Below are 141,061 nucleotides of genomic sequence, written 5' to 3' on the forward strand. Positions count from 1 at the left end.
GCCACACATGACCCCCAACGCACGTCTCTGCAGCTCCCAAGCACGGCTTCACCCACGCCTCGTGGCCGGGCCAGGCCCGACCGTCCCACGATCCACCCCACGGGCGCGCTTTCGCCACGAGCGGCTCTCCCCTTAGGTCGTCACACAACAAATTTTGCTGTGGGGAAGGACCGGGCCCTGGACAGACTGAGAAGCTGTACCTCGGCCTGAGAACTTCCTTACAAGTATGTAGCTGAAAGTGTCTTTGGGGTTGCCGCTCGCGCCAGATATAAGAGAGAATTTCCAATGCTTAAAAGTACATGTTTTAGAAAACTAAATAAGATATATAGCATATACAATTCGCTGCCGAATCCATTATTAAATGTGATTATATATATAGCAGAACGGGTATAGCCGTCTGTCTCATTATTTCGATGCAATTTAGTTGGTAAGTTTTGTTCTTTCCTTAAATTCTATTGGTTTTGTGAACGAGATTCGAACATCGCTATCACATCGCGTATTGAGAATTGTGGTGAGATCTTTTCTCTGTTGCTGCAAGAGAAGAGATATGGTGCATATTAATAGTCATAAAGATCAATGGGATATCTCCATTTAACACTCACTTGGCGCTCGCATTGATCTCGGCTGCCAACGAATTCCTTTGTGGCATGCGCTCACGTGGCAGGGGCTGCGGCGGTGGGCCACGCACCAGCCCAGACGACGATGACGACGACGATGGTATCGATGCTGACGATGATGGAGCTGCCTTCTGGCTGCCGTATTTCTGGGCAGCGGTTTTTACACTCAGAAGCGTTGTGCCAACACCACCTCCACCTGCAACTCCACCACCACTATTGGTATCACAATTTTGATTCTTTTCATCGGAAATGCTACGCACACGCTGCTGCTGTTGTCCCTGCTGTCCATTTCCTTGCCCCACGTAATCGCTGGGCACTGTATGTAGTGTGCTCTCAGAGCCACCGCCCGGTACACGGGCCAGTTGCTTTAGATTCATGTCCATGTCCTTTTGCAGTGAGTGCATATCACCGCGTGACTTGGATTTAATGCGCAACGACTCCGTGGCGGGGAAATTACTGTCGTCCGTTGAGTTGGGTTCCGTTTTGGATCGCGACTTCAATGTGTTGCCATGGTACTTCTGTCTACACTGCTGGCGTCGCTCCTCCTTGATCTTCTCAATGCGCTCGCGATCGAGAATCACTCCCGCGAACACACTCTTTCGTCCGACAGGTGGGGGAAACGGCGTTGCTGATGCTGGCTGATCTTTGGGTACATTATTCTGTATGAGGGAAATGCGATTCTCTGTGGTGGGAGTGATGGCAATCGGTTCGGGTTCGCCGCCGCCGCTGCCGCGCTTCTGACAGATCTCCTTGGTGATGCTCATCCCCGGCAGCCTCTTTGGGGGATTCAAAGTCTTGGGACGCGTAAAATCGAAGCTCTTGCGGCGATTGTTCATTTCTGGCAGTTCTGGCACCTTGCTCAACGACAGATCCTGCAACTGTTTGCCCCCAAACTCACGCACAAAGGCATTCTCGTCCAGCGAACGCGTGATCTTCTGTGCGTTGTTCAGTTTCTTTAGTGAGACAGGTGCGGGCATGGCCTTGGGCATGGACAGAGGCACACTCAACTCATTTGGCTTCTTCATGGAGCCGCCGCGCACCGAAAAGTCAAAGCTGGGCAGCTGCTCCACGGGTGAACTCTCGAATTTATTGGCCAACTCCTTGACACTGAAAGATGGCGATTTGCTGACTGGCATGGCTGGCATTGGTGCCAGATGGAGTTCTGTTGGCAGCTCGTGCTCCTGTTCCATGTTGTCGGGCAAACTGTCGAGACTATCCAATTCGATTCGATCACTGTTGACGTTTGGTTTGAGGTCTGGCTCTAAAATGAGTTTCATTTCCTCGCCACGTAGATTTTCGTAGACTGTTTTCGGTTTTCGTAGCTCAATTTTTTCGTAGAGCAATTGGGATTCCTGCTCATCCTCTTCGGTCAGTTCCTGATGCTCCAAGAGCTGTTGCTGCTGCTGCTGCTCCTTTTCCAATTGCAGCAATTGCTCTGTCATCTCTTCCGCCTTGCTGGCACACACATCGTGCTCCTCCTCCTCGATCTGCTTCAGACAGGCGGGCCGCGTCTCCTGGTCTCTCAGCATCATCTGATTGACTTCCGTCACCGAATTGCGGAAGAGCTTCACCTGTTCATACACGATATTCTCGTCAAAGTTTGTTTCCAGCAGCTTCTGCTGGGGCTTCTCCTTCTCCGGGGACTTGTAGGTGATGCTTATGGTTGACTTAATGGGACTTGTGGCTGCCACCAGTTTGTGCAGTCCATTGCTGGGCGTCTGCTCAAAGTCCTCGTACACCGGGGAGCTCTCCTCTGTGGCCAACAGCGAGTGCATGCTGAGATGCCGCTGCAAATGCTGGTAGCCGTATTCGCTGGGCGTTACCGACTGACTAGTGTTGTCCGTGAAATTCGAATTGTTGGGCGAGGCAGCGGCTGCTGCTGCCTGCAGTTGTTCCTTCACGGGCAATGTGGCCGCACGATTCGCGGGCTGCGGCAGGCGTGGCTGCACTGGTTGCAAATCTAAAGACAACTCTCGTTTCAGGGCATTCATATCACGCTGTTCCAGGTCTTGGTGATTGTTAAACTGAAACACAGATCGTTAGAGTTGGAAAGAAGTATTGTTTCATTCACTTACATGCTGTCCCAGACTCTCATGAGAGCTACCGCCTCCCATCAGCAGCTGCTGCTGCATGTTGGAGGATACCCCAGAGATGCCCGACATCGCTGAGGTTCGCATCAGTGGCTCCATATCGTATTAGGGTGTGGTCACAGCCGAACTGTTCTCAGAGCTCTCCTCCGTGTCGCACAGCAGCAGGCTGTATCGTGGACTCCTTTGTGGCGTTGTGGGTGTGGCCACCGAAAGCTTTCCCTGCGAATCGGTGGCATCTGGCGGCAGTTCCACTCGGGGTTTGGTGCGCATTGGTACCGTGTTATTGCTGAAAGAGATTACAGAGGAATCACAGTTGATACAGAAGCCCTTCTTTTGTTCCATGATCTACTCACTGCACTGCGGCACGTGGGGTCTGCTCTGGCTTCCCCCCTTGCTGCATGAACGTCCCCTGGTAGCTAAATCTCTCCTTGGCCGCCTGCTGCTCCTTTCGCTTGGCCCCCAACTGCACTGAGGGATAGCTATACCGCGCCGAGGCAGGAGATGTGGGTCCTGGCACATGCGACCTAGCGGGCTTCGGTGGCGGATGCACTTCCACGCTGGCAAACTGTTGCTGCACCGTCGGCGCATGCTCAGGCGTGCCGCAATCAATAAACTGTATATCGCAGAGCTGATCCTCCAGCTTGTAGCGCTTGCAGCAGTTCTCCGCACCCGCTGGCTCGTGGCCGCAATGATGCTGCGGCCCCGGTTGAGCCGCTGCCGCCACGGCAGTGGCTGGCAATGGAAGAGGCAGGGCCCTGGCCGTCGAGGGAGACAATAGATTGAGACGCGGCTGCTTCTTGGGACTGGGATTCACGCTGTTCGTCTGACTGGAGAACTCCTCGGGGCGGGCGCGCATTATCCTGCGCGTGGCGCAGCCCGAGGCCGGGGGGACGTTCTCTTTGCCCACACGCGGGGAACTGACCAGCGATTCGCTCTCCGAAAAGATGCGCATCTCCGGCTCCTCGCGATCGAAATTGAGCCCCAGCTCTGAGAGCTCCCTCGAGGGGCAGGTGGTCACGTGTCCCCGCTGGGGGGACTGCAGCAGATCAAAGTACGAGTCATGGGAGACGCTGCGCGAATGACCCACCGTCCGCAGGCTGTCAATGGAATTGGAGCGTATGCACAGCTCCATGGGCTTGGGCTCTCGTTCGTGTGTCGTCTCCAGCAGCTCTATGGATTTGGGCTTGTCGTGCTTCGAGAGCTCCTTGCTGGCATGCGCATGGGAGGCCTGGACAAAGCTAACGCGCGAGGACACAGGATCCAATTTTCCTCCACCCGCTTCAATGGTGATCTTGTGGCTGGGATCGACATTGCCCTGACGCTGACTGCGCGTAAAAATCGACTTCCATGAGGGCGTTTTGTCTGGTTTACGCTTCTGCCAGCTGCGTGGCGCCGACAGCACTGTGTGGTATTTGTCGGGGAGACTGGAGGGACCTCCCCCCACCTCGATATAAGATCCTATATTGGTGGCAGCGTTCCCAGCAGCAGCAGCGGCATTGGTGGTGCTGCTGCAGCTGCTGCAGCTGCTTGCCAGCATGCTAATCGGCAGCGAATGCTTCAGATCTCCCCCCTCGATGCGTGAGTGTCGCTCTTGGGCCTCCTCCAGGCTGATGAGCTTGGCTCCTCCCGTGCTCAGGCTCTTGGGGCGCTCTACCATACCCAAAGATTGATCCTGTTCGCGTTGTTCCACCAGCAGGCTCTCGCAGTCGGTGAGGGACTCCAAACGGAGCTCTCCTCTCTCGCTAGGATTCAGTGCCACTGCCACTGGCAGCACACTGTGACGCTGATCCTCCAGAGCATCGAATATGTTATGGCAATTCCGTATCAGGTACTCGGTGACCACGGCCTGGACACCAACGCCTCGAAGGGCGGCCACCCCACCAGACTCGAGGGCAGGGGAACGCAACAAATTGGGGGCCCAAACAATGGCCAGATTCTTGTCCGTCATGCCAGTGCGTTCGTGATGCTGCGAGACCTTGTACAAATGCTCAGCCAGATATTTGAGGGTTCTACGGGAGGGAGAAAGAGTTATTATTTATGGAAGATCTCCTGGCACTCCTCCGATTCCTACCTGTAGTGTGGCGGCGGCAGCTTCAATACCGTCTCCTTCATCAGCCTCAGACGCTCATCCGCCTCGTCGGCCTTCACCTGTATGGCCTCCACGAAATTGTCGTAAAGCTGGTAGGTGCACAGAGGATTTGGCAGCTCACGGAAGTACATTTTTAGCAACGAACTGACGGCATTGATGTCCTGTTTCATCTCCGGATTTCCTAGATCCGCGACTCGTTCCTCGTCAAAGGCGCGTCTCAAACGCTGGATATTCGAGGTGATGCCAGAGAGTCGATAGATGCCATCGATGACACCATAATTCTCTATAAACTCCGCACAGGATCGCAGGACCATGGGTATATCCTGGCCGCTGTTTAGCAAATGTTCCGACAAATCGCAGTTGAACACCCGTTCGCGGTAAATGCCGCTCTGTTTGAGCCGTCGCCGCGACGGACGCGACAGGATAAAGGATCGAAAGAAGGCTATCAGCTTGCCATGTTTCCGCAGCACTGGCTTCGTGGGTGAGGCATCCAGATGGCCCACTAGGGGCGCTGGCATGGGGAAATTCCTCGGCACCTTGTCGCCAATGGTGGCCACGCACGACTGCGGAAAGAAGCCCACCTCGTAGAGGGACTTTTGCAGATGGGACTTCTTGCCGCGCCACCAAATCGATTCGGCGGGACTGGGCATGTCGATCACTGAGATCATGTCCCCCACTTCGATGTTTATTTCGTCTGGGGCCTGGGCCTGATAGCGCCTCACGCCGTAGGCTGCCCCCACCGCCGGGGTGTTGATTGTTCGCTGCGTCTCGCCATCGGCCAGGGGCAGGCGTCGCCCCTTGTTGTCCAGCTGCAGCCACGTCAGGATGGTGCCGCAGGTCAGGGAATCAGAGGCAATCTTCGAGAAGCGCTCCAAGTACTTGCCCACCGCATACTCCACATCCGTTTCGCTCGGCAGCTCTTCGGCCAGCTCTGCCATGTTCCTCAGGCCACTGATCTTTCGATCGTACACACAGCGATGCAGCATTTCGTCGAGCAGTTGCATATTCTCAAAGGATCTTTTGATCAGAAAGGGCTCGCAGCGCTGCGGACACACACGAATGATGAACCAACAGCTCTCGGGGGAGAAGCTTCTCAGCGAGCTGTTCGGCAGATCCCCGCCAATCGACTGGGAGGCTATGCTGCTGCCCATGTGCTCGGACTTGTCATCCAACAGCTGGACAGAGAGGGGTCCCAGTTGTACGCGCTCGTAGTGGAAATGTGCGCACTCCTCCAGCTTGGGAAAGCTACAGGATTTCTAGGCAGACAAATCAAAACATAACGTTTTTAATCATTTATGATTAGCTAAAGTTTTAATTTCGTTCCGGTGAACAAAAAACCCCTTTCTTTTATAGGTATTTGAGAGACCCTCCCAAGTTAGAGGTAATTAAACAATTAGTCTTAATATTTTCTTTTTATTTATATGCGTTAAATTAGTGTTGTTTGTAATGTTTCATTATAAAATATGTTAATGCAAAGTGTGTACTTATTCCATGACATCATCCATCATTTCTCATCCTTACAATTCATCTCCTATTCCAGTTTAATGATTGATTGATCTTTGCTCCTTTCATAAATAGTTTTTTTTTTTTTCTAAGCGTTCTTTAAATTTTTTGTCCGCTATTCTTTTCCTTCTCAGTCAATATGCAATATAATTGTTTATTCTTTCGTTTCTGTTTTCTTTTATTTTTTTTTTATCAAAATATATCAAATGCTAACTTATGTTTTAAAGCTTTCTATTTAGTTATTGTATTACAATTCTGTTAATTTCCTTTATGTTTCCATTTTGTGGTCTTTTCGTTTTTGAATTAGGCTTTCAATATAAAAAACAATTTGGCAGCTGCTTCTGGAGTCAATTGAAAATGCAATTACTTGTTTTATTTGATTTTTATCTGCTTTTCCGCCTTTGAATACACGAGTATATATGTATGAATTTTATCTAGTAGTCGAATCTAAGCACTAGCCACACATTAAAATTCCTTTAGTTAGTTTGTCTTTTACTGTTAGCTCTCGTTTTAGTTTTGATTTGTTTATGTTTGATTTGAAAACATTTTTGATTGGTCAAAGATAGGATTAAGGGGTTTATTCTAATCCAATACTGTGTACGCGCTCAACAACAAGATAGATTTCCATTGGGTCTCATACAACTTTAGGCTCAAACTTACAGGGCGGAGCAAAATAAGACTTTAAATGAATGAATCTTTATATTCTTAAATCCATTAAAAAATATATTCAGCAAGTTTCGAACACTTGAAAACATGTGCACTATTTTGGTAGTACAATTGGGAATCTCAGAAAAGATTTTATTATGAATTCTAGTGTAGAAATAATTTATAACTAAGAAAAAGTAAAAAATAAAGGATAATCTCTACATATCTCTAAGAAATACATATATGCTTTTTCAACTATATTCAGCAATTGATGAACAACACTACACTGATTTTGTAGTACAACTAGGAATCTCAAAACAGACTGGAATTAGATTTCAATCGTACAATCAGATTATTAATTCACAAAAAGAAAAAGCAAATATTTTGTACAGCATTTCTAGGTGAAAAATCTATTATATTTCCAGCTTTTCATTTCATAGCGAACTGTTACCAGTAAATCTTTCTTTTGTTCATGTAGACAACCATTAAGTGTGTTAATTAGTGTTACTACATCATTAGGACTTATATTAGGGGAAAAACCCCTATCAGACCTCAATCAAGTCGCGTACACAGACTTTTCAACTTGTACTGTAGATATATCTCTAGTTTTGTGTTATAGTTTTTATCCACTTATAGCAACATTCAAGTGAAAAGCAAAGCCAAAGAACGAGTATTTACAAAGTGTATTTATGGATCGAAGTGGGGACAATGCAATCGAGTTTATTGTTTTAAAAAATATATTGTATGTATAAATTAATAATCGTATAATAATTAACTTAAATACAACTCGCTCAAAGTTGCTTGCAAAATGCTTACAGAAAGCTCTTACGCGTCACAAGAAAAATTAGAATTACAGAAAACATTCGAGAAACAAACACAAAAATCAAAAAAATACAAATAAAAACCGAAATTTAATTAACTTTTTCAATGAAACGTAACACCTTTATGGGGGTATAAAATGCATTAACAATTTGCATCCACTTGGGTGAATAGGATGGTCTTTTAGTTCAACTTTCTCTCGTCCACCTTCATGCTCTTCTTTCTCCAAAACAAAATTGAATTTTGCATACGATTTCAGGGCGCAAGGCGTTGTCATTATTATTATATATTATTCTTGCTATCCAGATCCGAGTCCTCAGGCGGCATTTTATAGTATGTGAAGGCGTTAGCCTCCACAACACTGACCACGACACCATCCCCTGAAGGGACCGCCCCGACGGCTTGTTATCTAATTTCATTATTATTCACTATTATCCGATTTTATTACTTCTATTATTATTAGTATTACCAAGCCAAACAACAATGAATCCTTATTTTCACCCATTAAAGTAAGAAATAGGCTAAGAAACCCCAAAACAGTAGGCCTTTTTACTTATTAGAACTAAGAGAACCAACACGTAAGAGAGACGTACACTACGGCCACGCAGCGAAGAGAGACGCACACCACGGCTATACGAAGGAAAAGAGAACCAACCCGAAAGAGATACGCTCGTACGCCCACGCAGCCAACGCAAGGAAGAGAACGGCTATACGCAGACGAAAAGAGACAACATGAAAGAGAACGAAGCGGCAGAGAAGCCGCCGATCGGTATTACGCCCACGCAGCCGAGGAAAAGAGCCGACGGTGAAGCAGGCAATACACACCCGCAGCCATACACCCACGCAGCCGAGACCGGCAGCCGAAGGCGGCGCAACAGCGAAGCGGCAGAGAAGCTCCGAAAAAGAAAAGCAGAGGCCTGGCACGGTCCAGCGCGAGCCAAGCTCGAGAGTGATCTCGGAGGGCTGAGCCAGACCGTTGTGCGGCGGAGGCCAAAATAGATGTGAAAAACTAGCCGTGACCGCGCCGTGTACGCAATAAGCCGTGTTCGCCCGCACGCGGTGAATAAAACCAGCTGTGACCGCACCCAAGCGGTGTGCAAAGGAAGCCACCGAAGTGACGAGGACCCGCCGTGGGAGAACAGGACCCAAAGAGGGGACACAAGGGTGAGCCACCTCACGTATGTGAGCTCTGGGGGGGATAGATCGGTGCAGTAGGCAGGTATAAGCAGAACATTCCCGCAGTTTCTTTACATATCTATGCCCACAGGTTGTTTATGATATTTTTTTTTGGCGTTTATTTCCCCGCTGCAGGCGCGGGATTTTAAGTAGGGAAATGATCCGAAAACAATAAAGACACCAGCCTCAACCCAATCTCTGTCTCAGAACATTCGCCCGTAGGAGTCACTCACCCCCCTCCCCCTCTCTTCCCTTTTCCCGGAAGGCCCGGCGAAGTGGATGTGAGTCGTGGATTCATGCGGCATTCACCAAGCTGGGTTTTCCCTCTCCTATACCTTTCTCCCCTGGGGACCCGGCGATGCTGGATGTGAGTCGTGGATTCACGCGGCATTCGCAAAGCTGGGTTCCCTCTCCTACACCCTCGCCCGGGGGACCCGGCGACGCAGATGTGAGTCGTGGATCATGCGGCATCTGCTAGGCTGGGCTCCCCTCTCCCACACCTTTCCGATCCCTGACCCAAACCCCGTCTCCCGCCACACATGACCCCCAACGCACGTCTCTGCAGCTCCCAAGCACGGCTTCACCCACGCCTCGTGGCCGGGCCAGGCCCGACCGTCCCACGATCCACCCCACGGGCGCGCTTTCGCCACGAGCGGCTCTCCCCTTAGGTCCTCACACAACAAATTTTGCTGTGGGGAAGGACCGGGCCCTGGACAGACAGAAGCTGTACCTCGGCCTGAGAACTTCCTTACAAGTATGTAGCTGAAAGTGTCTTTGGGGTTGCCGCTCGCGCCAGATATAAGAGAGAATTTCCAATGCTTAAAAGAACATGTTTTAGAAAACTAAATAAGATATATAGCATATATAATTCGCTGCCGAATCCATTATTAAATGTGATTATATATATAGCAGCGGCTATACCCCTTAGCCGTCTGTCTCATTATTTCGATGCAATTTAGTTGGTAAGTTTTGTTCTTTCCTTAAATTCTATTGGTTTTGTGAACGAGATTCGAACATCGCTATCACATCGCGTATTGAGAATTGTGGTGAGATCTTTTCTCTGTTGCTGCAAGAGAAGAGATATGGTGCATATTAATAGTCATAAAGATCAATGGGATATCTCCATTTAACACTCACTTGGCGCTCGCATTGATCTCGGCTGCCAACGAATTCCTTTGTGGCATGCGCTCACGTGGCAGGGGCTGCGGCGGTGGGCCACGCACCAGCCCAGACGACGATGACGACGACGATTGTATCGATGCTGACGATGATGGAGCTGCCTTCTGGTTGCCGTATTTCTGGGCAGCGGTTTTTACACTCAGAAGCGTTGTGCCAACACCACCTCCACCTGCAACTCCACCACCACTATTGGTATCACAATTTTGATTCTTTTCATCGGAAATGCTACGCACACGCTGCTGCTGTTGTCCCTGCTGTCCATTTCCTTGCCCCACGTAATCGCTGGGCACTGTATGTAGTGTGCTCTCAGAGCCACCGCCCGGTACACGGGCCAGTTGCTTTAGATTCATGTCCATGTCCTTTTGCAGTGAGTGCATATCACCGCGTGACTTGGATTTAATGCGCAACGACTCCGTGGCGGGGAAATTACTGTCGTCCGTTGAGTTGGGTTCCGTTTTGGATCGCGACTTCAATGTGTTGCCATGGTACTTCTGTCTACACTGCTGGCGTCGCTCCTCCTTGATCTTCTCAATGCGCTCGCGATCGAGAATCACTCCCGCGAACACACTCTTTCGTCCGACAGGTGGGGGAAACGGCGTTGCTGATGCTGGCTGATCTTTGGGTACATTATTCTGTATGAGGGAAATGCGATTCTCTGTGGTGGGAGTGATGGCAATCGGTTCGGGTTCGCCGCCGCCGCTGCCGCGCTTCTGACAGATCTCCTCGGTGATGCCCATCCCCGGCAGCCTCTTTGGGGGATTCAAAGTCTTGGGACGCGTAAAATCGAAGCTCTTGCGGCGATTGTTCATTTCTGGCAGCTCTGGCAACTTGCTCAACGACAGATCCTGCAACTGTTTGCCCCCAAACTCACGCACAAAGGCATTCTCGTCCAGCGAACGCGTGATCTTCTGTGCGTTGTTCAGTTTCTTTAGTGAGACAGGTGCGGGCATGGCCTTGGGCATGGACAGAGGCACACTCAACTCATTTGGCTTCTTCATGGAGCCGCCGCGCACCGAAAAGTCAAAGCTGGGCAGCTGCTCCACGGGTGAACTCTCGAATTTATTGGCCAACTCCTTGACACTGAAAGATGGCGATTTGCTGACTGGCATGGCTGGCATTGGTGCCAGATGGAGTTCTGTTGGCAGCTCGTGCTCCTGTTCCATGTTGTCGGGCAAACTGTCGAGACTATCCAATTCGATTCGATCACTGTTGACGTTTGGTTTGAGGTCTGGCTCTAAAATGAGTTTCATTTCCTCGCCACGTAGATTTTCGTAGACTGTTTTCGGTTTTCGTAGCTCAATTTTTTCGTAGAGCAATTGGGATTCCTGCTCATCCTCTTCGGTCAGTTCCTGATGCTCCAAGAGCTGTTGCTGCTGCTGCTGCTCCTTTTCCAATTGCAGCAATTGCTCTGTCATCTCTTCCGCCTTGCTGGCACACACATCGTGCTCCTCCTTCTCGATCTGCTTCAGACAGGCGGGCCGCGTCTCCTGGTCTCTCAGCATCATCTGATTGACTTCCGTCACCGAATTGCGGAAGAGCTTCACCTGTTCATACACGATATTCTCGTCAAAGTTGGTTTCCAGCAGCTTCTGCTGGGGCTTCTCCTTCTCCGGGGACTTGTAGGTGATGCTTATGGTTGACTTAATGGGACTTGTGGCTGCCACCAGTTTGTGCAGTCCATTGCTGGGCGTCTGCTCAAAGTCCTCGTACACCGGGGAGCTCTCCTCTGTGGCCAACAGCGAGTGCATGCTGAGATGCCGCTGCAAATGCTGGTAGCCGTATTCGCTGGGCGTTACCGACTGACTAGTGTTGTCCGTGAAATTCGAATTGTTGGGCGAGGCAGCGGCTGCTGCTGCCTGCAGTTGTTCCTTCACGGGCAATGTGGCCGCACGATTCGCGGGCTGCGGCAGGCGTGGCTGCACTGGTGGCAAATCTAATGACAACTCTCGTTTCAGGGCATTCATATCACGCTGTTCCAGGTCTTGGTGATTGTTAAACTGAAACACAGATCGTTAGAGTTGGAAAGAAGTATTGTTTCATTCACTTACATGCTGTCCCAGACTCTCATGAGAGCTACCGCCTCCCATCAGCAGCTGCTGCTGCATGTTGGAGGATACCCCAGAGATGCCCGACATCGCTGAGGTTCGCATCAGTGGCTCCATATCGTATTGGGGTGTGGTCACAGCCGAACTGTTCTCAGAGCTCTCCTCCGTGTCGCACAGCAGCAGGCTGTATCGTGGACTTCTTTGTGGCGTTGTGGGTGTGGCCACCGAAAGCTTTCCCTGCGAATCGGTGGCATCTGGCGGCAGTTCCACTCGGGGTTTGGTGCGCATTGGTACCGTGTTATTGCTGAAAGAGATTACAGAGGAATCACAGTTGATACAGAAGCCCTTCTTTTGTTCCATGATCTACTCACTGCACTGCGGCACGTGGGGTCTGCTCTGGCTTCCCCCCTTGCTGCATGAACGTCCCCTGGTAGCTAAATCTCTCCTTGGCCGCCTGCTGCTCCTTTCGCTTGGCCCCCAACTGCACTGAGGGATAGCTATACCGCGCCGAGGCAGGAGATGTGGGTCCTGGCACATGCGACCTAGCGGGCTTCGGTGGCGGATGCACTTCCACGCTGGCAAACTGTTGCTGCACCGTCGGCGCATGCTCGGGCGTGCCGCAATCAATAAACTGTATATCGCAGAGCTGATCCTCCAGTTTGTAGCGCTTGCAGCAGTTCTCCGCACCCGCTGGCTCGTGGCCGCAATGGTGCTGCGGTTGAGCCGCTGCCGCCACGGCAGTGGCTGGCAATGGAAGAGGCAGGGCTCTGGCCGACGAGGGAGACAATAGATTGAGACGCGGCTGCTTCTTGGGACTGGGATTCACGCTGTTCGTCTGACTGGAGAACTCCTCGGGGCGGGCGCGCATTATCCTGCGCGTGGCGCAGCCCGAGGCCGGGGGCACGTTCTCTTTGCCCACACGCGGGGAACTGACCAGCGATTCGCTCTCCGAAAAGATGCGCATCTCCGGCTCCTCGCGATCGAAATTGAGCCCCAGTTCTGAGAGCTCCCTCGAGGGGCAGGTGGTCACGTGTCCCCGCTGGGGGGACTGCAGCAGATCAAAGTACGAGTCATGGGAGACGCTGCGCGAATGACCCACCGTCCGCAGGCTGTCAATGGAATTGGAGCGTATGCACAGCTCCATGGGCTTGGGCTCTCGTTCGTGTGTCGTCTCCAGCAGCTCTATGGATTTGGGCTTGTCGTGCTTCGAGAGCTCCTTGCTGGCATGCGCATGGGAGGCCTGGACAAAGCTAACGCGCGAGGACACAGGATCCAATTTTCCTCCACCCGCTTCAATGGTGATCTTGTGGCTGGGATCGACATTGCCCTGACGCTGACTGCGCGTAAAAATCGACTTCCATGAGGGCGTTTTGTCTGGTTTACGCTTCTGCCAGCTGCGTGGCGCCGACAGCACTGTGTGGTATTTGTCGGGGAGACTGGAGGGACCTCCCCCCACCTCGATATAAGATCCTATATTGGTGGCAGCGTTCCCAGCAGCAGCAGCGGCATTGGTGGTGCTGCTGCAGCTGCTGCAGCTGCTTGCCAGCATGCTAATCGGCAGCGAATGCTTCAGATCTCCCCCCTCGATGCGTGAGTGTCGCTCTTGGGCCTCCTCCAGGCTGATGAGCTTGGCTCCTCCCGTGCTCAGGCTCTTGGGGCGCTCTACCATACCCAAAGATTGATCCTGTTCGCGTTGTTCCACCAGCAGGCTCTCGCAGTCGGTGAGGGACTCCAAACGGAGCTCTCCTCTCTCGCTAGGATTCAGTGCCACTGCCACTGGCAGCACACTGTGACGCTGATCCTCCAGAGCATCGAATATGTTATGGCAGTTCCGTATCAGGTACTCGGTGACCACGGCCTGGACGCCAACGCCTCGAAGGGCGGCCACCCCACCAGACTCGAGGGCAGGGGAACGCAACAAATTGGGGGCCCAAACAATGGCCAGATTCTTGTCCGTCATGCCAGTGCGTTCGTGATGCTGCGAGACCTTGTACAAATGCTCAGCCAGATATTTGAGGGTTCTACGGGAGGGAGAAAGAGTTATTATTTATGGAAGATCTCCTGCCACTCCTCCGATTCCTACCTGTAGTGTGGCGGCGGCAGCTTCAATACCGTCTCCTTCATCAGCCTCAGACGCTCATCCGCCTCGTCGGCCTTCACCTGTATGGCCTCCACGAAATTGTCGTAAAGCTGGTAGGTGCACAGAGGATTTGGCAGCTCACGGAAGTACATTTTTAGCAACGAACTGACGGCATGGATGTCCTGTTTCATCTCCGGATTGCCTAGATCCGGGACTCGTTCCTCGTCAAAGGCGCGTCTCAAACGCTGGATATTCGAGGTGATGCCAGAGAGTCGATAGATGCCATCGATGACACCATAATTCTCTATAAACTCCGCACAGGATCGCAGGACCATGGGTATATCCTGGCCGCTGTTTAGCAAATGTTCCGACAAATCGCAGTTGAACACCCGTTCGCGGTAAATGCCGCTCTGTTTGAGCCGTCGCCGCGACGGACGCGACAGGATAAAGGATCGAAAGAAGGCTATCAGCTTGCCATGTTTCCGCAGCACTGGCTTCGTGGGTGAGGCATCCAGATGGCCCACTAGGGGCGCTGGCATGGGGAAATTCCTCGGCACCTTGTCGCCAATGGTGGCCACGCACGACTGCGGAAAGAAGCCCACCTCGTAGAGGGACTTTTGCAGATGGGACTTCTTGCCGCGCCACCAAATCGATTCGGCGGGACTGGGCATGTCGATCACTGAGATCATGTCCCCCACTTCGATGTTTATTTCGTCTGGGGCCTGGGCCTGATAGCGCCTCACGCCGTAGGCTGCCCCCACCGCCGGGGTGTTGATTGTTCGCTGCGTCTCGCCATCGGCCAGGGGCAGGCGTCGCCCCTTGTTGTCCAGCTGCAGCCACGTCAGGATGGTGCCGCAGGTCAGGGAATCAGAGGCAATCTTCGAGAAGCGCTCCAAGTACTTGCCCACCGCATACTCCACATCCGTTTCGCTCGGCAGCTCTTCGGCCAGCTCTGCCATGTTCCTCAGGCCACTGATCTTTCGATCGTACACACAGCGATGCAGCATTTCGTCGAGCAGTTGCATATTCTCAAAGGATCTTTTGATCAGAAAGGGCTCGCAGCGCTGCGGACACACACGAATGATGAACCAACAGCTCTCGGGGGAGAAGCTTCTCAGCGAGCTGTTCGGCAGATCCCCGCCAATCGACTGGGAGGCTATGCTGCTGCCCATGTGCTCGGACTTGTCATCCAACAGCTGGACAGAGAGGGGTCCCAGTTGTACGCGCTCGTAGTGGAAATGTGCGCACTCCTCCAGCTTGGGAAAGCTACAGGATTTCTAGGCAGACAAATCAAAACATAACGTTTTTAATCATTTATGATTAGCTAAAGTTTTAATTTCGTTCCGGTGAACAAAAAACCCCTTTCTTTTATAGGTATTTGAGAGACCCTCCCAAGTTAGAGGTAATTAAACAATTAGTCTTAATATTTTCTTTTTATTTATATGCGTTAAATTAGTGTTGTTTGTAATGTTTCATTATAAAATATGTTAATGCAAAGTGTGTACTTATTCCATGACATCATCCATCATTTCTCATCCTTACAATTCATCTCCTATTCCAGTTTAATGATTGATTGATCTTTGCTCCTTTCATAAATAGTTTTTTTTTTTTTCTAAGCGTTCTTTAAATTTTTTGTCCGCTATTCTTTTCCTTCTCAGTCAATATGCAATATAATTGTTTATTCTTTCGTTTCTGTTTTCTTTTATTTTTTTTTTATCAAAATATATCAAATGCTAACTTATGTTTTAAAGCTTTCTATTTAGTTATTGTATTACAATTCTGTTAATTTCCTTTATGTTTCCATTTTGTGGTCTTTTCGTTTTTGAATTAGGCTTTCAATATAAAAAACAATTTGGCAGCTGCTTCTGGAGTCAATTGAAAATGCAATTACTTGTTTTATTTGATTTTTATCTGCTTTTCCGCCTTTGAATACACGAGTATATATGTATGAATTTTATCTAGTAGTCAAATCTAAGCACTAGCCACACATTAAAATTCCTTTAGTTAGTTTGTCTTTTACTGTTAGCTCTCGTTTTAGTTTTGATTTGTTTATGTTTGATTTGAAAACATTTTTGATTGGTCAAAGATAGGATTAAGGGGTTTATTCTAATCCAATACTGTGTACGCGCTCAACAACAAGATAGATTTCCATTGGGTCTCATACAACTTTAGGCTCAAACTTACAGGGCGGAGCAAAATAAGACTTTAAATGAATGAATCTTTATATTCTTAAATCCATTAAAAAATATATTCAGCAAGTTTCGAACACTTGAAAACATGTGCACTATTTTGGTAGTACAATTGGGAATCTCAGAAAAGATTTTATTATGAATTCTAGTGTAGAAATAATTTATAACTAAGAAAAAGTAAAAAATAAAGGATAATCTCTACATATCTCTAAGAAATACATATATGCTTTTTCAACTATATTCAGCAATTGATGAACAACACTACACTGATTTTGTAGTACAACTAGGAATCTCAAAACAGACTGGAATTAGATTTCAATCGTACAATCAGATTATTAATTCACAAAAAGAAAAAGCAAATATTTTGTACAGCATTTCTAGGTGAAAAATCTATTATATTTCCAGCTTTTCATTTCATAGCGAACTGTTACCAGTAAATCTTTCTTTTGTTCATGTAGACAACCATTAAGTGTGTTAATTAGTGTTACTACATCATTAGGACTTATATTAGGGGAAAAACCCCTATCAGACCTCAATCAAGTCGCGTACACAGACTTTTCAACTTGTACTGTAGATATATCTCTAGTTTTGTGTTATAGTTTTTATCCACTTATAGCAACATTCAAGTGAAAAGCAAAGCCAAAGAACGAGTATTTACAAAGTGTATTTATGGATCGAAGTGGGGACAATGCAATCGAGTTTATTGTTTTAAAAAATATATTGTATGTATAAATTAATAATCGTATAATAATTAACTTAAATACAACTCGCTCAAAGTTGCTTGCAAAATGCTTACAGAAAGCTCTTACGCGTCACAAGAAAAATTAGAATTACAGAAAACATTCGAGAAACAAACACAAAAATCAAAAAAATACAAATAAAAACCGAAATTTAATTAACTTTTTCAATGAAACGTAACACCTTTATGGGGGTATAAAATGCATTAACAATTTGCATCCACTTGGGTGAATAGGATGGTCTTTTAGTTCAACTTTCTCTCGTCCACCTTCATGCTCTTCTTTCTCCAAAACAAAATTGAATTTTGCATACGATTTCAGGGCGCAAGGCGTTGTCATTATTATTATATATTATTCTTGCTATCCAGATCCGAGTCCTCAGGCGGCATTTTATAGTATGTGAAGGCGTTAGCCTCCACAACACTGACCACGACACCATCCCCTGAAGGGACCGCCCCGACGGCTTGTTATCTAATTTCATTATTATTCACTATTATCCGATTTTATTACTTCTATTATTATTAGTATTACCAAGCCAAACAACAATGAATCCTTATTTTCACCCATTAAAGTAAGAAATAGGCTAAGAAACCCCAAAACAGTAGGCCTTTTTACTTATTAGAACTAAGAGAACCAACACGTAAGAGAGACGTACACTACGGCCACGCAGCGAAGAGAGACGCACACCACGGCTATACGAAGGAAAAGAGAACCAACCCGAAAGAGATACGCTCGTACGCCCACGCAGCCAACGCAAGGAAGAGAACGGCTATACGCAGACGAAAAGAGACAACATGAAAGAGAACGAAGCGGCAGAGAAGCCGCCGATCGGTATTACGCCCACGCAGCCGAGGAAAAGAGCCGACGGTGAAGCAGGCAATACACACCCGCAGCCATACACCCACGCAGCCGAGACCGGCAGCCGAAGGCGGCGCAACAGCGAAGCGGCAGAGAAGCTCCGAAAAAGAAAAGCAGAGGCCTGGCACGGTCCAGCGCGAGCCAAGCTCGAGAGTGATCTCGGAGGGCTGAGCCAGACCGGAAGCGGCGGAAGCCAAAATAGATGTGAAAAACTAGCCGTGACCGCGACATGTACGCAATAAGCCGTGTTCGCCCGCACGCGGTGAATAAAACCAGCTGTGACCGCACCCAAGCGGTGTGCAAAGGAAGCCACCGAAGTGACGAGGCCCCGCCGTGGGAGAACAGGACCCAAAGAAGGGACACAAGGGTGAGCCACCTCACGTATGTGAGCTCTGGGGGGATAGATCGGTGCAGTAGGCAGGTATAAGCAGAACATTCCCGCAGTTTCTTTACATATCTATGCCCACAGGTTGTTTATGATATTTTTTTTTGGCGTTTATTTCCCCGCTGCAGGCGCGGGATTTTAAGTAGGGAAATGATCCGAAAACAATAAAGACACCAGCCTCAACCCAATCTCTGTCTCAGAACATTCGCCCGTAGGAGTCACTCACCCCCCTCCCCCTCTCTTCCCTTTTCCCGGAAGGCCCGGCGAAGTGGATGTGAGTCGTGGATTCATGCGGCATTCACCAAGCTGGGTTTTCCCTCTCCTATACCTTTCTCCCCTGGGGACCCGGCGATGCTGGATGTGAGTCGTGGATTCACGCGGCATTCGCAAAGCTGGGTTCCCTCTCCTACACCCTCGCCCGGGGGACCCGGCGACGCAGATGTGAGTCGTGGATCATGCGGCATCTGCTAGGCTGGGCTCCCCTCTCCCACACCTTTCCGATCCCTGACCCAAACCCCGTCTCCCGCCACACATGACCCCCAACGCACGTCTCTGCAGCTCCCAAGCACGGCTTCACCCACGCCTCGTGGCCGGGCCAGGCCCGACCGTCCCACGATCCACCCCACGGGCGCGCTTTCGCCACGAGCGGCTCTCCCCTTAGGTCCTCACACAACAAATTTTGCTGTGGGGAAGGACCGGGCCCTGGACAGACTGAGAAGCTGTACCTCGGCCTGAGAACTTCCTTACAAGTATGTAGCTGAAAGTGTCTTTGGGGTTGCCGCTCGCGCCAGATATAAGAGAGAATTTCCAATGCTTAAAAGTACATGTTTTAGAAAACTAAATAAGATATATAGCATATACAATTCGCTGCCGAATCTATTATTAAATGTGATTATATATATAGCAGAAGGGGTATAGCCGTCTGTCTCATTATTTCGATGCAATTTAGTTGGTAAGTTTTGTTCTTTCCTTAAATTCTATTGGTTTTGTGAACGAGATTCGAACATCGCTATCACATCGCGTATTGAGAATTGTGGTGAGATCTTTTCTCTGTTGCTGCAAGAGAAGAGATATGGTGCATATTAATAGTCATAAAGATCAATGGGATATCTCCATTTAACACTCACTTGGCGCTCGCATTGATCTCGGCTGCCAACGAATTCCTTTGTGGCATGCGCTCACGTGGCAGGGGCTGCGGCGGTGGGCCACGCACCAGCCCAGACGACGATGACGACGACGATGGTATCGATGCTGACGATGATGGAGCTGCCTTCTGGCTGCCGTATTTCTGGGCAGCGGTTTTTACACTCAGAAGCGTTGTGCCAACACCACCTCCACCTGCAACTCCACCACCACTATTGGTATCACAATTTTGATTCTTCTCATCGGAAATGCTACGCACACGCTGCTGCTGTTGTCCCTGCTGTCCATTTCCTTGCCCCACGTAATCGCTGGGCACTGTATGTAGTGTGCTCTCAGAGCCACCGCCCGGTACACGGGCCAGTTGCTTTAGATTCATGTCCAAGTCCTTTTGCAGTGAGTGCATATCACCGCGTGACTTGGATTTAATGCGCAACGACTCCGTGGCGGGGAAATTACTGTCGTTCGTTGAGTTGGGTTCCGTTTTGGATCGCGACTTCAATGTGTTGCCATGGTACTTCTGTCTACACTGCTGGCGTCGCTCCTCCTTGATCTTCTCAATGCGCTCGCGATCGAGAATCACTCCCGCGAACACACTCTTTCGTCCGACAGGTGGGGGAAACGGCGTAGCTGATGCTGGCTGATCCTTGGGTACATTATTCTGTATGAGGGAAATGCGATTCTCTGTGGTGGGAGTGATGGAAATCGGTTCGGGTTCGCCGCCGCCGCTGCCGCGCTTCTGACAGATCTCCTCGGTGATGCTCATCCCCGGCAGCCTCTTTGGGGGATTCAAAGTCTTGGGACGCGTAAAATCGAAGCTCTTGCGGCGATTGTTCATTTCTGGCAGCTCTGGCAACTTGCTCAACGACAGATCCTGCAACTGTTTGCCCCCAAACTCACGCACAAAGGCATTCTCGTCCAGCGAACGCGTGATCTTCTGTGCGTTGTTCAGTTTCTTTAGTGAGACAAGTGCGGGCATGGCCTTGGGCATGGACAGAGGCACACTCAACTCATTTGGCTTCTTCATGGAGCCGCCGCGCACCGAAAAGTCAAAGCTGGGCAGCTGCTCCACGGGTGAACTCTCGAATTTATTGGCCAACTCCTTGACACTGAAAGATGGCGATTTGCTGACTGGCATGGCTGGCATTGGTGCCAGATGGAGTTCTGTTGGCAGCTCGTGCTCCTGTTCCATGTTGTCGGGCAAACTGTCGAGACTATCCAATTCGATTCGATCACTGTTGACGTTTGGTTTGAGGTCTGGCTCTAAAATGAGTTTCATTTCCTCGCCACGTAGATTTTCGTAGACTGTTTTCGGTTTTCGTAGCTCAATTTTTTCGTAGAGCAATTGGGATTCCTGCTCATCCTCTTCGGTCAGTTCCTGATGCTCCAAGAGCTGTTGCTGCTGCTGCTGCTCCTTTTCCAATTGCAGCAATTGCTCTGTCATCTCTTCCGCCTTGCTGGCACACACATCGTGCTCCTCCTTCTCGATCTGCTTCAGACAGGCGGGCCGCGTCTCCTGGTCTCTCAGCATCATCTGATTGACTTCCGTCACCGAATTGCGGAAGAGCTTCACCTGTTCATACACGATATTCTCGTCAAAGTTGGTTTCCAGCAGCTTCTGCTGGGGCTTCTCCTTCTCCGGGGACTTGTAGGTGATGCTTATGGTTGACTTAATGGGACTTGTGGCTGCCACCAGTTTGTGCAGTCCATTGCTGGGCGTCTGCTCAAAGTCCTCGTACACCGGGGAGCTCTCCTCTGTGGCCAACAGCGAGTGCATGCTGAGATGCCGCTGCAAATGCTGGTAGCCGTATTCGCTGGGCGTTACCGACTGACTAGTGTTGTCCGTGAAATTCGAATTGTTGGGCGAGGCAGCGGCTGCTGCTGCCTGCAGTTGTTCCTTCACGGGCAATGTGGCCGCACGATTCGCGGGCTGCGGCAGGCGTGGCTGCACTGGTTGCAAATCTAATGACAACTCTCGTTTCAGGGCATTCATATCACGCTGTTCCAGGTCTTGGTGATTGTTAAACTGAAACACAGATCGTTAGAGTTGGAAAGAAGTATTGTTTCATTCACTTACATGCTGTCCCAGACTCTCATGAGAGCTACCGCCTCCCATCAGCAGCTGCTGCTGCATGTTGGAGGATACCCCAGAGATGCCCGACATCGCTGAGGTTCGCATCAGTGGCTCCATATCGTATTGGGGTGTGGTCACAGCCGAACTGTTCTCAGAGCTCTCCTCCGTGTCGCACAGCAGCAGGCTGTATCGTGGACTTCTTTGTGGCGTTGTGGGTGTGGCCACCGAAAGCTTTCCCTGCGAATCGGTGGCATCTGGCGGCAGTTCCACTCGGGGTTTGGTGCGCATTGGTACCGTGTTATTGCTGAAAGAGATTACAGTGGAATCACAGTTGATACAGAAGCCCTTCTTTTGTTCCATGATCTACTCACTGCACTGCGGCACGTGGGGTCTGCTCTGGCTTCCCCCCTTGCTGCATGAACGTCCCCTGGTAGCTAAATCTCTCCTTGGCCGCCTGCTGCTCCTTTCGCTTGGCCCCCAACTGCACTGAGGGATAGCTATACCGCGCCGAGGCAGGAGATGTTGGTCCTGGCACATGCGACCTAGCGGGCTTCGGTGGCGGATGCACTTCCACGCTGGCAAACTGTTGCTGCACCGTCGGCGCATGCTCAGGCGTGCCGCAATCAATAAACTGTATATCGCAGAGCTGATCCTCCAGCTTGTAGCGCTTGCAGCAGTTCTCCGCACCCGCTGGCTCGTGGCCGCAATGGTGCTGCGGCCCCGGTTGAGCCGCTGCCGCCACGGCAGTGGCTGGCAATGGAAGAGGCAGGGCCCTGGCCGACGAGGGAGACAATAGATTGAGACGCGGCTGCTTCTTGGGACTGGGATTCACGCTGTTCGTCTGACTGGAGAACTCCTCGGGGCGGGCGCGCGTTATCCTGCGCGTGGCGCAGCCCGAGGCCGGGGGGACGTTCTCTTTGCCCACACGCGGGGAACTGACCAGCGATTCGCTCTCCGAAAAGATGCGCATCTCCGGCTCCTCGCGATCGAAATTGAGCCCATGCTCTGAGAGCTCCCTCGAGGGGCAGGTGGTCACGAGTCCCCGCTGGGGGGACTGCAGCAGGTCAAAGTACGAGTCATGGGAGACGCTGCGCGAATGACCCACCGTCCGCAGGCTGTCAATGGAATTGGAGCGTCGGTCCACCGTCTTCAGGCAGCAGCCGCAGCGAGGGGGGGCACGAAAAGCCAATCGGGTCCTTCCAAGTCGGGTGGCTCCAAGGGCGAAGTGGATACCGGGGTGGCTGCCAAGCAGAGCGTAATCGCGGCTGGTAAGCGCACCGGGACCGAAGAACCCTTGGGAGCCCCGGCGGGCAGCGTCTCTGCACCACGGGGAGGAAAGCCGTCGTACCAGGACAGGAGACGAGCGGCTTTCATCCTGTCCAACGAAGACCCGAACTTCAAGGCGTCAGCCGAAGGAAAGGAGCATAGGCTGTGGGCCTGCTCAATCCTTCCACTGTTCCAGCCAGCCAAAGCCGGAAAGGGCGCAGCCAAGGCCCCCAACAAGCGGCAACGCTCAGCGGAGAACCCCGCAAATCAGCCAGGCCAAGCCCAGCAAGCCAAGCGGGTGAAGACCCACCTCACGAACCGGTCGTTTGCTGAGGTGGCGAGGGGCAATACCCTGATCGGTGTCCTGGACAGGGGCGCCGAGGACGGCCATGTCCCTCGCGATAAGTGGCACCTGGTGGAGAACGAGCTCCAGGACCGGTTCCTACTGGAACTGGAGGAGAACGGCGGACCACCGCCAAAGTGTGAGGACGCAGGGTGGCATCAAGGCAAGGTGAAAGCCATCGCCTGCCAAGACGCTAGCTCTGCGGCCCTCTACATGAAGGCGGTGGCGGCCCTAAAAGAGGTCTATCCAGGGGCGAAACTGGAGGCCGTGAAGTGGGAAGATATCCCTAGTCGCCCGAGAGCCAGAGCGTGGGTCTCGGCTAAGCCTGCAGAGCCTGAGAAGATCCTCAGGTTACTGCAGGTCTGCAACCCCCACCTTCCTACAGCCGATTGGAAGGTGGCAAAGGTGGAGGATATCCAAGGGCAGAGGCGCCAGATTATCCTCGTCCTAAATGAGGAATCCATTGATCTCCTTGCAAAGTCGGACGGTGTAGTGGATTATGGCTACAAGAAGGTCACCATATCCACTTACAAGTCCGATCGCAAGGGCAGGCAAGCGGAGGTCGAGCCAGACCCGGAGCTGCCGGAGATCCCGAAAGAGGGGGCCTCGTGCGAGGAGGACAACCCGGCGTCGGATGCGGCGTCCATGATGTCGGACGACATCTTGGGCGACTACGCGCTCGACGAGGGCGACCTAGCCAGAGGTCTCAGCCACATCGTTGTCGGGGAGGAGCCGGAGTCCCCTGACAGCGATCTAGAAGCAACAATGGTGGAGGCGAGCCTCAGGAATGTCGTTGACGCTCCTGCAGATAAACCTCCACCCTTGTAAGGCAGCATGCGCTGCTCTACTGCTCCACCTGGCCAAGGGTGGAGCCGACATAGTCCTCATTCAGGAGCCCTGGATCCTCGGAAGCAGGGTCTCCGGTCTGAGGACTTCTGACTACAAGCTATATGTAGCTGAAACCGCAGGTAAAATTCGTACCTGCATTCTTGCAAAAAGAGAGTTGCACTTATTTTTGCTCCCAAATTTCCCACACCGCAGTTAGCCTCGAAGGCCAGGAGCGCTCACTGAGGATCTGCTCCGCATACATGGGGCATGAACAACCAGACCCCCCTCCACACGCGCCTCTCCGGGCTCTAATCGCACACTGCTCGGCCAAGGACATCGGCCTAATTGTGGGGTGCGATGCCAATGCACATCACTGTCAGTGGGGAAGCACTGACACAAACGAAAGGGGTGAGTACCTTTTCAGTTACTTACTGACCACTCAGATAGTCTTATTAAACCGGGGTAGTGATCCCACCTTTATCATTAAAAACCGCAAGGAGGTCCTGGACCTCACGCTTGCCTCTCATGAGATACAGCGTAACATTGCATCCTGGAGGGTCCTGGAAGAGCACTCCTTCTCGGACCACAGGTACGTGGAAACTGTTTTCTCCTTCTCAGTACCGAAGCCAGTCCGATTCCGGAACATCAGGCGGACAAACTGGACTCGGTACTCTGATTACCTCTGTCGTGTTCTCCCTGAGCCCCCATCTGAGGAGGAGTTCTCCACGGAGGCCACGACTCGTCATCTTAAGATCTTTACCGACGCCTGCAATAAGGCGCTCGACAAAGCATGCCCCTCTGGCAAGAACAGAGGCCGGAAGAAACCTGAATGGTGGAATCCGAAACTGGGTGAACTCCGGAAAGCCTCCCGGAGACTCTTCAATAAAGCTAAGGCTGAAAACGTTGAGCAAAACTGGGCCGAATACAAGGCCAGTCTGTCAACCTACAACAAAGAACTTAGAAAAGCCAAACGCGTAAGTTCTGCAGCGAAATCGAGAGTAACTCAGAAGCCACACGCTTGCGCAGAGTTCTCTCGAAGACAACACTCACCCTGGGCTACTTGAAGAACACCGACCAGTCGTGGACTACGTCCAGCGAGGAGTCGCTAAATCTTCTCCTAAATACCCACTTCCCTGGCTGCGATGAAAACAGACCCAACGACCTCGCGCCTCCTTCTGTCGCCTCAAATGCCATCCTGAGACTGCTAAGCCAGGAGAACATTTCCTGGGCGATCAGAAGCTTTAAACCCTACAAGTCCGCGGGGCCAGACGGCATTTTCCCTGCCCAACTGATTCACGCGGGACATTGTAGTGGTCGCTTGTCGGGCGGATAGGAAAGCATATTTGTGTTCTTCGCCTGAAAGTATGCCCGATGGTATTTGTACAATTTATATATTTATGTATATAATATATATATAAATATATTTATATATATTGTATTATTTATACAAGTATATATCACACCTCACCGAGATACTTATTAATTATTAAGTTTAGTCCCCATAGTTAGTGTATAGTTAGGTTGGCTTAATTTCTTGTGGTGGTGTTACATGTTAAATGTTCCTGGTCGTGTGAGGGCTAGCGCCATCTAGGGTTGACATTAAGAATATGCTTAAAAACGAACAAAAAATCTCCCCACCATGTCCATAACCATTCAAGGTGAATGGCGAAGGATCGTGCAAAGGCAGATCCGGAGAACAAAATTTTTGTTGGTCAGTAGATCCGCCCAAATCTTTCTTTCTCCTCGTGGCCGTACAAGCATTCAGTTGCGCGGTGAGAAAAACAAATAATAAAAATAAAATTAAACCGCCGTAAATAACCGTGGTGTGAAACCAAAGTGCACTCGATCGGGAAAAAAGAACCCAAGAAAGCAGATTGGGCTCTAATCGAAAACGTGAGTACCGGCCTTCGACAGTGCTAGGAGCCTCGAAGTTAGATTTTCCGACTTTCTCTGTAGTTTCCGCTTGGAGGTGAGCAGCCCCAACACAAAAAAAAAAAACACCTGGAGAAAGAAGGAATTAGCACCTCAACCCCATCCCCCTATTTTCGCAGTGCCAGTTCCAACCGGGTAAATATGTGCATGGAGTAACTGTTAGAAAAAGTAGCCTGATCAGTATTTTCAAATTCCACATAAGAATCGGCACTTAGTTTGGGAATTATCCAAAAGCTGCAGCCCGAGCTTTAAGCCCCCGCACTACGAACCAGCTGATCCACCAAGTCGCGGGCAGTGAACTTTGGCTGCGCGAGACGAGGACAGCCGTCTGAACGGGCTTAGTGCGGCGAATTGGCGTAACCGTTTCGCATTCAAAACCGGGCCAAGAAACGGAAACCGGTGCTTGCAGTCAGCGTAGGACCGAAGCCGCTTAAATGTTCCTACCGGGTGGGAAAAAATAGTGCACCACGTGTGTACATAACCTCCCGGCGACCCCTAGTGGTATCGCCTCTCTTGTTCTTCTCGTGATTCGGCCTTACTGTTCCAAACGTTTATTTAAAGTGCAGTGGAGGCCAGCGTTTGTCTTATGTGCACGTTAGTGTCATTATGTAGGCTGAATGAAAACTGTAAGAGATGTGCCCACATACATATGTATACACCGCCCACTGAAAGCCACTGAGGCCAGTAAGATCCCACCGTGACTCGCATTCCCTTGAACCTCGCAGTCCGTTGATATGTCTGTTTTTGTGTAGTTGGATATACTTAGTGTTAATTGTAACAGAAAAAAAACCAGAAAAAAAACCCATCAACACATGGAAAGTTTGAAAATGCATTTGATAAAAGCTTAAAAGTTTGAGCTTAAAAGCGTCCGCTCGTCCGGGTCCCCTCCGCGAGCTTATGCCATGCAGCACGCGCTGTACGATTTTGTTTTTGGTTTGCAGGTAAAAGTTTAATGCACCCACACACAGCCACACGCCCAGCTACGAAAGATCTTTCGCCGCGGGAACACAAACAAAAACTGAGTGAGCTTTATAATATACCAACAACATTCAATTTTATTGCCTCCCAAAATTCCGCGAGCGTGGCAAAAGCTTCGTTCTTTTTTGCTAGAGCTGTTTGTCGGTCGTTGACCTCACACTTTTAAAGTAGTCACAGCTGATTGGCCTTCTGCCTTTACAATACGCTTGGTAGAACGAATAGTATGTCCAACTACTCCCTGAAGCCGATGTGCTGGGACATGTGTACCTATATTGCGCTATAGTATTATCTTTCTATCTAAGGAAAAATCATTAGTTTATATCGCACTATAAAATATCGTATACGCACTTATAACTATTTACACTTATCGTATTTATTTATCTAAATATTCCCTAGTAATAATAGCTATATCTCTTGTGACGCTTTTCGTTCCTCCTTTTGTCCATTTAGCCTTGTCTTGGAGTTCTCGGTTAGTGTTTCTTTTTTCTTGTAACATGAATATAGTATCTGAATATAGTTTCTAATAAAATGATTGTTAAGATGAATATGTGCTAGACGTTACCGCATTTGGGGGAACCATGCCGCTCGTGAGCGAAATAGGATGACCAATACCGGACACTCCAGGGATCCTGATATTATTATTGGCTCTTTCAGGATCATGGTAGGGTGGGCGTGGCACGACTCCGTGCCAGCAAAACAGAGATGTCCGCCGCGGTGGTAGATCCCTACTCCTTCTCTGCACTATCTTTGCCCCACTATACTTTCCGTACCCCTAACGATCCTTTCCTTGTCTGTCCCCCTCCCATTACCAAAAAGAGTACGCGAATTTTAATAAAATAATACCAGCAGGAGCGAAGCAACCTAACTGGAGGGTTACCCCAAAGAACCCATCCCCATTTCCGACCAGAGATCAGCCGTGGAAGCGAGCGCGTACTCCTTCTCAGTTAGCCGACCACCAGCTTCATCGTGCGAAGATTCTCTTCGTTAATCGTTACACATCGTCATCGGAGCCACGCTAGAAGAACACATCGACCACCTTCGCGAGGTTTTCAGGAGGCTGCAAGAGGCGAACCTCCGACTGAACAGAAACAAGTGTAGCTTCTTCAGGAAGAGTTTAGTCTACCTCGGCCATGTCATCAGCGAACAAGGCATCCACACGGACCCAGACAAGGTCAGCGCAGTCCAGAAACTAGCACCGCCCACCACACTGAAAGAACTGCGACGCTGCATCGGGATGGCATCCTGGTACCGACGTTTCGTCCCCAACTTCGCCACGGTGGTCCAGCCCATGACCAACCTGCTCAAAAAGGACCAAAAGTGGGAGTGGACAGAGAAACAACATCAGGCGTTCGAGACTCTCAAGGATAGACTCACGCAAGCACCAGTCCTGGCATGCCCCGACTTCGCCGAGCGATTCGTACTCCAAACGGACGCTAGTTCGTATGGCCTCGGAGCAGTATTGACACAACAGATCAACGGAGCAGAAAGAGTCATCGCCTACGCAAGCCGTCGACTACTCAAGGCAGAGGACCAAATATACAAACGAGCCAGCAGCAGAACCAGCGAAGAAGACCCTATCAAATGGAAACTATGTGTCAACAAGGACTACCGCCGACGCGTGCTAGAAGAGTGCCACGATCATCCGAAAGCAGGACACCTCGGAATCAGGAAGACGGCGACACGAATAGCCCAGAGGTACTACTGGCCCGGACTGCACCGAGATATCGCCCGATATATCCAGCAGTGCACCAAGTGCCAGCAGTACAAGGTGAGTCAAACCAAACCAGGAGGGAAGATGCACACCCGCCAAGCCCAAGAACCACTGGACATCGTCTGCGCCGACTTCATGGGACCATTGCCCCGATCCAAACACGGCAATACTATGTTGCTGGTGTTCATCGACGCCTTCAGCAAGTGGGTGGAGTTGGTCCCACTACGCAAGGCCACCACCGCACTACTGGAGACCGCTTTCCGGGAACGGATCCTGAGCCGATTCGGAACCCCACGGAAGTTCGTATGCGACAACGGGACCCAATTCACAAGTCGCTCGTTCCGAAAGTTCTGCAAACTAGCAGGCATGGAATTGGAGTATACGGCGCCCTATACGCCACAACAAAACCCCACGGAACGAGCCAACAGGACGATCAAAACCATGATCGCCCAGTACATCGATGGAGACCAGCGGACATGGGACGAGCTGCTGCCCGAAATCAGCCTAGCCATCAACAGCAGCACATCGGACACCACAGGCTTCAGCCCAGCATTCATCGTACTCGGCCGGGAACCTCGGTTGCCTGGAGCCTTGTACGAAGAGGCGACCCCAGGACTAGGCGAAGTGACAGAGATCTCAACCGACAAGGCCAAGCGAGACAAGGAAATCTTCGCCATCGTACAGGAAAATACCGAGCAGGCATCACAGACGCAGAGCAGGAACTACAACCTACTTCGACGCGAATGGAGACCCACGATCGGGACGCTCGTGATGCTACGCCAACATCACCTGTCCAAAGCGGCGGACAACTTCGCTGCCAAACTGGCTCCCAAATATGAGGGGCCTTACAAAGTAGTAAAATTTATTTCTCCCACCATAGCACGACTCCAGAAGCATCCAGGAAGACAACGACGAACGGCCGGACTAGCCGACCTCAAGGCCTACCACGACAACGAGCACACACTCACCAGCGAAGACAACGAAGACAACGATGACGACGACCCCAGCACCAGGAAAACCGCGAGTTCATGAGGGCCACTTATGGTAGTGCGCTGCCGTAATGTCCTCGCCCCGCAAGGGGCAACCGCGTACACACGCAGTAAGATAGCTTAACTCCCCTTAAGGGATTAGAGTAAGAAATAGCCAGAATCTAGAAAATGCACCGATCAGGGAAACCCAGGGCACAGGGCACCTCAGTGGCACAGGTGAGGTTCTAACCAAACAAGGTTTCTTCCCCCCACCAGATCCGACATGGACAACCCAAGGACGAGCGACGCACAGCCTCTAGAGGCAGAGGATGGCACGGAGGGGCATCCTAGGGGTGCGTCGCCGCCCAGCTCAAGGCAACCACGGTCCACGACCAGCCAACCACAAGCAAAACACCACTCCCCGACCCCGCAAGCAGAACCGGGCAACACCACGCAGCATGGACCATCAACAGGAGAACCCAAACGGCCCGATCCCGGACACCAGCTGGGACGACGGGTGGCACGCCAGACTGCAGGAGTGGGACGCGCAGGAGGAGGCGGCAGCCCCGGAAAGAGGGGAGAATCCCGATTGGCAGCCGCTGGACCACGCACCAATGAAGTGGCTATCGCCAGTTCCCACCGACCACAACGCCCCGAACCCGGAACCGACGAGCTGCACGGCCCGAGAGGCCGAACCAGGAAACCCGAGCCAACCAAAGGAGGACAGCGACCTGTCATTGGGCTTGGAAGAGGCAGAGGCGGGCGGACTGCTCACAGCGTTCGAGGAGATGCCCGAGCTAAACGCGCTGCAGGAGGAGCAGGAATGGCCAATCGCCCCAGTCGCCTGGCGGGTAAGCACGCCTGACCGCCGCATCCCGCAAAGCCTGCTGGAAGGCGCCAGCGCTCAGGCAAACGCGGCGCGGCCCGGGCGCAGCCGGATCCGCAGCCTAGAACACCACGACGGCCAACGCTTCCGCGTATGCATCAGCGGAAATTTGGTGCGCATTTCACCGCGCCCCACCCCGAAGTAGGAAGGGAGTGTGAAGGCGTAAGCCTCCACAACACTGACCACGACACCATCCCCTGAAGGGACCGCCCCGACGACTTGTTATCTAATTTCATTATTATTCACTATTATCCGATTTTATTACTTCTATTTTTATTAGTATTACCAAGACAAACAACAATGAATCCTTATTTTCACCCATTAAAGTAAGAAATAGGCTAAGAAACCCCAAAACAGTAGGCCTTTTTACTTATTAGAACTAAGAGAACCAACCCGAAAGAGATACGCTCGTACGCCCACGCAGCCAAAGCAAGGAAGAGAACGGCTATACGCAGACGAAAAGAGACAACATGAAAGAGAACGAAGCGGCAGAGAAGCCGCCGATCGGTATTACGCCCACGCAGCCGAGGAAAAGAGCCGACGGCGAAGCAGGCAATACACACCCGCAGCCATACACCCACGCAGCCGAGACCGGCAGCCGAAGGCGGCGCAACAGCGAAGCGGCAGAGAAGCTCCGAAAAAGAAATAGCCAAAATAGATGTGAAAAACTAGCCGTGACCGCGCCGTGTACGCAATAAGCCGTGTTCGCCCGCACGCGGTGAATAAAACCAGCTGTGACCGCACCCAAGCGGTGTGCAAAGGAAGCCACCGAAGTGACGAGGACCCGCCGTGGGAGAACAGGACCCAAAGAAGGGACACAAGGGTGAGCCACCTCACGTATGTGCGCTCTGGGGGGGATAGATCGGTGCAGTAGGCAGGTGTAAGCAGAACATTCCCGCAGTTTCTTTACATATCTATGCCCACATGTTGTTTATGATATTTTTTTTTGGCGTTTATTTCCCCGCTGCAGGCGCGGGATTTTAAGTAGGGAAATGATCCGAAAACAATAAAGACACCAGCCTCAACCCAATCTCTGTCTCAGAACATTCGCCCGTAGGAGTCACTCACCCCCCTCCCCCTCTCTTCCCTTTTCCCGGAAGGCCCGGCGAAGTGGATGTGAGTCGTGGATTCATGCGGCATTCACCAAGCTGGGTTTTCCCTCTCCTATACCTTTCTCCCCTGGGGACCCGGCGATGCTGGATGTGAGTCGTGGATTCACGCGGCATTCGCAAAGCTGGGTTCCCTCTCCTACACCCTCGCCCGGGGGACCCGGCGACGCAGATGTGAGTCGTGGATCATGCGGCATCTGCTAGGCTGGGCTCCCCTCTCCCACACCTTTCCGATCCCTGACCCAAACCCCGTCTCCCGCCACACATGACCCCCAACGCACGTCTCTGCAGCTCCCAAGCACGGCTTCACCCACGCCTCGTGGCCGGGCCAGGCCCGACCGTCCCACGATCCACCCCACGGGCGCGCTTTCGCCACGAGCGGCTCTCCCCTTAGGTCCTCACACAACAAATTTTGCTGTGGGGAAGGACCGGGCCCTGGACAGACTGAGAAGCTGTACCTCGGCCTGAGAACTTCCTTACAAGTATGTAGCTGAAAGTGTCTTTGGGGTTGCCGCTCGCGCCAGATATAAGAGAGAATTTCCAATGCTTAAAAGTACATGTTTTAGAAAACTAAATAAGATATATAGCATATACAATTCGCTGCCGAATCCATTATTAAATGTGATTATATATATAGCAGAAGGGGTATAGCCGTCTGTCTCATTATTTCGATGCAATTTAGTTGGTAAGTTTTGTTCTTTCCTTAAATTCTATTGGTTTTGTGAACGAGATTCGAACATCGCTATCACATCGCGTATTGAGAATTGTGGTGAGATCTTTTCTCTGTTGCTGCAAGAGAAGAGATATGGTGCATATTAATAGTCATAAAGATCAATGGGATATCTCCATTTAACACTCACTTGGCGCTCGCATTGATCTCGGCTGCCAACGAATTCCTTTGTGGCATGCGCTCACGTGGCAGGGGCTGCGGCGGTGGGCCACGCACCAGCCCAGACGACGATGACGACGACGATTGTATCGATGCTGACGATGATGGAGCTGCCTTCTGGTTGCCGTATTTCTGGGCAGCGGTTTTTACACTCAGAAGCGTTGTGCCAACACCACCTCCACCTGCAACTCCACCACCACTATTGGTATCACAATTTTGATTCTTTTCATCGGAAATGCTACGCACACGCTGCTGCTGTTGTCCCTGCTGTCCATTTCCTTGCCCCACGTAATCGCTGGGCACTGTATGTAGTGTGCTCTCAGAGCCACCGCCCGGTACACGGGCCAGTTGCTTTAGATTCATGTCCATGTCCTTTTGCAGTGAGTGCATATCACCGCGTGACTTGGATTTAATGCGCAACGACTCCGTGGCGGGGAAATTACTGTCGTCCGTTGAGTTGGGTTCCGTTTTGGATCGCGACTTCAATGTGTTGCCATGGTAATTCTGTCTCAACTGCTGGCGTCGCTCCTCCTTGATCTTCTCAATGCGCTCGCGATCGAGAATCACTCCCGCGAACACACTCTTTCGTCCGACAGGTGGGGGAAACGGCGTTGCTGATGCTGGCTGATCTTTGGGTACATTATTCTGTATGAGGGAAATGCGATTCTCTGTGGTGGGAGTGATGGCAATCGGTTCGGGTTCGCCGCCGCCACTGCCGCGCTTCTGACAGATCTCCTTGGTGATGCCCATCCCCGGCAGCCTCTTTGGGGGATTCAAAGTCTTGGGACGCGTAAAATCGAAGCTCTTGCGGCGATTGTTCATTTCTGGCAGTTCTGGCACCTTGCTCAACGACAGATCCTGCAACTGTTTGCCCCCAAACTCACGCACAAAGGCATTCTCGTCCAGCGAACGCGTGATCTTCTGTGCGTTGTTCAGTTTCTTTAGTGGGACAGGTGCGGGCATGGCCTTGGGCATGGACAGAGGCACACTCAACTCATTTGGCTTGTTCATGGAGCCGCCGCGCACCGAAAAGTCAAAGCTGGGCAGCTGCTCCACGGGTGAACTCTCGAATTTATTGGCCAACTCCTTGACACTGAAAGATGGCGATTTGCTGACTGGCATGGCTGGCATTGGTGCCAGATGGAGTTCTGTTGGCAGCTCGTGCTCCTGTTCCATGTTTTCGGGCAAACTGTCGAGACTATCCAATTCGATTCGATCACTGTTGACGTTTGGTTTGAGGTCTGGCTCTAAAATGAGTTTCATTTCCTCGCCACGTAGATTTTCGTAGACTGTTTTCGGTTTTCGTAGCTCAATTTTTTCGTAGAGCAATTGGGATTCCTGCTCATCCTCTTCGGTCAGTTCCTGATGCTCCAAGAGCTGTTGCTGCTGCCGCTGCTCCTTTTCCAATTGCAGCAATTGCTCTGTCATCTCTTCCGCCTTGCTGGCACACACATCGTGCTCCTCCTCCTCGATCTGCTTCAGACAGGCGGGCCGCGTTTCCTGGTCTCTCAGCATCATCTGATTGACTTCCGTCACCGAATTGCGGAAGAGCTTCACCTGTTCATACACGATATTCTCGTCAAAGTTGGTTTCCAGCAGCTTCTGCTGGGGCTTCTCCTTCTCCGGGGACTTGTAGGTGATGCTTATGGTTGACTTAATGGGACTTGTGGCTGCCACCAGTTTGTGCAGTCCATTGCTGGGCGTCTGCTCAAAGTCCTCGTACACCGGGGAGCTCTCCTCTGTGGCCAACAGCGAGTGCATGCTGAGATGCCGCTGCAAATGCTGGTAGCCGTATTCGCTGGGCGTTACCGACTGACTAGTGTTGTCCGTGAAATTCGAGTTGTTGGGCGAGGCAGCGGCTGCTGCTGCCTGCAGTTGTTCCTTCACGGGCAATGTGGCCGCACGATTCGCGGGCTGCGGCAGGCGTGGCTGCACTGGTTGCAAATCTAATGACAACTCTCGTTTCAGGGCATTCATATCACGCTGTTCCAGGTCTTGGTGATTGTTAAACTGAAACACAGATCGTTAGAGTTGGAAAGAAGTATTGTTTCATTCACTTACATGCTGTCCCAGACTCTCATGAGAGCTACCGCCTCCCATCAGCAGCTGCTGCTGCATGTTGGAGGATACCCCAGAGATGCCCGACATCGCTGAGGTTCGCATCAGTGGCTCCATATCGTATTGGGGTGTGGTCACAGCCGAACTGTTCTCAGAGCTCTCCTCCGTGTCGCACAGCAGCAGGCTGTATCGTGGACTCCTTTGTGGCGTTGTGGGTGTGGCCACCGAAAGCTTTCCCTGCGAATCGGTGGCATCTGGCGGCAGTTCCACTCGGGGTTTGGTGCGCATTGGTACCGTGTTATTGCTGAAAGAGATTACAGAGGAATCACAGTTGATACAGAAGCCCTTCTTTTGTTCCATGATCTACTCACTGCACTGCGGCACGTGGGGTCTGCTCTGGCTTCCCCCCTTGCTGCATGAACGTCCCCTGGTAGCTAAATCTCTCCTTGGCCGCCTGCTGCTCCTTTCGCTTGGCCCCCAACTGCACTGAGGTATAGCTATACCGCGCCGAGGCAGGAGATGTGGGTCCTGGCACATGCGACCTAGCGGGCTTCGGTGGCGGATGCACTTCCACGCTGGCAAACTGTTGCTGCACCGTCGGCGCATGCTCGGGCGTGCCGCAATCAATAAACTGTATATCGCAGAGCTGATCCTCCAGTTTGTAGCGCTTGCAGCAGTTCTCCGCACCCGCTGGCTCGTGGCCGCAATGGTGCTGCGGCCCCGGTTGAGCCGCTGCCGCCACGGCAGTGGCTGGCAATGGAAGAGGCAGGGCCCTGGCCGACGAGGGAGACAATAGATTGAGACGCGGCTGCTTCTTGGGACTGGGATTCACGCTGTTCGTCTGACTGGAGAACTCCTCGGGGCGGGCGCGCATTATCCTGCGCGTGGCGCAGCCCGAGGCCGGGGGCACGTTCTCTTTGCCCACAGGCGGGGAACTGACCAGCGATTCGCTCTCCGAAAAGATGCGCATCTCCGGCTCCTCGCGATCGAAATTGAGCCCCAGCTCTGAGAGCTCCCTCGAGGGGCAGGTGGTCACGTGTCCCCGCTGGGGGGACTGCAGCAGATCAAAGTACGAGTCATGGGAGACGCTGCGCGAATGACCCACCGTCCGCAGGCTGTCAATGGAATTGGAGCGTATGCACAGCTCCATGGGCTTGGGCTCTCGTTCGTGTGTCGTCTCCAGCAGCTCTATGGATTTGGGCTTGTCGTGCTTCGAGAGCTCCTTGCTGGCATGCGCATGGGAGGCCTGGACAAAGCTAACGCGCGAGGACACAGGATCCAATTTTCCTCCACCCGCTTCAATGGTGATCTTGTGGCTGGGATCGACATTGCCCTGACGCTGACTGCGCGTAAAAATCGACTTCCATGAGGGCGTTTTGTCTGGTTTACGCTTCTGCCAGCTGCGTGGCGCCGACAGCACTGTGTGGTATTTGTCGGGGAGACTGGAGGGACCTCCCCCCACCTCGATGTAAGATCCTATATTGGTGGCAGCGTTCCCAGCAGCAGCAGCGGCATTGGTGGTGCTGCTGCAGCTGCTTGCCAGCATGCTAATCGGCAGCGAATGCTTCAGATCTCCCCCCTCGATGCGTGAGTGTCGCTCTTGGGCCTCCTCCAGGCTGATGAGCTTGGCTCCTCCCGTGCTCAGGCTCTTGGGGCGCTCTACCATACCCAAAAATTTATCCTGTTCGCGTTGTTCCACCAGCAGGCTCTCGCAGTCGGTGAGGGACTCCAAACGGAGCTCTCCTCTCTCGCTAGGATTCAGTGCCACTGCCACTGGCAGCACACTGTGACGCTGATCCTCCAGAGCATCGAATATGTTATGGCAGTTCCGTATCAGGTACTCGGTGACCACGGCCTGGACGCCAACGCCTCGAAGGGCGGCCACCCCACCAGACTCGAGGGCAGGGGAACGCAACAAATTGGGGGCCCAAACAATGGCCAGATTCTTGTCCGTCATGCCAGTGCGTTCGTGATGCTGCGAGACCTTATACAAATGCTCAGCCAGATATTTGAGGGTTCTACGGGAGGGAGAAAGAGTTATTATTTATGGAAGATCTCCTGCCACTCCTCCGATTCCTACCTGTAGTGTGGCGGCGGCAGCTTCAATACCGTCTCCTTCATCAGCCTCAGACGCTCATCCGCTTCGCCGGCCTTCACCTGTATGGCCTCCACGAAATTGTCGTAAAGCTGGTAGGTGCACAGAGGATTTGGCAGCTCACGGAAGTACATTTTTAGCAACGAACTGACGGCATGGATGTCCTGTTTCATCTCCGGATTGCCTAGATCCGGGACTCGTTCCTCGTCAAAGGCGCGTCTCAAACGCTGGATATTCGAGGTGATGCCAGAGAGTCGATAGATGCCATCGATGACACCATAATTCTCTATAAACTCCGCACAGGATCGCAGGACCATGGGTATATCCTGGCCGCTGTTTAGCAAATGTTCCGACAAATCGCAGTTGAACACCCGTTCGCGGTAAATGCCGCTCTGTTTGAGCCGTCGCCGCGACGGACGCGACAGGATAAAGGATCGAAAGAAGGCTATCAGCTTGCCATGTTTCCGCAATACTGGCTTCGTGGGTGAGGCATCCAGATGGCCCACTAGGGGCGCTGGCATGGGGAAATTCCTCGGCACCTTGTCGCCAATGGTGGCCACGCACGACTGCGGAAAGAAGCCCACCTCGTAGAGGGACTTTTGCAGATGGGACTTCTTGCCGCGCCACCAAATCGATTCGGCGGGACTGGGCATGTCGATCACTGAGATCATGTCCCCCACTTCGATGTTTATTTCGTCTGGGGCCTGGGCCTGATAGCGCCTCACGCCGTAGGCTGCCCCCACCGCCGGGGTGTTGATTGTTCGCTGCGTCTCGCCATCGGCCAGGGGCAGGCGTCGCCCCTTGTTGTCCAGCTGCAGCCACGTCAGGATGGTGCCGCAGGTCAGGGAATCAGAGGCAATCTTCGAGAAGCGCTCCAAGTACTTGCCCACCGCATACTCCACATCCGTTTCGCTCGGCAGCTCTTCGGCCAGCTCTGCCATGTTCCTCAGGCCACTGATCTTTCGATCGTACACACAGCGATGCAGCATTTCGTCGAGCAGTTGCATATTCTCAAAGGATCTTTTGATCAGAAAGGGCTCGCAGCGCTGCGGACACACACGAATGATGAACCAACAGCTCTCGGGGGAGAAGCTCCTCAGCGAGCTGTGCGGCAGATCCCCGCCAATCGACTGGGAGGCTATGCTGCTGCCCATGTGCTCGGACTTGTCATCCAACAGCTGGACAGAGAGGGGTCCCAGTTGTACGCGCTCGTAGTGGAAATGTGCGCACTCCTCCAGCTTGGGAAAGCGACAGGATTTCTAGGCAGACAAATCAAAACATAACAATTTTCATCATTTATGATTAGCTAAAGTTTTAATTTCGTTCCGGTGAACAAAAAACCCCTTTCTTTTATAGGTATTTGAGAGACCCTCCCAAGTTAGAGGTAATTAAACAATTAGTCTTAATATTTTCTTTTTATTTATATGCGTTAAATTAGTGTTGTTTGTAATGTTTCATTATAAAATATGTTAATGCAAAGTGTGTACTTATTCCATGACATCATCCATCATTTCTCATCATTACAATTCATCTCCTATTCCAGTTTAATGATTGATTGATCTTTGCTCCTTTCATAAATAGTTTTTTTTTTTTTTAAGCGTTCTTTAAATTTTTGTCCGCTATTCTTTTCCTTCTCAGTCAATATGCAATATAATTGTTTATTCTTTCGTTTCTGTTTTCTTTTATTTTTTGTTTATCAAAATATATCAAATGCTAACTTATGTTTTAAAGCTTTCTATTTAGTTATTGTATTACAATTCTGTTAATTTCCTTTGTTTCCATTTTGTGGTCTTTATGTTTTTGAATTAGGCTTTCAATATAAAAAACAATTTGGCAGCAGCTTTTGGAGTCAATTGAAAATGCAATTACTTGTTTTATTTGATTTTTATCTGCTTTTCCGCCTTTGAATACACGAATATATATGAATTTTATCTAGTAGTCAAATCTAAGCACTAGCCACACATTAAAATTCCTTTAGTTAGTTTGTCTTTTACTGTTAGCTCTCGTTTTAGTTTATGTTTGATTTGAAAACATTTTTGATTGGTCAAAGATAGGATTAAGGGGTTTATTCTAATCCAATACTGTGTACGCGCTCAACAACAAGATAGATTTCCATTGGGTCTCATACAACTTTAGGCTCAAACTTACAGGGCGGAGCAAAATAAGACTTTAAATGAATGAATCTTTATATTCTTAAATCCATTAAAAAATATATTCAGCAAGTTTCGAAAAACTTGAAAACATGTGCACTTTTTTGGTAGTACAATTGGGAATCTCAGAAAAGATTTTATTACGAATTCTAGTGTAGAAATAATTTATAACTAAAAAAAGTAAAAAATAAAGGATAATCTTTACATATCTCTAAGAAATACATATATGCTTTTTCAACTATATTCAGCAATTGATGAACAACACTACACTGCTTTTGTAGTACAACTAGGAATCTCAAAACAGACTGGAATTAGATTTCAATCGTACAATCAAATTATTAATTCATTAAAAGAAAAAGCAAATATTTTGTACAGCATTTCTAGGTGAAAAATCTATTATATTTCCAGCTTTTCATTTCATAGCGAACTGTTACCAGTAAATGTTTCTTTTGTTCATGTAGACAACCATTAAGTGTGTTAATTAGTGTTACTACATCATTAGGACTTATATTAGTAGAGTATTTTTTGTGTTTAATTATCTTGGAAAAACCCCTATCAGACCTCAATCAAGTCGCGTACACAGACTTTTCAACTTGTACTGTAGATATATCTCTAGTTTTGTGTTATAGTTTTTATCCACTTATAGCAACATTCAAGTGAAAAGCAAAGCCAAAGAACGAGTATTTACAAAGTGTATTTATGGATCGAAGTGGGGACAATGCAATCGAGTTTATTGTTTTTAAAAATATATTGTATGTATAAATTAATAATCGTATAATAATTAACATAAATACAACTCGCTCAAAGTTGCTTGCAAAATGCTTACAGAAAGCTCTTACGCGTCACAAGAAAAATTAGAATTACAGAAAACATTCGAGAAACAAACAAAAAAATCACAAAAATACAAATAAAAACCGAAATTTAATTAACTTTTTCAATGAAACGTAACACCTTTAGGGGGGTATAAAATGCATTAACAATTTGCATCTACTTGGGGGGTATAGGATGGTCTTTTAGTTCAACTTTCTCTCTTCCATCTTCATGCTCTTCTTTCTCCAAAACAAAATTGAATTTTGCATAAGATTTCAGGGCGCAAGGCGTTGTCATTATCATTATATATTATTCTTGCTATCCAGATCCGAATCCTCAGGCGGCATTTTATAGTATGTAGCTGAAAATGTCTTTGGGGTTGCCGCTCGCGCCAGATATAAGAGAGAATTTCCAATGCTTAAAAGTACATGTTTTAGAAAACTAAATAAGATATATAGCATATATAATTCGCTGCCGAATCCATTATTAAATGTGATTATATATATAGCAGAAGGGGTATAGCCGTCTGTCTCATTATTTCGATGCAATTTAGTTGGTAAGTTTTGTTCTTTCCTTAAATTCTATTGGTTTTGTGAACGAGATTCGAACATCGCTGTCACATCGCGTATTGAGAATTGTGGTGAGATCTTTTCTCTGTTGCTGCAAGAGGGATATATGGTGCATATTAAGTCATAAAGATCAATGGGATATCTCCATTTAACACTCACTTGGCGCTCGCATTGCTCTCGGCTGCCAACGAATTCCTTTGTGGCATGCGCTCACGTGGCAGGGGCTGCGGCGGTGGGCCACGCACCAGCCCAGACGACGATGACGACGACGATGCTATCGATGCTGACGATGATGGAGCTGCCTTCTGGTTGCCGTATTTCTGGGCAGCGGTTTTTACACTCAGCAGCGTTGTGCCAACACCACCTGCAACTCCACCACCACTATTGGTATCACAATTTTGATTCTTCTCATCGGAAATGCTACGCACACGCTGCTGCTGTTGTCCCTGCTGTCCATTTCCTTGCCCTACATAATCGCTGGGCACTGTATGTAGTGTGCTCTCAGAGCCACCGCCCGGTACACGGGCCAGTTGCTTTAGATTCATGTCCATGTCCTTTTGCAGTGAGTGCATATCACCGCGTGACTTGGATTTAATGCGCAACGACTCCGTGGCGGGGAAATTACTGTCGTCCGTTGAGTTGAGTTCCGTTTTGGATCGCGACTTCAATGTGTCGCCATGGTACTTCTGTGTCAACTGCTGGCGTCGCTCCTCCTTGATCTTCTCAATGCGCTCGCGATCGAGAATCACTCCCGCGACCACACTCTTTCGTCCAACCGGTGGGGGAAACGGCGTAGCTGATGCTGGCTGATCTTTGGGTACATTATTCTGTATGAGGGAAATGCGATTCTCTGTGGTGGGAGTGATGGCAATCGGTTCGGGTTCGCCGCCGCCGCTGCCGCGCTTCTGACAGATCTCCTCGGTGATGCTCATCCCCGGCAGCCTCTTTGGGGGATTCAAAGTCTTGGGACGCGTAAAATCGAAGCTCTTGCGGCGATTGTTCATTTCTGGCAGCTCTGGCAACTTGTTCAGCGACAGATCCTGCAACTGTTTGCCCCCAAACTCACGCACAAAGGCATTCTCGTCCAGCGAACGCGTGATCTTCTGTGCGTTGTTCAGTTTCTTTAGTGGGACAGGTGCGGGCATGGCCTTGGGCATGGACAGAGGCACACTCAACTCATTTGGCTTCTTCATGGAGCCGCCGCGCACCGAAAAGTCAAAGCTGGGCAGCTGCTCCACGGGTGAACTCTCGAATTTATTGGCCAACTCCTTGACACTGAAAGATGGCGATTTGCTGACTGGCATGGCTGGCATTGGTGCCAGATGGAGTTCTGTTGGCAGCTCGTGCTCCTGTTCCATGTTGTCGGGCAAACTGTCGAGACTATCCAATTCGATTCGATCACTGTTGACGTTTGGTTTGAGGTCTGCCTCTAAAATGAGTTTCATTTCCTCGCCACGTAGATTTTCGTAGACTGTTTTCGGTTTTCGTAGCTCAATGTTTTCGTAGAGCAATTGGGATTCCTGCTCATCCTCTTCGGTCAGTTCCTGATGCTCCAAGAGCTGTTGCTGTTGCTGCTGCAGCTGCTCCTTTTCCAATTGCAGCAATTGCTCTGTCATCTCTTCCGCCTTGCTGGCACACACATCGTGCTCCTCCTCCTCGATCTGCTTCAGACAGGCGGGCCGCGTTTCCTGGTCTCTCAGCATCATCTGATTGACTTCCGTCACCGAATTGCGGAAGAGCTTCACCTGTTCGTACACGATATTCTCGTCAAAGTTGGTTTCCAGCAGCTTCTGCTGGGGCTTCTCCTTCTCCGGGGACTTGTAGGTGATGCTTATGGTTGACTTAATGGGACTTGTGGCTGCCACCAGTTTGTGCAGTCCATTGCTGGGCGTCTGCTCAAAGTCCTCGTACACCGGGGAGCTCTCGTCTGTGGCCAGCAGCGAGTGCATGCTGAGATGCCGCTGCAAGTGCTGGTAGCCGTATTCGCTGGGCGTTACCGACTGACTAGTGTTGTCCGTGAAATTCGAATTGTTGGGCGAGGCAGCGGCTGCAGCTGCCTGCAGTTGTTCCTTCACGGGCAATGTGGCCGCACGATTCGCAGGCTGCGGCAGGCGTGGCTGCACTGCTTGCAAATCTAAAGACAACTCTCGTTTCAGGGCATTCATATCACGCTGTTCCAGGTCTTGGTGATTGTTAAACTGAAACACAGATCGTTAGAGTATGGAAAGAAGTATTGTTTCATTCACTTACATGCTGTCCCAGACTCTCATGAGAGCTACCGCCTCCCATCAGCAGCTGCTGCTGCATGTTGGAGGATACCCCAGAGATGCCCGACATGGCTGAGGTTCGCATCAGTGGCTCCATATCGTATTGGGGTGTGGTCACAGCCGAACTGTTCTCAGAGCTCTCCTCCGTGTCGCACAGCAGCAGGCTGTATCGTGGACTCCTTTGTGGCGTTGTGGGTGTGGCCACCGAAAGCTTTCCCTGCGAATCGGTGGCATCTGGCGGCAGTTCCACTCGGGGTTTGGTGCGCATTGGTACCGTGTTATTGCTGAAAGAGATTACAGAGGAATCACAGTTGATACAGAAGCCCTTCTTTTGTTCCATGATCTACTCACTGCACTGCGGCACGTGGGGTCTGCTCTGGCTTCCCCCCTTGCTGCATGAACGTCCCCTGGTAGCTAAATCTCTCCTTGGCCGCCTGCTGCTCCTTTCGCTTGGCCCCCAACTGCACTGAGGGATAGCTATACCGCGCCGAGGCAGGAGATGTGGGTCCTGGCACATGCGACCTAGCGGGCTTCGGTGGCGGATGCACTTCCACGCTGGCAAACTGTTGCTGCACCGTCGGCGCATGCTCGGGCGTGCCGCAATCAATAAACTGTATATCGCAGAGCTGATCCTCCAGTTTGTAGCGCTTGCAGCAGTTCTCCGCACCCGCTGGCTCGTGGCCGCAATGGTGCTGCGGTTGAGCCGCTGCCGCCACGGCAGTGGCTGGCAATGGAAGAGGCAGGGCTCTGGCCGACGAGGGAGACAATAGATTGAGACGCGGCTGCTTCTTGGGACTGGGATTCACGCTGTTCGTCTGACTGGAGAACTCCTCGGGGCGGGCGCGCATTATCCTGCGCGTGGCGCAGCCCGAGGCCGGGGGCACGTTCTCTTTGCCCACACGCGGGGAACTGACCAGCGATTCGCTCTCCGAAAAGATGCGCATCTCCGGCTCCTCGCGATCGAAATTGAGCCCCAGCTCTGAGAGCTCCCTCGAGGGGCAGGTGGTCACGTGTCCCCGCTGGGGGGACTGCAGCAGATCAAAGTACGAGTCATGGGAGACGCTGCGCGAATGACCCACCGTCCGCAGGCTGTCAATGGAATTGGAGCGTATGCACAGCTCCATGGGCTTGGGCTCTCGTTCGTGTGTCGTCTCCAGCAGCTCTATGGATTTGGGCTTGTCGTGCTTCGAGAGCTCCTTGCTGGCATGCGCATGGGAGGCCTGGACAAAGCTAACGCGCGAGGACACAGGATCCAATTTTCCTCCACCCGCTTCAATGGTGATCTTGTGGCTGGGATCGACATTGCCCTGACGCTGACTGCGCGTAAAAATCGACTTCCATGAGGGCGTTTTGTCTGGTTTACGCTTCTGCCAGCTGCGTGGCGCCGACAGCACTGTGTGGTATTTGTCGGGGAGACTGGAGGGACCTCCCCCCACCTCGATGTAAGATCCTATATTGGTGGCTGCGTTCCCAGCAGCAGCAGCGGCATTGGTGGTGCTGCTGCAGCTGCTTGCCAGCATGCTAATCGGCAGCGAATGCTTCAGATCTCCCCCCTCGATGCGTGAGTGTCGCTCTTGGGCCTCCTCCAGGCTGATGAGCTTGGCTCCTCCCGTGCTCAGGCTCTTGGGGCGCTCTACCATACCCAAAGATTGATCCTGTTCGCGTTGTTCCACCAGCAGGCTCTCGCAGTCGGTGAGGGACTCCAAACGGAGCTCTCCTCTCTCGCTAGGATTCAGTGCCACTGCCACTGGCAGCACACTGTGACGCTGATCCTCCAGAGCATCGAATATGTTATGGCAATTCCGGATCAGGTACTCGGTGACCACGGCCTGGACACCAACGCCTCGAAGGGCGGCCACCCCACCAGACTCGAGGGCAGGGGAACGCAACAAATTGGGGGCCCAAACAATGGCCAGATTCTTGTCCGTCATGCCAGTGCGTTCGTGATGCTGCGAGACCTTGTACAAATGCTCAGCCAGATATTTGAGGGTTCTACGCGAGGGAGAAATAGTTATTATTTATGGAAGATCTCCTGGCACTCCTCCGATTCCTACCTGTAGTGTGGCGGCGGCAGCTTCAATACCGTCTCCTTCATCAGCCTCAGACGCTCATCCGCCTCGTCGGCCTTCACCTGTATGGCCTCCACGAAATTGTCGTAAAGCTGGTAGGTGCACAGAGGATTTGGCAGCTCACGGAAGTACATTTTTAGCAACGAACTGACGGCATGGATGTCCTGTTTCATCTCCGGATTGCCTAGATCCGGGACTCGTTCCTCGTCAAAGGCGCGTCTCAAACGCTGGATATTCGAGGTGATGCCAGAGAGTCGATAGATGCCATCGATGACACCATAATTCTCTATAAACTCCGCACAGGATCGCAGGACCATGGGTATATCCTGGCCGCTGTTTAGCAAATGTTCCGACAAATCGCAGTTGAACACCCGTTCGCGGTAAATGCCGCTCTGTTTGAGCCGTCGCCGCGACGGACGCGACAGGATAAAGGATCGAAAGAAGGCTATCAGCTTGCCATGTTTCCGCAGCACTGGCTTCGTGGGTGAGGCATCCAGATGGCCCACTAGGGGCGCTGGCATGGGGAAATTCCTCGGCACCTTGTCGCCAATGGTGGCCACGCACGACTGCGGAAAGAAGCCCACCTCGTAGAGGGACTTTTGCAGATGGGACTTCTTGCCGCGCCACCAAATCGATTCGGCGGGACTGGGCATGTCGATCACTGAGATCATGTCCCCCACTTCGATGTTTATTTCGTCTGGGGCCTGGGCCTGATAGCGCCTCACGCCGTAGGCTGCCCCCACCGCCGGGGTGTTGATTGTTCGCTGCGTCTCGCCATCGGCCAGGGGCAGGCGTCGCCCCTTGTTGTCCAGCTGCAGCCACGTCAGGATGGTGCCGCAGGTCAGGGAATCAGAGGCAATCTTCGAGAAGCGCTCCAAGTACTTGCCCACCGCATACTCCACATCCGTTTCGCTCGGCAGCTCTTCGGCCAGCTCTGCCATGTTCCTCAGGCCACTGATCTTTCGATCGTACACACAGCGATGCAGCATTTCGTCGAGCAGTTGCATATTCTCAAAGGATCTTTTGATCAGAAAGGGCTCGCAGCGCTGCGGACACACACGAATGATGAACCAACAGCTCTCGGGGGAGAAGCTCCTCAGCGAGCTGTGCGGCAGATCCCCGCCAATCGACTGGGAGGCTATGCTGCTGCCCATGTGCTCGGACTTGTCATCCAACAGCTGGACAGAGAGGGGTCCCAGTTGTACGCGCTCGTAGTGGAAATGTGCGCACTCCTCCAGCTTGGGAAAGCGACAGGATTTCTAGGCAGACAAATCAAAACATAAATCAGTCTGAGTCCCGATGGAAAACTCAAGGAAACACTTACGGATGTGGTCAATGGCTGCACAGCCATATGCTGGCGACTGGGCTTTGGTGGCGGGGGCCCCATTGGCACACCCAATCCCAGACCCAGTCCCAGACCCAATTGTGGACTGCAGCTGGAGGATGCCTCGGTGGAGGCATTGGAGATTTGTGATGTGTTCATGGAAGCAAACATCTCCTGGTAGCTCAAGCCGGGCAGACTGTCCGCTGGCATTATTTTGAAATTCAACTGCGCGCTGATTGCCGCCGCCGGGGCATCCATTTCGAACTGCAGCACCTTTGTGGTGGGATGGTGGCAGCCGGCAGCGGCGCCACTTCCGTCGGTTGTGGCCAATGCATGCGAATGCAATTGCGATGCCAAGGACGCGCTCACCTTCTCGGACATGATCGCTTCGGCTCTCAAACAGTCAGCAACATCTGTAAAAATAAATCCAAAAATAATAGAAATATTAGTGATATTTGTGACTGTATGTAGCTTATATATTATTCTCTAGAAATTTTCACAGATCTGTGAGCCTTCAAATGCCACTGATTTCGCCAGTGGGTGATTTCCCATTAAAATCCCCCAACAATGGGGGGCCTTCAATTACTATTCTGCCTCTCAGGTTGCCTTTCGATTCCATTTGCATATACGGTGCACACTGTACAGTGTGTTGACAAAGTATATGGCCATGTCTGTGGGAATTTCGATGAAATAATAAGAGTTCTAAAGAGCATAGCGCTAGCAAAATGTAAGAAACCCATGAGAGACCCAGCATGGAAACAGTAATTACTTTAAGCCGTTTCTCAGTCTCTGATTATCCCCAGTAAGCTCCCACAGAAAGCACAAAGCTGAAGGAAAGTACACTCGTACTTCCCCGAGGCATCGTTTAAGCATTCAATGCTCGTTTAGGCCTCATTTCTGTGTTCAGCCCAAAATCGCGTTTACTTTCTAATGGCACGCACGATCTGTTTCTTTTATCAATTAACCCAAGCCCAAACCCCAACCCAGAGCCGCGACCCAATGGAAAGGAACCAAGCCCCGGTCGGTGTCTGTCTGGCAGGCTGCCCGTTCCAATATGTTCTACTTTTTGGGGGGCTAGCGAGCGGGCTTCCACTCCACTCTCTCCTCCTGTGAGACCCACTCTCTCCCTCAGTGTCTCTGTCTGTGAAATGGAACTCTCTGTGGTTCTCTGCTGCTGTTCCAAATAAAAGAATAAGGTCACTGGCTCAGATATCCTTTGTGGCATGGATATATGGCTGTGGCACTCGCATATATCGCATCGTATCGTATCGTATCTCTTTCTATAAGTATATACAATAAATATTTATTAAGTTCAAGCCAGTTGGGGAATGGGGGATTGTTTATCGAATGCGAAACGAACGCAGCAGCAGCAGGACAACCGATGATGACTCTTTCTTCGGTTCCAGACGGGCATAACAGCAGTACAGAATAGTAAGAGTAACTATATAGATTCCAGATTGGGTTCCACATTGGAGTATAGCCACATTTAGACTTTGAATTTGAAATATATTCAAAATATATTCTTAAGAACCAAAGATGCTTCCTGTCAGGGTATCAGCATCTGTGGCACTCACAGAGAAGACTTTTTCCTTTCTCGTTTTAGATGATCATCATGATGTTGTTGCTGGTGTTGTTGATGATGATGTTGTACGTAGGGGGGGATGCCTAGCGGTAGTTCTGATTTACAGGCAACACGAAATGCAATCGCCGCCAGGCTTTGGAGCATTTAAACTTTCATAAATTAAACAGAAAGACAGACAGACGGCTGGGATGTAGGAGAGTGGGGTGAACAGGGGGAGCTGGCAGCAGAAACAGAGACAGAGCCCCAACGGGCCACGGGATGTGGCAGACGCGACAGACGAGACACCAACTTTTGCAGCCAACAAAATCATAGAGCGGGACGGATAAACGGGTTTTTCAACTCTCATAGGAGAGGCGATAGGAAGAGCTGCATCTCCCCAAAGAGAGAGAGAGAGAGAGAGAGAGGGGGAGAGACCATGCTCTGGGGGCCGTTCATCAAATGCAGCAGCAGCTCCCCAAAGCGCAACAAAACCATTAAAGCAAATGTTAACGCTAACGGTCTCAAAATGCAGCCACATAAAGAAACGAAAAACAAAACAAAATATAAAAGAAAAACCAACGAAAAACGAGAAGAGTAAAGAAAATAAATGACAAAAAAATAATCAATAAGTGTGCATATAAAATCGGATTTAAACAAACGGCAACGACCTACCAGGGAAAAATATACACACACATGGACAAAAAAAATACAACCAGAGGCAATCGAAATAGTCCCATTCGACAAGGCGATACCCTATTAATGGGTATCTGTAACTGTAACAAAAATATATGAAATATGATTTCATTTGACTCGTATCAAAAGCTATACTTAAACCTCTTCCATTATGAGTGGAAAATAGTCATATGAGAAGAGTTCTTAGGAAAAGTTCTTATTAACAAAAGTATACCCTTTAATTTTGATTTTATTATAATAATTTATGATGTTTAGGTGTATACGAATCTTGCAAATAAGAACCGTTCTCTAGTTTAAAGATTGATAATAAAAAAATAAGAAGCTATATTCAAAATAAAATGAATAATTGATCAGAATCTGTAACTATAAGTATTATATGCTCCAAGATCCAAAAGAAGAGATGTACAAGGTCTATATCGAATAGATCATGAATATATTGTCATCTGTCATAAGCATACACAAATGAAATATACCCTCCTCATACCCTGCAAATATCAGACGTCAACGACCTGTGAGGAAAAACAAAAGATCTATCCATCGAAATGGCGCTCGTAATCCGTTATCCAACAAATGAATGAATCAAAGAATGAATGAGTGTGCGATAATATAACAGAATGTTATTCCAATGAGTTTCCAAAGATTTTCTATTGTTCTCTGGCGTTGGGAAATCTCTAAAGAATAGAATATGATTTTATTTCTTTGTTAATTTCCCAGGGGGACCACCATACCACACATATTAAGTGATGGAATAAAAAGAACTAAGCAAATATTTACAAATGGGTTTCATAATGTCAATTGTTTCCATTAAAAATGTGAAAATACTTTCCACTTAAATACAAAATAAAATAATGTCAATTTGAGAGCTAATATAACTTGTTGATTTCTTAGAAGAGGGACTCTGAAAAGATCTTGGACCTGTAAACATAGATATGAAATAAGGCCAAAATAGCCATCTGATGATGACCCCCTGCGCCAGAAGATGAACCAATGTTTATTTCGATTCTCTCTGGAAAGTTAACTTCAATTTTCGGACGCTCTACCGAGGGCCGAGGACGTTTTTAGGTCTTCTGTGTCTCATTCCTCCCTGCATCGGTACACCATCTACCAAGATGTCAGAGCTCTTTTGCTTGTTTTAATTTTTGTTGAGCCAACGTCTCGAGAGATCCTTCCTTGGTTTCAATATCCACCGTTGGATCATTGTAATTGTCCAGCATTTGACGAGCAGTGGCCGTGAATTGATTTTCTTCCAAAGAAGGACATGAGAAGACTCGAACGAGGGAATTTAGTCTTCCGAAGAAATTATAAGATTTCACTTGGAGGATTACCTTAAACGGAATGTAGAGCCAGCCATTGCTGGTATTTTCGGTGTTTGGAAGTCAGCTAATATTTGCTTGCTAGCGAAAACCCCAATTTATAGGCAGGTTCTTATCATATTTCGAATTCGATTTCGGTTTCCTAGAATGTAGCAGGTCGAAAGGATAGAGATCTCGGGACGTGATGGCTCGCTCTCTTTTCCGAAGAAAACATTCAGAATAATTTTTGGACAATTTATTGGTTAATTGATAAAGTTATTTTTTTTTTTTTTTTGTATTTTCAGTGATATTATCATTATTTGAATGAATTTAATTCCATTAAAGAGAAGAAAATATTGCCAGCGACAACAAAAAAGTAACAGGCCAAAATGCAAGAAAAAATCCACCGATATTTCAAAAATTGCATATAATTCCAGGCCTGGATTTATTTATAGAAATCTCTTCTCCACGAATTGTGGGTTCCCTAAATTCATATTTTTTTAAAGTAAGATTAAGTTTATTTTGAATTTTTCAAGGAAAATGTAATTGGAATTTGCCAAAATTCAAAAATAAATTTTGGAGGTTGCAGGCAACTTTCAGTGTGGTTTCTGGGTTACTGATCGATGATCAGCGGTTATGGGTTTCTTTCTTCTACGATATGATTTTCCCCCGCATTCGTGTCCATTCGCCTATGTGAAATTTGAACATCGAATTAACGTCCTTTGGACCTAAGGAACAGATCCCCTCAGATTTCCCAATCAATAGGTCTCCTGTAGTTGTTTTTGCTGAAAGAAAACATGTTTCCATGCTCAAACAATAAATTAATCTTGAAAATCAAGTGTTTAGGTGGCCAAAAAAAACACAATGTAACAATTGATTGCATCAAAGTTGTTTGGAAATACACGTATTTTCATCTCTCACAAAAGTTATGCCTCAAAAATCATATAATCACACTTGTTCACATAAGAGTCTGTCTGAAGAAAAACAACAAAAAGCCAAAATCGAGAGATGTTTGGTTGTTTTTTTATCTGCTAGCTGTAGCTGCTGTGCATATTCAATTTTCTCGATTGCTTGATTGCCCGATTGCAATGAAGACATTTTCCCAGCCTCGAAGCTACGTTTTTTGGTTCATTTTGCTGCGGAGAGACCGTGACCGAGACCGGAGAGCCTCACTTTCTCCAATCAATTAAACACTGTCCATGTCCAACAGTTAGATCCCATGTCCAACAGTTTGTTTCGGGGGGTAAAACATTTCAATCGAGAGACTCATCTAATACTATGAAATAACTTAATATTGGACAATAGTTAATGGTTTTTTAATGACTGTGTTTTTTTTCTGTTTTTTTAGCTCTACTTTGCTGCTGCCTCCTCCATCTCCATCCCATCCCGTCGCTGTATTCTGACCCAATTCGATGGAGAAACTGAAAGCTGAATTTCATTTGACAATGATCTATAAAGAAAAGCAAGACTGGAATTGTTGGTGCGTGAGAGGAGGAGGAGTGCAGTCTAACTAGATTCTAGAGAGAGAGAGAGAGAGAGAGAGAGAGAGAGGAGGAACAACATGCCACATGAAGTGGCATAAAAGCTGATTGTTGTTGTTGTTGTTGTTGTTGTTGCTGTTTGTGCTAATTTATGGCTTAAAGTGGGTCACTCGTTCACTCGGCAGAAGCCGAGAACCAGAGAGCATTTTCTAGAGCAAACAATTGCAGTGAATGATGCCGACCATAAAAGACTTACGACTACGGCAAAATGCATGCATAATGTGTGCTTAAAGCTAGCGTTCGACTCTGAGTGTCCGCCTGTTTGTCTATCTGTTTACCAGTTAGTTAGTCAGCCAGTCAGTCACTCGTGACATTCATTCAGTCATTCACTCACTCAAACGGCAAGTGCCCCATAAAGAGGCTGCTGCCCGAATGATGTGCATCTGAATGAGACGGATACGCCGAGGGGCAATTAAATAGATCTCTTTAGGCTTTCTGCAGCTCACACATTTCCAGTTTAATTATGAGAGCATTTATTTTCAAGACAGGCATCCTACATCCTGCATGTAGAGCCACAGTCTTCTGCTTTGAGCTAGTATTAATTAGATGATATGTTAAGGCATGCAAGCGACCATTACAATGTAGGTTAAATCAATGAAATATCTGGTATAAAACCAAACAAAAAAAAGTGACCAGATAATGGGGATTAATTGAGAAAAATTACTTGGAAAATTAAGATTTATTAGTCAGAGAAAATGGCATGGCAAAAAGAAAACCCACACTATTTAAGTTAAATAATAATAATAATTTTTAAAATACAATTAAAAAATGCAAATTAAATGATAAAAATAGTGATTTATAAATATAAATAATAATAAATATAATAAATAAATAAAAAAATAATAATAAATATAAAAAATAATAAATATAATAAATAATAATAAATACAATAAATAATAGTAAAATATTAAATTTGATTTTAAATATAAATCTATTAAAAGGTCTGGGAACTGGGTGCTCTCTCCAAGGATTTCTGCCATAGCTGTAGAGACGTGGAAAAGAGGAGGAGACTTCTCCTGTCCAGCTCTCAGTAAAAGCAAGCTACATCAAATGTCACAATGTATCACAGAAAGAAACAATAAAGAAGGAGAGCACTCTTAGAGAACTCTTAGACCCCGATACCAGCTCCTGCGTTTACTTATAATTATGGATAAATATATACTTAATATACATTAAATAATAATCATGTCAAGGCGCGATCAGGAATTTCTAGTGGCTTCTTCTGTTTAAATAATTGTTTTTCATTTTTCGAGTCGCTAAACTCATTTCTGCCCCATAACTAGAGAAACGCTTTGGATCATTTCTAAAGAATACTCTCCACCACAGTGAATAGATTTTCAGCGAAAATATAAGACCTGAAAATTACATCCTCTTAGCATATATTAGAATAATCAAATTAAGCAAATATTTCATTTAAATATGAAATTTATTTATTTATTTTTGGTTCTTTGTCGTCTGCGGCTTGCCCTGCAATAAAATATTTTCCTATTAATGTCAAAATGTAAGTGAAAAAACTTTTAACACTTGTTAAAATGCCCACTCGCGGAGCAAATCGATTGGTTTAAATGTTTTTTTCTTTCTATTTAAAATGTAAACAATGTCCTAGGAGAGCTACCGTTTCTTCCCTTTCTTATTCAGCATCGTGTTAGAACCATTTCTGGTCATTAGATGAAACTCTTAAACACTCGATTGTGGCCACAGATGATTCACATTAAATTTTAGATGAATGTAAAATGATATACGATATAGTCTAGAGAGAGACTGGAGAGACTCTAATGAAGGCAAACAGAATAACAAAATGACTAATGGCTGAGCATCAGAAGTGATTAAACGACGGGACCAATTTATGCCGATCCTATAAACTATGCGATCTGTCGCCTCGCCGCCCCTTCTCCCCCAACGAGACGAAAATCATGGAACAAATTGCAGCTCCATGGCTCTATGACTGTTTGCTGTTGTCGTTAATCTGTTGAACAGCATCGTCGCCGTATTAATCTACGCCCCACAATCGACTGCCGACAGGCAGACAGACAGATCTCTGTGGCACTTGCACTTTTGGGTGCCACTGTCCCAGTGCCACATGCCACAGAGCTTCTGTTGGAGTGCGGAGTGCCACTGTTCGATGGTAATCTGATCTGCCCAACGCTTCGGTTGACTCATCATAAGGGAGATTTGCTTACATTCGATACGATTACAATACCTACTATATATGTATTGTTTGCAGGGTTTTGTGGAGTACGAAGGGTATAGAAAATATATGTGACAGTCAGATAGCAGCATTCCAGTAATTTCTAAATCTATCTTTTACTGGACACAGAATACTGGGGATTCCCAACCAAAAAAAATCGTTTTACATATTTTTTTAAGCTCAACAGAAATCTCCAGAGAAGTTGTGGTGCCTACAATTTGCAAGCGATAAAGCTTAGTTTTGGTGTGATTATACATAGAGATATTATCTAAATAAATAACAAAAATCAGCTTTATCGGATAAGTATTACATATGTATGTATGGAAATAGGTGTAGCTGTCACATTTCAGAAGATAGAAAGCTCTGATTTGATATGATAACATATAAAGCTATAATCTTCTTAAATACCAAAAATCATCTCGATTGGATAAGTATTTTAGTGTAGACTAGCACTGTACTTCCAATTCCAATTTCCAAACACTTAGTAGTCGTTTTCTTTAGATATTCCCTTGTTGAATACCTATTCAATGATTGTTCCCTTAGTTTATCCAATTAATCTGAGTATCTGAGCAGACCAATCGATACCCCACCCTAAAACCTAGAAACCTCTTCTGAATGACTCACAATGAAAAGTATTGGGACCCCGGACCCCGTGGTGGGGGCTAAAAAGAGAGCAACAAATGCAATTAGTCGTAACTGGCATATTAGTCAACGCCTCTGCTCTTGGCCTCCTCTTGGAGTCCGCTGTTGGCCCAAGCAGCTCTAGTCGATTTCATTATTTCTAACCAGCGGACACACGACTCCCATGGACGGGGCAGACCCCACGGCGGACGTCTCTTGATTGTTGGAGCTTTTCGAACTTCCGTTCACACAATTCTGCACACACGTACCCCAGCCACCACCGGACCTGAACAATCGCACGAGAGTATATGTGCACCTATAAAGCAGGTACCTGCCCCATAGAAAAAGCTTATGAAAGAGGGAGAAAACCTTTGGCGGATGAATGAAATTTGTATGCCCTAACCACGGCAAAGGGAGGTATTTAAAGTTAGTTATGGTTCAATCATGATTAAGTGATTTAACAGAGGGGCAATAGATCTTGCAGATAAGACCTTGATATTAGATTATATATATTTCGTTGTAAGTTCAGTTATCTCTTTGCTTTACAGACCTGTAGAACCAGATGAAATATGTGCCTATCATGTGACAAGATTCTCAAGTTGTAATCTGGATATATATCCAGAAAAAAAAACGTTATGTGTAGTTTATATTGTATATAATTCTTTGATATTGGTGGGTTCTCTCTTTAATACTCAAATTATTATAGCTACCTATTACAAAACATTTTTATTAGCCATAGCCAGTTATACCTTGTAATGTAATATGTATGGCAGTATGTTAAAAATGCTTTAAACTTTCAACATAACGAGTATCTTCATAGAAAAAACTCATCAAGAGACATTTGTAAGGGGATTTACGCAAGAAGAAAAAATAGGAAAAAGTTCAGCCGGTAAAAGGGGAAAAATGAGAGAAAATAAATAGAAAACAAATATTAACAAGAAAAAAAATAAGAAAAGAAAAGCGAAATCGTTTGGATGTATATTTTCTACTTTGACATTTTGTTGCAGAATTTCGCTTCCTCTGGGGTAATGGCCCCTGCCTCAACAGCCCTGCTCTATAGAGATAGATACCCCTTGCCTCTGTCCCCTTATCCATAAAGATCTCCGCCACTGCCTCTCAATGAGACCAACCATAAAACCTAGCCTCCTAATGTCATTTTAACGTTGACGACAAAACAGGTACACCATAAACGCACACATAGATACATGGACAGATGCATAGATACAAATACGCACACACAGATATAGATACAGACCCAGCTACATAGACCCAACAAAAGTTCGTATATATTTTTTAATGGAAGTGAAAGTTTGATTTTTTGCGAGTAAAAATATAGAAAACACGGAGTGGACACAGGCGGCATAACTAAAAATTTAGATATTTCGTAGCGCCAGCGCACATGCCAAATATTTATAAAAATAACAACACAACAAGATAGAAAAAATCGAAAGCAAAAAAAAAAGTGTAGAAAAGTTTTACAATAAAAATTCACATTCCAACAAATATGCGAAGCAGCTGCTGGCCGGCTGGAGGGAGGCACCGAAACAGCGACAAAAATATTTAGAAACAAACGTCAGAAGCTAAGATACACAAACCATAGAGACGGAGACCACAGACAGAAGCCGGCCGTTTAAACAATTTAATTTAATTATTATTCATTTCTCTACGAGAAGCTGGCAGCAGACGGCAGACGGCGAACGGAATATGAGTGCCTCGTGCATATAAATTGCTGAAATAAAGTGTTGAATTTCAATATGAAACAATAACAATAACGAGCAACGATCGAGGGCAATTGGCACAAGCGTCGAATGAGAGTTCCATAAACAAATAAAATACACTAAACAATGCGATAAACAAGTATTGTATCTTTAATTTTATAAGAAAGCTTTTATTGCTTGTTTTTCAGAGTATTGTGGGATCTGCAATAATTGTGGGGCTCTATGAGATTTCTTAATAGATGGTGAGAATGATTTTCATCTATGGCAAAGCGGTATTTATATGTATTATATTTTATTATTGTTATTTTATTATTGTTATTTTATTATTTTTATTTCTTTTTTTATTTTATTATAATTTTTATTTTATTTTATTAATATTATATTTTATTATTTTTAATATTTTTATATTATTATTTTTATATTATTATTTTTATATTATTATTTTTATATTATTATTTTTATATTATTATTTTTATATTATTATTTTTATATTATTATTTTTATATTATTATTTTTATATTATTATTTTTATATTATTATTTTTATATTATTATTTTTATTTTATTATATCATTATTATTATTTCTTTTATTTTACTCTTCTTTTATTTCTTTTGGAGAATTTTTGTTCTAAAATGTTTACGACTCTCTAGAATTGTTCTCTAAGGTTTATCTGTGTATCAAACGGGCAGTAAGAATCATAAATTTATAATAATTAACAATAAATAAAACATTTATTATAATTATAAGAATTTAAAAGAATTAACTCATGCAAATCTCTACCAAGTCTATTCTATTAACAATTCTCTATCTATTTTATTGTCAGTTTCTCTTAAAATTCATTCAGAATTGTTGCTCTTAAAACTTTGTGGCGGCATGATCTATCTATCTATCGATCTACAATCTATGCCTTTAGATTATCCTGTGCATAGGAATTTGGTATTTCGATTCTCTATCTTTAGCATATCTATTAATACAACAAAAGAAGCATCAGCAGAGGTAGCAGCTAAATAGTTGACAGAGCGACAGGAATTCCTATGGTTTATTTTCTCTATAAATAGGGCATTGATCAAGTCCGATCACACGATTCAAAAGTAAGAGATTTCACTTTTCACTGATTCAAGAGATAAACTACTAATTAGGTGGGTTTATCGATCAAGTTTTTAATCAGAGAAAATACCCAAAAACGTTCAAAGGGAGGCAAGTTTTATACGATGATTTTGGCTTATAAATGATTACAAATTTAATTTTCTTTTACTGTAATTATTTCTGATTAAACGAGTCATAAGTTTACTGTATAAAGCACACAATTTGATCCATTAATCTAGAAGTATACTGAACACAATATCAAACAATTCGATTCTTTGATACATATATGTGTTATATTTAAATGTTGATCTTAGATTAATGAACCTCATGAGTGACTGATAAGAGACTTTTGTGATCATCAAAGCATTCAGTTTGCTGGATGGGATTCTCTTTTATATAAAAAGGAATATGCTATAGAAAACCTATAGGAAAATCCCTATAAATGGGAAACTTCAAAGAATGTAGAATAAAAGTTCATCCTGGAAGCCATAGAACGAAAATGTAGGGTGGAAAAAATACCCTCTGATATGATATCCAATGAAGAGAATGAGGAGTGTTCTATGCAATCCATAGAAATAAAAGTACTCTCCAGAGCAGCCATAAAATGTAAAAGTACCTTCTGAAATCCCTGAAAAATCCTGGGTACTTTTTTTTTAGCATATCTCGATTTTATCTATTTTCAGAGATAAGAATGAAAGTGAAACCGATATTTGTTTTCCCCTGTTTTTCCATGACTCATTAATGTGTGACACACAATACGGAATGTTCTTTTTTTTTTTTGCTGTTTTAATCATCGAAACACGTGTATAATTTACCTCATGAATCATCTCCCCGATTTGAATGGAATGTAGAATAATAAGAACTATCATTTCATGCAATTATTATTCAAGAGGTATACACCGAGTCGGTGTTTGATGTCTGTATGATATCTCGTATGTAGATCTCTTAAATTATAAGAAGGTGTTTCCTTATATGGTACTGTAGACGACTCTCCCCGTAGATGGCCCCCGCAAATCAATAACAATACAAATTATCTAGATATAGGGGCTGCAACACTCTATAAACAGTCGTCTATGCGATCTAACAGTTTTAAATAACAATCGGATTAAAAATAAGGCAAACATTGCCAAAAATGGGATTCCGGTTTAGGAAAACAAAACAAGAATTTTTGGAAGAGAGATAGAAATCGTTTAGGTTTTCAAGGATTTATGAATCTTTTTACTCAAAAGTAATCCCTTTTTTTAGAGAATTTCCATGAATTCCCATTGAATAATTTCCCTTCGGATGAATCTATTCTCTTTTGATGCATGTAATTTTCCTCTTTACCCTTTTTCTTTTTATATAATTTCCAATGAGGAATGAGGTACAATCCCATCAGTGCATTCCCCATTCGATGCAGTCCATCAAGCACGAAACACGAAGAGCACCGAGCCCCACACAGACAGACAGTAGTACATACATCGAATCCAACATTTGAGGGGCATTTTGATGGTTTTTGTTTCATATGAGTTGGCACTAACGACCATCGGAACAACAACAACAGCAACCACAACGAAATCATCAGCCCAGTTGTCAGTTTTAATTGAAATCAATTGAGCTCAATTATTTGATATGCGTATATGAAACGAAAACCCCCAACAGAAACCAGGGAGCCCAGAAGGGAAGAGGGCCTATCATTGATAACCGAAGCTAGGGATACCCTTTAAGGGTATGTCTTGTGGTATAGATTCCCGTGAGTGCTGTAATTATTTGGCATGCGATATATTGAGACAATTTTGGAAGAACTTTGAAAAAACCTTTTAAACTTCAGGATACTCTTGAAGGGAATATCTTTAGAACAGGGATATCAATGGATGGTTGAAGGTAGGGATACCTTGAAGATAAATCAAACTTAGCTTTCCTCAACAAACAATTCAATAAACAATGAAGTTTTCTTTGCGGAAATTCTATTTATAACAAAATCTTCCTATAAATTCCATTCCAAATTGTTCCCAAATCTATTCGTTGTTGGTTTTGTTCCTAATGATCAAGAATCTATAGATTATGTGCAAACCCTTTCCTTTTTCGTCTCTTCCCTGGAAACATCTCGTCATAAGAGCCTCTCTTTGGGGAAGGGTACAACAAATTAGAGTCCCAGTCAAAGGCAAAGCCGAAGCCAAAAAATTCTTAAAGTGTTGTGTGGGCTTGGCATGCGGTGCGTCCTCCCCTCCCCCAGCTCCAAAAAACAAAAACCCACTGGTACTGGGGGGCGCGTCAGTAGCCAAATATGGAGCGAATTTATAAAGAATTTTTTGTTGTAACATTTTCAAGTAAGCAAAAAAATAACAAAAACTAAATGCGAACATGAGACGACGGCGGCGGCGGCGTCGGCGTCAGCCTGGGATTCCGATTCGCCTACGGAAAAAACAGGTGTAAGCAGTCATAAGAGACAACAGGCGAAACGAGATAGAAACATATCAGAGACAGAGAGAGAGAGTGAGAGAAATAAAAGGAGGGAAACGACAGAGCAACGAAAGGCAGAGAAAAAGAGTAGAGGGGAAAGCAGCAGTTTTTTTGTTGCTGTTTATTTTTTGCCATTTCTTTGTTGCTTTTGTTGGGTGGTGTTTTTGTTAAGTCATGAGGAGGGGTCAGACACTGGACAACAAAAGTTGGGAGCAATAATTAAGTGTGCAACAGACATTCTGCAAAAAAAAACATTATAATTACATCTAAATGATATGCAAAAGTACTTTTTTTGAACTTAGAAAATATTATAATATCGTAAGATCATTGGATTGTCGTACCTGTAATACGATTGGATCTTGATATGGGTGCTCTGTTTGGTCGCAAATATAAATTAAGCTATTGTCTATCGGAGAACCAACAAATCATGCAAATCGGATCCATTTTACAGTCAGAAAAGTAACATTAAAGTGACATAAACTCGTTTCATATGGAATTCCCATTGTCCTACCATTTTCTCCTATTGTTTAAGTATTTCCTGAATATTTCCCGCCATTTTTACATTCCAATAAGATCATTTACCAATGGAATACAAGCCCTGCATATGATTAGGGGTTCCGGTTATCCTAAAACTGGAATGTGGACTCACATTTCAACCCCCTGGCTGCAGTCTAGTGTGTAGTGCAACCCCTGCTGTCTAGTGTAGAGCAAGGCCGCTTCCAAAAAACCAAACCAGATGCTCCCTGCCAAGCCATGCAAATGTAACCCTAGAGAAAGGGGTTTCTGGTATTGTGATATTGGGAGATACGATGTTATACGATGCCTGACGATGGAGCAGTGGCATGGGGGGCACACACGGGGGGCAGTGTGGCAGATGTGGGCAGTGGGTAAATGTAGTATAATGTGTAATAAGGTTAGGTCCCCGCTGCGACGAGGTAAACGCTCTGGTAGCCTGCAGCGGCGCTGCAGAGCGGATGTTTGAGTTGAGTGCACAGCTACCGAGGCGCAACGAAATTAATCGAAGCTCAGAAGCTCTCAGACAGGCGGCTCTCCGGCACTCGTCTCACTCTTCTCTCTCTCTCTCTCTCTGGTTATGCTCTTGCACAGCGACTGCCATATATGAATGATGTGTAGTATATATGGAGGATGGTAGTAGATATATCTGGCCAACTTGACACGTTTTTTCTGCAACAGGCAGTAGTCAACTTTGCTCTCGTCATCGTTGGAGCAGAGCCCCACAGAGGCAGCAGAGCGCGGGCGGGGGGCAACACGGGCTATGAAATGTGCCATAATCGTGCGCAGTCGCAGCGCGAATCTTTTTCCCAAAGACGTGAGCCACATAATAATAACAGTATGGCTTATACATATGTACTCTTCGCATGATGTACATGTACATATGTACGAGTATGTATATATATGTAGTATGTATGCACTTATGTACGAATATCAGACATCGTAATAATAAACGAGAAAGCTTGGCCCCGCACATTCCCGCACCGCCATAGAAAAATGAGTCAACGCGAAGTGAAAATGCTCTCATAGGATGCATAGCAAAGAAATCTTCAGATATGATAGTCTTGGGGGTTGATGGACAGGTGCTATAGGAATAAGATATATTTAATAGAATCCCCTACATAAAGAAGCATAAGATCTATCGATAAGTGCAGATAGATCTGTACTAATTGTACTGATCTTTAGGATCTTTTCCCAATCATTATCCAATTGCCTCCATTCACCGAAACTCTTTGCGGTGCCAAAAAGGGTATAAGGAAAAAGTAAATGTGGCCGAAAAGCGAGCGAAAAAAATGAAAGGCCCGGCCAGGAGCGGCTTTTTTTGGAAAGTAACGGCAAAGTCAGTCAGCAGAGAGGGGTGGAAAGAGGGTATGGGGCATTAGCGAAAGAAGTGGGAAAGAAAACAGAGAGAGGAAGAGAGGGAATGAAAGGAGGTACAGTACGAGGATAGGGAGGGAGAAGACACATCTGCAAGAGAAATAGGGAAGGAGAAGGATATTCACCGAGAAGGCGAGAGGGAAAGAAATCCCCTAAGAGAGAGAGAGAGAGAGAGAGAGAGAGAGAGAGGGAGGTAGGAGGATATCCTCCAACAGAGAGGGCGAGCGAGAGAGAAACAGATGGAGAGTTCAATGTCAACCACAAAACTTTTTTTATGCCTGCTTCCGCTTGAATCCGTGGGGATCCATGTAATACACATACATTTGTACATGTTACATGTGTGTAAAGCACGACCACACCTAAACATTAAAAACAAGAAAATAAATTTCCTTTTTTTTCTGTTGACCAAAAACAACAACACGTAAAAGCGGCGGCAGACGCAAACAAACACACACACAAATACTTGAACACACAGCGAGTAAGAGAGATACACTGCAAATGGGGTGGAATGACAGACAGACAGAGAAGACAGATAGACGGCACGGCGGACAGTTAGGCGCAAGGCATATGGTGGAGTTGTCTCAGGTGTGTGTGTGTGTGTGCGCGTATGTAAGAGGAGAGCGGCGGCAGGCAGAAGCAGGGTGACAAAAATCTAGTGTGAAAAACGCTCATACACAGACACTCATGCATAAAGCGTAATCATAAGTATATGAGTGCCTGATAATGCTTTGAATTCGACAAAACGGCGCCGTAAGATGGTATATATGGCTCTAAATTGTATTAAATGTAATTACCCTCTTTAATACAGTTAAATACAGTAATTTCGCTGAAAATTTTCATACATACCAACTATTCCAATAGCAAAGCGCGAGCATAATGCGTGGGAAACGAAACAACACACTTAAACAATGGGTGAGAAATGGAGATACAGGATGGATGATGACAGCAGCGGAGGTAGTCCTCTCCTTCCACACGCACACACTTTAACTTGCCCTTTCCCGACACACACACCACACACTCTTTCACACACACTTCACTATCATCCCGTCAAAAAGCGGGGAATAATTTGCTGTTATTTGGCACAAAACGCGTCTTGGAAATTGGATGATGGGAAAAAATACTGGAAACAATGCCACAATTAAAAGACCTCTTCAGGGGTCTCCCTTTGGGAAGACGTCGTCGCCAAAACGGTGCTAGAGCTATTATTTATTATATCTTGTTGTTGCTGCTGCTGCTTATGCTCTTTTTTTTCTGCTGCCGCCGCACAATACACTGACACACATTTTTAAATAGAGAAGAGATACTTTTCTTTCCTCTTCTTCTTCAGCTTTTCAGCATATCTCTTTCTTTTTCAGCTTGACACTCTTACGCAGGGGCGGGGGGCAAAGTGAACAATTTTACACACCTCTCGCTATGTCGAATGAAACACTGGTCGTGTAACAAGAGTAATATTACAACATTTTATCAGGGCTTTGACTGGCAAAGAGCAAGAAGCAAAAAGACTTTAACGGATCGCCGTTTGCGAACGGCAACGCGACAAGACAACAAATGTGAGGCCCGGTGTGACCGCGGAGTTATCAATGGAATATACCGTCCGTCACTCAGAAATATACCGAGACAGCGTCAGACTTTTAAAATATACCGTAAATATACCGATAAAAAAACGAACTTAGCCCACTGAAGCAGGTAAACAACTTGAGTTCAGCAGCGGAAAATAATACTGTAGACCCATACAATCCTTCCTCTTTGCTTCCAAAAATACCACTATTTCTTTTACCTGAACTGTGCTAAAATTCTTAATGTCCTAATTTTCGTATGGTGTATTTTAATACCCACTGGTCGACAATGGGTTAAGCGTTTTCTCTCCATTATCTGAAAAAAATGTTCCTCAATTTGAACCCTAAGCCCTGAACAAATAGTTGTATGCGAATGATGACTCAATTTCCTACATGATTGGCTAATTTTAAGGAGTCCCTTTGAATTTGTGTGTTCGAGCTAGAAATCAGCTAAGAAAACCTTTTATCGACTTCTGATTTCAGTATTTCATTGCATGGTGTGATTGTTTTTATACGGTCACACTGCTAAAACATAAACAAACAGAATTTTATTTAATTTTTAATTTACATTAACAGAGAGAAAAGCAAAATGAATCCCCTAACAAATATGAAAAATGTGCTAAAACTCAGCGAGCAGGACCTGCAACAAGGGGTGGGGAAGAAGAGCTGGCACGACATGTACCGCGACTCGGCCTGGATCTTTGTGGCCGGCTTCCCGTACAACCTCTCCGAGGGCGACATCATCTGCGTCTTCTCGCAGTACGGAGAAGTGGTAAACATCAATCTGGTGCGCGACACGAAAACGGGAAAGTCCAAGGGCTTTTGTTTCCTGTGCTACGAGGATCAGCGCTCCACTGTGTTGGCCGTGGACAATCTGAATGGTATAAAAATCATGGAGCGGACATTGCGCGTGGACCATGTGCTGGACTACAAGCCGCCCAAGGAGAACGAAAAGATGGACGAGGAGACACTGCGTCTCTATATGGAGGGTTGTGCCCCCAGGCCACAGATGGGCGATGTTAAGACTGAGAAAAAGGAATACCGAAACAAATTTAAAGGCAAATAAAATTGAATTTAACATAATTTTAAAGATATATTTCAATGTAAAACAAGTTGAAGCATTTTATTTATCATCGGCAATAGCAAAGGAATCCTCATCATCATCGGCATCGGAGTCCAAGTCCTCGGGACTAAGCTGAGTGCGGGGGTTCAAGCCCTCCTCGACCTCACGCATAATGCGACGCCTATAACGCTCATAGGCACTGCCACGCTCGCGATCCGTGTTGCAGAAATCCACATCATCCGCAAAGCTATCATTTGAGGTGTTAATGGAATGGATATAGGGATCATGATAGGTGTTATAGCCCTCCGAATCACTTGAGGTGACATTTCCATCTTCATCTTCATCGTCGTCTGAAAAGAAAGGGAAGGATTCTTATTAAGCATCAAGGATTTTTCAATATCTGCCACTTACCGAAAACAAACTTGTTCATTTCACGGGCTAAATCATCATCAGAGCCCATGGCTGCTTCCTCATCATCGGGGTAGTCGTTGGCATAGTAGTTCTCCTGATTGGAGTCCTCTGAATCGTACTCTTCATCGGCATCGTTGTAGCAATCCTCTAGGACTATATCTCCCATGGGTATAACGCTGTAAATATTGCGAAAAATTCATTCACAGTAGAGACCTTTTATGACCTTATAGAGTATGTAATTCTGGTTTAGGATGATGAGCGATGTACTTTTGTTGAATTCTAAGCAAATTGGAGCCTCATTTTTGTAGATATGTAGAGGAACCCCTCTCAAGATCCTTCTTAAATTGGAAGCTTTAAGAGAGTTCCGTGCCAAAGGTTGCTCAGAAAAGTATTATTTCTAAAGTTATTTTAGCCAAATGTTGGAAAGTCTATTATCATATGTAGATACTCTGCCTAAGATTATCCACTTTGGGTAACTATAGTTACATATAGTTTTCATTGGAAAAATCGGTAGAAAATAAAGTACCAACCAAAGCTGTATTCCCATGTTTTTCTACATATCTCTCTCTGTTTAAAATTCTACTAAAATCAGACAGACCTTCAAAATTCCCTCGAAATATTCAACAAAATTCTTTCAAAATTTTAATTGTTTATTATAAATCTATCACAAAAATCGTTGGAACTAAAAGATTACTTTGAACACATCGGTGGAAAATATAGTATTTGAACAAAACCAGATGCATCTAAACCATAGATCTACTATAGAAAAATGCATTTGAATTGCGAGAAACCAAAGCGATATAGTTTCTTGTTTTTATTCAAATCTCTACAAAATATTCAATTCAGATGCCTATATTATCCATCTACAAAAAAGCATTCGACCTTCAGCCCCTGAAGCTAGTCTTTTATTTCTTTCCTTCATTGAAACATCATTGTTTTTTTTATTTGATTTATTTATTCAGTTTATTTTTTTGTAATCACGGGGGCAGCTCTAGACCCCAACAAACACTAAAAACTATGCACTTAATTAGACTTTAGCACAAGAGTTTCTCGGTTTACGGGCTCTGATATCTGGGTTTTTGTTTTGTTTTTTTGTGTGGAATGAAAGGAACATTAACGAAACGAAACGAAACGAAAAGAATAAAAGATCACTGGCGGGCAAACTGGCATGAAAATAATGGAAAAATCAACACAGAGAATATGGTATGGTGTGCGTATAGTCTGTCTGTGGTGTGTGGCATGTGGAAAATATAGTACCTAAAAGCTATACAAATCGAAAGAACTTATGCTAGGAAATGGCATAGGATTAAGGCTCTACCGATTGATTGGTTCATATGATGGGGCAGAGGGCAGGAGAGTCCAGTGAAGAAAATGTTTTCCTTTTCCATCTTTTTCAGGCACTAAAATGGCTTACAAAAACAGATTGTTCTACAGAGGTTATTATTATTATTGTGATATAATAATGTAAGAGTTTTCTCTAATTTCTTTACATTTTATGGAACTTTGGCACTAAAGATTTGGGACATTTATGGGATTTTCCATAAAGTTATTAGCTTAGTTTTATGCTTCTCCTTTATAGCGATACTTTGGGACGGGGATTTCCCTTCTAGGAATTATATTTCACATCGAAGAGATGCCTTGTTCTCTTACGGATTGCACTTAAGTCAATTTATATTATTTCTTAGGTTTGGGAACAACTTTTTGCATTCCAGCATTTATTTTGCCCTTGGAAAATGTCCTCAAAATTGGTCAGATGTTTTTTTCCATATAATAGATGAATCTTTCTCTTGTATATACGAAACTTATGGAATTTTTCGTAGATTTCTTAGACGTATTTTTGATTTTTCTTTATATCGCGATTTACTTTGGGGAGTGCTTTATGGTCTTAGCATATAATTATACCCGGGACTCAAAGATTATAGTTTTTTTTTAATATTATAGATGCATTTTCCATTTTAACCTATTTTAATCTTAGGGGAAATCAAAGGGATTTTCTACGATTTTTCAACTTGTATTTCCTATATCCAAAGAGTATAGAGCTATGCTATATTTGTTTTCGCTGAATTTAGATTTATAGTGATACATCCATTAAATCTTTAAGTTGCAGTAGCACGTTTCTACAGCAAGAACAAAGGGTTTTCCAAGGACCACAACTCAAGTACAGAATCGTTTCTTTTACTGCTTGCTTTCATTTGATCAAGGATCAAGGCGTTCTCTTTCGGTATATGATTTCGGTATCTGATGTTTACTTAGGGATCTATTTCTTTCGAAATAGATGCGTCTTCGTGTCTCTGAACGACTTTATCTACAAAATGTTTAGTGATGTTTTCAGCAAGCAGATTATTTTGATTATAAATGCATTTCCTGCTTATAGATGTATCTATCATCTAAGACCAAGCAGTGCTCCTTCGACGAATTGAGGGCTCAATCAGTTTTGTTTTTTCGTCAACATAGAGTCATTTCCTTTTAAGTATCTGAAGATCAAGAAGATTCTGTTTCTACATAGATCCACCTAGGTCCTTCATAATCATATATTCCGCTAAAAATTGCCATTCCCCTTCGTCATGGAAGGCTCAGCCGTCTGCTGTGCATTGACTGCACCATACATACTCGTACATTCATATCTCATATATCTAATGAATTATAAACCAATCAATCGATAGAATTTTAAACACTTTTTGTCATATTAGTGGGCGCCCATAGGAGCTGTGGTCGTGTGTGGCAGTCCATTATTTCTTTGGATGGGGGCTTTGTCTCTGCAGTTGGTCTCTGGCTCTCTCTGTCTCTCTTCGTGGCAAGGCGCTCTCTGTGGCAAGTTGAGTTGTGTCCTACCAGTAGCAGGTGTAGTAGTAATTAAACGGATAATTTAACCTTTTATAGAGAACGGAATCGATACGGAGTATGGGTGGATTATTGAGCAGTAGACATGATTGTTTGTTAGCTTTTTTTTTGAATTAACAATAAAATTATTGGATAAATGCATAAATGAAACGACTGCCACGAGGACTACAAAATACACAACCCAACGAACAGGAGCGGGGGAGGAGGCACACACACACACCACCCACATATATACACACACACACACACAAGCACCTACAAATACAAACAGCCATAACCGGAAACGGAAATGGAGAATGGCGATGGCTTATCCTCTCTACATAAAGGTATTCGTGATGCTAAACGTTTGCTCATGTGGTTCAATGTGTATGACGAACCTTAGATAATTGTCATCCATCATATCGACATAGGCCGCCTGCATCTCATTCTCGGGTACATATAAATCGTAGACATAGCCAATATCCGAATCGGCTGGCTGTTGTTGATCCTGCTGTAGGAGGCCTACTCCCGGCTGCAGTTGCTCATCCTCTGCTAGCTGTCCTCCTGCTGCTGCAGTTTCTGTACGTTGCTGCTGCTGCTGCTGTGATTCTATATCCAGAATTGTGATCTGTGAAGCTTCATCTGTACTGCTGCCGCCTACCGCACCCTCGCTCTCATTGGTGTCATCGAGTGTGGTCCTTAAACAGTTTACGACACGGAAACGCTGCTCGCGTGTGGTTTGTTGTGCCTCCAGGCGTTGCCTGTCCCTGCGCAGAGCACTGGCAATGGCCGCATCATTGGATTTCTGTTGTACCAACTCCTTGGCCGTGGCTTTGTTGAGTCGCGCCGCTGCAAATTGTTTTGTGGCGCTGTCATCCTACCAAAAAGCAGACCGAAACTTTTAGATCTACTAAATATCTATACCCCATGTATCCACTCACCTGCTTTGCCAGGGTGCCGGCAAATTTCAGCACGGTTGTTAGCTCGTCTTTGTCTGCGGCGGCTGCAGTCGGATCCGCCCCCGGCAGTACTTGTGCTGTGGCTAAGGAATTCTCATCGTTGTGCAGTCGTCGCCGTTTCCCGTTCAGCACAAAGGCCGTGTGTGGTTCTTCATCAATCCGCCGCTTAATACGCACAACGGCAGGCATTTTTCTTGCTTTTTTCGTTAAAAATGTACAAACAATTCAATAAAACGATGTGGCAGTGTGACCGCGGACTTATCAATAGAATATACCGTCCGACACTCAGAAATATACCAAAATATACAGTATTATTTTAAGAATATACCAAAAATATACTGACGAATTCAAGTTCTATTATTAAGAATTATTATTTTGATTTTCCATCGAATATTACTAGCTAGATAGAACATTTGCCATGCCCACATAATTTTATACGGTTGATGAATACATTTTGTACTTAACTGGCTTATTTTAAATACTTGCTTTTATTGGATGTTGTCTAAAAACAGGTTTCAGGTTTCTTAGCTTTGCCCACATAATTTTATATGATTGACTAATTAATTTTGTTCAAGATTAACTACTTTTAAGTACTCGCATGTATTTTATTTTGACAAAAACACGGTTTCATCAAAAATATTCAACAAAAAAACAGTAGCAATGCTGTGACGTCAATGTTCCTGCTATTTGAAGACTTATTTCTTGTCAACCAGAGTATGGGCATTGTATATTTTTTCAAGCTGTTTACAAACGAAATTAATAAAAACCTTGTATTAGATTGAACTTTTTTGGCCTATTCATGCATTTGATATATATATATTTATATATTTGCCTGGGATGACAAACATTTTCTCAATTCTATAATATCCTTCCCTAGGGTATGTTTTTCCTATGTTGCAGCAACATGGAATCCATATAAACTTCGTTTCTTCAAATATACCGCCAAATACATTAGAACGTTAAAAGGGACGACGCGATTTTTGCTTTCGGCCAATGAAAATCGTCAAAAATGAATTGCAAAACTTGTTGCTGTTGGAAAATAATATGAAAAGTATAAAACTTGAAAGGTATAAGGGAAGGCACCTCGGTATAATATTACTAAGTACAGGACCCTCAGCAATAAACATATAATTTTATCACATTGATAAATACTCTACAGGATTGGTTTCTTTTGAGGTCTTCCTTTATTTTAGATTGTGTGTAAAATGAGCTTTAAACAAAAAATGGTAAGAAGGTAATGTAAGGTAAAAGAGTATACAACTACCCAACCATCGAATGGATAATTGCTAGAGCTGAGCGCCAAAGTGAAATTTTTTGAAAGTGAATGAGTGACAATGATATGAATGCAACCCGTGGAATAAGTGATGCAGGGGGGTACGCTCTGAGAGATTGAGAATTCAAAAACCGTGTTAAATGAAATAAAACCGTGTAAAAAATGTAAAATTTTTCGATTTTCAAACCGTGCTATTTTAGAACCGTGTAAAAACAGATTTACGTGTACATACGTTTGTAGCACACGAGCGATTAAAGTATTATTATTATTGTTACTGTAACGGAATATATTGATATTTTGGTGTCTATCATGTGTCTATCTCTACTGGTTTCAGCTTCTTAAAGTGAGGCGTCGCACTATTAAATTTTTTATGACTTATGTTAGCTAATAAAACCAACAATTATTATGGGTATTCTCTATATCGATATTTTCTTCGATAGTTTAAAAGACGAATCGTTTTTCAACACTTACTGGTCCAGCAAACAGCTGTTTCGCGAATAGTGGTTTTTTTGTTGAAAGTCCTTGCGAAAAAACCACAACCAAAACTTAATTTGGTGAGCAATGTACTGGGTACTACGGGTACCGTAACAGCGTAACCGGCATCCACCCCTCAATCCACAATTGCAATGAATCTGCGGCCGCGCTGCCGCAAATGGTTGCCGCTGGCAACGCAGCAGCTCCGTCTCCGCAACCTGACGCGTATCCAGGGATTCAACATTGTGTGCCGCCAATTGAGTGGAGTGACGGAGGCGGAAGTGGAAGCTGAGGCGGATTCGGAGGACGTGTTGCTTTACTATACGCTTCACACAGATAAGGCTAGTGAAGCACTCTACACGAGCGAGCGGCTGCCGCAGCGCCATCAGCAGCAAAAGTGGGCGGAGATAGGTGCAGACGGCGATGCCTGGCGGAAATCTAATGCGCAGTGTGTGAGCGTCAAGGTGTGGAAGCACTGTCCGGCAGCCAAGCGAAGGACGAAGGACAAGTGCGGGTAAGTGAGAGGTTCGTTCAAGGTTGTCGGCCAGTTCCGTAACGCTTTCGCTTTTCAGGGAGCATGGCAGACGCCCTGAGCTGCTGTTCAGCTGGGGCGTATATTTCTCAGGCCTGATACCCCTGGCTCCTCTGACGATTGCCCATTGCGGCCAGAACTGTTTGATTTTCCAAATGAATGGCGAACAGTTTGTGTCCCCGTCGATGATCAGCGAGCAAGGCCTGCATGCGCAGCTGCATCTACACTATCAGAATTACGGGGAGGAGGAAAAGGAGGAGCAGCCCAAGGACCAGCTCGGCATCAACTCTCCCAACACCAGTCGCAGCGCGAGTCCCGTCCTGAAAATGAGCACGATGCGGCACGTCCAACTGAAGTGCCATCAGCAGGAGATTCGCCGCAGCTACAACCTGGACAAGCTGCTCTTGCTGCAGCGCCTGCAGCGACTGCAGCAGCAGAAGCTACGCCACATGACTGAGATCGGCAAGGAGATTGCTCGCCTGAGCGTTCACTGCGTCACCAGGAACGAGCTGCGGCTCAAGCCCCGCACCACATCCCTATCCGGAGACCACTCCCACCACATTCACCATTCCATGGGGCGTACGCTCAGCGTTCTGCTGGCCGAGCAACAGCAGATTGCCCCCCTGGCGCTGTACAATGCCCAGCAGCTCACCAAGCAGATTGAAGGTCTGCGCTGCAAGCAGCGGCTACTCCAAGCGGAGCGGGAAACCTGCCAGCAGCGCAACGAGAAAGCCACCCTTCGTCTGGAGGCACTCGCTGAGAGAAGGGAGGCCCTGCAGCAGAAATTGCACAGGCAGCGGCATCACCTCGAAAAAGAACGCCTAGAGCTGCAGTTGCTGCAGCCCCAGCACCTGGCCCAGCGGGATCAGCGACGCCAGATTATGCGGCAGATGGAACGACGCATGTCGACTTTGGTGCTGGAGCTGCAGGAGATCTACAACATCCAGAGCGTGGGCGGGGGTCAGCAGCTCAGCATTTGCGGCATTGCCTTCCCCCACATGGAGCAGTACACAAGTGATTCGCGGCAGGCGGCCAATGCCCAGGTCCTTGAGAATGTCTCACCGCTGGCGGTGAGTGCGGCACTCGGCTATGTGGCTCATCTAGTGCAGATGCTGGCCATTATCATGGACCGGCCCCTACGGAACCGCATCCTCTACGAGCCCTCCAAATCGAGGATTGTGGACGAGATCAAAGAACTAACCTACACCACAAGAGAGTAAGTGCAGGCGTGGTATTTTAAAAGTATTCCTGTCTTGAAATGATGCCTCTCTTTCGATCAGGTTCCCCCTCTATACGCGCTCCGTTCTGCCGTCCCAACAGACCAAATATGCCATCTACCTGCTGCGTCAGAACGTCTCCCAGCTATGCTTCGACATTATCGGTCACTGTGATCTGCGCAACACCTTCGGCAATCTCCTGGAGCTGTTCAGCACCTTGCGATATATCGAACGCACCCAGAGGGGCGACGAGACGGACAGTGGCAGGACGCGACTGGTAAATGGTCTGACAACCCCGGCGAACGCGCACTTGTCCCAGTCCCATTCATCGGTGGACATGAATCATGTGGCGCTCCCCACCAGCGCAAATGCGGCCAAGGATGCCCTGCTCCAGCAGCTGCTGCCACCGGGCGTGAGTCAGGCTCTGGCCATCGAGGGTTATGCGTCAACGCAGCGGTATGATAAATTAAGTTATATTTACCCTTAGGGGACCACTAATAATGATATCTTTATAGCATTTGTCGTTCAGTGGGTTCCTACTCGGATGGCGAGGATGAATTTCGACCCAGATTGGAGCACAACTATTCCAATTCGGACTCAAACATAGCCCTCCAAATGGAGCGCAGCTGAATGGGGTGCACCATACCAATATATCTGATGTATCGAGCGTCTATACTCGTATTTAAACACCCATACTCCCGGTACCATAGCCTAGCGATTAAAGCCCCCCAAAAAACAAAGCAATCTGCACAGCTGTATCCCAAAGTGATTGTATTAGTTGAAACACATTTGTTCTCCTTTAAATTATTAGATCGGATGTGTGATTGCTTTGAGAACAGCCCAAAATACGGACCGCGTCTACTGTGTGCATATTATTTTTAGTTGTCTAAGATCTCTATGTAAATGGCCGTTTATTGTTTTTTCTGCTAATCTAAGCTATAAATAAACATTAAACATTTTATACAAATTTGTTGATGCTTCAATCTTAATTCTTCGTTTAAATTTGAATGTGATCTTACCGCCAATCAGTGCTGTGTACTGTTAGCAGGTTTCATTTCAACAATTTAATAGTTGAATCGGGATCAGGATATATATACAGAAATCAGATCAAATGCAGTAATATGGCAAAAACATGAGAGTCTATGAAAACGACAGTTCTTCAATATTATTACGAAATAGGGTATACAAATGCCCATACTTCGGTTGACAAGCAACAAGTCTTCAGTTATCAGAAACTCACTTACGTCGCCACTGTGATTCTGTGGATCTTTTTGCTTAAACCTTGTTTTGGACACAATACAATAAAAAGGAGTACTTAAAAGTAGCATATCTTGTGGAAAATTTATTCGTCAATGTAATTAAATTGTGTAGGCAGACTTGAGGGTTCTATCTATCTAGTAATATTCTACGGAATATCAAAAACGGGGATTATGTCTGATGGAACTTGAATAATTCGTCACTATATTTACAGTATATTTAGAAAATAAGACGGTATATTTCTGAGGGTCAGACCGTATATTTTATCGCTAAGTCCAGGTCACACTGATTTTCTTTCCATGTCTAGCTCACACATCTAGCAAATTGCACACTTCTCATAGTATTTCCTAGTGTTTTCCGGTATATTTTAAGACGCATTATGGACTTACCCTCTGGTGCAAAAATTTCGGAAAAAATAGATGTCAAAAAGTGGATAACGGAGGTTTTCACACTGGCGCTTCCATGTGGCTTATATGAAAAAAACGGGCAAACAATTTTGAAACGTCCACATTTCCCCTTCAGGTGTCGCTCCTTATAATTACACAAAAATGTAGTTAATATATAGCAAACGTGTGTTGAACGTGCATTTACCATGCAAGGAAATGAATTTAGTGAAAATTGTTGTTTGTTTTAACCTTATTTCATAAGCAATGCAGTATAGATGAAAACTTAAATTTAACCAGTCTTGTAGGAAATTGATTTAATAATCGGATAAAATTATGAGTTCAGACCTGAGGGTTTTAGCTAGCTAGTTATATTCAACCGAATATTCAAAACGAGGAATAGTCAGTATAATAATAATTCGTCAGTATATTTACGGTATATTTTGAAATTTGTGACGTACTTTTGGTATATTTAAAAAAAAAATAACAAAAACGTGTCACAAAAACAACAGAAAAGTTACAGTAAAATGTGCAATTCGCTCTTAAATATAAATAAACCATAAGCGTAAATGTTGACGAAATGTGAAGAAGCGGAAGAAAAGTTTCTATTGCAGTGTGTGTGTGGGAGCTCTCGCGGGTGTGTGTTGGCTGTGTGTGTTTGCCAATGGCCTTTGGATTTTACGAGTTTATTAACAAAAAATCATATAGTCGGGCGCTCGATTGTTCGGTATCACTGACTTTTATAGTGACGAATGGTAGCCGGCAACCGTTTGTGATGATAAGAAGTGTTTTAATCGTAATTTGACTCGTGCAACGCCGCCACGAAATAAAGGTGTTTTGTTGATAGATGGGATTTACGGTTTTATGACAAACACACACCCACATGTTTACCGTTCAAACAAATCGAGAGAGGCGGCAGGCTGATAAGGAGCAGACTACTTCCAGCACGTGAATAGCGCCTTGAGGGGGGTCTCTCAGGGGAAACGTGGCAGAGAAATATTTGAAATCAACAGACTGAATCGACTTCGAAATCATAAAATATATAAGCAAATGCAATGCATATTTCAAATTAGGTTAAAGGCAAAACATCAAAATTCCCCTATTTGAGGCAGGCGCGCAGCCAAGCAACAACAAAAACACCTGTGTAAACTCTCTTTCGCTCTCTTAAGATGGCTGAAAACAATGTGCCGCTACGAGACTTTGACGAAGAGAGCGAAACCGACTCTGAGACAGAATTACTCATACGCAGAGACGTACGGACCGCGAGCTTCGCTGCCGCCAGCAGCAGCATCAAGAGCAACAGCAAAAACAACAGCAGGGGCAGGCACCGCAAAAGCTCAACTGGTTATAGCGGTGTCGTCAACAGCAGCAGCGGCGGCGGCAGCTTTCTGGGGAATCTCTTTGGGCACAGTCTTGGCTCTGCCGCCGGACAAATACGTTATAGAAATGAGCGAAGTCGCGAGCGCGCGAAATACTCGAACAGCAGCAGCAGCAGCAGTGTTTCGAAACTGGCGCAATTAACGCAGACGTCAGCGGGTGGCAGCGCTGTTGCTGGTTCCGCTGCTTCCGGCCCCAGCGAGGGTGCGGCCACAGGTGTGGGCGACAGTGCGGGAGTTGCAAGTGATCTTGGCAACGGGACACACAGCACCGTCATCGATCCGGAGAACGGCTCGGCCACCGTTTTCTACCAGAACAACCGCCGACGGAGCAAGGGCCGCAGCTTCGGAAGCATCTGCAAGCTGTGCCTCTGCAGGTGAGTGAATGCTTGAGGTGCCACGTTGCGTATGCGCAATATTTACAGCAAGTGTGGCAACAATAAAAAAAAACAGATGTTTTAAAAAGAATTGTGGTATTTACTGAGTATAAATCGGAGATAAGAGTATGTGCACCCAGAGGGGTTCCTAAAAGCGGGTTCCTACGTTAGAGTGAAATATCTTCTAAGCGGACAGCAGGGTTTCTAGGAAGTAAATGGAGTCCTCAAAATAAAGATTATTTTACTGATTGTAAGCCATTCTCTGAGACACCAAATCATCGACCGTTGACCTTTCTTCTTGACTTATTTCAATAACTTTTCCTATGCCAAATTGTTCCCTTCTAGACAACTTGTTGCCCTTCCTGCCACTGTTCATTATTACAGTGAAATCTCTATTGAGTGGGCGCATAAACTGGGGCTCCGCAGATGTCTTTCCACATATGATTCGCTGTATTTGGGTTTCGAAATTGTTGCGCCATAAGAACAGGCAACGTCTTCTGTTGCAGTGCGATTTTCTTATGGTCGAAAGCTTTTACGAAAAACATTTCCAAGAAATCATTCTAGTGTGCTCTCTCGGTGAATTTTGAAATGTGAGTCGCGATGTGCCACACATTGTATATATGTGTAGCCGATCCCGAGATATATTTTTAATTTACCTAATTAGAAAGAAAAATGCTAGAGAACATGGGAAAGGCAGGGCACGGGCACACACTTGTAAGTGGCTGGGGAAAAATAAATTAAAAACATTTCGAACTGCAAATCGATAAACGTGACAGACAGATCCCCGGACCGTCGACCGTCGCCGTAGACCATTCCAGCTTTGTGTTGGGTGAAAATATTTCAACAAATAGAAAGAAATACAAACCAAAACAAGACTATAAATAGTGTCCGAGCGACAACTGTCGGCTGATAGGCACAAAACAAAAGGAAAAACTCTTGTTGGACTCCAAATGTTGCAAGCCCCAGACCAACCCAAACCTCCCCCAAATTTCTCTCTCTCTTAAATCTAATCGATGTTTGCCGTGCCGTGCAATTCGTTAGCTCGAAAACAGCTCGAGAAGTCACATCAAAAAAAAAAGACTCACAAAAACAAAACCAGTTCCCATCATATCCATGGGCTCTGTCTTAAAAACAATACACGAAATGCTGTTTTCAAGGTTTCTAAATTATACAAACGAGTTCCGCAGAAGAAGAAGTCGCTTAGAGGTGTTTGTTCCCCTTTTTGTTTTTTGTCGGTCGATTCTTTTTGTGTCAAGAAATTGAAAGTTTTGTTCCTCCGTGCGGCGGCTAATCAGAAGCAGGTCATTCTTTTAGCCGCAAAAAATCGGAGCACAGAAATCCGCATTGCGTCGAGAGTCAGCTCGTAAAAATTATGACTGTGCGTCTCGAAAAAGGGTTAAGCATAAGCTATCATTTCATAAAAGTTTAAACAAATCCAATTATCTGCAAAAACTATAACAGTCTACTGAACGAATGTCGTTGAACAAAGAGCGAACAGTGAGAAACCAACACTAGTTGACGTTTTACAACACTTGTGACACTTCTATCCCCGAATCGTTCAATCAGCAAATTACAAGCGTATGAAGTTTTGATTAGTAACCGATTAGTAGTTATTCCTTATAATATATCAGAACTCTTTTGACCCTTGCGGTCTGTGCAGAAAATATTTTGTAACTATCTTTATTATTAAAACAATTGATTGTAAAATACTTGTACATAGCTCTCCTTGAAAATATACCGTCTGATTCACAATAACAATTTACCCACAATGTTTCATTGCCGCAAATAAATCCCTGAGAGATAGATAATACATCAGGAATATTTATAAAACGAAAGTGCAGCAATCTGCTGTGGAGATTGTCTCTGGCTTTGTAATCATGTGAGCAGTAAAATGTGTAATTTACTTTTATTATTGAACCTACGAATGGGCTCAATGTCATCTCTTTTGATTATTTGTTTAAGCATTCAAAATCAGCCTCTTCTTCGATGCCACTGACCATGATGGGACTCTTGAAACCTTCGCACTGGCTTCAGCTTCATCTTCAGTTTTTCTCCAATTTTTCGACACCCATTTGCTGGAAGGTTTTTGTTTCTTTGCGGCCTGGCTGTTGCCTGGTTGCCTGGCTTTTGTCTAGGTCTAACTTTTGGTTGGGCTTTTCGCTTGAATTTCACCGCTCGACTCGACTGGGCTCGACTCTGATTGCCGTTTCGGTTATATGAGGCTCAAAGATTTCGACAGCCCGATTAGAATTGCAAAGTGAGGAGGCGCCATGCGGCACATTCGTTGCTGTTGTGGCAGCACTATAGTGGAACCAACAGAGCGTTTATTTCCCCTATTTTCCTATTCCCCCACACATAGTATTTACAGCTACACATTTTTTCCATACGCAACAGATGTGGATATAAATTCCATTTGTGCCGAAAACGCGGCAGACGGTGATAAGGTTTTTCCACCTTTATTCTCAGACTGTTGTACTATATTGTTTCTATAATGCACTTAAAACTAGAACTGAACTTTACGTACTGCCATAAGCAGCACATTCACTTTTGCGGATAAGGTTACCCTGTATCAATGTGTCCGCTCGCTTATGGGAAATTTTTACACCGAAACAGGTACATCTATGGAATATTTCTTTGGAAATACGGCAATGGAAAAGGAAAATGACAAGAATATCGGCCAGAAAATTAAGGAAAGAAAACAGTACACGAGCAGATGTTCATACGCTTATATCAATCTCGTAGTCAATTCATGCCACAGGGAGAATAATCGTACTATTCAATCATGCATTTTTCCAACATATCATATATTTATTGTTTTAATAAGAGCATGCAGTTCCTTCACAGGCAATAAATTGATTGGCAATCGACGTATATGATTAAACTGATTGGTTGGAATATCATATTAGGAAAGAGGTTTAGGCTGTGAAAATGTACCCTATACACTCTCTGTAAATCGACTCTTTAATTATTTATTTCCATCCCCAGGATATTTTGAACTATTTAAGCCACTTTTGCGGATTTCTAGAAATCACCCGCCCACTTACGGGGCTAATTGGAATTGGCATTAAATATGGCCATTTCCAACTGGCGACAGACTTTTCCCGTGCTCGTGTTACCGCCATCGCATGGAAATTAGTGCGCCGCCAGGCCCCACATGCCCACATGCTCCACCCCCCGCTCCACGCCAAACTGTCAATGGCAACGCCTCATGATATTATTTTTAGTTGTTCTGTTGGCTGTTTGCAAATGCAAACAGTTGGTAGGAAATAGGGGAAAAGCGACGACGATTGACGCCCGCAATGGGCTCTGCCACTGCCAACGCTCTGCGCCACCCACTGGGAATGTGGGCTAATAACCAAACGCCAGAAAGTAACATGTGGGCTCACTCGTCATATCTGCTGTAGTGGGTAGTGTAGCCAGAATAAAGGCTTTAAACTCCCAGCTGGGGCAGACCCTCCCGCATTACGTTATTTTTAAATAATCTTGGTTTGGAAAACCTTCATACTTGTGTACACAACTCAGCCAAAAAGCTGCCCGTATAGTTTTATATGAGGCACTCAAACCATACAGGGGCAAAATATATTAGATATATTAGTAGATAAAATCTGGATCAGGTTGGATTTATATTATTTAAAGAATTAATTAAAGAATATGCATTTTATAGGACTTTTGGCCTGATCATCATTTGAGAAAATGCAAGCGAGATCATACTTCTTCCAAGAACCCCAATGAATGCCGTAAGGTTGAACTTTACTTCTTTTACCATCTTCATACTATTTTCCATTGATGAACTGTAACAATAAGAAAATAAATATGATAAATCGTAATTATAAAGAGCGTTATTTCTGAATAAAAAATTTGTACCACAATAAGCAATTAAAAAACCACCAACCACCTCCTTGATTAAACGCGCAATATCTTGAATGTCTAGTGAATATCATTATCCCGGTCCAATGTGGTAAACTTCATTTTCAGATGATTACTTAGTAAATCTCCGCCTGTTCCTGAATACTCTCCCACTGATTTGAGTTCGTAGGCTTCACCTTCTCTCCCTATTTGAAATCATCGAAATGAGCATAGCTTGTGGCTCCGTGCTCATCTCGAAGTCTGATGTACAACTCGTGAGGCTGGTTTTTGGTTATTATGTGGATTTTGTCCAGTCCCAGAAAGAATTCTCCCCTACTTTTCTGCGTTGAATGTCTCGTTGTCGCTGTCCCGTGGTCTCTGCTGGCAAGGAAGGATCTCTCGTGCAGCGAAAGTCAAAAGATGATCAATGCAAAGCCCGAGTTCCGCAGGTTCCACTTGACTCTCGTACTGTCGATGCACAACTAATCTGATTTCAAATGGAAATCTCATGTTTATATATTAATTCAGCAAAGGCTGATAAGAGCGTGCAAGATTATTGTGCAAGTTTTTATTTTAATATGTAAATTTTTATTAATTTCATATTTAAATTGAATATTCATTATATTCTCTCTTATATACGCGTAGCATTCAGCTAGAAATGTCCCATCCTCAGTAGATACATAACTTGAATATGCGACCCAGCCATCATTCATCCATTCATCCATCTGCAAAGGCGGCTCCTCCTGTAAGCGGGTGTGCCAGGTGGTGCATAAATTATACAAATCATTCACTCAGGTCTTCAATTCAGTTCTGGTTTGGTAATAAGTGCGGGCACTCCATTCTATTGCATGGGAAAGCCTTCAAAAATTTGTGGATATTTTTACTCATTTCTGATGGATCTACAAGCAGATAGATTCTTAAGCTTGAAGATGATTGAAATCTTTCCTTCAGACATCCAATAAACTGGATTGGAAATAGTTCCCACTCTATGCATTCCCTTCCCCTTGCTAGATTTAATTTATCCATTGAAAACTGCTTATAAGAATCTTTGCAAGTGCGGATGCACTGCAAACGATGGACAGTTCATGGGAAATGGTGGATGCAATATCGGATTGAGCAATCCCGTCATCCACTTGTGTCATAATCTGCTGATGTCTACGAATTGTTTCGAAACTTCCAGTTAATTACCTAGACTGAGATGCAGTGCAGTGCAGTATACTTATTTTTAATGTCAACGAATGCCATTTTATTCAAATCGAAACTGAATGAGTACGCGCTTGACTTGAATCACATATAAGTGAATCAGGAAAGGCATATAAATGTTCTAGGCACACACACTCGTATTTAACGACAGTGACACACTTTGTGCTTATGGCAGAAACTTTAAAGCTAAAAAGCGCTGACATCTTGTCGGCTCTCCGTCCCTTTGAAGTGCCCTGTGAGTCATTTACTGAGGGCCAGAAGATGGAAAAACAGTGCCAGAAGATTGTAGAAGGTGGAAGGCAGAAGGTGAGCGAATTCCTGGCCCTTTTGTCTGGCCAAATTCTTTTGGCTGTCGCCAGTCATTGAACTCTTATGTGGTTGTATGTAGCTGTTGCTGTGGCTCTTCTTTTTTGATGGCGTTTTGGCAACTTTTTCTTATGAGATCATAACACGAAATCGTGCTAAGAATGTGCGTGTTATTGACAAAACATTCAGTCGCAAGAATCCAAATAGAATTCCTATTCTATAGCCATAAACATCTAGAGAGAAAACAAGTTTACACAGAGCGTCGAAAGAGAGAGAGGAGTTGAATGGAGTTGGCACAATCTCATTATGGCACAATATTGCGCTGATCTAAGCAACTGAAATGTAGACAACCAGCCCACCGACAAAAGCTTATTTAATTAACGTCTCGGTGCGAACGAAAGCGATGTGAAGCTGCTCCGTCAGCAGTCGGCGACAGCGACAATCGTAAATTTCCATAACTCGTCCGATGGCATTTAAATAAAGCGCGCTCGACAGGGCTGCCAGTGCCCAGGCCGCATCCATGTGGCAACTCATTAGTGAATTTGTTAGTGGTCTCGCGTCCCTTTTCCACTCACAGGCTACTGCTTGGCTTATATTGATTTCTGTTTTTATATGGAAATTTATATTTAAGTGCAGATTATCGAACAAAAATATCGATATTACTGAAACAACAGAAATATGTTGTCCCGACCATTGTCGACCAGTGGTCATTTAATATACAAGAGTAATTCTTATTAATATTATTATTCTTTTCTTTAACTCAAGTTGTTATCTTGTTTAAATAATGGGGGCTTAAGTGGGCTAAGCTCGTTCTTTCATCGGTATATTTGTGGTATATTTTGAAAATGAGACGGTATATTTCGGTATATTTCTGGGGGGGGTGACCGTATATTTTATCGCGGTCACACTGTACGCAATTTTTCATGTTTTGTGCATAAGAATTTTGCAATTTATTTTAATTTTCAAGTGCTTTGTGTGTGCGTCATGCCCCTGGACAACAGTCGTGTGCCCTGAGCCGCGCGTATAAATATGTAAAAGCCAAGTTTTAACGAACTAAAAGCAAAACAAAACGAAAAGCAGCTGCCGCAAAGAACAAAGGACTTCAGACAGCAGACTGCATTAGATTCGATTAGGAAAAGCCATATGAAATCCACATCAAACCAGATGGATGATGCCACATCGCAGACCTCGGCTACAACGCCCATGACACGGGAGAATATTCCGTTGCTAAATCGCCAGCGTAGTCGCTGGTATCTATTCAGGTGAATCATCGTCATCCCCCGCTGGCCGGACGTCATGTTGATTTTCGCATTACTTAAATTGGGGGCAGGAGAGAAGTGTTATCATACTGGCACACATAAAGGCTTTGGAAGCAGACAACCATTACAGCTAATCGTTTCCCTGTCTGACCATATCTCGTGTCCGACTTTCTCACTTCCACTCACACACACACACACACACACACACGCACAAATTCTATTAAGCACTTCTTAAACGAGACAGCAGCTGATTTGCAGCAATCGTGACGTAGTTGGAATAATTTTTGTATGTACACAGTGCAGATTTTTTGCGTGCAGAATTCCATTGCATTAATGCAGATGGATTTGCATTCTCATCGATTGCTACCAAGCAGCTGCTGTTTCGTTCGGCCAGTGCTTAATGGCTGTCGTGTGAGTTTTCACTTTTGTTTCTTTTCGAGTTTTTATTATTGATTTTTTTTCTGGTCAAGGTCGCCTCACTTTGCATATTGTTATGGACTCGAGGGGAAATACGATTGAAATTTGAATTACCGTGAGACTGTAGGGGGAAAAGCGGAACGAATGATAGATACTGAGATGATAGAAAATAAATTAACAAAAGTAAAAATAAATAGTATTTTTTAATTTAAAACAATTTGTATGGCTCCCTGGATGTTCCGCTTGTTCCCTCGTTCAGAATCGTATCAAAAAGAGGGCCAGTCAGAGTATGCGGTACGGCTGACAGACAGAACATTTTGACTTTGATTTGGGAATCTGGGCAGAAGAATGCTCCTTGGCTTTGGTCGGACTTAGAGCATCTATATGTTGATATTCCTGTGTCTTTACAGCTGCTGGCGAAAATGGTTCAGGCCACGGGAACTGAGGGCCCGCACCGTCAACCTGGGAAGGGTGAACACGGAGAAGTTCCCGCCGAACGAGATCCGGAACCAGAAGTACAACTTCATTACCTTCCTGCCCCTGGTGCTATTCGAGCAGTTCCGCTTTTTCCTCAACCTGTACTTTCTGCTGATGGCCCTTTCGCAGTTCATTCCGGACATACGTATTGGCTATCCGTACACCTACTGGGGACCGCTGGGCTTTGTGTTGATGGTGACCATTTGTCGTGAGGCCGTCGACGATTTGCGGCGGCACCAGCGCGACCATGAGGTCAACTCCCAGAAGTACAAGCGACTGTCGGCGACCAATGGCAGCGGCTATGAGATGGTTCCCAGCTCCAAGCTGAAGGTCGGAGATGTCATCATTGTGGAGAAGAACGAACGAGTGCCCGCGGACCTTATCCTGCTGCGCACCAGCGATCGGAGTGGCTCTGTCTTCGTGCGAACGGATCAGCTCGATGGCGAGACGGACTGGAAGCCCCGTCTGGCGGTACCGTACACCCAGAAGCTCAGCCGCGACTCCGAGCTGCACAGCATCGATGCTAGCTTCTATGTGGAGAAGCCCCAGAACGACATACACAGCTTCATTGCCACCTTCTGCATGACGGACGGCAGCGAGGACACCGGCCTCAGCGTGGAGAACACGCTGTGGGCCAATACGGTGGTGGCTGCCGGCACGGCCACTGGCATTGTCATCTACACGGGCTGCGAAACCCGCAGCGTGATGAACAACTCCCAGCCCAGGTCCAAGGTGGGTCTGCTGGACATGGAGATCAATGGATTGACAAAGGTAACAGAATCTACCTACTAAGAACAGATTTAATTTGTTTTTGCCCTTCTTTCAGGTTCTTTTCTGTGCCGTGTTGGGACTGTCGCTGGTCATGATGATGCTGAAGGGTTTCGGTGGACCCTGGTACAGATATATGTTCCGTTTTGTCCTGCTTTTCTCGTACATCATTCCGATCAGCCTGCGGGTGAATCTGGACATGGGAAAGGCCTTCTACTCGTGGCAAATGCAGAACGACTCCAACATCCAGGGAACTGTGGTGCGCTCCACAACCATACCGGAGGAGCTGGGCAGAATCTCCTATGTGCTGACGGACAAAACAGGCACCCTCACCCAAAACGAGATGGTCTTTAAGAAGATCCACCTTGGGATTGTCTCACACGATGCGGACACCTTCCATCACATTGGCCACATTATACAGAAGCTCTCGGGCAACATAATGCAACAGCAACAACAGCAGCAGCAACAGGGCAGCGTCTCTAGCTCCAGCAGTGGGGAGTCCAACACCGCCACCAAACCGATTATGTTTGCCGGCAATCGCATGCGGCGACCCGAAGGCTGGCGGGAGTGGGAGGCGGTGCGCGCTTTGGCCCTGTGCCACAATGTGACCCCCGTTAGTGATGAGGAGGACAATCGGTCTGTGTCCACGGCATCCACGGTCACGGGCGGAAACAACTCTCCCACCAAATCTGTGATAAACATCGAGGCCCCAGGCAGCACAGACACAGAGCATCAGTACCAGGCAGCCTCGCCCGATGAGATCGCGCTGGTCAAGTGGACGGAGCAGGTGGGATTGACGTTGATTGCCAGGGATCTGAATACCATGACGCTGCAAGTGAAAACCCCCAGCGAGGACAGTAAGTAGCGACAGTCCTATAGCACTCGTGTCCCAAGTAAATGCCTTTTTTCCAGACGATATCCTGCTACACTATCAGATCCTGCAGCTGTTCCCCTTCACAAGCGAAAGCAAACGCATGGGCATCATCGTGAGGGAGAGCAAATCCGGTCAGATAACGTTCTATTTGAAGGGCGCCGATGTGGTCATGTCCAGCATTGTGCAATACAATGACTGGCTCAGCGAAGAGTCGGGCAACATGGCCCGCGAAGGTCTACGCACCTTGGTCGTGGCCAAGAAGGTGCTTACGGAGGAGCAGTACTCCGACTTTGAGATGCGGTACAATGCGGCCCGCTTGAGTATCACAGATCGCGTGGCCAAGGTGGCCGCCGTGACCGAATCGCTGGAGAGGGAACTGGAGCTGCTGTGCCTCACTGGGGTGGAGGATCGCTTGCAGGAGAATGTGCGACCCACCTTAGAGCTGCTGCGCAATGCGGGTGTTCGGGTGTGGATGTTGACGGGAGATAAGCTGGAGACTGCCTGCTGCATTGCAAAGTCTTCGCAGCTAATTGGCCGGAACCAGGGTCTGCATGTACTGCGCTCCGTGAAGACGCGCACGGATGCCCATCAGGAGCTGAATAGCTTCAGGCGCAAGCAGGGCCATGCCCTTGTCATTGAAGGCGAGTCTCTTGAGGTTTGCCTGCAGTATTATCGACCAGAGTTCCTCGAACTTGCCACCGCCTCCCCGGCTGTCGTCTGCTGTCGATGCTCGCCCACCCAGAAGGCCCAAGTGGTGGCGCTCATCCAGAAGCACACGGGCAAACGCACTTGTGCCGTGGGCGATGGTGGAAATGATGTCAGCATGATCCAGCAGGCGGACGCCGGCGTCGGCATCGAAGGACGCGAAGGCAGACAGGCCTCCCTGGCTGGCGATTTCAGCATTCCGCAATTCTCACACATTGCCAAGCTGCTACTAATCCACGGTAGGCGGAGCTACAAGCGCTCGGCGGCTCTTTCCCAGTTCGTCATCCATCGTGGTCTGATCATCACCACCCTGCAGGCAGTCTTCTCGGCAGTTTTCTACCTCAGTTCGGTGGCTCTGTATCAGGGCTTTCTCATGGTCGGATATTCGACATTGTATACCATGTTCCCGGTGTTCTCGCTGGTGCTGGATCAGGACATCACCTCGGAGACGGCTGTCACGTATCCGGAGCTATATAAGGATCTATCAAAGGGTCGGAGTCTCAGCTATAAGACCTTCTTTATTTGGGTTTTGATTAGCATATACCAAGGCGGTGTCATCATGTACGGCGCCCTGATACTCTTCGTGGACGAGTTCATACACATTGTGGCCATCAGCTTCTCGGCTCTGATCATGACTGAGCTGATCATGGTGGCCCTCACTGTGCGCACTTGGCACAGGTGAGTTCTTACAAAGAATACCAGCTATGAGCATTCTAAACTGTACCTTTTTTTTGCAGACTAATGGTGCTGGCAGAGCTTTTCAGCTTGGCCCTTTATCTCATTTCACTGGCCGTCTTGCACGAGTATTTCGGTAAGTCTGCGACACTTAACAGGGCGGAGCCTGCTACATTACTAACCTCGTGTTTTTTTCGCCCGCAGACTGGGAGTTCATCTGGTCGTACGACTTCCTTTGGAAGGTGTCGCTCATCACGCTAGTGTCCTGCTTGCCTCTGTACATAATCAAGTTCTTGCGCAAGAAATGTTCCCCGCCTTCCTACTTAAAGCTCTCTTAGATCCGATGGCTTCTATTCCTCAATAAGTTTCCCCCGTCTAAAGATTTAATTTCTGTGTTTGTGTATGGTTTAATGATTATTACAATCTATTACAATCCGTCGTCTCGTTTTGCTAGAGCCCAACCCCACACTTGTCCCAATCCCCATATACGTGATATAAAGTTAAATTGACTCTCCTTCGACACCTTTTCACTCTTCTTGTTTGTTGTTTTTGTTTCATTTGTAAATTTTCACAAAAATGCAAGCAGAAAAGTGAGGCATTCTAATATCGTATGATTATTAAACAAAACTAATTTTAGTTTATAGGCGTGTGAGGAGTAAAAGAAAAGTTTATTATTATATTTTGTCATTTTTTTGTATACCTGTGTGTATTTGATTAATATTTAAGTCGCAGTAAACCAAATTATGTTACTAATTATTTAATGTTAAAGAAAAATAAAATACTAATTGTATCTATGACTAAACTTAAAAAAACACTGAAATCAATTATGAGAATGTACGAAACAAAATGTAAACGACAAATAGATTTTTGTATTAAGGTTTAGAAATCGCATTGGATTGTGAAATAATGACTTATAAATAAATATAAAATATATATCTCTATTTACATATATACAAATCAATTGGAGACTGAAATCTGAGGTTTGTTGGCAAATCTTGAGGTATAAGTGCAAAGTTGTCATTGGGTTGTCTCCAAACATATATGTATTCTGCCTATGATCAGCTGGACTTCCTTATAGACCGATTGATTTTCTGCTTACACATTGAACGCGAGTGGAGAGCTCTACGTCAACCTTCTAATAGTCAACTTTTCATATAAATTACATCGTAAACTGATATTAACTTAAATTCTTAAATGGTTAAAATATTTTTAATTACTTAAATTATGTTTCTTGGTTCCCAAGTCATATGTGAAGCATAAACTTTGATATTTTCTATGCCCATAGTCGGACATTGGATTTTTCTAGAACACAAATTCGAATATTTCAAATTCATAAGTTAAGTGTTAAATTACTTATTTTTTACATTCTAGGGACATTAATCCACAATTACAGAATAATATAAATGAATTAATTGAAGACAGAAATTATGTAACTTATAAGAAACTCCGCATTGCAATTAAATTAAGATTTTCTGAAATAATTTCTCGAGCGAAGATCATTTCCAGTGCATAAAATCATACGCGAAGATCCGGTTTGTCGTTGTATGAAATCCTCCTCTATGACAAAAGTACAATAGGTCAAACAGAATAAGGGGTCATCGCAGGTAAAAACAATATGTGAATAATACTTATCTTATCTAATCTGATTTGGACAGGTAGAAGGACTACACATAGCAAATGGCGTCAAGTACACCAATAAAAAAAAACACCGGTTTGTGTGCAAAACGGTTGTAGATAGCTTTCTTGTTCCGGTGGCAATATTTGGTCGATCGGTAGGTGCTAATCCTTAAAAAAAAAATAATTAGGCAAGGCCGAGACGACAATTAGCAAGAACAGGACATAAAAGAGATTCCCTGGTCCACACAAAACGATTACCTCCTAATAGTATGGTATGGTATTACCTAATAAATGGTATCGCATCCTTTTTTACCTGTTCTGTGTATAAAAGCAGGTTAGAGCAGAGAGTCAACCATTCACTCAGCAAACATCTAGAGATCAGCATCGTCATCAACCGAAATGGATAACTCTACGACGACCTTAAGCTGCACCCACAAGCAGCTTACAGCCAGCAAGCTCACGTTGGAGATAGACTAACGCCCAGAATCGAACACGGATAGTCTGATGTACCAGGAGAAGCAATCCGCCAAGCGCCGCCAAACCAAGGCACTCTTCCGCCCCTGGCTGGACAACAACAGCGAGGCATCCCCACTCACAGCCTGTCCACCAGAGTCCGCTGCTCCCGCCTTGGGTCCCACCTTCAGGCCGACACTCGCTGAGACGCCCCGCCAGCGCAGCCCCCGGGAGCACCAGCGTCGAGATCGCAGTCTCCAGGCCAGTCTCCTCAGTCGCCGGGCCGAACAGGCACAGGCGCAGTACCTCGAACTTATGGCCGTGCTGGAGCAGCAGGCTCACACGAATCTCTACTACCGTCAGCTGCTGCCTCGGCAACATCAGCAGTTTCTCAAGCAGATTGCCCTCGACCAGCAAATGCTCGCAAATGGAGCACAGCAATAATATGGACGGCGAGGCGAAGAGGAGATATCTATATTGATTATGGACCATAACGTGATTTAGACCCTAATTTGATAAGCCTTAATTTTTTTATTGAATAAAAAATCTTTACTCAGTGTTTTTCTACTTTGCTCAATGAGCAAGGGTTCGAATTGAGTTCTGGGCATTGCAGCCCGCAGTACTATAAAGTTTGAGGGAAAATTAAGGCTCTTGTGCCTCGATTCCTAACATAAGGATTGATTTTTATCAGCGAGTTTATATGTTATAAGTTTAAAAAAAATATAAAAGGTGCAGTCTAACAATTAGTTCCCAATTTTTATTAAAAAATAAAAAAAACAATTATGTTTAATAAAAATGAGTAATAACACTAATAAAAAAAATTAAATTTATATTTTATTTTTATTTTAAAAATTACAAATAAGTATTTTATTTTTATTTTAAAAATTACAAATAAGTATTTTAAAAATCAAAAAATAAAAGTTAAATTGAATATGCTTTTTTGAGCCAAGTGGTTAATACCATAAATATCAAAATATTCTTGATCTATGATTTCATTGTGGGAAGCGAAGGATACGGTTTCAATAATCAATATATCAATAAGGAATCGCGACTGTCGATCGTGCGTAGACTCAGTCCTTGGCAGAAGAGGCGTACAGCAAGTCACGGCATTTATGGGTGTTCTTGGAACTAAAACTATCACTATTTGATACTTTTTCTCAAATGATGATAAGATGCAATCATATTTGAATAGGTAAATCAATTCTGAGAGTAACTTTTAACTAGATTTTAAAAGTAGTTTCTATATATTTCATATTATGAGCAATGTACACATATATGTAAAGTATACGATATTTCTATTCCTTTATTCTGTCTATCCTTTTTCCACCTAAGACCAACATTTTAACGGTTTCCATACTGCACTTTCTCCCTCAATTTCTCTTCTTACCAAAGAATTCTGCACACAAAATCGACTCTTATAGTCTCTAAGCCAGGAGAAATGCAGGGCGGAGGGATGGACGGATATGGTTCTATCGATTCCGTAAATAAGATCTAAGAGCCAGTAGCTATTTGGAGTGTCAGAAAAGGATTTATTAGCTTCCGTTTATTCGTTCACGCCAATTTTCATCGTCCCAGTGTGATATTCAGTGCTTGCGGGTGGCAGATGGATCCAGAAACGATGCTGCTGGAATTTTCTGATTGTTGTGATTAACAACTCAACTAGTTTTTGTTTACCTTTTACATTCTTTATTTACCACCATTTGTTTGCCATTTTTGTTGGTTTAATACTAATTCACAATTCTTTGTTTTCAAATACATAATAATAGTTAATAATAATATATATGATGCCTGTACGTACACGGGCATATACATACACATACACGTTGTACGTTTTCTAATGAATTTCGAGTTATACTTTTCTGTTTCTTCTTGTTGGTAATACATATTGTACCTTTAAAATGCCTTTCCCTTCCATCATTAGCGTTAACATTTTCATGCGTTTTCTAACGATTTTATTAGTTTTCCTTTCGAATTTTGTTTTTGTTTTTGTTAGCTTGTTGTTGTTCATTGAAATCTTGTTTCGTTTATAATTTGAATGTGTTTTCGTATTTAATTGGTTAACAAAATTTCGACACATTTAATTGGAAATGTTGAACCATTTGTTTTTTACGATTTTGCTTAAATGCGCAGAAATACTCGTACTTTTGAAGTAAACAATTTGCTCGCTTGTTGTAGTTGTTGTGGTTTTTCTTTAGCATTTGGTTGTTAATTTAGTTTTAGTTACTTACTCGTAGATTTCACTATTAATGAAATTTAATTTATTCTCCTTCGCAATCCACGACCGCATGCAGCTTATTAAAATTTTCATTTTGGTGTGCTCTTGTTAATAACAGTTGAGTGAATGATTTGTTTTGTATACTCGCATCAATGCCTGACATCTCCTCACATCTACTAATGCTCGTCCCCTGTTGAGCAGCCGTCCATGGGACGAAGACCATGTACGACCCTGGATGAGCCAATGGATGACTCCGATTGAGCAATTAATTCAACTTTTATTGGAGCGTATAAATGTTTCGTCCAACCATTTGGGTTTCTTAAAGCTTTTCCATTCTCTCGTTTGTTTCCCCAACAACTTCAGAACAAACTCTCGCCTCGGGTACAGAGAGCTACATGTCTATACTATGTATTGTATATGCAGGGATGTATGTACTGTATGTACTGTATGTATACAGGGGGTATATATTTTAGATATATGCTGTCCATGTTCACGTTCACTCACTTCTAGTTTACTAAAAATCTACAAAATATAATATTTGAATTTGTCTCTCTTTGCTAAATATATTCTGCATATAGTACATATACTCGTATTCGTATTGTAATGATTGTTTAACATTTATACATACATATTTCTTTATGCAAGTTTAAACATCTCGGTTTGTTTGGTGTTTGGTGATTCTTGATGAGGTCAACTTTGAATTTGTTTACTTTGAAACGTTTGCTTTCCGTTTAATTTAATTTAATTTAATTCATTTGATTTAATTTAATTTATTTTTTGCTTGCTTTTTCTTTAATTTTCATTTAAGAATGATCTTGTTTAATTATTGATATGTGCTTACTGTTTTACGTTGTGGTTAATATGAACTCTGGCTTTAGTTTTTGTTTATATTTTTACACATTCCAAAAAGGTTTATTCGCTTCTTTTATATATATTTTTAAATTATTTTTTTTTATAGATTTTCTTCTTTTTTTTAATAATATTCAGTCTATATAAACATACATTTATACATTTATGCTAAATGTTGGAAAACAAACTGGGAGAAACGAGGCGAGGGAAACTGACACGAAAACGAAGCACATTTTCAGTTCTGCTAAAAACCTAAACCAAAACTGGTTAAATTTATCTAAAAAGAAACTGGGAAAAAATAACATCAAAATGCTGACATCAAACATCAAACAAAGCACCCTGGAGATCTGCTCAGGATCCGATCTGTCTGCAGTTCTGCTTCTGTGTGAGAGGTCTCTAGAATATGAGCTATGAGCGTTCTGTTTATGTAAATCTATCAAAAATTAATTGCATTACTTTACTAGGCTTTACATTCTTGTATTTGTATTTGTATTTGCATTTGTATTCGTGTGTGTTTTTATTTGTATTTTTATTTATTTATTTATTTATTTTAAGTATGTGTGTATGTACGAGTATGTATAGCTAGGGGATGCTACTCGTATTTGGTTGCACTTTGACTTCTGTATATTTAGTTAAATATGCTTTGTATTTGCATTTGTATTTGGTTTTGCTTTTGCTTGTTAACACATTCCTCTTGACGAGTTTTATTCATTGCATTTGATTTTGGTTTTGGTTTTTGGTTTTGGTTTTCGTTTCATTGTTGCATTTCGGTTGAAGTTGACTACACTTTTATACGAGATTTGATTTCATTGTTCAACAGCTTCCCTCCCGTCATTGGGGGTCGCCTATGCATTTGAATATAGATAGAATTCGCTCAACATATATGAAAACAACTATTTACATACACATAAATATACGTACATACATGTACGAGTATGGGTACTTCCATATTTCCATTTACATTTCCATTTGGCTGTAACTCTAATCACTTGCTAAGTGTTTGCATTTTTGGGTTCTTAGGGTACTTAGGATAATGCTGTAATGGTGCTGTCCGTATGGTTCACAGAAACAGAAACCAACAAAACGAAAAACTGAAATCATTCTGAGCCCCTCGTTAGGTACAGTAATTTCGTTAATTTGTTTGTTTCTTTGTTTGTTCTGAGCAAAAAGTATAGGTCCTAGTTATTTACTTTCAACATTTTATGCTAAAATATAGATATATATTCTTTTCATATTATTTTTCGGTCGTGCTTTATATCGTAGAGTTATTTTTGCAGCGTAGTGCTTGCTTGGAAAACATCCATTGAAATAATGTATTTTATTTGATCAATTTACTAAACACTAAGCAACTCAATGCCAAGCATATCTTAAAGTTAAACTTTACTCATCCCATCCTCTATATTTGCGCCACTAAAACTGCCAATTAAATTTGTCAAGTCCAAGTCCATGCACAGTGTACCCCAAGAGCAGACAAAAACTATTAAAATTTTATTAATATTTTAGCAATAATTTGTTGTCCGACTCTGGCTGATCTGGGGCCACTGATCATGTGCATGTACTTGCTTTACACCTGCACCGATATATAAAATTTAGGCGGATAAATGGGAAATTAACTATGTAAAAATTACTTAAGCAACATAATTTTAGGCAGTATGTGTTTGACATTTCGGTTGTTTGTTGTTCTTCATAAGGAGTATGGGCCGAACGTATTGTAACTATTTGTGGAACGACAATCTTGAACACAATTGATGCATTTTAAGGTATAAATATAACTGAGCTTTAACTTAAGGTGCTACTAGTATGAGTTGTAACATATCCATGTTCAACTTAGTCCATTCAAAGTGTTTAAAATTGTTGGAAATTGCATCCAGCATAAAGCATATAGCATCCAGCATCCAGGAGCAACTACAATACGAATATTCCCCCAGCTATCGTAAGGGGATATCGTAAGGGGATGTTGCTAAAGGAATATCCCTAATATTCTAAATTTATTCAATATTATGGTCGACAAGCACTTCTACTCCACCTTCAAGTCGCTAGCAGACAGAACGAGTCTACACATTTAAAAAAAAACTGGCAAAGCTTTTACAAAATTACGAAACTACTTTTACAAACTACAATGCCGTACAAAACCAAGTGCAATACTGATTCGATCCGATCTGATCTGGCAGATACATAGTTGGGAATTTGATTTGAGCAACTTCAAAGCAGCTCTAAAGCTAACCACTGTGCCCGCCCCCGCCATCAGCGAGGTGGCGCTGCTCCTCGCTGATGGCGTTGCGCGTCGCCTCGCACTGGGCACAGTGCTTCTCCAAAAACTTCATGGACAAGTGGAACGTATACCGGTGCCGGGTGCAACGCCTTTACATCTTATACTCGACGATCTTGTTGGGGTTAAGGAACTGCTCCCGCTGCGACGCATCTAAGTGGGCTACGGTGCGCGTCAATGCCGAGCCCGACCCCGAACCCGAACCAGAGCCAGAAGCAGACTTGTGTTTCCCGGAACCATCGCCCACGGCAACACCTACACCACCTCCGCCCCCACCACTGGTTCGTCCGGAATCTGTGCCAATAGGTTGATACACTCCCTCCGCACTGATCACCCCCACATTGACGCCAGCAACCACGGGCTGCTGCAGGTAGCCAGAGTACTGAGGCGGAGCCTGGTAGTTGGCTGGCGGCTGCTGCTGCTGATGCTGCTGTTGATTGCCGGCCCGCGGCTGCTCCGTTTGCGCAATGGGGTATTGCTGCTGGTGGGCATAATCCTGGCTGCTTCCACCGGCGCCAACACACACAGAAGTAGCGGCCGCCACCGAACCACTGAACCCGCCTCCAGTACCGCCCACAGTGCCACCACCGCCTCCTCCGCCCATGCGAGAGCCCGAGTCATCGTTGAGACCCTCGCCCATCTCCCCGTCCCGATTGTGGCGGCCCCGAATGCAGAGCTTGGTGAACAGCCAGACCCGGCCCCGGTACAGTAGGTAGCAGCAGAAGTGGACAAAGAAGGTGAAGATTATGGCACAGGCCGTAACAATAATGGCCTTGCCCGGCTTGGTCCAGTCCATCATAGGATAGATGGCAGTTTGATTTTTCCTAAGAATCAGATTAAGAATCCATTAAACAGCCGGACTGCCGAGAAAAGTGCTGACCACTCACCTGTCTGTGCCGCCGGCCAAGAAATAGATGCCAGTGAATATGGCATACGCCAGTCCGATGCCCGTGGTAAAATAGGCGTGGCTCATCTTAATCGGATGCCCAACAATGGCCAAATCAATGAGCATTATAATCGAGTTTAGCACATGCACCATGATGTTCAAAGTATCAATTTTGTGGATTTCTGAAAGGGGATTACAAGTATTGAAAACTAGAGTTCGACTTTGATGTTTAGCTTAGGTTATTCTTAGTTTAAAGTATCACTAAGTACTACTCTCAAATGAAATGATTTGTACTCCTCAATCGTTTCCATTAATACATACGATTACTATATATTTTGGCATTCATAATAGTACGAATACTATGCAATGTCGAGTACATTTTAGTAATTTAGTCTTAGAAGAACATTCCGATTATAAAAGTACTCTTCCGGCTGGGTTGCCCGCGGCTCATATTCCGCTCCTCCCGACACGGGCCATGAGTCCTACGGTCTCTGAGCGAAACAGTCTGTCGAAGGCAATCTCGATATCGTCGACAGCATCCAGGAAGGCATAACAGGCCAGAAAGTCGATGAGCAAAAGGACCGAGCAGAGCGGTATGTCCAGATAGGGTGACTCATTGCCCCAGTATCCGTTGATCACCTGCGACTGGAAAAGCAGCAGTGGGCAGATGGCTGTCCACAGAACGAAGCGAGCTATCCACACGGCCATTTTATCGTGGTTCTCGTCGGTGTGGTCCGATATGATTTTGCACAGGAGAAAGGCTATAACCGCTAAAATGAACGAAGTGAGGGCAATGTAGAGAAGCGGGTGACACTTCGGTGGCAGCCAGTAGCCGAGCAGTAGAAGGAGGCCCATCATCACGATCACTTCCAGGGCCAAGAGAATCACATGGCCGGCCGTCTGCACGCACAGCATAGAGGCAGTGCCCAAACCGAAGACAACAGCCATGCTGCAGCTCAGTATCCAGTTGATCGGAAACTTGCGCCGCAGAAACATCATGTTCATATAGAAAAACAAGGAGAGTAGGCCGAGGCTGAAGAAGGAGAAGGCAGCCGGGCAACAGCTCTTTTCGGGCTCGTTGTTGATGAAGCCAAAGGATATGATTAGCAGGATGCTGATGAAAATAAACACTAGGGCCGTTCCATAGATCCACAAATACAGCCGCAGTTTGGAGTGGCCCCTTAAGCCCCTTTGTGGATCACTCATCGATGTGAACCGTTTTTGTGTTTTTGCTTTTTTCGTTTGGCTCTGTCATCTGTCGGTGTGTTACTTTGGGGCACTGAATCTGACAGGCAGTATGTCACTTAATAATAAATCTCTACCCAGCCCGACTTCGCATCGGATATCCACAGCGACGCAAACGGATGTAACTTCGAGGCCGGACGAGTACGACGATGAATCTCTTTATGACACGGTTGATCCCAGTCCGAACGATTTCTTTCCATATGATGACGATCCATACAACAATGAGCCGTATCGGGACGGACCATATGAAGAGAGTCCGCAACAGGAACAAAAACAAAATGAAGAAGCGTCCCAGCCACGAGTTAGTCACTATGCAGAAAGTGAGCATGACATGCAAACGGAGACCATATACCTCGACATGGATGAGGAAAAGAAAACAATACTGACAGGTGCCCGAGGACCCTCCCGCTTGGCCTTTCACTGTTACGTGTACGTCCTTATCTTCGCCCAAGTGACCCTGGCTTCGCTGCAATGGATGATCGTCACGTACGCCTGGAAGCCCAAGCTGTACTCCATCGAACGGAATATGAATGTGCTGCTTCTTTTCTTGGCGTGGCTCAACTTGACCCTGGGCTTCTTCGGCTTTCGGCGGCTGCAGTTCACATTCCCCCTCAATTGGATCATCTTCGGATGCATCTTCGAGAGCCTTACCCTGGCGGTCATGTGCTTCAGCCTATGCGAACTGGCACTCACCTGGCACTTCGTTCTCGCCGGCATTAGTGTGCTACTCATCTACACCTTCCTGGGTCTTTGGGTGCCGAAAATGCTGACCGCGGACCTTTGGATTCTGATATTTGTGAGCATCACTGTGTTGATAGTTTCCATTATCACCCTCCTCTCAGCGCTTGCTATGCACCTTTATGTGCCCTTAACCTTATGCTTGATGATCTTCGGACCTTGGGCTATGTACATGTCTCAAAAGCTGCATTCAAAAAAGCGATCCGGTTTCACCACACACCAGTACCTGGATGCAGCCGCCAAGGTGTACATCAACTACGCCATGACCGTGGGATGTATTGTCATGGCGGCCCATATGTCTAACTACTATCTCGAAACCGACGAATGTAAAGACAAATGGTTCTGTGAAAGACGGTCGGTGTTAACCTAGGACTTAATTACTTTTTGTTATAATCGATGCTTTGTCTTGAGTATGTCCATCTATTTTTTAGAAAATTGTTGCAACAAATTAAACTTACAGAAACCTGCTTAACCATATCTTTTCAATGCTGTCAATGCTATACGTCCTTCAAAGCCAGCCGCCAACACTCTTTAAGACTACTTCCTCATCCCGCAACATATAAGTTTCAGCATCTCAGCCACACGAAAACCTAAAACCACTTGATAAAAGATTTGACAACTGAAAATGTACATTTTGTGGTGTTGTTAGTTCTATTCAATTATTTCGGGGCGGAGATGGAAGTACAATAAAAAAAACCCATTTAATCGCAGACATATGAGATTGTGATACAATTTAAAGTGGATATTTATAGTTTAGGTATGTGAAGGTAAGCAGTTATTAGTTGGTAATATTAAATAGTGTATATCGATCGACTCACCTGAATTGTGGACCAGCAGCCAATAGCACATGGTGACAATGAAGGCATAGACAGTGGCACAGGTGTAGAGCACCCAGTACAGGTGATGCAGACGACTCTTCTTGGCTTGGCGCACGATCTCAAAGTCCTCGCGCTCCACCATCATACCCTGGGTGACTATCCAGGCGGCCAGCCAGGCCTGCACCGTGCAGAAGAGCAGGCCCCAGTGGGTCAGATAGATCCACCACTTGGCATAGTGGTGTTCAAAGTGCTCCTCGGTGCGCCCTATGTCCAGCAGGGAGCATACCAGTGCCGCCAAACAGGTGATGGCCGTTATCCAGCGATAGAACAGGTACACAATTCGCACCTGCGTGTTCCGCTGCCACTAGATGGGGAGAGAGAGAGTGATGGGTTTAGTCTTACGACTTAGTCTTATGTCGTGCGACCATTACCTGGCACAGATAGAAGTTGTGCCGATGGACATGGTCCGGCGTAAACTCCGGGAAGCAGCTGTTCCACAATTTGCTAACCATCATTCTTTGGTTGCCCAGACAGCTGCTGGTGTCGTTGGCGAAGTGGTTGAAGCCCTCGCAGCTGTCCTGCGATGGATATTGGTACGAGTGGTACGCCTGTTGCTGATGTCCCTGCGATTGCTGCGGGGTCTGTTGGAACTGCTGCTGCTGCTGTTGTTGCTGTTGCTGATGATGATGATGGTGGAATTGCTGCTGCTGATGGTGATGCTGCTGCTGGTACTGGTATTGGTGATAGCGTTGCTCAACCGTCTCGCGTTGCGACTGACCGACGCCACCACCGCTGATGCTGCCTCCTCCTTCCGTGCCGCCCACGCCCCCTCCTCCGCCTGTAGTAGCTCCCCCTCCCCCTCCGGCTGCGGCTGAGCCGTGCTCCGTCTGGTATTCGTGTTGCGGCGGCGTCTTGTGGCTGTGTATGCTGCCCCTGCTGCTGCCGCCTGCGCCGCCGCCGTAAGGATGCAAAAAATCGGGCAGGTCAAGAATGTGTGCCAACTGTGTGGCAACCTCCTCGTCGTCCTCGTCGTCGTCCTCCTCTGCCTGGTGCTGTAGAAAGCGCACTTCCTCGAGACTGTCGCAGTCCGTGGAGAGTAGGGCCGCCGGCAAGCACTCGTCGAGTAGGTCCTCCTCGTCTTCGGTTGTGCTGGCAAAGCCCGGCAGGTAGCCGTAGTTGTCGTAGGCGTCGTAGCGCCTTCGGGGCGTGGCCTTGTAGCGATAGCCAGCTTGCAGCTCCTCCGCCGCGTTAGCCGTGTACTCTTGGAACGGCGAAAGTCTGGCTGCCGATGCTGCTGCTGCTGCTGCTGTTCCTGTGGTGGCTCCTATTGCCGTTGCCGCTGTTGGTTGCGGTGGAAGCGTGCGCGTGCTCCGACTGCTGAAGTAGTAGTCGGTGGCTACGCTCGGCGCCGGGGGCGGCGGGGGTAGGACTGCCGGCACAGGGAGAGGCGGCAGATAGCCAGGCGAAGTCCCAGCTGATGCTAGTAGTGGTGTGGGCGAGGCATCAAAGTTGATCAAAGCCGCTGCAGGATAGCCGCCGCCGGAATAGGCTCCCAGTCCGCGATACGGATATGGGTACGGGGTTGTGCCTGCGCCGCCGCTGCTGGTTGTCCCGATGTAGATGTGCGCCGACGTGGAGGGCAGATGGTACCTAAAATACCAGACCATCCAAGATAGTTCGATGAAACAAGTCGGTAATACATATAAGGTGGTTTGACAGCCATTAGGGGGGACACATGAGTGATATCCAATCAATTAATACATTACTCGAATAGTACAGGGGTATATTAGATTTGTGGTGAAAGTGGGTGTGTGTAACACCCAGAAGGAAGCGTTTGAGCAACGGGTATATAATTTGTTCGTTCCTTTTGCAACGGAAATTTGACATTTTTGAGGATCGTTTTTAAGTGAGGGAGAAATCGTGCTTTGGACCATAATTATGCATCGAAACTCAAGAAGAGAATAAATCAGAAGGAAGGGGAAAGCTATGCGTTACTTTTTCGAAACGGTGATTGATTTCATGAACGTTTCATGAGTTCGTTTACGGTCATGGTCATGTACATACCAGCTGGCTAGGTTGCCGCTGCCCAGACCGAAGCCCAGGCCCAGTCCCAGACCCAGGCCGGAGCTGGTGCTGGTGCTTCCCCGACTGAAATAGTAACTGTATTGCTGCTGCTGCTGCTGTTCTTGTTGCTGCTGAAGATGCTGCAGATGTTGCTGCTGCTGATGCGGATGCGTTTGTTGCAGTTGCGGCACAAGTTGCTGCGGTGCGGCGTAGTCGTAGTGGCTGCCGGAGAGCCAACGCTGCCGCACGGGAGGGTAGCTACACTGTGCCTGTCGCTGGCTGTATAGAAGCTGCTGGTGCTGCTGCAACTCCCGTTCGATCTGTTGCAGCAGCAGTTGTTGCTGCAGTTGCTGGATTTGCAGTTGATGCTGCTGTTGGGCTAGCAATTGTTGCTGCACTATCTGCTGGTGTTGCTGCTGCGTTTGTTGCTGCTGTTGGCCACTAATTGGCACCGGTCTAAGGTAAAACTGCGCGTAATCCAATGTGAAGGCGTTCCTCTACAACTCCGCCGCACGTCCACCGCACTCACACTTTCCAGTTAATACTCGTACTCTCTTGAGCTTGTTGCTTCTGCTCCTGCTGCTGTGTCTGTGGCACGTTGCAAGTGGTCTCGCCTCGGTTTCTGTGGCTGCAAGTAGACGGTAAGCAAAGCATAATGATAAGCGTTGAGTTGAGTAGACTGCCTTTCACATATGACTTCATAAGACACTAATTAGGCAGGCATTAAGCATACGCATACGCATACACATACACATACACATACGCCATGTAGCCCAAGATGGCGCAAAATGAAAAAAGTTCTTTGCTTAGAAAGCACTTTTCTGTGACACTAATTTGCAATGGCAAAGACGCCCTCAGCTCTGAAAGAGCTTGCATTGAAAAGAGCCGAGATAGACAGTTGGAAACCAGGAGAGTACTAGTTGAAAGTAGTTTAGTTACAGCAAAAAATATAAGTAATCCCAAGAAAATTTTCTTGGCATCGGAAAAACAAGTCCCGGGTAATAAGAAATACACAAGCTTGAGTAAAGCATAGATTCTTAGTTTGAGACGCTTTATTTTTTAGGACAATAACGAACTTCTTCAGAGGGTATCACAGAAAACTATTGAGATTCTTGTTTGCTCTAGAGATCAACATTTAAATTACTGTCTCCGATTGTATCTCTACAATTAGCCGAGTATTGAAATCTGCATCAATTTCTTCGGCCCTCCACCAAAAAACAGAAGAGCAGAAATTCACTATTCGAAATTATAGTAAAAACTTACAAATTACTGAAATTTCTCTAAATCAAATAATTAACGAGTTGAGTAGATCTATTGTGTCTATAAATGTCCATAAATACTATGTATAGAATTATCCTGACTTAAACACACTTTTGACGAACTAGAAGAAATCATTGAAAGCTCCCCCACATAAACTTATCAAAAATAGATTAGGGGATAGCCATAATAAGTAGAGAAGTCGAGAATGCTGCATGTAATACTCGTATGTACATGTATTTTGGCCAAGTCTAGGCCAAATTGCAACTGTTGCTCGTGAGCAGCGCCTAATGGCCTTTGCCAGAGTCTGAAGAGCAGAGCAATGAAATCAAATCAAATCGCGCGTGCCTCAGCGAAACGCAAAATGGCGGCCAGGAAGGCCCGTTGCGGCCATTTTGGTTGCGTTGCTTCCTCGTTTGTGAATTGAGTTGCCGTCAGTTGAGTTGTCTGAATGAGAGTACAGTGCAAGGGCGGAGTGCGGAGTCAGAGTAATGGTGCGGTGGGGCGGGGTAAATGGGGCAGCTAAATGCATTTGGGTGGTTTCTGTATCTCTTTCTCCGTTTGTGTGTGTCTGCATTTGTTTGTGTGTGTGTGTGTGTGGGTGCCTTTTGACGTCATCAGCAAATACTTTGCTCTTGTTGCTGCTGTTATTGCCGTTGTTTACACAGCTGCTATGAGGGTCGCATTTAGTTGTTGCAGGCGACTGGTTGTTGCAACATTTACATTGGCAATTTGCTTGAAAAAGCACTTACACCAACAGCCTCCTTGTGGGAGCACACACACACACACACCACTCATACATTGAGCGCACTGACACAGACGCTTACGTGCACACTTCCGGCCACAAGTCTGTGCTTGGGCCTAACCCGAACTTCCGACCTTGCCACCATGTAGTGGATACACTTTATTCCATTGGGTCCACTGTCAGTGGAGTGGACACAGACAGTGGTCACGTATCGATTTCGCACTAGTTTGTTAAATATGCAAATTCCCGACAGCCATTCGAAATTTATCTTTCTGCTAAGTCTCTGATTACGGGACCATTGCGATAGACAACTTTTCAGGGGGATACTGCTACTCGTACAGTGGAGATATTTGTATTTGTTATTTTAAAAGATTTTCCATTTGAGAGCATTCAAGATTCGTTTAATTCACACTGTGATTCTTTTCTCACTTTTTTCCCTGCAACTTGATTCAACTTTTTGTTTTCTTTTTCTTTGCTCGGTTTCAGAATTTTTTTTTTCTACTCACTTTGTGTTTAAAAACTTCGTTTAACTTGTGTGCAAAGTTTTTGCTTGAATCATTTTTACTTTCTTCTGTTTGACGGCAGCCAGAAGAGAAAGAGACGGCAAGTAGATATACAGCGAAAGCGAGAGAAGAGGGGAGGAGAGATGGAGACTGGAAGTGGGTAAAAAGTTTTGTTCAACATTCTGTTAAAGTCTGCAACCCTGGGTGTTTATTTATAGCCCTCTTGGCAAAAATTTGACAATAGTTTGTTCGCAGTGGCAATTAGGAGCACGTAGCCACGCCGTTGCAGGTCATAAAACCCGGAATTACGCTACAACGTTGCAATTGAAATGAAAATTGAAGTTTAATTGCTCCGAGCAGAAATCGCACAGATCCGAATCCTGGACAGAGCAGGGGAGCGAGGGAATAGCTCAATAGTCGAGCAATTGTGTGCATAAAATGCGTCATAAATTCACTCAAGTGGCCACGGCACGGACAGCACGTCGTATGAGCGATATTTGATGAAGCCTCCACGCAGAGGCGAAGGACGAGTGTGACGGAATGTTGGAGCCGTAATCCCAGCGAGAGCATTAATGCTAATTTAATTACAAAAGCGTGTCTATGCCTGCCTCTCAGGCATTGTCTCTGCTCTTCCGCTTCTCTTGTTACCCTCCTCCTCCACCCATGTGTGGCTGGTACTTTCTTTAATGTTGCAAACGATTTCTCAAGGAATGCTCCCTTCTGGGCGAGTAAGCGACTTATTAGAAAGAGATTTCCTTTGTTAAAATACCTAACAAATATTCTCTGAAATTTACTCGTTAATTATTTGACTGAAATTCCCATTTGTTGGCTCAAAGTATAGCTATTCTGACAAATAACTTACGGAGCTCATTCATAGTAGAGCCTTGGAAGATGGGGATGAAATCTGCAGCATTTTGCCCCAAGACACCCACTATACTACGCGTACGCTCTGCCTCCGCCCCAAGGAAATGAAAAGAAATTTTGTTCGTTTTAATTAAATTGCATTCTCGTCGCTGTGCCCCTCTCATCTGGCCGCTGGAGGGGAAAACTTTAAGACAACCTCCACCTCCACCATGACACGAGCAAGACCAGCAGCACCAGCCGCAGCCTCACTCCACTCCTCGGCAGGCAGACTTACACTTGGCTGACTCGGAATTTCTGTTAATCAAACGCAGCGTTCAGTGTTCAGCATGAGAAAATGCTTAATTGTATTATTACATAACTTTCGCTGGGATGAATGGAGAGACAGTGGAGACAGTGGAGGGGCGGCTGTGCCCATAATTCATTTACCACTCGATACAAAAGTCGTTGGCCATTAATTCACGCGTTTGCCAGGGATAAATCGATGTGGCATCAAAGGATAATTAATGCGTCACCAGAGCCAGGAGGCCTGCAAGTGGCAGCTCGCAAATCCCAACCCTATATGCTATGTGGAATAGTGCATCAGTGGATCATCAGTGCCATTACCTAAGCATATGTTTATTAGGCATATCAGTATTCGGCATATCATGTTTCGTAAATGATAAAAACATTAAGTTCCAAATTGTAAATCATGGCTTTCGTATAGCATTGTCAGGGCTGTGCTTATCGGGGCACTAAACTTTCTCTAGAGTGTCCTCCACCCACACATACACATACGCTCACGAATCCTAAAGTCCTCTGATGCATACATATATTCTGTCTATATATACATATATTCTGTCTATATATACATATATATATATATATATAAAGAACAAGCGCAGTTTGTGCTTTTGTATTGAAAACAAAATCCTTGTTGAGCTAATGTACAGTTTTTTTTTTTTTTTTTTTGCAAAAGTTAGTGGAACCCATGGGCAGGGAGGGCTGGCTGTGGCATCAGACACATTGACGTGTTTGCTTATGTAAACAGGAAGTGGTGCGCTGCAGGCTACACAGAAACAACCAGCCCAGCCCATTGACAGCGTGAGTTCGAGTGGGAAATGGGAGGCAGAGGGTCGGCCATGTTTGCTGTCCTCCCTCTCCCTCTGCCCCTCACTGTCTGCCACTCTGGTATATTGCTCGAATGTGCCACAGCAAAAATATTTGCCCACATGAAATTATAGTAAAGCGTACATTTAATGAATGGCCACCACCTGGGTGTGTGTTTTTAATGAGCAGAAGCAAGGACTGCAGTCCTGCATCATGAATGGTTATTGGCAGGCGGATGTTCGTTGCGGATGTTTGGGATAGCTCACACTGCGAATATAATTCCATAAATATGGATACACGTGGCTCAACGTGTACGAAGAGGAGATGAGCGCAAGCTGTTGTGCTATGATGAGACAGATCCACCGGGGTGGTAGTCTTAATGATATAGACAGGTTACACTTGCATGAATTGTTACTGAATGGTGACTAAGTAAAGGGATGACTGAGGTTAGGATGGGGATAAACTAAAACAAACCAAAAAAAAGATCGCCGGCGGGTCAAAACTTTACTCTTGTGTCGCATGACCAGCCAGAGTGGACAGAAGGCGGCAAAGACCATGCCCATTCATCTCAGGAGAAGAAATTTTTCCACACAAGAAACTTCTGAGCAGAGTCAGCAAATCGTAAGTAAATTTACTTATAATGGGAATGCCAAGATTTTGTCCAAGTTTTGTTCGTGCAGCGGAAAATTTACGAGCCCGCATTTGAATCTCTGGCTTTTCACTTAATATTTGTTTATGGCACATATAGTTTGGACAGCGACCGAAAAAATAGAGCACGACTGCCATAAATCAAACTAAAAAAAAGAAAAAATATATTTATAAACGGGCCAACTCGGGCTAACACAAATATTGCCTCAGCAGCAGCAACACAAAGAGAGCCTTGATAAACTGCTCTAGGAGGGGAAAAAAACTGTAGATGGCACATAGCCTGTGCGGCAAGATGGGGCAGCGAAAAAGGAAAATATGTAGGTATAAGTATTTCCGACGACGACATTCAGGTGCAAGGCAGTACGCGTCAAGGAAGTTGTCAAAACATTCAGATAAAATTTTCTGGCCACGGCCTCACAAATGACATTTAATAGCCGGTCAAAAGTGGGGTATGGGGTATGTGCCGGCCCTTTTTTCGATCCAACTTAAAGCGCAATTCTTAATTTGCGGAGAAACCCTCGCTCGGTGGAAGCTTTGTCGTTGTGCCACTTTTTTTGCTTAACTGCGCAAACATTGATAATAAATTTTACCTTGGCGTTCATTTAACATCACCTCTTTTTTTACCCTGAGCTGCCATCTACATATTTTCAAGGATTTTCCAGAAGAGCCTTCGAAAGAAATTAATCTGACCGACGCGAAATTTACGAGTTGCCTGGCTAAAGGTGCCCACGTTTTTTTCAGCCAATAGTTTCATACATACTATATATGCACCAGCTATACCAAAAGGTTTACACAAATTTCAATATTAAACGACCAGCTCCAGGTCGAGCATTTGTCGTTTCTGATGTTTTGCATATGTTGATTGGTTCCAAATAATCTAATTTCGCTTGGATAACGTGTATTCAACAATTATAGTAGATCAGAGGACTAGTTCTCTTGGGCGTTACGTTTAGGCAACGTAACGCCAGTGCCGATACATTATTTCTAAGCTACCAGTTCTTTCAATGCAATCCAATAATGTTCATCCACACCCGTAGCATACAGACACTCGAACACGTAACCCATAATCACACACACCGCACACTCTTTACAAGAGGCAAAAGAAAGTGAATTATTTGCAAGTGGCACAGCGCCAGCGCCAGCCACAGTTAAATCAGCCACAGGACACACATGAAAGATAGAACAGATCCTGTGAAAGGTAGAAAGTGAGAGTTTATTAAATTAACCCCTATTGTAATTTGATTAAAAGACACTTGTCCTGTGAGGAGGACAATGAAAGAAACCCCCATACAAACACAAAACATAGGCTTAATATATACATAAATACGATGGGATGTCCAATTATAATACAAAGTTAAGCCCAGTGTGAAAAATCGGGATTAGCCTTACGTCAATCTCCAACACCTAAATTTTCTATCATGTAAAGAGAAATTCATGTGCCCCAAAATCAATACTATGGAAGTATAATAAATTTAAAATGCAGTGTTATTATTCGTGCTACAAAGTATCAGTAATAATGCTTGCTTAAAGCCATTTATTAATATGGGTAAAAACGATATTAATAAACTGCAAACATATCGAGCCCGGCCTCGGACATGTGGCCCACATACTTTCTTTGTCAAAGATTTTTCTAGATAGTACTGATTGATTCTACAAAGTGTTTCAGATACGATACATAGATACCTATGTTTATTTCCATTGCATAGAATATGAATGCTGCTGTATGTACAATACATACAATAATATTCAGATTAAAAGAAATGACGGATGAATTGAATTCCAAAGGGAATCAATTCAAATTCCGAGTCCAACAATAATATGAAGCTTTGATACATTTATATCATGTAAGCCAATGTACAGCCGTACACAATATCCATTCTTGGATAAATTGAAAATCGACCTCCTCCTTTGGCACCTGCTTGGGGCAGGGGGTTGGGATTGTTGGATTAGCTGCACCCTCGACATGCAGAATTCCAACAAAGAGGGCAGCAGAATGGGGAAAACATAGTAATTGAAAGCGGCCCAGACAGCAAAGCCCCTTTGGCACCCGAGATGGCTCACAACAATGCTGTCAGCTTCCCCTCCCACTACCGCGTCACTGTGGAGGAGATGCGATGCGGCGGCCACCCCCACCCGGCTGTTATGGCGGGCCTCCGCGCTGATCTTCCCGCGCAGCCGGGGGGGGGGGAGGGGGTGGCCAGAGGCGCACGTGTTGGCTTAATTAAATGTTTTGCTTTTAGTTTTTGCTTTTGTTGTGTGAATGTGATTGTGAGCATGCCTGTCATGTATATGTATGTATGTGTGTAGTACTTCCGGTTGAAAGCAGGGCGTTGATTTTGACGGCTTGGCTTTCATTTACCCTCTAGTTCTGACTTATCCGCAGAGCTCTTCTTATTGGATGCACACAGAGGCTATACAAGTAACTACAATTTTGAGACTTCCATTTAGTTCAGTATTTAATTTAGATGTAGTTGTATTCCTGTATGGACAGGATCTAAGAATATTTAAGGTACTTTCGAAGAATTTTGAGAGGATACTATAACGATGCCATGGGCTCTATCATCTACCGTGGACCGCAAGGAGCTAAGGAGTCGCTGGCTAAGGAGTCGTCTCCTTACGCCCTGTCGCGGGATCAGGTCATGATCCCTCAGAAACTCCCTTCTTCTAGTATTCCACCAATGACATGTACCCCAGTGGAGTACCCCTCATGTGTCCGAACCCTGGCCACGACGATCGCTTCGTTTTGGCCGGCCTGCTGGCCAATGTTCCACAGGTGCTTGCCGCTCAACACATATTGGATAGACCAGATGCTTAGGGAACTCGATCTCGGCATACGGCAGTACATGGTGTAACCAGATTGGGTATCGCGTGTAAGCAACCCACATATAAACAATGATTATTCATCGGAACTGCTTCTGTGATAGCGATAGCGATAGCGGAATTCACTTGAGCAGTCGGACGATTCCAGGAACGACGATTAGATGCCTGTGGTGGCAGTGGCCTATAAAGCGACCAGTCTGGTGGGCTCTTCCTTCAGTCGTTTCGGGGCAGAGGCAGAGATCAGTTCACCTTTGCTGCCAACTCCAGCATCAGCTACTGAATATTCTAGTAATTGGGGTCGATTCCTTGAATATGTTAGAGCTCTGGTTGCTGATAGCAACGATTGGTCTTTCGCTGGACTCGGCGCACGCAGGGCCATGGTCAATGGAGGATGACTTAGTCCTGGAACACGATAAAGTTATCGGTGGTGGGAGTAATATAAAATTTTCGGACTTTGTGGTCATCTTAGACCAAATCGAAGAAGAAGTGAAAGCTCCCATCTATCCGCGTATTATCTGCCTGTGGCTCTGCTTTGGGCTTTTACTGATCCTGCGCCACTACCATCAAACAAAATATAATAAATTACTAAACTAATACTATGTGACAAAACAATATATTATTTATACACTATTAAATTATATGAAAATAATTATTAATTATTAAACCGAATATAATCGGTTCTAATTGAATAATAAGTTATGGAGCTACATTCGGCGCACCGCAGATTATATTGATTTCCCCTATGAAATTAGACAACCAATAAAAACACTCCGGTCACGAAGTGAGAGAGAACGAGGAAGAACTGAAATGAGAGATAGAAATCGAGTGAGTCCGCGAGGCGGGGGTTTCATTCACAGAATATTGTTTTGCTTATTTTGTCTGTTCCTAATAATAATTCGTAAGTATTTAAAAGTGTGCACTCAAAAAGCAGGCGGCAAGGCCCTGTGTGCAAGTGCGCTGCTGCTGGGCTGCAGCTCACGTACAAGTGTATAGCAATGGCTGCCACCGTCTTTCCTGCTTTCTACGTACACAAACATACTGCAAAACATGTGAATGTGTGCGTGCGTTAATACTGTTCGAAGGCCAGGAGTTCGGAGAGACAAGCGGCAGGTTGGCTTCAGCTTATTTTCTTCTTTCTAGCTATAGCATTGATCCGGTCTCAACGTTAATTCTTTGTGATTTGTAGTTCTCTTATCTTGAAAATTGTAAATGCCACAGATTTTTGCGGTTTGAGAAGGCGGCACCACAGCAGTGGCTAAATCGACTCGTTCCCTGACGACCAAGAAAATATATCCTGGAAAATCTTCCTTCACGAATTTAATACACCTCTGTACTCTTCGAGTACCGCGGAATGCAAGGTCACACAATAGATAAAAAATAATAATATAAACAATGAAAAATAAAATTTAAAAAAAATATACACAGCCTAAACCCCAGACGGGACTTGAACCCGCAATCCCCGGCTTAGGAGGCCGGTGCCTTCTCCATTAGGCCACTGGGGCTTGTTTTAGTACTCAACTAAACAGCTTTTTAAATTCAATACAGATCCTTTTTTTGTCCCAAAATTCCATTGGATCCACTAGGATGTTACATCCGACGTTGAAAACAATCTTCCCTTAAAAATTAAATGGTTGTAACTGGAATTCCAACACTCCTATCCCTCATTGATGGCACTTCCCACTCGTACAGTGGTTTCTTTTCAGGTAGTCGTCATTCGAAACTAATATGTCCGTTCACTTATCGGTAATTTGTACAATGTATTTTCCATCATTTGAAGAATGAATCGGCAGTGAACAGATATATGTAGTGCCTGTAGCATATCACATACAACGATTGTTGTGTGTGGCGGTGCCACTCGAGCTGGTCGGGGGTGTATCGGGCAGGACTGGTGCACGCGCTGGCTCCGGCTGTATGATCGGTAGTATGGGGGGGTTCCTATACTGGTCCTTTCCTATACGTGCTCGCGTCGATACCTTATCTTATTATTATTTTTTTCGCGTGCGATACCCTGCGTATGACCGTATGACTAGTGTTAGGGGGTTGGGGAAGGAGGATGAGGAGGCTGGGGGAATTAGAAGGGACAAAGGAATTAAGGGGACAGGGAAGTGGGCTTCCGCGTTGCATATCCGAACCGACGGGTAGCTGTGCTGGTGTTGGATGCAACAGCCATGGCCCTCCCAACCTTGATCATCCTAATTCCGAAGAAAATATGGCTTATGGATGATCCCTTTTCTCGCCGGGGGTCATACCTCACTCTCCCTCATCGATCCCTGCATGGCTCCTAAACAAAAATCTTCTAACAATTCATTTCCAAATCTTTAACAATATTTATTTTTATCGATAGTGCCTAAAGCTAAATACATGGGTAGAAGGAAAATGATATATAGTTATGGGGTGAGTATAAGCTAGGGCAATAAGAGAATTAAAACTATAGGAATAATAATTTTAAATAATAGGAATAAAATATATGATCTCAAAAACAGGTGGTAGGGTACTGGGAATAATTTAACGAATAATAACAATAATAATGAATATTTAAGTAGGAACTTTTGTAATTTAAGATTTCTTCATTTTCGGTATTTTTGTATTAATGCAGAAGTAAGGGTAACTAATCACCGTCGCATAGGTGTGAAGCACCTGCTGCCGCTGATCTGCGCTTACAGCTTCCAAAGCTCTTGAGCTTTGCGTGGGCTTAAGGCCTCTTTACAACAAAAAAAAAAGCTCCAACATAATTTAGGGAAAAATCAAAGACTACGGGCGACCGGGCTCATGTATGGTTTTTTCTTTTGTCTCTTTATGTTAAAAGTTTATAAACGTTAACTGGGAGTTTGTTCACTTACGTACTTTCATGTTCCGGCCACGTCCAAAAGATCTTTCGGCGAGGGGAATACCTGTAAGTTTTAGAGAGAGAGCACACACACATGCACACGCATGACCACGGCTAACACCAGATTATCTTGATCTTCTTTTTCTTTTTGTTTAGGGCTTTTTTTTTTTTTTGAGCATATATAGTTCATAAATCAAATTATTCCATCTTTAACTTCTATATTTTATACTTTATTCAATATTTATTCGTTTATTTAGATTCGTTGGGGTAGGTCTTGATCCATAGACCAAGGTGTGGGCGCACGGAAAAAGCTCCAAGCAGCTGGTTTCGTTTTATATGCACAAAGGGGTCAACGGCCTAACAAGCGCACATAAGTTCTTTGGGAATAAACGCACAATGGGCCACAAGAGCATCATACGAGTTCTGCCCGTTCCGTTGGGGTTTATTTAATACATTTAACCTTCACATGTCATGATCTGGCTTTTAGGTTAGGGCGAAGCACGGTGACAAAAAAAATTCGGGTCAGGGTCTCTTTCTCCTTGGACGGGTCTGGTTATTCCTGGCAAGGAAGATCACTTGGCACTTTTTGTTTAAGGCTCTTGGCCCGGTGGCTGGATGGCTCACTCTCGGTCGCGACGGCTCGCGTTGGGGCGGCGAAGAGCTCGCTGCTGCCGGCGCTAAAGCTCGGAAACGGCTGAGGGGCCGCTCTCTGTCGGCGCTGAAGCTCGGGAACTGCTGAAGGGCTCGCTGTGGTGGATGGCGTTGGGGCTTTAGGTGGAGCTTCCCAACTCTACGGTGGACCGCGTTGGCGGAGGGCGTTGGGGCGTTGGGTGGAGCTTCCCAACTCTACGGTGGCCCGCTTTGGGGCGATCGTCAGAAAATTCGCACCATCCTCTGCACCGTGGATCGGGGATTGGTTTCTCGTCTGGGTGGATGGGGTCTTTCTTCCGAAAGGCCGGCGGATCGTGCTGGTCTCCCAAGAACTTTTATTTGATTTTTACCTTTTATTAATTTTTTTTTTTTTGAGCTGGATAAGTACGTCCGTACTGTTCGGATACCACGAGGAGAGAGACAGCTGCTTCTCCCGGAAATCAAGGCCTCATCCCCTCGTTCTTCCCTTTTTCTTTATCGATTTGTCAAAATGACAGTGGGAGGAGGAGGCCGATTAAAACGTCAGCCAAACAAAATAATATGGGCAGCCCACGGTGACGAAGCGCACCCAGTAGATGGCGTGTTAAAAGCTTAGCTTTCTTGGACCCAACAGAAGACTTAGCCTATTCGCGTAGCATAATTTTAGGGAAAATTAAGACGTCGATGCAAACAATTTTTTCTTACAACAAGCGCACTACATAATCCCCCCCACTTAAATCTCGCTTGGGGTGGGACACCCAAAGTGGGATCCGCGCTTGTAACAATTCATGTCAAGGTTTTATATCCTTGGTATGAAATTTGCCTACAAGGCGGCCTTGAAGATCTTCAAGTTCGTAATAGCAGTTTCCTAGCTTCCTGCGCACTCGGGACTTTATAAAGGTTGGTGCTAACTTTGCGCTAAAGCCCTTAGCGAAATTGCTTTGCTGAAAGTTACGTCTATATACTTCCTGTCCATCCCTATAGGAAATTTGTCTCGTTCGTAAGTTATAGGATCTGGCATTTCGGAAGTGCTGGGCCTGTATAGAGCCTTTTGCTTTGCTGCGAATTATGTCGAAGGAATCTTCTCGCGAAAATTGGACACCGCGATCTTCTAACATGTCTAGGTTACGCATCAGTTTATAGCTACTGGCATCGGTTACCATATGCTGTCCAAAAGCAAGCCGATACGGGGTAGTGCTTATGGCTAAATGATGGCTAGACCGAAGTGCACAGCAAATGCTGCTTAATTTCTCATCCCAATTACGTTGATCCGGGTCAACATAACTTTTTATGGCCGCCAGAACGGATCTATTTACTCTCTCCGAAGCATTGGCTTGAGGAGAATAAAAGGCAGTATAGACATGAGAGATATTATATTTGTCAAGCAAGGAGTTAAAAGTGTGAGATTTAAATTGGACCCCATTATCGCTTACGATGGTTTCGGGGACCCCGAAACAGTGAAAGAGGTCTTCTTCCAGGAAGCGTTTTATGGAATCTGCTGTAAATTTTCGTACGGGCTTCAAAAATGGAAATTTTGACAGATGGTCTAACACGACAAAGATGCCAATATTTCCTGACTTGCTTCTCGGATAAGGTCCTAAAAAGTCTACAAATAATTTTTGAAAGAATCGAGAAGGTAAGCCCGTATTTCCCATTGGTGGCTTTAAGGGTTGATTTGGATGCTTCGTGGTTTTACAGATATGGCAATTATTTATGAGTTCTTTGACATCCACCGCTAAGTTTGGCCAATAATAAGATCGCCTGAGTCTTTCAAGGGTTTTATTTATCCCACTGTGGGCACACAAGGGATCCTCATGGGCAGCTTTGAGGACGGGTTTTACAAGGGATGGGGGTATCCAAAGTTTCCAGCAGGAATCGTCTGTGATCTTGGTTCCATCGGCATGTTCCGCACGCCGAAAGATGCGTTCATCTTTGATTTTCAGATCAGGCAATCGGGAACTGTTCAACCTAATCTTCTCTTTAATTGACTGATATTCTGGTGATTTGAACTCAGGAGAATCAGGGTCGACCAACATGCTATCAATTGCCAAGAAGGACAAGTCTTCTGAGTGCGTACGGGACAAGGCATCGGGGACTATGTTATCACTCCCTTTTCGGTGTAAGATTTTAAATTCAAATCCCTGCAACTTTAAGGACCAGCGAGCCAATCGGGAGCTAAGATCAGCCTGCGACATTAGCCACTTTAAGGAGGCATGATCTGTAATGATTGTGAATTCTTGGCCCTCAATGTATGCCCTGAACTTTTTTACGGCTAAAACCGCAGCGTAACACTCTTTTTCAGTTACAGTGTACTGCCTCTGGCATTTGTTAAGCTTTTTCGACATAAAAGCAATTGGTACGTCTGCGCCCTCGTTGTTTTCTTGCATTAGAACTGCCCCTACGCCGGTATGACTGGCGTCACAGTGTATTGAGAATGGTATGGAGAAATTTGGGCTATGTAGAACTGGCGCGGAACACATTTGGGACTTTAATGACTCGAAAGCAAGCTGAGCCTCGTCAGTCCAAATAAACTTGCGCTTAGATTTCAGAGTATCTGATATGGGTGAACTAATAGCTGCATAATTGTGGATGAACTTGTGGTACCAGCCTGTCATTCCAAGAAATCGACGAACTTGTTTGATCGACTGGGGAGCTGGAAAGTCCTTAACGGCGGCTATTTTGTCAGGATCAGTGCGAATATTCCCACCACCAATCACGTGGCCTAAATATTTAACTTCTTTCCGGCAAAATTTGCTTTTCTCCACATTTATAGTAAGATTGGCTTTGGAAAGTTGGGATGCGACCAGGGACAATACCTCCAGATGGTGCTCAAAATTATCGGATATAACTAAGAGGTCGTCAAGATATATGAATATTTCATTCCGTAGATGGGCTGGTATGACTTTATCCATAAGTCGCGACAAGGTACAGGGTGCGTTGGTTAAGCCGAATGGCATGACGACAAACTCGTATAAGGGACGGCCAGGCACGGTAAACGCTGTCTTATCACGAGATTTTTGATCGAGAGGGATTTGCCAAAACGCGTCCTTTAGATCGATGCTTGTGATGAACTCTGCTTTCGGTAGTCTACTCAGGATTCCGTCTATAAGGGGCATGGGATATGCATCCTTTACCGTGACCGAGTTTACTTTCCTACAATCGATACACAATCTAACCTTGCCAGGCTTTTTAACCAGCACTACGGGCGAAGACCACGAACTAACCGATTCTTGTATAACCCCAAGCTTCAGCATTCGGTCTAATTCCTCGTACATTAGCTTCTCCGTTGCCGGTGACACCGCATAGTGGCGTTGTTTAATGGGCCTTGCGTCGGCTACCTCTATCGTGTGAGTGATTACAGAGGTCTTTCCTAGACCTTGCTTTGAGTAAGATGGGAAGAGAGCTATTACCTCCTGTAGTAATACTTGCTGTGAAGGCAGAAGCGCCCTCATTGTGGGGTCTTCTAAGGTTTCAATACGCAAATTTTGTGTCATCAAGTGCAACGGTAAAAGTTCAAAAGCCGTCCAAAAATCGATTCCTAAATAGAGATTACCCGTCAAGGAAGGTACAATATAAAAACAAAGTTCCTTGGATTCCCCTCTATACGTGACTTTTGCGGAAATTTTGCCGACTATACTTTGGCTCTTTCCGTCGGCAGTTCTAACTTTAAGGGACAGCGGCTTATATTGGACTTTATTCCGAATAACGTCGGACGCGCAACTTCCCCCTATGCAGCTAACTGAAGCTCCAGTATCCATTAGTCCTATGACTGGTTTACCAAAAAGCATAATCTGAGCATGGGGTCGTAAATCATTTGGTTTTCCAACTACAGAAGCTAAGAGCAGTCTTTTCTCAAGTTTGCAATGTTTCTTAAAATCGCTTCTTCGGCGCTGGGATCGATTTGGAGGGCTAGCAAGGTGGTCAGCGTATACGCTGTTTGACACGTCTGGTATAATAAGGTCAGTGGAAGGAGAAGAATTGATCACTCGGTATTGGTCGCTTGGTTGACCAGTTGTTTGCGTGCACTTTTCGGCGGTGCACGCGACAACGAGTTTTTTGCCGTGTGGGGGTTGCACTTCCTGCAACTAGGCTTATAAGTATCGGCCCTGCCACAACCATAGCAAAATACCCTACGTTCGGCCATGCACTCTTGGTATCGATGGCCTTTGCCACCGCAATTCCAACAGACGAACTCTACGGCTGATACTTCCAGATCTTCTTCTTCACCTACTTCTTCACTATCTGGGGCAATAGATTCGTCTAATATAGCATTGACTTGGCGGCGTGGTAAAGTTCGGGGGGCCGCCAGGGGAGGCTTGGTTTTAGCTACGGACTGCATGAATATTTCTCGCGTTCGGACCAGGTGACGTAAGGATTTCACCGTCGCAGCCGACTCATATAAAATTTCATGCTGTATCTCAGCCAAAAGGTTTGCTCGCAGTGTCTCAACTAAGGCTGCCTCAGACATGGGCTCAGACAGTTTATCTGCCAATGCGGCAATTACGCCATAAAAATCATCAAAGGACTCGTTTGTTTGCTGTTTCCTTAATTCGATCTCTGTTCTGATATTCCTATCTGTTCTATCGTCTTTAAATTGGCCACGCAAGGCTAGGCATAGATCTGCCCAACGGACTTCAGGGACACTTTTATGATACCGCCAAAACCACTCGCTGGCGCTTCCATCAAAGAGGTTACTGGCGTATCGAGCTGTTATTTCAAAGTTACCGTCCAAAGTTTGCTTTGTAAGTGCTTCAATACGGTAAATGAAGTCCTCAATCGACATACCAGCCTTTCCCGTAAACCGCAGTTTCCAATTAGACATTATCTGGCTAACACGATCTGCCCGAAGGGATGAAGCGGAGGAACCTGTGGAAACTCCTGAGCCAACATTACGGGTTTGCCCCAAATTCGAGGGTGACGAACTATTTCCCGATTGATTAATCCCCGGCACTGGTACCTGTTCACTAGTGGACAGCCGAAAAAGTTGCTCGATCGTTTGCTGTTCTAGTTCTGCTACCGGTTGCATCCGAGCTGCATTTATGTTCGGGGAGGGTACAGATGCCGTACTTTGAAGTCCATCGGAAATGGCTCGAACTAGCCGGTTAGTTTGATCAGCCATGCTGGTCGCCAAAATTCGGGTTTGCTCTACCATAGCTACTCTAATCGCGTCCACTATGGACTGCTGTATAGTTTCCGCCATAGTGGCCTGATTCTGTTGAGGGTCGACGGAGATTGGAGACCTGTTGGCATTCTCTGAGTTAGCCATCTCAAGAGGGCTTAACGCTTCAACTCTTTTGCTTGGACTTCTAGTCTGAAGGGACTGAGTAACAGATGGCATTCGTGCTCTAGACGTAGACGGACCAATGGGACTAAGATTCTCAGCTGAGGCCGATGTGATGTTCAGGTCTTGCTGACAAGTGGGACACTTCCGTTTGTTACCACTTTTAGCGGTGAAGCACACTCTGTGGAAGGTGTGCCCACAACTGGCCGACAATAGTTGTATCTGGTAAACGATTACTTCGGAGCAAATTTGGCAATGTTTTCCCCGTGTCTTCTGAGAGGGCTAAATTCTCCGTACTACGAGACACCACCATTTCGGTTTGGGCACCACCAAGTATGAATATATTAGATATATATAGCAAATGCAAAAAAAATAATACAAAAAAAAGTCACAGTCAATAGATATGTAGATATTAAAACAGTTTAGGAGCCATGCAATCGTTTTTTGGGTAGGAATAGAGTAAAGCGGATTGCATTGTTTTCGGGTAGGGAAGGGACAGGAATAGGGTAATCTACTTATAACTGAAATCTGCCTCACAAGTTAATCCGTGGCAGGATAAATAATCCCTCATCCAGCGAAATCTAAAAGGTCAGATCAGAAGTATTGGGGCTGAGAAAGGTGCTGGATTAGTTCCACTAATCATCAGGTAGTATGGGAGTCCGATGTCACCTAGGCTTACCGAGGCTTGCAACCTCAGTAATCTTCTCAGGGGTTCCTCGGGACAGCCAAAACCCAGTTAATTAGGGGCAATCTTCGTAGAATTTCATCATAAACGATTTGGAATGCGCTCTCCTTTCCTGCAGTAGTGTTCTCGCTTAGCTCCTATAACAATCTTCAACTAGTTGATAGGCTAAGCTCGACCCACGGAGTTATACCCAATATAAGTTATAACACTTCCAGTGTATCGGACCTACTGCACGCCAATATACCCTGCACGATACTAGGCCCTGTAGGCCATGATGAGCTTACACGGATCCACAGTATCCACTGGATAAGTTGCAGAGGAAAGACGAGCAAAAAACCACAAAAAAAACGGTCTGGCAAGGATAAAAGTCAGGTGTTACTTTTGACCAAGTTATTTCTTTAAATGGGGCAAGCCGGATCGGCCCCACGTTGGGCGCCAAAATAAGATAAATGTAGCATATCACATACAACGATTGTTGTGTGTGGCGGTGCCACTCGAGCTGGTCGGGGGTGTATCGGGCAGGACTGGTGCACGCGCTGGCTCCGGCTGTATGATCGGTAGTATGGGGGGGTTCCTATACTGGTCCTTTCCTATACGTGCTCGCGTCGATACCTTATCTTATTATTATTTTTTTCGCGTGCGATACCCTGCGTATGACCGTATGACTAGTGTTAGGGGGTTGGGGAAGGAGGATGAGGAGGCTGGGGGAATTAGAAGGGACAAAGGAATTAAGGGGACAGGGAAGTGGGCTTCCGCGTTGCATATCCGAACCGACGGGTAGCTGTGCTGGTGTTGGATGCAACAGCCATGGCCCTCCCAACCTTGATCATCCTAATTCCGAAGAAAATATGGCTTATGGATGATCCCTTTTCTCGCCGGGGGTCATACCTCACTCTCCCTCATCGATCCCTGCATGGCTCCTAAACAAAAATCTTCTAACAATTCATTTCCAAATCTTTAACAATATTTATTTTTATCGATAGTGCCTAAAGCTAAATACATGGGTAGAAGGAAAATGATATATAGTTATGGGGTGAGTATAAGCTAGGGCAATAAGAGAATTAAAACTATAGGAATAATAATTTTAAATAATAGGAATAAAATATATGATCTCAAAAACAGGTGGTAGGGTACTGGGAATAATTTAACGAATAATAACAATAATAATGAATATTTAAGTAGGAACTTTTGTAATTTAAGATTTCTTCATTTTCGGTATTTTTGTATTAATGCAGAAGTAAGGGTAACTAATCACCGTCGCATAGGTGTGAAGCACCTGCTGCCGCTGATCTGCGCTTACAGCTTCCAAAGCTCTTGAGCTTTGCGTGGGCTTAAGGCCTCTTTACAACAAAAAAAAAAGCTCCAACATAATTTAGGGAAAAATCAAAGACTACGGGCGACCGGGCTCATGTATGGTTTTTTCTTTTGTCTCTTTATGTTAAAAGTTTATAAACGTTAACTGGGAGTTTGTTCACTTACGTACTTTCATGTTCCGGCCACGTCCAAAAGATCTTTCGGCGAGGGGAATACCTGTAAGTTTTAGAGAGAGAGCACACACACATGCACACGCATGACCACGGCTAACACCAGATTATCTTGATCTTCTTTTTCTTTTTGTTTAGGGCTTTTTTTTTTTTTGAGCATATATAGTTCATAAATCAAATTATTCCATCTTTAACTTCTATATTTTATACTTTATTCAATATTTATTCGTTTATTTAGATTCGTTGGGGTAGGTCTTGATCCATAGACCAAGGTGTGGGCGCACGGAAAAAGCTCCAAGCAGCTGGTTTCGTTTTATATGCACAAAGGGGTCAACGGCCTAACAAGCGCACATAAGTTCTTTGGGAATAAACGCACAATGGGCCACAAGAGCATCATACGAGTTCTGCCCGTTCCGTTGGGGTTTATTTAATACATTTAACCTTCACATGTCATGATCTGGCTTTTAGGTTAGGGCGAAGCACGGTGACAAAAAAAATTCGGGTCAGGGTCTCTTTCTCCTTGGACGGGTCTGGTTATTCCTGGCAAGGAAGATCACTTGGCACTTTTTGTTTAAGGCTCTTGGCCCGGTGGCTGGATGGCTCACTCTCGGTCGCGACGGCTCGCGTTGGGGCGGCGAAGAGCTCGCTGCTGCCGGCGCTAAAGCTCGGAAACGGCTGAGGGGCCGCTCTCTGTCGGCGCTGAAGCTCGGGAACTGCTGAAGGGCTCGCTGTGGTGGATGGCGTTGGGGCTTTAGGTGGAGCTTCCCAACTCTACGGTGGACCGCGTTGGCGGAGGGCGTTGGGGCGTTGGGTGGAGCTTCCCAACTCTACGGTGGCCCGCTTTGGGGCGATCGTCAGAAAATTCGCACCATCCTCTGCACCGTGGATCGGGGATTGGTTTCTCGTCTGGGTGGATGGGGTCTTTCTTCCGAAAGGCCGGCGGATCGTGCTGGTCTCCCAAGAACTTTTATTTGATTTTTACCTTTTATTAATTTTTTTTTTTTTGAGCTGGATAAGTACGTCCGTACTGTTCGGATACCACGAGGAGAGAGACAGCTGCTTCTCCCGGAAATCAAGGCCTCATCCCCTCGTTCTTCCCTTTTTCTTTATCGATTTGTCAAAATGACAGTGGGAGGAGGAGGCCGATTAAAACGTCAGCCAAACAAAATAATATGGGCAGCCCACGGTGACGAAGCGCACCCAGTAGATGGCGTGTTAAAAGCTTAGCTTTCTTGGACCCAACAGAAGACTTAGCCTATTCGCGTAGCATAATTTTAGGGAAAATTAAGACGTCGATGCAAACAATTTTTTCTTACAACAAGCGCACTACATGCCATCGTTCGAGTGATTAAGGTCTTTGCGTTCGAAGGTAACGTTACCCTCTCTAAATTATGGATTTACATATTTCAATGGCATTGCTGAGTGTTGTTGTCAAGGAACCCGAGCCCCTTGACTATTTTGGTGGCGACGAGAGGATGACTTTCTCAGCAGAAAGCAAGCTCCTTGTATGGGTATGCAGGCCAGCATACGAGTATGTGTGACTCCCTTCCTTGGGAATTCATTGACTCTCACTTATCGTAAATCAGATGTTCATGGCTGACATTCTTGAAAAATCATGCTTGTAACGAGTGATGTACGACTCTGGCTACGCCATAAAGTTGAATGGCATAAATGTGCGATACAATGAAAATAGGGTATGCAAGTCTCACTTTGGTGGTGTTCTGCTCGCGACCCTCATAAATCAAATAAATGTGCGGTAGCAACAACAGCATACCCACACAGCAAAAAAAGAGGATTGAAAAAACAACAAAAAAAAAAACGAGGGGGAACGTTGTGAGCTGCTGCGGAGACCGCAACTCTACATTTATACCCGATACTTAGTCAGTATGGTCTGATCCGATCTGATCCAGATTCAGCAATCTGATAGATATGGTCATTATCTATGATTCTGCGTTTTTAGTTTTCTCGAATCTGCAATATTGTGGATGCAACAGATTTTCGTCCTTTGTGGGGGCGGAAAGGGGTGGGGCGAAATTCTGAGATATACGTTTTATAGTGAGATTTAACAGGAGTGCGGATACCAAATTTGGTTGCTCTAGCTTTTATAGTCTTTGAGATCTAGGCGCTAATGTTTTACTCTAAGCAAAGCCGCCTATGCTACGTGTGTGTTAGAGAGAGACAGGGCGAGAAAAAATGAAATTGTTTTTTTGATGCTGGCTATAATAATAATACGATCCAATTCAAATTCTGCAGTCTAAAAGATATGGTCATTCTCTACGATTCTGCGTTTTTGGTTTTATCGTATCTTTAAAAATGTGGATGCCACAGGTTTTCGTTCTTTGTGGGGGCGGAAGTGGGCGCGGCGAAGTTTTGAAATATTTTTGTATTAGTGAAATATCACAGAAGTCTGGATCCAAAACATCGTTGCTCTAGCTCTTATAGTCTTTGAGCACTAGGCGCTGAAGGGGACGGACAGACGGACAGACGGACGGACGGACAGACAGACAGACGGACAGACAGACATGGCTCAATCGACTCGGCTATTGATGCTGATCAAGAATATATATACTTTATGGGGTCGGAAACGATTCCTTCTGGACGTTACACACATCCACTTTTACCACAAATCTAATATACCCCAATACTCATTTTGCGTATCGGAAATAAAAAGAAGAACAGAAAATACATCAGCTTTTGGTTCAATTAAGCGGTAACGCGGACAGCTTCCCAGAACCCCAGAGCCGTAGCATATGCGTTGCATGGTGTACGGGTTAATTTATAGGTAAATATGGTAATGTGTGGGCTCGCGTGTGTTCAGGGATATCTATGATTTATGCGTAAAATAATACTTAATTGCCATTTCATGGAGCCTCGGAGTCTCATTATGATCTGCCAGGAATTCACCGAAATTAAGCATACGCCACATGGACTGCCCTGCAAAATGTTAACTATGGACATGTGTCCAATTAACGTAGATATTTGTGGAATTTAAGCTGTCAGATTACCGCAAAGGCCTTAAATTCATGCAGGTAGCAAATCCCATATACACACATACACATGCATTTATTAAAAACTAAAAATCATCAATGCATACGAAAAATCGGTTTTAATTAAAGGCCCTGTACTGTGGTACACGGCATATCATCATAAATCAATCCACCCGTAAATATAGAAAATAAAACGGTTCAAAAAAGCTATGATTGAAGAAAATCGTAAAATAAAAAAAGTGTTACACTTTTTCTAGCTTTCAATCTGCCACAAGTGTTGCGTGTTCTGGGATCATTAAAGAAACGGAATGATTAGAAAAACGTTGACCAACGACGCAAAAGGAAAACCACTTTGAGAAGCCAGAAAATGGGGAAATGCCGATGAATCAGTGAACTGAACAAATTTCAGTTTTAAATCAGACTTCATGCGGATGCTTGCGGTATTTCCAATAAATTTCGTTTTAAAACAGAAACTGTTATATTTGATCGTTTTGTAGTCTCAATCTAACGAGCGGAAACGATTGCGAAACAAATCGAAAGTAATTTCGTGTATTATTACATTTCCATATTATTGCCGTTCAACCAAAGGACACTGTGCCTCCGAGGACACCGAGAAAAAAACATATACAAAACAAAACGGGGGAAAAATAGAAAAACCAACTAAAAAGAGGTAAAAACAGGCAGCAAGAACAAGGGCTCATGGACGGCCAGAAAGGACAGACAGACAGACAGATAGAGATGAACACAGCCCCACAAATGCAGAAAATGCGTTTCATTTGCTGCCAGCGTCGACGGCGCTGTCGCTGCAAATCAATATGGAAGCAAACCAACCGAAAGCAGGGAAAAAGCAGGAAAAACAACGGCCATGGAAGAGCTAAGGGGTGCACACGGGGAGCACAAGGGGTGTACAGGAGGAGGCTGGGAAAATATACCTACAATGGAATTCATGGCATATGCATCTAAGAGTATGCAACGATACCACGATGCTGCCGCTGAATTTTTGTTCTGTTTTCTGGCTTCGGTTTCGGTTTGGGTTTGGGTTTTGTTTTTATTGTTTTTGTATTTCTTCATTTGCCATTTTACGAGTGGAAGCGGAGACAAAGACGTAGCCACGTTGACCGCAATTAAAGCGAAATGCTCAGGTGATGGGGCTGCTGTCCCACAACGGTACTGGTGGAGCGGTATGTAGGCAGGCTTGGTGCTTGGATGCGGTTTTTGCTGCCCAGCTGGGCAGCCACAAAGGCCCCATCTATCCCTGACAGTTGAGTGAAAATTTACCACAAGAAATTTACTGTCAGCCAGAGCAAGAAAAAGAAAATTCTTGGCGAAATTTTTTTCTACGGCAATGGCAACGGCAACATGAAAATAAAAGACAAAGGCAGCCAGAAGGAAATGGTAGGACAATGTGACCATAGCCCCTGGAGGACATCTTTTCTCCGACTTTGTCACTTTTCGATGGAAGGAACAGTTATTGGTGGATGCTTGAAGTAGTGTTTCAAATCTGATGCCAAGGGATATAAAGTCGTTTATGAAATCCCAATATTGAGTCGTTATGCATCAAAAAGAGAAACCTCACACGGAATTTGTATAATTTTCTTCGTTTTCACCAAGGAGGGGCGGGTGTGGGGAGATATGTGAGTATACAATTAGTGTGTGATAAATGGTCTCCACAGACCAATGTCACTCTCAAGATATTCAATGTAATGACAATACCTACACCGACCACTGTGATATATCTGAGCTCATATATTGAAAGTCATTGTGCTGCACTAACTCCTCTCACCGACAGATGGCAGCACTTTCGTACTGACCCACAGACCTCCCCATGTCGCTCATATCCACCATATCAACCGACCCTTCTTGATATATTGTGTGAGACGAGTCAGCTGCTTGGCCTATTTTGCATTTTGCGAGACGATGGCTCTGGGCTGGATGGATGAGAGTGGCTTAGGTTGCAATTAAAATTGCTAACTCTACTGTAAAATCGCATTGGGGCCGTATGTAAGTGCTGTTGCTGTGGTCCTAGAACTAAACAGATGTCACCTCTTGGACTAGGGCCCAGAATTTGTGGCATAAATAATTAAGAGACGGCAATTAAGTGGTGGCAAGGAAACTTGAATGAGGCTATGGCTATCGAACGAGGTTATTGACATGAGGAACTGCCAACACTTGGCCTTAAACAAGACAGCCGTGTTGGCGCTAGTGCCAGTCCCAGTGCCAGTCAGTCTTTTCTGTTCTGTTCTGTTCAGGCTGTCCTTTAAGTCCTGTATCTGATGGGAGAGACATCAATTTTCATGCCAGGCCATTAAAGCTTAACTTGACAGATTCGTGCTCGTCCTTCAAACTGGTCCACCAAGCGGAAGCTGTAAAATCATGTCGGGATTGCTGCACAGAGGGAAACGCCCACGGGCCATCATTGCCAAGTCGATATTCTCCATACATATTCGTATTTGTACTTGTGTTTTTGTTTGCAGACACGTGTGCATGTACTCTGTCTTTTTTATCGACCATTCAAAACTGCAGCAGCAGATGGACCGACTGGCCAACCGACAAAAAGTCCTGGCACATGTGGAGTCGAGGCAGGAACATGTGTCGCCTCGCTCTTTCGACTGCATCTTTGCGAAATTGAGAAGTCGCCTTAAAAACATGCAAATGAGTTTCAAAAAGTGCCATAGCCTCTGGATCTGCTGCCTGGTCTGCTGCGCCATGTTCGGCTGTCATGTCGCTTGCCAGAGCCAGAGAACGGGGCCGGCGACAGTGAACGGCTTGTCGACGCCTAAATGTATGCAATACATTTGTGTTCTGCCCGCATATTTGCATGCTGCCCTCTGCAGAGGAACTTTTGTCTCTGGCTCAGCCTTGTGAGTCAGGCGGAAGGCGGCATACGGCATACGACACTGAAAACTTTTACTGGCAGTGAGTGCTCTTAAAAATAAGGAAAGTAAACTGCCAGCCAAACAATCGGCAAATATTTAAAGTCTAATTGTGAGTGCGATTGAGATGGTATACTCGTACACCACCCCACCACACACACACCCCTACCGGGCCCTGCAACCTCCAGGGACCCACTTTGTGGTGCCGCACAAAGAAATCTTCAATTATGCCAGCGCACAAAAGATGAGGGGCCGCTGCTGAGGTATGAAGCCCTAGGCTTCCTCCTGTTCACCTTCACAGTCTGTGATCCGGGGTCACATCTACACAGTGACTCATACTTGTACATAGATATCCATGCATCGCTATCGAAGGCGCGTCTTTTGTGCCGCTGACACTTGTCAAAGCTTTTGGAATTCTCAAACAATCTATGTTGCCAGGAGCCGGGAGCCAGGAGTAGCGCACAGTGGTTAAGAACCTCCTCAAGGGGTCATATTCAAAGAAAGTTCTTGTAAATGTAAAACTATTATTAATCGCTCACTATCAGAGACTGAGAAAGTACTTTATGATGTGAATTAAAGGTTCAAGTGAGGTTATGCCAATCTACACTCAAAAATACACATGAATGAAACGTGTTGTTCGTCGCCTTTTCAATGGTATTCCAACCACTGTACTTCAATTTCCTCTCGTGCAGATTCCTATACATTCGTGCGCGTATGTATCTGAGACTCGATACGTCTATAAGTTTGTTGTGTGTGTCTCTGGCACAGTTCGTTGAGCAGCTGCTGGTTGAAGAGGCCGCAAGAAGCTCACATTTGGGAACTCTCTGATATCCACCCACAGACACACACACACACACGCATAGAAGGTTGGGACCCTTAACTGTCATAAACTAGGATTATGTTGCATAAGCCCGCCTGGCCCATTGTGGTACCAAAGTTATTGTTGTTGTTGAGGTCGGAGGCGGAGTCCTATTGAATTTAAAGGAAAAATAAAAGTTGATGTTGCTCCGATGCCGATAATTACATTTTCGTAGGAAATTGATGCGTGTTTCACATTCGTATTTGGGTGCGGAGATTGTGCCCGAAATCCTAGTAGACTAATTGCTGCCTATGGGGTGTGGTGGGTGATCGATGGTGGAGCGATGGCGCTCCTTTTAAGAGCCAATTAGGCCGGTCGACATTTGTTAGTCAATGCTTAAATGCGTAATTTGATCTATTTTCCAGATGAAAACCGGGGCCAAGAAGCAAGGACAACAATAGAAGTTTCCATTGCGCCAGCAACTAAATCAAATATTCTCTTAAACAGCTGAATCGAGAGCATCCGGGGTCGCATAATCAATACGTGTGTTTCTGTGGGCGAACACGACTGCCTGTGTGCCTGTGTGTGGACGTGTGAGCTTGGGGCCGGAGGTAGAAGGCAGGACAATAGCGAAAAGTTCGACTTGCTGCTTCATTAAATTTAATTTATAAACTTGCCATAAGCACTAAATCACTGTACCGCAGCTGGAGGAGCAGACAGCGATGGGAGAGATGCCCGTACCCGTGTCCGTGTCCGTAACTGTATCCGCAGGGTCGCTTTGGCCACTGCGTCTCCGATGCGTTGGCACTGAAGAAACTGCATAGAACGGCGACCAGTGGCCAAAATGGCGTTCCATAAACATCGCTATCCTCGTCCTCTTTTTTGTTGGCCATCATTTGCACAGCAGCAAACTACACAAAGCAAAAAAAAGGGGGAAAGCGGAAAAGGCCAGAATATTTATACATATATACATGCGAGTATATGCAAAAAGGCCACGCACAAAGGCCGCACAAAAAAACACTTGAAACCGTTGACAAATGTGTAGGAAATAAAAATGAAAGTGAAACGTATATACTCTTTAAAGCTGTTCAAATATTCATTTTTTATATTTTAAACTGCTTTTTGTCTGATTGAGATACATATCATCTTCTTTCCTTTGTATTTTGACACAAACGACTATTTTCCAGAGTCAAACTTATAACGATTGAAGATAAAGAACATCTTTCGCCATTAGGGGTACTAAAAGTTGAACAGATGAGTTCTGAATTTGTTTGAACTTATTAATGATGTTATTCATGTTATTTTTAAAATTGCATATGTATTGCCTGCTTTAGAAGCGTCCTTGAAGAAAGTCCGCATATTTTCATATTCGAGCAACAGTGTATTCCCTTCGATTTCGACTCTGCGGTTTCATCTTTGATTCCACCCAATCCATGGCTTGCGCTCTTGTTATTCTCTCGTAATTTAATGCCATTCAGCAAGCCTAATCCCAATAGTATAATAATCTATGGCTAGGGTATAACTCAGGACAGCAGGGGGACAAGGGAAAGGCGATGCAAAAATCAACAAAACGCTTGACACACAGAGCGGCAACAACAAAAGCAACAACCATTACAGCAACAACAATATGTAGATATTGTTGTTGTTGTTTTCTAAGCCATTTGTTTGTTGGAGGCATTTCGTTTCGTTGTCATTGTTGTTGCTGTTCTTGCTCAAGCATTTCCTTTGGCGCTAAAATGTATGCTACATTTTTTGCTTTCTCTTGCCTCTCTTACAAGACAAGCACACTTTCACCCAAAAACACACACACTTGGGGACCGGCGACTGCTGCCTGTTTATGTCAGAGACCGTCTTTAAGGCATGGCAATTTATAAGGCCACGCCCACAAATGGCTGGCCCTTTCGCCCTCCCAGAACTGCGTTTGACGGGCGCGTGTGTCGAGTGATTTTTATGCGCGCTGACTTCTGATACTCGTTCCTCGCCTTCGGTTATACGAGTAGTCATCACGTCCTAGGCACCTTTTCACTTGCCATTTTTGCGTGTGTGTGAGTGTACGCTATCCATGGGCCTGTGTGTGTGCACATGTATTTGTTGGGGACTTTAATTAAGTTGCTGCCAGCGTGAGAACAGCTGAAAGTTTGGCTTTACTGACAAAATAAAGTTGAAAGTTCGAATGCTCTTGGAAATGCATATGCAGCAGGTATAAGCGGTATTTTAAATATGAAAACAGGAAATATAGATATAATCCAAGTATATGATCCCGAGCTCCACAGTTTTTGTATAGCTACTCTCCATTTACCAAAACATTCATTATTGTGATGAAAAATACGTTCTCTTTTCATCTGCCAGGGCTTCTAAAACTTCGGTATTTTGCATTCCACTTTTTCATTCGAATAAGTTGTGAAAGTTAGCCGATGGTATGATTACATTCCATTCCCCAACCGCTAATTGAAGAATTTCTATGATTTGTACACTCTTTGTACCCTAGAAGCCAAATAAAAACATTAAGCAAACTCTTGGCAGGAAAATACACACATCCATATATGCACACACACAACACACACATACAGCACACACACGCGAGCACACTCATGTTGGGACGTGTTGTAGGACGTTGCATAGTTATGGGTGCTTGCCAAGCAGCAAAACACGCAAAAGCCAAAAAGGGTCCAGGCCAAAACAAGAAACATCAGCAACAAAAAAGGAAAAGAATTCTATGCGAATAAACTTTTACTGAGTTGGTGTGGGTGAGTGTATTTGCACTGGTGTGCGTGTGTTGGCTGCTCTTTTGCATGTTAATGCAAATGTTTTCCAATGCAGGCCATGCTTAAATGCGTAGGTGTCCTGCGGAGGATTGTGTGGCTGTGTGGATGCCAACTATGTGTGCATTTGGCTTGCATTTCATTTTGTGGCATCCCCAGGGGCATTCGGGGGCAATCATTTGAGCTCTGACCGGAAAACTTTTACATCAGAAATTGGCTGGGATATCTTTATACATAAGATAGCCACCGCATGCTGCATAACCAAAACCATCCACATTAGTTGCAGAATGCATTTGCCGCATAGTAGACTACTGGTTTTATGAGCTCTATCAAAAGGTGCTTGAAAAAAATGAAAGGCATGCGAAATAGAGGAAGCATATTAGAAAGCCAAACAAAGTCCCTTCTCCAGCGTTTAAAAGCCAGAGCGCCAAATGGCTGACAACCATAAGTAGCCTAGAAAATGGTTACAAAAATTACCCCGGAGAGTAGGCGTAATGGTTTTTTCCTAAGGTTTACTTAGTTCTAACTAAAAGGTTTTACATTTTGAAATGTGAAAGGCTGTTTAAAGCCTTGATTTATAATTTGAATATGTTGAGCATTAATTTTAAGGTATTTCAATCTCCGATTGATGAGTAGCTAAAAAATGGGACATCAGCAGGTGGCAGGGCCTGTAAGTTGTTTGTCTCGAGCCTGAAATTTAAATCAAACGGAACTGCAATCAACAAATCTTTGATGTCACTTTCAATGGCACTCTGCTTTGAGTCGTTCTGGACCCTAATTAGAATACCAAGTGCAGAAGTACAAAAGTTATTGCACACAGGCCATAATAGGCGACTGACTGCAACGGCTTTGGGACATTCGGGCGCCCACTTGAGTTGGAGAAATAGTCGCCCTTCATTCTCCTTCCCTTTTTGGCAGACCAGACTGAACTTTAACAGGTAAAAGACAATTGGCGCCATCTAGCGAAGGCATTTTGAATTATGTTAAGTGCCGGAATCCATTCTACCCATTCAATGCTGGGCGAGGCGCCTCCATTCAATTCTATTTGTTATTTGCGCGCACTGCGCCCGAAAGTAGGCAATGCCAGATGACAAAAACGACGCTTGACCTTAGGGCGCAAAAGGCGAATCCTGAGAGCCACTCAGAGCCACACAGGATGGAGGCGCTGGGGCTGGCGCTAGGGCTGAGGCTGGGAACATGTTTGTCGCCGGAGAAAATTCGCCAAAGTGACACACTCGCAGTGACGCTGCCACGCCCCGCGCCCCACTCACTCACTAGGCAGGCGGTTAGCCGGGTGGGCAGGCAAGCCAGGCAAGGCAGGCAAGGCTCGTGTTCATAATGATGAGATGCTTTTTTCGCGCTGTCCTCTCACTCGCTCTCGGGCGCGCAGCCTGTTTTTCGCAACAACAGCAGAAATTTTCAATGTTGTACGCGAAATTGTTGACAAAGTTTGCCTCAAGGCAAACAAAGCGAAGAAGGCTGTGTGAGGCGTGGAGACGGGGACGGGAGGTCGTCTCAGTTTCAAGGCAGCCGCCGCCTTCAGTCGACTACATAAAAATAAAATTACACAAGAAATTAAATTAGCGCAAATAAGTGCGCAAAAATACGCATTTTTTTGTTGCAATAAAAGCGACTGCGACATTGTTGTGACACTTGAAACGCGAGGCAGATGGAAGGGGTGGGGAGGGGAATGAGAGGGGATGGGGTGCAAACAAACAGCAACGAAAACAATAAATTAAATTCAAAGGAGCACGGCCAGGCCACGTCAAAGGCGACTGAGCATCCCAAGTGGCAGGCTCAAGGATCTGTGGTCTCAGTATCAGCCCTCAGACTCGAGTGGCCTCATAATAAACAGACAAGTGCAACTGTGACGCATTCTGAGGCAGCCACGGTAACAGTCACAGTCACAGCACAGCAGGACCAACAACAGCTGCACCAACGACAGACACAAATTGCCATTGCAATGGCACTGAGCAGAAGGAGGTACGCCTGAAAGTCGGCAACGGATCTGGAAATTAACTTTTTTATGAGCGACAGGTGGACAGGCAAAGCAGGGCTGGCAGGTACAAATGGATGGATGGATGTACAATAATAGCCAGGAATAGAAAAGCTTACAGTACTTGACCCCTTGAAAGCGCATACAGGATATCCCCGGCTCGAATCCTTACACACTCAGATGCCACCTGCCAGTGCGCTTCTGGAGAGCTCATTTCATATTTATAAGCAGACAATTGATTACTTTTTGTTTTGGCAATTATGTGCAGAGCTAACCATGATCTACTGCTGAGTCTCCCCCCGTTTCCCTACCCCTTTGGCAGCGCCTATACACGTACGTATGATATTTGCTCAACTATTCGCAAATTGCAAGTTGGGGATGAAATGTTTCAGAGATGACCCACAATGGGAAAGTATGGAATAGGATTCTCGAGGTCAAGTAAATGGAAAATTTCTGATGCTTTTAGTCGCTTTGTGTGGGTTTTTTTATTTTTCTTGAATATACTCCACAAACATCAACATAACATGATATTAGTATGCTACAAATCATAGATCACTAAATACAATATTCAATAAGGAATTATTTGTATGCAAATTTATATGAATAGAGGACTCTTTGCCTTGACAGGTTTTATAGTTATCCGAACCATTAAATCGGAACTTAAGAGCCTGACTCATCTTAGCTATTGATCTATCTGCATTTGTTATTTTGCTTTGTTGGGTATCTTCTGCCATCTCCACCCCATCCCTCCGCAGCCAGTTTTGTAAATGTTGGCAACAAATTTGGCAAATGGATTTCACTTGACTGTTTCTGGCCATCCTTGCTTACCTCGGGGGATGTTGAGCCGAAGGACAGCAGAACTGTGTGTCACAATCTCTCTCCGTCTAGCGCACTCTATTTACCTCTTTCTCTTTTACTCCCTCTCTCTCCCTTACACCCTGGCTGTATGTATGTTGTGCAGTATTTGTGCGTTTTACGTATGTCAATTTAAAAAGCGATTGGAATTGCGACAGCAAACTGCCAACTTCTCCCACTGGGGGGATCCGAGGCGTGGAAGAAGAGCAAATAGTTTTAGCTGGCCTGGTGGGAATACAAATAGGAGTAGGAGTTGAAAAGGGCGATGGGGAGGTGCAAGAGTAATGAAACAGAGCGTCAAATGTTGGCCAAAAGACATACAAATTTGCAAAACTGCAAAACGAGGAGCGACAAAGGCCGCAGCACAGGCGCCATGGAAAATGTGTGCTGGCAGTCGAAATGCAGAACCTACGCACCCAGAAGTTCACAGATACAAAGATACATAGAGGTACATATGTATCTAACTATCTTTTTGTATTTGTCGGGGCTCAGGGGACAACTTTCCACAGCGAGGTTATATCCCCGCTCCCTCGCCCTGTTCCCCTTCCTCTGACGGACAACGGCTCCGCCCAATCTTCAGCCTCCGTTTTTGCTCCCCTTTCACATGCCTGCAAAACAATTTAACAAAAATTGACATAGACGACGCCTCCAACTTGACAGGCTCTGTGGGAGGGTCACGCTCTCAGTTTCCAAATTCCTGACTATTCTGTGGCAAAATGGCATTTGACCACATACAAAAATACTTCATTAAATTATTTCCCAGAAAGATTCGCCCAACTGGAAACAAAAAAAAAAAGGGAAACGGAAACAGAAACCCCAAAATACCAGCATGTGTCTATTTGCACATTTTACAAAAAGGAAACATTGCGAGAGCCGAAACACTTTGTACCCTTGCAGGTCGATGGTTTAATGTTGCCATTCGAATTACTTTGAGAATGGACAATGCTTTTTGGATCGAAATGTTATACACAACATCTATTCAGAGTGCCCTAGTTATCTAGATATTTGTCCATAACTATTATCTACGGCATAAAGAATGCATAAATGTAAGCACTTCTGAAATTTTTAAGGAACAAAAATAATATCTTTCGCATGCTGGCAACTTTCGACAACAACCAAAAATGCCACCAGAAGGGTATAGTAGATGAAATGAGAAAAATGCATCGTAAATTATTCTACTATTTGCACACTTACATATGAAAATAAAAATGAATATAGCATATAGCATATAGTATTTATATAAAATGAAACAATTGTGCGTGACGATTTATATTGCCAAGGGCATAAAAAGTCCATTTGTATAATCTGTTGCCATTGACAAAATTGAAGAAACAAAATTTACAAGCCTCAATGTTGCTATTTCCAGGTGACATTTGTTTTTTCTGGTGATGATCGTAAATAAAAAATATGAGCCACAGTCACAGAAATTTCAGGCTAGAATTTCCGTTCCAAAAAAGTGTCATAAAAACACATGTTGGAAAAATAGCAAACATCGTTTTACAGAAAAATGGTTTCCTATTTATTTTTCCTTTTTGCGGCGGAATGCCCCCCTGCGACAACATGTGAGTTTTCAATGCCAATTCAATTCTGAAGGGGATTATTTTTGTGAATCAATTCGAATCAATTCCATATAAATATGTATGAATTGAACAGGATATTTAAGATAACCTGGTGGCTCTTTGTTCGGAATGGAATGTGTAAAATGTAAGGGTACGATTTACTGTTTACACAGTGAATATTTCATGTTGATAGGGAAATATGAATTTAGGACTATTGCTGCAGGAACAGATAAACTTTAGGGAGTTGGTGTTTAAAAATTTGATAGAATTTGAACGAGCGTTGGGCTTAGAATGAAAGAAGGATAACTGAAAGTCTTACCAGATTTGGTTGCATACTGTTTCTCAGGAAATGCTGATAAATATCTTTTCTCAACTTTTCTCATCATTAAATTCCGCTGGTATCAAACTTAGGTTCTTAAGAGTATGTCTGTGGTTTAACACAAATAATTTTCGAGATAATTTTTCTCTGCTTAAGTGATTTAATATGTCTTTAATTAAAGTACATACAGATATGAATCTTCATTTCAATGGTAGATACACAGATATAATCGAATACACAAACACTTAGAGATACGAATTTCTGTCTGATTTGTTGGCTTAGTTCATGGCACTCCAACGGGGAACGTGAGACGACTGAACATTCCATCCCCGAACTGAAAACTAATTAAATTAACAAAAGCCAGGCAGGCATATTGGCGCTAACTGCGCTCCATCAGCCAGCGGAGGATTCAAACAGAACAGAAGGCAAACAAAATTAACCACAATTCAAACCGAAAACCGAAAGTCGAAACGGGGCGCCAGAACATAGCTCAATAACAGTTCAATAAGCGCCCTACATTATCCTTAAAAAATCCTCTCTGCCTACTGCCACCCACCATCACCATCAGCATCAGCATCATCTCATCCCTCCTCACGGTACCCATTCCTTTTTCAAATTATTTTTTTATGCAAACACCGCGTGATGCAGAGGAAAGCTGCAGGTAAATTTAAATTGAAACAAAATGTAAACGAATTCCGATAAACGGCAGCCGGGAGAGCGAGATGATGTTGAGTATTGAGCATTGAGGATTGAAGTGGATGCGAGGATGTGGGGATGTGTGTGCGTTGCTTTAAAGCATTCGGGCATTCTGGCATTCGGGCATTCGAGAAGGTTGCCTACATTTTGGGGCTGGTGCGCAATCAATCATGAGCGAATTCAATTTCCATGCATACACAAATACACAGGATGCTGCGAGGGTCGTTCAACAAGTCCCTTGCAAAGCCTAAAGATGTACATTCGAAATATACAATTAATTTGAAAAGCAATTTTTCAAACCTGAAATGCAATAAACTTGTGTTAGCTTTGAACGATTCTGATCGATTTTTACAGTCTTTGTGAATGTTTAATCGACTCTCCTGTGCAAAGGGATGGATGGCAATTGCGTAGTTTTTCGAATGACATCCATTCCCATGGACCCAATGCTGTGGCCTTGTTATTGTCTATCTTAGCAGATGCTGTTGATTCTGTTTCAGGAGCTGGAGATGGGCACAAACAATGCTCATTAAAATTGGCAAATCATGCGGAAAATGTGTAAATAGCAATTACAAGATAGACGCTGCGCAGGGCACACGGCGTATGTGTGATAATGATTTGGTGTACTGCGCCATTGTCGAGTCAGGACTGAAGGAACTGCACTCGATGCTGCTTGACAAGGCAATGATAATAGGTGGCATTCCGCCACTCAACGGTTATTGTCTGTGTGCACCACTCCCTGAATATACGTACCTACACGTACGTAGGGCTACTCGCTGGAATCGGTTGATGGAGAAGTCATCTCGAGAGGATAGGATATGCACCTGTCGCTTATAGGGAAACATTGACTGTCGAGAAACAAGAGGAAAATCCCTGGACCAATTGATAAGCTATCAGCTCAAGCGAGGCTACAGTAAAAACATCCACCCCCTCCCAGCTCTCCTCAAAACTTGTGGAAATTCCGCCGGCTTCGATTTTGAATCACACTTTAAGCAAATTATTATCTCATTGATTGCCCCTTACTATTGTCGATAGGACACTTAGCCTAAAAGCTTTTCTTTGTATTGCTGCCTGCCGTCCGAATTTTCGGCCCTCATTCCGGCTTGCTAAAAACGAGGCCCATCAAAAAAGTTACACAAAATCCTGTGGGATTCCCTCTTGTGGGTATCTGAGCATCTCTTCCTTGATAGAATTTGGGTGTTTAATTACACTTATTTGGGAGTAAAATGAAATAAAGGAATATAAAAGTCAGCCCTCATGATTGATTGTCTACTAAGCGGCTTTGTTTGTTTTGGGCAAGCGTTTTTTAATGTATGCAAATCTGTTTCGGCTTGATTACCAACAAAAAACAACAAGTCTGTGTGTGTATAAGGAAAATGGCAGAAAATTTGTTTTAAATTATAGTCAATTATATAACGGCACATTAGCTTTGAATTATTTTGGCCATTTACGCGCTTGACTGCAGCCTGTAATGGTCATGGAGTGTAGGGGGTTTGAGGTCTAATTAGCTCTGCGGTAAGGTCTTTTTTTTTTGTTTTTGGTGGTTTAATTTCTCAAATGCCGTTCTGTGTCAGGTGAATGAACTTGAAAAGTGGTTTGAGGGCTAATAATTATGCCCACCTTAATGACTTGATGGACACAAATATATTCAGCCTTCTCTTCCTTGATCTCTTACAAACCGATTCACTTTCATTTTAGTGGTTATTGGTCCCATTGATACAGGAAAATTACTTAAAACATATTTAAGCTGCATTTAAAAGTGTTTTGATGTAATTCACTCGCTTGAAACACATCAGAGAATGAATCAATGGAAGACCGATTGAAAGGGAAGGCTAGTCTTCCTCGAATAAATCTATTTAATTTCCCAACTTGTGTCATAAAAGAAGCAGATTCGAAGATAGAGGAAGTCGTTTCTCCGTTTCGTTGGTAGTATTTTTAGATTTAAAGCATTTCCCCTGAGCGGATGCTTCATCGGACCGGATACGTGGCTTTTTTATTAACCCAAACTGAAATCACATCTAAATCACTTTGTGCATCAGTTCTGCTAGTGCTTCGTTTTAAGAATCGATTCAATAAGCAAACAGAGAGGAAAGTGTATTTTATATTTATCTAGATTTGCGTTTGTTTGATGGGTAAATATTTTGTTTATTCACAAATGTGTATGTATGTATGTATGTTTACCCACTCTATTCCTGCTCCACTTTTAGAGGCTCCAGCTTCGCACACTTCCTGGCAATTAAATACATAGATGCTTCCTGTTCGAGCATCATGGCTGCCCTTTCGCACCTATCCAGCAATTAATTTGGGCCGGTACTCGAGCAGGTCTGTTTGTGTTTGACAGCAGATGGCGGCACTGGGCCATAAAATCAATGCCACATGTTAAATATCGTGGGAAAAACACAAACACACAAAACACTAAAGCGGAGAGCTGGGGGCTGGGGGCTCTACGAAAGAGGGTTAAATGTTGAATGAGAGATGGCAGCAAATTTGCACAGGGCAAAGCATAATGAACATTGTTGCCGCTCGCGCGGCTGTTGTTGCCGGGTCATAAAAGACGAAAATACTTGAGGCACACAAAAGCCAACAGCGTTGACGAAAAGTCAACTGCCCGGAGTGTGGGCTTGAGTCGTAGTCGGAGTCGGAGGTGCTTTGGCGTGTCCTGCCTGGCGTGCCGTAAAGTATGCAATATTTATTTTGTATAAAACGCGTGCCAGGCATAACAACAGCGAGAAAGAGAACCCATTAAATGAGGAGCACATGGGCAGACCCAAATGTGTATACTCCGCAAAAGGATATTTCAAAATGATCTAAAGGCCAATGTGCTGCAAAGAAAATACCTATTATTAGTATATCATGCAGACATGAGATCTTTTAAAGAAATATTACCGATTAATCTGAAGTTCATGCTTATCAACTAGATACAAAAAAACTACAGAATGTAGGGTATCAACGGTTCTCCATTGTTGAGAGAAACCATCCACACTTGATTTTTATTTCTTTTTTTTTGGAAGCATATAACAATTTGGCATTGCTGCAGATGGCTGAGACTCCATATAGCTTTGCTGCAACATTAATTGAAATATTTATGACAGCATTTCGGATTCAGGTTATTTTTAGAGTGCCAGAGTCAATGCTCAAGAGCAGATAATATTTTCCAGTAATTATTTATTCATCTGCCCCTCCGAATGTGATTCCATCTCTCGGAAGCCCTAATTTACACGGAAATCCAGTCAACCATACAAAATGCCACGCCCCTTAACCTTAACTGATAATCTGGCCATATTATTGAACATTCCTTTTTACTTTTTATTTTTTATAATAACGCTTATTTGTATTATTTGAGTACATTTTATGTAAATGCCTTTTTTTTGTAAATTGTTTTTTTTTAAATTTTTTTTATTCATTTGCAATGTTCTTCCAAGCGAGTCAAAACAAGAGATTAATGTTCGTAAAAAGAGAACAACAATTAAGCATTTTGTATGACATTAAGGGGGTTGTGGGTGTGGCAGGGAAAGTATGACAGGTCATTCGAGCATGTAAAGGGTTAATGCAATGAAAACATATTTCTGCTATTTCAGCTGTGGAAGTAATCGAATCGGAAAATAAGCATCAGATTTATGGCCAATGTCAGTTTCTATTCTATTATGTTCATAAAGGTTTAAATATGTATAAACATGTACAGCATATAGCAAGTATTTTTCTTTTGGGTTCGAGATATTGTTAAAGCTCAGGTTGTATAAAAGCATCTGATAAATTAGGTGAATAATGCCAGAAGATTGTTAGCCATTCTGCCAAATCACTCAATTGACTTCAACCCGTTTCGGTCAATTGAAATTGAAATTAATGTGTTTCCGATCGTACGCACTTTATTAAGGGTGCAAACATTTTCCCACAAATTTCGATTGCAATTTGGCTGCCATTTGTCAATATCAACAGATAATTCAATATATTCTTAATTGACTCAATTGAATCAGTTGGCTGTGCCCCTCATAAATTATAAATCAGGCCAATTATGCGAACTGATCGATCGCAGTGATCAGAAGGAAATGTATGGGAGGGGGATGTTGCTGGGGATGGATGGATGGGGATGCATTGACTTTGACATTGCCCAGTGATTGATCCGAGCCGGGGGCAGGAAGGTAAGTCAGTGCGAGCATCGTGTCAATTGGAGGTGCTGCTTGCCACATGCGAGCGAAAGTTTCCCCAATTCGGGGCACATTGATCAATCGAGCCATCGCGATCGTGATCGTGATCGCGTTCACTTATTGCTGTCTTGGTTCAAATTAATTGACCGTGTCGTGTCGTCGGTGACGGTGACGTCGCACATGCAATAAACTCATCGGCGTGGGAGCCCAGCCGGCCCACTCGGCCGACTCGGCCAACTCAGCCCAGTCTCTGATCTCTATAAAAAAAAGTGCGACCGGGCTGATGCGTGCCCCCAAGGTTGCCCAGATGTCAATTGAGAGCGACGCGTCTGCAGCACACGTGCAGCAACGTGTGCGGGAGGGCTTGCCGCAGAATTAACACAATAAACGAGTGCAATAGCGGCCGAGGCCTGCGGCAAATTTATGCCGACAGCTTAAATAATTCCGCGGTGCGGGTGGGTGGCCAAGTGCGGCCCAAGGACTTTCTGCCAGCGTGGGTCCAAAAATAGCAAGCATCCTGCAAAGTATGCAACGGCAGGCCGGCACACACTCCACTCTCCTGCCGTGCACCGAACATTAAACCCCATTTTAATTTCATTGCGTTGCATTCCACTAATTTGTTTTGGTTTCAACTCTGGGTACCGTTCCCTCTATTTTCATTTGCAGTATTTTTTGAGGGACTTCTTGCACTGCCAAAACATTGCATTTTCATTTGTCGTCCATTAAAATGCATTAGGCAAAAGCCTGGGCCCCTGCGCCTCCCTGCCGAGTGGAAAACCAGGCAGAACTGTGGCTAAGGCTTTAATGAAATACTCGTATATCAAGAAATTGAAATTTATTATATCCCAGTAAGACAAATGGAGCCGGGACTGAGCCTCGAGAATGTGCGGTTTTCATTTAAAATTTATTTTCAGGGCATACTGTGTTATGGGCTGACGCTAATTACGAATATTTATAGGAATACATTTATTTTATTATTTATTATTATTAAATTATTTTCATGGCTAATGTCTGCTTTAGAATGTTCAGGCAAACACTTAAGAATAATATAAACATCCAACATTTCCAAAAACCAGCTCATGTTCCTGCTTAATAACTCTGGCCCCAGGGTCTTGTTACCAAATACCGAACCTGCTGTACGCTTTGATAACTAATCTGTGGAGGCAGGACAATCTGCAAAACAATTTTGCAAAATCAAATTTAATGACCAAAGTCCATGGCAGCTCATTGCCAAGAAACTGCATACTAGCCTGGCATTAATTTTTAATTTTTGCTCCTTTTTTCACATCCAACATCCAGCATCATGGCTTCTGGTTCCTGGCAAACGAAAAACTTTAACAGACCGTACAGCAAAAGGAAGAAGGAAAAACTTTGCGCATTGGGTAATTATGCGCTTATCTTTGTTGCCAGCTTATCCTGCCGAGCTGGCCCAAGCCCAATCCCAAGCCCCCCGTACCCACCATACACCAAACACCTCTCTTAGCCCGGTTTAATTTCATTTAGCATGCAAATCGCGCAGTTCTAGCCAGCTGCTGATTGCTGTCGAGTCTTTTAAAAGCATTCCGCGTTCGATTGTTTTTCTACGGAAAAAACAAAACAAGGCAGGAAACGGATTCTCAGTTGGAGAACAACGAATAAGTTTACTCTGGTTTTTGGGATATTAATACAGCCAAAACATGTTTCTGTGAGGTTAGTTGTGGCAGATAAAGTATCTAAATACATACTAGTACATATTAGATACAATCAATTAGAAGCATCCTTCTATCGATAATAACGATACATTATTTATTGTCCTCATTTATTGGTCTTTCATTTCGTTTTGCAAATATGTACGTATAAAGTACATGAGGTTTGGCAGTTTGCAATTCATAAATATAATTAGTCGTTTAGATAAACCCCATTCAACTGATTCATGGCTCATCATTATAGCAGAGTATGCCGTGTGCATATATAGACAAATCAGAGCTTTTCAATAGCCCAAGAAGTATAGATGTTTCTTACAATCAATACTCCAAGCAGACTATGCTGCTGTCCAAGCGCATATGCCTGCGACGCGAAGAGTATGAACGACTTTGCGCAAAAATCTCATTAAAAGTTTTCGGCATTTCTCGGCTCGTCTTTGTTGCGTCTTGAATTTGACTCACAATTATTTGGCATAATCAGCCAGAAAGTCGCGTGTTAACCTGGCCAGGACCAGAACCAGGACCAGAATATGGCTCAGAGAGGAGGGAGGATAGCGAGCGGAATTGTTGGTGGCCATTCATGCGTGGCGGGTTGCGGCAGGGATCGGCACAGTGGGATAGCAGGAGAGCAAAGGAAGACCAAAAAAGGTTCACCTATAATTTGTTTTTATGTATTTTGTTTTGTTATTGGTCAGCAGCCGGCCACAGAGAAACTCGTGCTGCACGCAATTTTTGGAAATTCTTAAAAAGAATATAATTTGTTTTTTTGAATTTTGTTGTTGAAGGGAAGCAAAATTTTAAAGAAATTGAGAGTAAAACAGGGGCGGAGACTGGGAATGGGAAAGGCATTTCTAACATCCTCTGTTCGTTGGGTGCATATGCCCCTGACATTTAAGCTTGATACGAGCCACTGACTACAGCAACAACAGGGGCACCACTAGGACCAGAAGCAGCAGCAACGGCAACAACAGCAACAACAGCAACATTTGTGGCAGCCAATGTCAGAGAACGCCACTCGCTGATTGGCTGCCTGCAGCATGCTGCAGGACCAATTGTTGTTGCCACTTCGCTTCCCGTCGAATGTTTTTATTCCCAGAAAAGAAGATGGCCCAGAAATCTACAGCAAGTGTATCAATTTTCTTACCTGAACTTTTGGCGCTACATTAGATTCGGGAACGTCTTCTTGAAATGGTTTCTAAACGGATTTTACACTCGATTTTCACGCGATTGGATCACTTTGCATGTTACATGCGTATTTATTGTTGCTGCGGTAAAATTATTCTCTTATTTAACTAACAATTCTGTCTTTTTGACACACACTTTGAAGAAAATCCTTCGAGGACTCTCAGCTCTCGGGTTGGCTGTCACCAAACATTTGCAGGCATTATTCAGATATTGTACACGGGCCACAGCTTTCGATGCGTCTCCCAAGCTCTCGGATTCGTCGTGTCTAGCGTTTGCAGAGTCTGTCGCCCAACTGAACTCGAGAGCGGAGCAGCAGAGCGTTCTAAGCCAACGGTGAATGCAGAAAAGCTGCCACGAAGAGTGCGTGTTTCTGTTTCAGTTTCTTTTGTGTGTGTGTGTGTGTGTGAGCGTGAGAGAGAGAGAGGTGAAAGTGAGATGAGAGTGTGTTCGTGGCAGGAGCCACGTGAACGTGCGTCAGCTGTGCCAGGGATGCCGAAGGGAGGCCAAAAGCATAATTGCCTCTTTAAGGCAAGCCAAGCCGCTCTCAAAGCTCGCTCTCTTGCTTTCTTTCGAGCTTCACGTCACCTGATGTGGCGTCACTTTTTTCTACATTTGTTTGCTGGTTGTTGTTTTGTTGCAAAAAGCCGGTTCTCTGCCCTGGTAGTGGTGGTGGCAGTGGTAGCTGGTAGCACTCAGCTACTGGTGTGAGCGTCAGAGAATGGCTAGGAGGGATAGAGGATGGGAATGTGTCAGAAGTGGGGAAGTTTAAGGGATAAAAAGGCAACTACATACATATATTGGTAGCTTTGAAGGGTAAGTCCGCATAACGCGATTTGAAGCAGGTGGGCTTATAAATGATGGATGAATCATTAGTCAGAAATGAAGGCCTGCCGTGCCAAATGCTGCCAATCGATTAAAGTTCCATAAAAAACGTGGTGATGGCTTTTACTAAATAATAAGTTTAGCTTTCATCTGACAGTTTTTTGTGGCACAATCAGAGTTACAGTGTTACAACCCGACAGGCCGGAGATACAGTGCTGTTTAAGATGACTTCAAGGTGGATTTTTCCATAAGTAGTTCGTCCCGGAGTAGCTAACCCTTCTCAGCCGATCTTAACTCTAAAGCTCTGACTGTCTTGGCGCCCTGCAGAGACGCCTACAGTCCCCTCCATTCAATTCGGTTAGACACAGCGGCGTCTGCTCTCACTGCCAGCTCTCGCTGTGAGAGCTGGGTAGTCGAAAGGACGCATCAGTCCCAGCACGTCCCTGCCCCAATGTTCGTGCGTGCTCAATGAAAAGCTTCTTGGCTCTCCCGCAAAAGCTCTTCGCCGAATTTGATGTAACACATTCTATTCTGGCCTGGCCTATGCAATATGCAGGGAGCTTCCTGTCTGGGGAGGTCGGTGGCGTGGCAACATCGTCAGCGGCTGAAGGCCGTCGTAATCGTTTTTTATTAGGAAAGGTTAGTTGTCGTTGTTGTTGTTTTTGGCCCGGCTGCTGCAGCATCAAATTTTTAACAGACAAAAGCTGCGCGTTGTGCTTTTTGCAAGAGGCGTGGGCGTGGCTGCGCCACAGACCTTGACTGCTACATCGCGACTCGGAGACTCGGCATCGGCATCGGCCAGAGTTGCAAAATGTGGCTGCAACCGGGGAGCCGAGGAAGGTGGCAAGCAAACACAAGATAAATGAAGCTATCCTATCCCTTTGTTGTTTGCCCATCCAGCCTAGGCCAACGGATGGGTTGGAGGTAGAGGCCCAGGGCCTTCCGACAAAGTGAAAGTGCTCGTCCCTCTGGCCCGCAGACTTTCACTTTTAGCAGAGTCCTGCCCCCGCCCCTCCCCTGGCTCGTGGCATCTCCGCTTAATTGCAAGCTCCGGCGATTGTTATCACTGCTGCGCTGGCAAGTGGGCATTGTTGCATTAAAATTTGATTAGCAGCCACTTTCCGTGGAAAAGCCTAGCATTGTCCGTAATTGGGAAAGTTTTCCGAAGTGTTGTTTGGAACAAGGCAGCTAAAGCGTGTGAATAAATGGGACAAACTGTTATTAAAAAATATGAATGTATACGTGGAATAGTAGCTTTTAA

General features: G+C 45.2%; 13 protein-coding genes, 1 non-coding gene and 1 pseudogene across 16 annotated transcripts; 6 read left to right on the forward strand and 9 right to left on the reverse strand.

Annotated features, from left to right (window-relative positions):
• Positions 1-275: 275 nt before the first annotated feature.
• On the reverse strand, positions 276-6,056 carry LOC117185922 (annotated as a pseudogene).
• Positions 6,057-9,850: 3,794 nt separating this feature from the next.
• Positions 9,851-15,524, reverse strand: LOC108161216 (GTPase-activating protein CdGAPr-like). The gene is made up of 5 exons (XM_033392864.1): positions 14,247-15,524; positions 12,535-14,184; positions 12,167-12,467; positions 10,077-12,115; positions 9,851-10,005 (listed from the first exon to the last, which is right to left on the reverse strand). The coding sequence occupies exons 1-5, from the start codon at positions 15,413-15,415 to the stop codon at positions 9,927-9,929; spliced, it is 5,238 nt and encodes a 1,745-aa protein (XP_033248755.1). The 5' UTR covers positions 15,416-15,524; the 3' UTR covers positions 9,851-9,926.
• Positions 15,525-18,227: 2,703 nt separating this feature from the next.
• On the forward strand, positions 18,228-31,568 carry LOC117188673. Its single transcript, XM_033392867.1, has 2 exons — positions 18,228-18,394; positions 29,929-31,568. Exon 2 carries the CDS (start codon positions 29,982-29,984, stop codon positions 30,681-30,683), a length of 702 nt encoding a protein of 233 aa, XP_033248758.1. The 5' UTR covers positions 18,228-18,394; positions 29,929-29,981; the 3' UTR covers positions 30,684-31,568.
• LOC108162517 (GTPase-activating protein CdGAPr-like) lies at positions 19,213-22,782 on the reverse strand (the record flags this gene model as incomplete). Its single annotated transcript, XM_033392922.1, has 4 exons — positions 19,213-19,468; positions 19,540-21,578; positions 21,630-21,930; positions 21,998-22,782. Coding segments are annotated over 4 exons (3,204 nt in total), but the record flags the coding sequence as incomplete, so codon positions are not given.
• A 612-nt stretch (positions 31,569-32,180) lies between the features above and the next one.
• LOC108159335 (GTPase-activating protein CdGAPr-like) lies at positions 32,181-37,965 on the reverse strand. Its single transcript, XM_033392865.1, has 5 exons — positions 36,675-37,965; positions 34,966-36,612; positions 34,598-34,898; positions 32,508-34,546; positions 32,181-32,436 (listed from the first exon to the last, which is right to left on the reverse strand). Exons 1-5 carry the CDS (start codon positions 37,841-37,843, stop codon positions 32,358-32,360), a joined length of 5,235 nt encoding a protein of 1,744 aa, XP_033248756.1. The 5' UTR covers positions 37,844-37,965; the 3' UTR covers positions 32,181-32,357.
• A 730-nt stretch (positions 37,966-38,695) lies between these two features.
• On the reverse strand, positions 38,696-62,472 carry LOC108161217 (GTPase-activating protein CdGAPr-like). Its single transcript, XM_033392863.1, has 7 exons — positions 61,758-62,472; positions 45,879-46,291; positions 44,540-45,813; positions 42,837-44,477; positions 42,469-42,769; positions 40,378-42,416; positions 38,696-40,309 (listed from the first exon to the last, which is right to left on the reverse strand). The coding sequence occupies exons 2-7, from the start codon at positions 46,257-46,259 to the stop codon at positions 40,231-40,233; spliced, it is 5,715 nt and encodes a 1,904-aa protein (XP_033248754.1). The 5' UTR covers positions 46,260-46,291; positions 61,758-62,472; the 3' UTR covers positions 38,696-40,230.
• Positions 62,473-62,963: 491 nt separating this feature from the next.
• On the forward strand, positions 62,964-63,551 carry LOC108163430 (RNA-binding motif protein, X-linked 2). Its single transcript, XM_017298712.2, has one exon. It carries the CDS (start codon positions 63,057-63,059, stop codon positions 63,531-63,533), a length of 477 nt encoding a protein of 158 aa, XP_017154201.1. The 5' UTR covers positions 62,964-63,056; the 3' UTR covers positions 63,534-63,551.
• Positions 63,536-67,991, reverse strand: LOC108160165 (probable RNA polymerase II nuclear localization protein SLC7A6OS). 2 transcript variants are annotated; one of them, XM_017293986.2, is made up of 4 exons: positions 67,703-67,991; positions 67,160-67,638; positions 63,942-64,117; positions 63,536-63,880 (listed from the first exon to the last, which is right to left on the reverse strand). In XM_017293986.2, the coding sequence occupies exons 1-4, from the start codon at positions 67,907-67,909 to the stop codon at positions 63,591-63,593; spliced, it is 1,152 nt and encodes a 383-aa protein (XP_017149475.1). In that variant the 5' UTR covers positions 67,910-67,991; the 3' UTR covers positions 63,536-63,590. The 2 variants fall into 2 exon arrangements, with proteins under 2 accessions (XP_017149475.1, XP_017149476.1); XM_017293987.2 differs by lacking the exons at positions 63,536-63,880; positions 63,942-64,117 and adding an exon at positions 64,908-66,812 and having other exon boundaries at positions 67,703-67,990.
• A 1,473-nt stretch (positions 67,992-69,464) lies between these two features.
• LOC108163729 (UV radiation resistance-associated gene protein) lies at positions 69,465-72,183 on the forward strand. The gene is made up of 4 exons (XM_017299186.2): positions 69,465-69,981; positions 70,040-71,215; positions 71,280-71,672; positions 71,732-72,183. The coding sequence occupies exons 1-4, from the start codon at positions 69,620-69,622 to the stop codon at positions 71,844-71,846; spliced, it is 2,046 nt and encodes a 681-aa protein (XP_017154675.1). The 5' UTR covers positions 69,465-69,619; the 3' UTR covers positions 71,847-72,183.
• A 1,197-nt stretch (positions 72,184-73,380) lies between these two features.
• LOC108163024 (probable phospholipid-transporting ATPase IIB) lies at positions 73,381-85,951 on the forward strand. 2 transcript variants are annotated; one of them, XM_017298065.1, is made up of 6 exons: positions 73,381-74,609; positions 82,051-82,888; positions 82,944-83,742; positions 83,798-85,142; positions 85,202-85,275; positions 85,344-85,951. In XM_017298065.1, the coding sequence occupies exons 1-6, from the start codon at positions 74,026-74,028 to the stop codon at positions 85,475-85,477; spliced, it is 3,774 nt and encodes a 1,257-aa protein (XP_017153554.1). In that variant the 5' UTR covers positions 73,381-74,025; the 3' UTR covers positions 85,478-85,951. The 2 variants fall into 2 exon arrangements, with proteins under 2 accessions (XP_017153554.1, XP_017153555.1); XM_017298066.2 differs by lacking the exon at positions 73,381-74,609 and adding an exon at positions 80,859-81,226.
• A 1,309-nt stretch (positions 85,952-87,260) lies between these two features.
• On the forward strand, positions 87,261-87,653 carry LOC108163026. The gene has a single exon (XM_017298067.2). The coding sequence runs from the start codon at positions 87,261-87,263 to the stop codon at positions 87,651-87,653; it is 393 nt and encodes a 130-aa protein (XP_017153556.1).
• A 734-nt stretch (positions 87,654-88,387) lies between these two features.
• LOC108161218 lies at positions 88,388-99,061 on the reverse strand. The gene is made up of 7 exons (XM_033392923.1): positions 99,057-99,061; positions 98,825-98,921; positions 98,294-98,790; positions 96,661-97,879; positions 96,230-96,593; positions 93,430-93,610; positions 88,388-93,366 (listed from the first exon to the last, which is right to left on the reverse strand). Exons 1-7 carry the CDS (start codon positions 99,059-99,061, stop codon positions 92,637-92,639), a joined length of 3,093 nt encoding a protein of 1,030 aa, XP_033248814.1. The 3' UTR covers positions 88,388-92,636.
• On the reverse strand, positions 93,858-94,653 carry LOC108163423. Its single transcript, XM_017298692.2, has one exon. It carries the CDS (start codon positions 94,632-94,634, stop codon positions 93,876-93,878), a length of 759 nt encoding a protein of 252 aa, XP_017154181.1. The 5' UTR covers positions 94,635-94,653; the 3' UTR covers positions 93,858-93,875.
• On the forward strand, positions 94,704-95,863 carry LOC108163422. Its single transcript, XM_017298691.2, has one exon. It carries the CDS (start codon positions 94,726-94,728, stop codon positions 95,779-95,781), a length of 1,056 nt encoding a protein of 351 aa, XP_017154180.1. The 5' UTR covers positions 94,704-94,725; the 3' UTR covers positions 95,782-95,863.
• An 8,584-nt stretch (positions 99,062-107,645) lies between the features above and the next one.
• Trnar-ccu lies at positions 107,646-107,718 on the reverse strand. Its single transcript has one exon. It is a non-coding gene; the product is annotated as a tRNA-Arg (tRNA).
• Between the last annotated feature and the right edge of the window lie 33,343 nt (positions 107,719-141,061).

This window comes from Drosophila miranda, chromosome 4, assembly GCF_003369915.1.
Source record: "Drosophila miranda strain MSH22 chromosome 4, D.miranda_PacBio2.1, whole genome shotgun sequence".
NCBI lineage: Eukaryota > Metazoa > Arthropoda > Insecta > Diptera > Drosophilidae > Drosophila > Drosophila miranda.

What these genes read in the sequence shown, in the direction of transcription:
- LOC108163423 (XM_017298692.2), bottom strand. Translation starts at nt 94,634, where the DNA reads ATGAGTGATCCACAAAGGGGCTTAAGGGGCCACTCCAAACTGCGGCTG.
- LOC108163729 (XM_017299186.2), top strand. Translation starts at nt 69,620, where the DNA reads ATGAATCTGCGGCCGCGCTGCCGCAAATGGTTGCCGCTGGCAACGCAG. An exon ending in AGGACGAAGGACAAGTGCGG is followed by an intron (nt 69,982 to 70,039) that starts GTAAGTGAGAGG and finishes TTCGCTTTTCAG; the next exon opens with GGAGCATGGCAGACGCCCTG. An exon ending in CTAACCTACACCACAAGAGA is followed by an intron (nt 71,216 to 71,279) that starts GTAAGTGCAGGC and finishes TCTTTCGATCAG; the next exon opens with GTTCCCCCTCTATACGCGCT.
- LOC108163024 (XM_017298065.1), top strand. Translation starts at nt 74,026, where the DNA reads ATGGCTGAAAACAATGTGCCGCTACGAGACTTTGACGAAGAGAGCGAA. An exon ending in TGCAAGCTGTGCCTCTGCAG is followed by an intron (nt 74,610 to 82,050) that starts GTGAGTGAATGC and finishes GTGTCTTTACAG; the next exon opens with CTGCTGGCGAAAATGGTTCA. An exon ending in GAAAACCCCCAGCGAGGACA is followed by an intron (nt 83,743 to 83,797) that starts GTAAGTAGCGAC and finishes CCTTTTTTCCAG; the next exon opens with ACGATATCCTGCTACACTAT.
- LOC108163026 (XM_017298067.2), top strand. Translation starts at nt 87,261, where the DNA reads ATGTACCAGGAGAAGCAATCCGCCAAGCGCCGCCAAACCAAGGCACTC.
- LOC108161216 (XM_033392864.1), bottom strand. Translation starts at nt 15,415, where the DNA reads ATGGGCAGCAGCATAGCCTCCCAGTCGATTGGCGGGGATCTGCCGAAC. An exon ending in CTGCCGCCGCCACACTACAG is followed by an intron (nt 14,185 to 14,246) that starts GTAGGAATCGGA and finishes TCCCTCCCGTAG; the next exon opens with AACCCTCAAATATCTGGCTG. An exon ending in GAGATCAATGCGAGCGCCAA is followed by an intron (nt 10,006 to 10,076) that starts GTGAGTGTTAAA and finishes CTTCTCTTGCAG; the next exon opens with CAACAGAGAAAAGATCTCAC.
- LOC108161218 (XM_033392923.1), bottom strand. An exon ending in ACAACTTCTATCTGTGCCAG is followed by an intron (nt 96,594 to 96,660) that starts GTAATGGTCGCA and finishes CTCCCCATCTAG; the next exon opens with TGGCAGCGGAACACGCAGGT. An exon ending in GCTGCTGGTCCACAATTCAG is followed by an intron (nt 93,611 to 96,229) that starts GTGAGTCGATCG and finishes ATCCCCTTTCAG; the next exon opens with AAATCCACAAAATTGATACT.
- LOC108163430 (XM_017298712.2), top strand. Translation starts at nt 63,057, where the DNA reads ATGAATCCCCTAACAAATATGAAAAATGTGCTAAAACTCAGCGAGCAG.
- LOC108161217 (XM_033392863.1), bottom strand. Translation starts at nt 46,259, where the DNA reads ATGTCCGAGAAGGTGAGCGCGTCCTTGGCATCGCAATTGCATTCGCAT. An exon ending in CTGCCGCCGCCACACTACAG is followed by an intron (nt 44,478 to 44,539) that starts GTAGGAATCGGA and finishes TCCCTCGCGTAG; the next exon opens with AACCCTCAAATATCTGGCTG. An exon ending in GAGAGCAATGCGAGCGCCAA is followed by an intron (nt 40,310 to 40,377) that starts GTGAGTGTTAAA and finishes TCCCTCTTGCAG; the next exon opens with CAACAGAGAAAAGATCTCAC.
- LOC108163422 (XM_017298691.2), top strand. Translation starts at nt 94,726, where the DNA reads ATGTCACTTAATAATAAATCTCTACCCAGCCCGACTTCGCATCGGATA.
- LOC108159335 (XM_033392865.1), bottom strand. Translation starts at nt 37,843, where the DNA reads ATGGGCAGCAGCATAGCCTCCCAGTCGATTGGCGGGGATCTGCCGCAC. An exon ending in ACCCCACGTGCCGCAGTGCA is followed by an intron (nt 34,899 to 34,965) that starts GTGAGTAGATCA and finishes AATCTCTTTCAG; the next exon opens with CAATAACACGGTACCAATGC. An exon ending in ATGAGAGTCTGGGACAGCAT is followed by an intron (nt 34,547 to 34,597) that starts GTAAGTGAATGA and finishes TCTGTGTTTCAG; the next exon opens with TTTAACAATCACCAAGACCT.
- LOC108160165 (XM_017293986.2), bottom strand. Translation starts at nt 67,909, where the DNA reads ATGCCTGCCGTTGTGCGTATTAAGCGGCGGATTGATGAAGAACCACAC. An exon ending in CCGGCACCCTGGCAAAGCAG is followed by an intron (nt 67,639 to 67,702) that starts GTGAGTGGATAC and finishes GCTTTTTGGTAG; the next exon opens with GATGACAGCGCCACAAAACA. An exon ending in AATGAACAAGTTTGTTTTCG is followed by an intron (nt 63,881 to 63,941) that starts GTAAGTGGCAGA and finishes CTTTCTTTTCAG; the next exon opens with ACGACGATGAAGATGAAGAT.
- LOC117188673 (XM_033392867.1), top strand. Translation starts at nt 29,982, where the DNA reads ATGGCACGGAGGGGCATCCTAGGGGTGCGTCGCCGCCCAGCTCAAGGC.